Source organism: Schistocerca gregaria, chromosome 2 (genome assembly GCF_023897955.1).
Source record: "Schistocerca gregaria isolate iqSchGreg1 chromosome 2, iqSchGreg1.2, whole genome shotgun sequence".
Classification (NCBI taxonomy): Eukaryota; Metazoa; Arthropoda; class Insecta; order Orthoptera; family Acrididae; genus Schistocerca; species Schistocerca gregaria.
In genome coordinates this window covers 703,573,266-703,717,444 of record NC_064921.1, presented here as the reverse complement: position 1 = coordinate 703,717,444, position 144,179 = coordinate 703,573,266, and the positions used below count along the sequence as shown (strand labels likewise).

Here is a 144,179-nt window from a genome sequence, read left to right as displayed (position 1 = left end):
CGTCCAGACGGTTGGCTGGATTGATGAGGGCAGCTACGTATGACCATTTTCAACATCATACCCAAAGTCGATCACAGTTCTTTCGTTTGAACTCGAGTGGAAGATCTATTCTGCAACGATCTTCGATGGGAATTTCTCGACCTCCGCTATCGAGGAGAGAGTTGCTGGGCCGCTCCCCCACCCCTCCCCCAATCCTCCTCTCCCATTAGGTCAGGAGTGCACTACACAAAAGACTACTTAAATAGCAGAGTACATGTCGTTTGCACATGCTTTTTCTAGGTTAGATAGACCACTCCTAAGGTCAATGATGAACTTCAAGTCTAAATAGAAGATAGATCAGTTTCACAGATCAGCTTGTCAGTCAAGAAGTTTCAACCTTGCAGATCGGAAGGATATAACGTTCATGTAATATTTGTAAACTGCTGGAGGATTCATGGTAAAGTCCCAAAGTTAATATTGCTTATTTAAGGCAGAAGTCGTCACATAGTATTAAAAACAGTCTATCGGCTGAAACTGTAAATGAATGGCAGCAAAACCCCGTATTCAGACTGGCACATATATAGCAATAACTGACAAGACGCCAGTGGTGTCGGCAACGTATTGTTGTAAATAACTTCATAGTATTTAGCGAGATTTTTACAGGTTATGAGTATAAAATACGAATAATTTGAGTCACGTTAAGCACGAATGGTGGTTCAGATATGGAAACTGGATGATTTTACACACCAGCTACGCCAGTAGCTGTGGACGCAAAGCGCTTCAGAGAAAAAAAACTAGGAGCAAGCAAGAGTATTGTAATAGGGGGAATCTTCAAATGGCCAGCTAAAGAATGGGAGGTTCATGCATTTAAAACCGATGCCGGAGCCAGAGAATCATGTGATATCATTCTGAATATCTTGTTTGAAAACTACTTCTAAGAAATAGAGAACGGAGGTTCGAAGGAAACATCTTTGACTTCTTAGTAACTAACAAAACCGAACTTTCGAATTTGTTTACGTAGAGGAGACCATGAGTGATCGTAAATATGGGATAGCAACAATGACTATGGGTGTTACAAATGTTAACAAAAGTGAGAAAATATTTTTACTAATTAAGAGTGATAGGATAAGTCTTGCAGAGTATCTGAATAGTCAACATCATTCAGCTCAGAGGACGAAAATGTGAAGCGGAAAATGATGAAACTGAAAAGCTCTGAACAATACAGCTTACTCGTTAGTCCAACATGTGGCGAGCAACGTTCTGAGAGATGGGAAAGGCACACTGTGGTTGAACATTCATCTTACAAAATTACTACGAGGGCAAAAAAAGCTTCATTACGGATGTAAGTCAAATGAAAGCCTAGCTGACAATAGAAGGCTTAACGAGGTCAAAATGAGGGTAAAGGCAGCAATGAAAGAGGACTTCTATGAATTCGAAAGTCAAATTTGGCAGCCTATCTCAATAAAAATTCTTGGAAGTACTGGTCGTACATAAAGTCAGTAGGAGAGTCGAAATTATCTATTCAGTCGCTCTGTTACCATCCTGCAGATGATAGTAATACCGTTCCGTCTTTCAACCACTGGACGAACGCGTGAATTTCAGACACTGAGATAAGTGATAGCGAAACAGAAAATCAACTAAAACTGCTCAACAGCGGAAATAGGTATGGTCCAAACGACCTACCTGTGAGATTCTACAGGTCTTGTGTGAAAAAACACACTTGGTGTCCTTGTAGCAGTGGTTCATCGTAGGTCGCCGAAGGAGCGAAGTGTACTGTGTCCACAAGGAAAGTTGGCCCATCGCTGTCCAGACCACTCAGTACGCGAGGGGCAACTGTTGCGGTGCAGGCTCCGTAGTGAAAGGCCACCTTCCGGTAGAGAAGGTGTAGTTCGACAGCTGAAGCAACATCTCGCACATGACTTCTTAGTTACAGTTACCGAGCCTGCAGCGAAGAGTATAAACAGGTTATGTCAGAACGACCTGTTCAACACAAACGCACATTCACAATTTATAGCTTATCACTAGAGTAGCGAAACAGAAATAGCCGCATAACCAAAGCATCAGCCAAAGCAAACCAAGTCAGACCATGCGCTGCCGGAAGGAAATATCATAAAACAAACGTCCGGATAAGTGCAAGTAGGACTCCATATGGTTCCATACAAACTCCATTACGTATATAGATAGTTCATCCACACTGAGAATCGAGAATTTCGACGATTTTTGCCTGTTATATATATATATATATATATATATATATATATATATATATATATATATATATATATATATATATACTGGCAAGATACCGATATATGTGACATGAATGGCAGTACCTTTTGTTTGCATTGACTTACAAACTTAATTTTTTTTCACCGCCAGAGGACTGTAGACTTTAGTATGTGACATTAATTTCAAACTGGTAAGTCCACCTGTTCCTGAGAAAAAGGAGTCTTAGCAGAGAGATAGACAAACAGTCGGACAATAAATGGCAAAGAATTTTTTTGAGTGATGTAATTACAGATTAATAATATTCGGGTTTTTTCCTCCCTCATACTGTAAAACCTTGTTTCTTGCAAGATTTCATGCTTCTAGGTCAAAGGGAAGTACTCCATAGGTATTGATGAGAGTTTGCGAATATCAAGTAATGTGGCGTAAATGGTGTGTCTTTTGATTTCTTTGATTTAGAAGCTTAATTTTGTTACACCGCCAAGGAACCATAGACATAAATTTCAACTTGACATGTCTATCTATTTCTGAGAGAAAGGGTTGTTAGCAATCGGAGAGACAGACAGAGAGACAGATGGGTAGCTGAGTGATCCTACAAGGGTTCCACCTTTACAGATTGAGGTACGGAATCCTAAAAATTGGTGAAAAGTGTAGCATAATGGACAATTTCACACACTGCCATACTATCAATATAAAATAAAGAACGTCTGTCTTGTCACGTGGAAATCGTGTGTCAGTTTCCTGACAACTTACTCCTTGGAAGTACTTGTAGTAATATCTTTGGCCTTCTTCTTTGTTCTCTTTATTGTGTGATCGACTAGATAACGGTTCCCGCTACGCTCTCGACCATACATTTAATGACATTTATACTACCTCATTTCCTCCTTCTAGCATAAATTTAGAGGCAGTTCCTAAAACTACACATGTCTGACCATGAAGAACTTTCCCTGCACATGCGGTGTCCGCAGCTTGCGGTTATGTGCTTATGTGCTATGTAGTAAAGAGGTAGCAACGGGCACTCTCAAAGTGTAAAGATCAGTATGCCTGACAGTCAGCTTAGGTGACCACTCCTGCGAACGAAGGGACGGAATTGCTCAGCGTTCAGGACGAAAATACGTTTCTGCGCGTGGACCAAGTTATTCTCAGGAGCTTTACCTAGCGACAGCAAAAATGGCAGGTCATTATCGTTTTAAAAAACTGTTGTTGGGCAGATGCACACTATTGAAGGCATGTATCATTTGTGTCCATCTATTGTAAAACTAAGGAAAATATTTTATACTCACACATTTTGATGTTTTTGGAAAATAAAAATGTCCTTTACAAAAATCAACTGGACTCCGTAAACAGAGATCTTACGAAAGTCAACTCGCTCTGTTCATGACTATCTGAGCAAATTTCTGATTGTGTTCAGGACATCCTCGCACACAGAACTCAACACATCTTTCTTAAAAGAACAAAAGTGGCAAATCCAAAGCAATTGCTGGAATACCTGAAAAACATGATACAGGGCTATTCTTGTTTACAGTATATCGTGATAATCGTCTGGCTAATTTTGGATGCTCAGTGAGGCTATTAAAGGACGATATTGTTGTTCAAATGTTTAAATATGTGTGAATTCCTCAGGTACCAAACTGCTGAGGTCACCGCTCCCTAGACTTACGCACTACTTAAACTAACTTATGCTAACAACAACACACACACACCCATGCCCGAGGGAGGACTCGAACTTCCGGTGGGTTGGACCGCGCGTTCTGTGACATGGCTCCTGAAACCGCGCGGCCACTCTGCGCGGCAATATTGTTGTCTACGGGAAGTTGCAACTACTGAAGACCGTAGCGAAAGGCAGAAAGACTGTGGAGCACGGATGGGCATACGGCGTTTGGTTTGAGTCCGGCACGCGGAAGAAATTTGTGGGAGGGAGAAAGAGAGAGAGAGAGAGAGAGAGAAAGGCGCTTCGCGCCCCAACAGGGACCATTTTCGGGAAGTAGCCGGCGGTCGGCAGGGTTCTGGTTTGATGCTCGTGACGCACACCAGTGAAAGTTCGCGATTTTCCCGTTTGCCAATTGTTGTCAAGTTCAAGCGATTTACATTTAAACTTTTAAAATGAACGAATAAATGATGGTTTAATTTACACACATCAAAAAAGTTTTCCATCACCCCGGTTCCCAGAACTTCTGACGATAGACGTTGATTGTGGATATTGTGCCACAGACACAGTGCCTTTGACTGTTCAGGGATGTCATTAAACCCGCCCAAAGATGCAAACAACCACGCATGAGCAGCGCTTATTAGTCGGAACAGGTTCGACAGTCGATCAGTTCCAGTCATTCCACCAGGAAGGAGGTACACGACTCATGTTTTCTGTAGTTCAACCATCCCTAGACGGTCAACACCGCGGTCTGATTGCCTCCGCATTGTTACTTTGTGTCAGGAAGGGTTCTCAACATGGGAAGTGACCAGGCGTCTCGAAGTGAACCAAAGCGATGTTGTTTGGGCATGGAGGAGGTACAGAAAGAGAGGAACTGTCGATGACATGCCTCACTTAGGCCACCCGTAAGGCTACTACTGCAGTGGATGGCCGCTACCTAAGGATTATGGCTCGGAGGAGCCCTGAAACCAAAGCCACCATGTTAAATAATGCTTTTCGTGCAGCCACAGGACGTCGTGTTATGACTCAAACTGTGCACATTAGGCTGCATAATGCGCATCTTCACTCCGGACGTCCATGGCGAGGTCCATCTTTGCAACCACGACACCATGCAACGCGGTACAGATGGATCCAACGACATGCGGAATGGACCGCTCAGAATTGATACCACGTTCTCTTCACCGATGAGTGTCGCATATGCCTTCAACCAGACAATAGTCGAAGACGTGTTTGGAGGCAACCCGGTCAGGCTGACCGCCTTAGACACACTGTCCAGCGAGTGCAGCAAGGTGGAGGTTCGCTGCTGACTTGAGGCGGCAATATGTGGGGCCGACGTACGCCGCTGGTGGTCACCGTAACGGTTATACGATATGTGAATGCTGTCCTGTGACCGATAGTGTGACCATATCAGCAGCATATTGGCGAGGCATTCGCGTTTATGGGCGACAATTCGCGCCCCCATCGTGCACATCTTGTGAACGACTTCCTTTAGGATAACGACATCGCTCAACTATAGTGGCCAGCATGTCCTCCAGACATTAACCCTATCGAACATGCGTGGGATAGGGCTGTTTATGGACGACCTGACTGACCAACCACTCAGAGATCTACGCCGAATATCCGTTGAGGAGTGGGACAATCTGGACCAACAGTGCCTTGGTGAACTTGTGGATACTATAACACGACGGATACAGGCATGCATCAATGCAAGAGGACGTGTTACTGGGTATTAGGGGTACCCGTGTGTACAGCAGACTGGACCACTAACTCTGAAGGTCTCGCTGTATGGTGGTACAACATGCGATGTGTGGTTTTCAGGAGCAATGAAAAGCACGGATATTATGTTTGTGGTGATCTCTATTCCAGTTGTCTGTACAGGTCCCGGAACTGTCGGAACCGCGGTTATGCAAAACTTTTTTGATGTATATGTATTTAGTTTTACAGAAGCAATACAAGTCTTTGTGATTACTCATCGAAAGCATTTGCTAAGAAATATTTAAAACATTATTTGGTAACAGTGTTTATGGAAATGAACACACTAAACGGCAAACACGAGAATCTCTTGCCTGTTGCTAAAAATGCAAAGTTACCTACAGGGTGTTACAAAAAGGTACGGCCAAACTTTCAGGAAACATTCCTCACACACAAATAAAAAAAAGATGTTATGTGGACATGTGTCCGGAAACGCTTAATTTCCATTTCTTTGTGTGTGAGGAATGTTTCCTGAAAGTTTGGCAGTACCTTTTTGTAATACCCTGTATAACTCTTTATCAACCGGGGTTACCTGTCTCATTGCGATAATTTGTTTTATTTTTTCTCGTATTAATGTAGTAAATAATTCTTGTCCGGTGTGAATGTAACACCACACTGCAACTGTTGAAGTTGAAGGTAATTATTTAATTAGTTGGAACCAGTTCTTTTATAGTGTTTATGCTTGGCATCCCATCTTCTGATGTTAACGTTTATTTACTTGTTGTGAACATTGTTTGCTTACCTACGGCTTTGCAGAAATTTGTTATGGAGGGTTTCCCTCGTAGGTATAGAAGCAATGTTCAAGACGCGTAAATAAATGTAAACATTTGAAGATTCAGTGAACATGAAATGAATGTGCTCTGAAAAATGTGTATTTTGAGGGATAATTTGTTGACGTGACGTGTCGAGGAACGCATGCGATTCATATCGGCGCGTAACTCCATAAACGTCACGGAAGCTAGGAGTGCTGCTGACATGGCACGTGACTAAGCAGCCCGCGAGATTAAGTAAGTACCCGCGTCACCAAACTTTGCCAGCTGTTGAGGATCGACGATTGCTCCAGGGTGTGGCGGTCGACTTTGAACGGAAATACAGTAGATAAAGCGTGGTGTGCGTAAATAGCCTAAGAGAGACATTTCTGTTCGATTAGAGTATTGGAGGCAGATCATGTAAACTGTCTCAACCATAAAATGGCTGAGGGTATCAATCTAGAGTGAACATATTGTAGGAAACGCACATACCAGGCTGAGATTCGCCGGAGGAATCCTAATGAAAAATAGTTCACCCACGGAAGATGTAGCTCACAAAACACTTCAACGTTCGATTTTTAAGTATATCTTATCCGTTTGCAACACTGACAGGTCGAATTAGCAGAAGAGGTGGAGAAGATCAACCGAAGAGCGACGCTGTTCGTCAGCGGATCGCTTACGGCACGAGAGTCTTATGGAGCTGCTCAATAAAATCGAGGGAGTTTTACGACTGAAATTTCGAGGGAAGTACTTCCCATGAATAGTCGAACAACATATTGCCTCCTTCCACATACGTCCTGCTAAATTACAAAAAGAAAACCAGAAAAATTAAAGGTTTGCGAAAACATTCTTTCCCTGTACCACTCGTGTTGAAGCATTGAAAGATTATGATACGACTATTACCCTCCACTACAAACTATTACGTGGCTTGTGGAGTGTAGATGTAATTGTGCGCCGCCTTGGTCCTCCTGAATTCTGTCACAAAGATTGAAAGAACATTCCATGGACTCGAGAGTGCTTGCATAGCCACCAGGTATCTGACGTCAGTCCTATTGAGAAGATCTGGAACGCCGTCGAGAAAGATGTACGCGCCTGGGCCAAGCTCTCACAAATCTCCGTAGTTTGTGACCAGCGGCGTAGCGAACATGGATGGCGATGGCTGCCCAACGCCTTGTGTGTCTCGTTGGGTCTGGTAAACTGTTACGTGCACATTTGCCAGTAATTGTTCAAGAAGACTAAGTACGCTAGTCCTTTCAGTCATTGGGGTGGCATAGTCATAGATAATACTCAGCTGTATACTGAGCTTAAAATGGTGCTGATGATTAGCGACAACCGCATTTCACGATTCAGTTGTTTTGCGTACATACCTGGGTCTTTGTTCGCTCGTTGTAATAGACGATACGTCTTGGCAGAAATTCGTGTGCAACAGTCTGCCACCATCCATACGGGCAGATGGTATCTTATATTACTAACGCCTAAAACGGTGCAAGGTGCACTGTCCTACTTGCAGGTTGCCTGCCTAACGTTTTCTAGGGGCACAAAAAAATTGATTTTCAATATGTCATATAATTATTGAACGAATTTAATTTTTCAAAATGCTGTCGTAATCTACTCATTAAGAGGTATAATCTTACGTTAAAGGTTGAACACAAAAATCCAAGTATTAAGTCTGGAACCGCGTGACCGCTACGGTTGCAGGTTCGAATCCTCCCTCGGGCATGGATGTGTGTGATGTCCTTAGGTCAGTTGGATTTAAGTAGTTCTAAGTTCTAGGGGACTGGTGACCTCAGCTGTTAAGTCCCATAGTGCTCAGGGCCATTTGAACCATTTGAATTTGATAGCGATCTCGCATCCTTCTCTGGATATTAGATCGCAAAGATCCAACAACACTGAAATCTGGTGACTATGCTGGCTAGAGGAGATGCACCAATTCATCGTCAAGCTCCCAAAAGCAGCCCTGGATGACATGAGCTGCGCGAACGGGGGTCCTGTCGCTTGGAACACTGCATCACTGTTAGGGAATAAACGTTGTACAACGGGATGGACTTCCTCAGATAAAATGGGAGTGTAGTTCTTGGAAGTAATGCGACCTTTCAGAGCACCCATAGAGCCATGTAATAACACGATATCGCTGCCTAAATGATCATCGAATCCCTGCCGTTCTATACTGTTGCCCAGCAAGCTGTCTGTATCGTAGGCTTGGAACGGCGCACGTCAGACATAAACTAGGCCACATGTTAAAAGCGGTGTAGGAAAAGTCTTATCCGGTCTAATTATCTGCTTCCATTGCTCCATAGTCTAGATATTATGGCCTCGTCACCATATTATCCTGTTACAGTCATCTGTATCGATGACGAGTGGTTTTGGCCTTACAGCCCGTGCTGCAAATCCGACTTCGTTTTGTTCCCTTCATTTTGTTTTGACGCTGACAGTGCTCACGACTGGGGCACTGATTTCTGCAGCTGTCATCCTCTTATTTTTCGTCACAATCCTCTTCAATGATCACCTTTCACAATCACTCAATACGCACTATTATCTGCACTGTGAATTGTCTGATACTGTTCATCTCCTTTCCCTGTATGCGGTATGCGACACGGCGCCTCTTGAAATAAATGCTTCGGCCTCGTTCATTATGGGAGCAACCCCTCCCCCCCCCCCCCCCCCGTACGAGAATACGAGAACCACGTTCGATTTCTCTTATATGTGACATAATATCCTAACAATTGCATAGGGCTCTATTCTGATACTTGCAACGTAGTGGGGGCACTGCAGAGGTACCATTCGTGATCAAATAAAACAGCACAACTTTCAAGATAAGGTATCACCTGAATTTATGTTCAGGGATGCGTTTTTCGCATTATTTAATATTTTTGTCCACCCACTATATTTATCAACGTTAAACCGTAACTAAACATACCTATCCAGCAGTAATATCTTAACTCAGTTTGGTTCATGATGATTACAGCAATTTAAAATTTCGCGTTTAATACCAGATTTCTGTAAACTGCAAACATTTCTTCTGAACATACAGCACCAGTTTTCTCGTTTCTAATTCTTTCGCGAAAGGATCGCGTAGGACCAAGCGAAATCGACACTTGTTCGGCTTCCTCTTATTCCAAAATTTTTTAATGCCCAACGTTGGAGTGTTTTTCCGTTGTTCCGTCCATGTCCGTTGTTTGGCCTCCTTCTCTACTTTCAGCTCTGTGTTTGTGTGACACTACTGATCGCAGCTCGTCCTGTTAATTTGTGATCATAATTTCTTAAGATATTTGTCTGTTGGTACAAGTAAGATCTAGAAATCTTATTTTTCAATAATTTGTAGACCTGATGAGTTTAACGTATTTGGGTCCATTCTCTCCATATGTCACATGAGTTGGGTTCTCCGCATACGCATTGTAACTGTCATGTCTGCACCGGGTTCTGGGTGATGTATTCCATATTTTTTCTTGGTACCAAGATTTTTGTCATACTTATGAGTTCATTTATTTCTAATTGTTGTTCTAATGTTTTGTCGGAGACTAAAAATCTGATGTGCAGAGTGCTTCTTGTTTGTTGGCTGATGAACAATGACGAATTTTATAGCTCCCGGAAGGTCATATTTTGCTACAAATATGGATTCAGCCTCCTTTTCGCTACAATTTTTAATGATCTATTCGGCTATTTAAATTCTTCGACGTGGAATGCTTTGTTATTGCTCCTTCTCTCCCCCCTCCCCCCTCTCCCCCCCTCACCTCCACCTATGCTGTTTTTTCATCAGTCATAAATTTTGTTGTATTTCTGGTGACATGAATAGTTCAGTTTTTCCTATATATTCCTTCAATAATCCAAACCGGTTTTGGGCATAATTGGTGTCGTTGGCAATCTGCGCTAAATCATCTGCAAAGGCTAAACAATCTAATTCTTCACCTCGGAGTTTAGGTAATAGTCGGTGAGCATCTGCACTTCTCCATTATCTTTCGGTTTTTTTCAAAAGCACGTCGAGTACTAATGAAGGTAGGCCATCCCTTGTCATATCATTCTATCTGTTTTAAATAGTTGGCTCAGTTCTCCCAAGGATTTCGGTTTTAATTTTGTCTCTATGAGTGTCCCCTTTCTGATGTATTTGGCTTTTTTTATATAATCCAAATACAGCTACTATTCTAACAACGATTATTTGCAGTGTCTTTTTTTAATTGACAAACTTAATGACACATCCTTTGTTTGGTACGTTGCTCGAATATTTAAGTGAATTTTCTCTTTTATGCTGAAAACCTTAAAACATTTATTCCTCATGTACAATTGTTGTTGTTGTTGTTGTCTTCAGTCCTGAGACTGGTTTGATGCAGCTCTCCATGCTACTCTATCCTGTGCAAGCTGCTTCATCTCCCAGTACCTACTGCAACCTACATCCTTCTGAATCTGCTTAGTGTACTCATCTCTCGGTCTCCCTCTACGATTTTTACCCTCCACGCTGCCCTCCAATGCTAAATTTGTGATTCCTTGATGCCTCAAAACATGTCCTACCAACCGATCCCTTCTTCTAGTCAAGCTGTGCCACAAACTTCTCTTCTCCCCAATCCTATTCAATACCTCCTCATTAGTTACGTGATCTATCCACCTTATCTTCAGTATTCTTCTGTAGCACCACATTTCGAAAGCTTCTATTCTCTTCTTGTCCAAACTAGTTATCGTCCATGTTTCACTTCCATACATGGCTACACTCCAAACAAATACTTTCAGAAACGAATTCCTGATACATAGATCTATATTCGATGTTAACAAATTTCTCTTCTTCAGAAACGCTTTCCTTGCCATTGCCAGTCTACATTTTATATCCTCTCTACTTCGACCATCATCAGTTATTTTACTTCCTAAATAGCAAAACTCCTTTACTACTTTAAGTGTCTCATTTCCTAATCTAATTCCCTCAGCATCACCCGATTTAATTTGACTACATTCCATTATCCTCGTTTTGCTTTTGTTAATGTTCATCTTATATCCTCCTTTCAAGACACTGTCCATTCCGTTCAACTGCTCTTCTAAGTCCTTTGCCGTCTCTGACAGAATTACAATGTCATCGGCGAACCTCAAAGTTTTTACTTCGTCTCCATGAATTTTAATACCTACTCCAAATTTTTCTTTTGTTTCCTTTACTGCTTGCTCAATATACAGATTGAATAACATCGGGGAGAGGCTACAACCCTGTCTCACTCCTTTCCCAACAACTGCTTCCCTTTCATGCCCCTCGACTCTTATAACTGCCATCTGGTTTCTGTACAAATTATAAATAGCCTTTCGCTCCCTGTATTTTACCCCTGTCACCTTTAGAATTTCAAAAAGAGTATTCCAGTCAACATTGTCAAAAGCTTTCTCTAAGTCTACAAATGCTAGAAACGTAGGTTTGCCTTTTCTTAATCTTTCTTCTAAAATAAGTCGTAAGGTCAGTATTGCCTCACGTGTTCCAACATTTCTACGGAATCCAAACTGATCCTCCCCGAGGTCTGCATCTACCAGTTTTTCCGTTCGTCTGTAAAGAATTCGCGTTAGTATTTTGCAGCCGTGGCTTATTAAACTGATAGTTCGGTAATTTCCACATCTGTCAGCACCTGCTTTCTTTGGAATTGGAATTATTATATTCTTCTTGAAGTCTGAGGGTATTTCGCCTGTCTCATACATCTTGCTCACCAGCTGGTAGAGTTTTGTCATGACTGGCTCTCCCAAGGCCGTCAATTATCACTTGATAATAATAAAATCATTCTGGGCCTGCAGAGACTACTCACTTGTCTTTTTGACTGTCATCCAAATGCGTTTACTTTTTTTGTTTTTCTTCGGTTTTCTTCTGGTATAACACCATAACGTGTAAAAATTTTCATACAGTAAAAAAATTACGTCCGCCAAGAGTGAAGAGCTCGGAACACTCGCGAGCCTCTGAGAAAGAAGCGTGAGCAGCGGGGGCAGTGATCAATAATTGTGCACCCGCTGCCCGGACAGTCGATAAGCGGCCAGGTTGTCCGGCGTGTGTACCGCGAATACCGGCCGTCGCCAGTGACAACGGCGCCCGCTTCGATTCGACGCCGCTGCGAGCTGCTAACGTGGGCCGGACGCACTCCATATACTCTACCACCTGAGTGCGCTGCCCGGTGCTTACTGCCGGCCGTCAGCTCTGTTCGCGCCGACACGATACTGGTTAAGGTGGTTTACGATTAATTACAGATCATGCAAGTACCGTTCCTCCTCCATTTGCAAGAATATTTGCAAAAAAAATATGCCTGCGTAATTTGCAGCTTTGCAAAATATCCACCTGGACGCTCCGTCAAGTCCAAACGCTCAGGAATGTTGAGGGATGGCATCATTTCGCTAGAGGATACGTAACGCCCGACCACACGTTGCCAAAGTTGTTTCGCCTCCATTGCAGTTGTTTCGCTGGGAAACCCTTACACGCCTTCCATACGCACTCGCCCTCTCCTCTCGCGATTTCCATAGTTTTGGAGTTCTGAAGAAAGTCATTCGTGGCCGTCGATTTGGTTCGGACAAAGAGGTCCACGCCTGGGTACAATAACTGATCAGTAGGGAACTACAGACATTTTCCCAAGAAGGCATTGGCTCACATATGAATAAATGTATTAACAGTTAAGGCCATTGATTTAGACATAATAATCAGTTTATTTAACTTTTTTCCGTCTGTCTCGTCTTCATTTGACTCCTCCTTATATGTAAGTCACTCAAAGCAAAGGAAATGTGGCATTTATTAAGAATTGTCTTCGCAAATACGAGTCGCGGAAAACATAATATTTAGTAAAATTCATGGCCGGCCGGGGTGGCTGAGCGGTTCTAGGCGCTACAGTCTGGAACCGTGCGACCGCTACGGTCGCAGGTTCGAATCCTGCCTCGGGCATGGATGTGTGTGATGCCCTTGGCTTAGTTAGGTTTCAGTAGTTCTAAGTTCTAGTGCTTAGAGCCATTTGAGCCATATAATTCATGGTGTATAAACAACCAGTCTTTACTCGTAGGGAGTACGAAAAAAGAAGAACAAACTATATAGAATATTTGAGAGTGAGTCTGTCATCTATAACGATTAAGTAGCTTCCAGTGCAATAAAAGCAATTGCTCCAAAAATTGCTTGTTTTTCGTAAACTGCCATCAGCCAGAAAAAATTTAAGAACTCTAAAAAAGAAATAACACCTTTGTTGGATAGGTTGCTGCAGTATACAGTACAAGATGAAAAAAGCGCTTACTTTACAGTGCAATCCTTTGTTTTAATTCCCAGATAATCATCTGATATGGAAGTATTTACATTGTGAATGACTGTTCACCTAATATTTTCCAGTAAGAGGCTATTAACTGTTCAGTTCTTCTCACAGTATCTGTAGACTGCAATATTTAAAAGAAAGCTTTACATGTGTTCTTGAGTTATAACTACCACAATATTGTTGTATAAACTTCCATTTCATTCCCACTAAGTTCTGTAACACATCATTGCCTTTTGCTCAATGGGGATTCTCCACGCACACCTAATCAGAAGCGTGCCTGGCGAATGAACGAACTAAGAGCAAAACTGATATGGTTGTTTTCTGAAAAAAGCGCCAGGACCTTATGGGACGCACATCGTGAAACATTAAGTTTTAGTAATGTGACACACGTCAGGAAGAAGGAAATATCTTCGGGCACTACAAAACTAGATGTACCAATTGCTGCAGTTCCTGATAACCTGGATTATCGATAACCTCCCATGAATTTCAGTACCGTATCACTCCTACTTATCTAATACAGTACTCCAAACCGCACGACGATACATGAATGACAACCATAAAGATATCAGAAGACAATACAAATAACCCATTTCTATTACTTAAGACTAATTTTGCAAGAGTGTTAGAAGTCTGCTACAACTGCTAACATGAGTGAAACGCGTGGCTGGCGAATTAACGGCAGTCTAAAGCCAGATAAAAAATCATACTCTTTGCGTGGCGGTACCTGTTCGATCCAGGTGAGAATGCTTATACGAGGGTTGCCCAGAAAGTACAGCACCGCATTTTTTTCTTTAACTGTTCCTTATTGGACATATTGAGAATTACACACACGAAAGAATGGAGCTTTGTCTACACACCCAATTTTTCCACGTAATCTCCAACCCGTTCTAAGTACTTCCTCCAACGCGAAACAAGGGCGTGTATACCCTGTCGGCACCAATCCCTGTCCTCGTGGCGGAGCCAGTGCTCCTCTGTGTGAATCAACTCCTCATCATCCTCAGAATGTCTTCTCAAGTCGTAATGCGTGTGTCCTCACGAATGACATCAGCTCGCTGCAACATGTCAGGTGTGACAACCGTGGATGTTCTCACCGACGGGTGCAAATCGTGGAGCTCCGCCGAACACCCTTCTGATGAACTCAACCTCAATGCCCAGCGACTATCTGTGCTTCTGTCGACAGAAGATGTTCCATAGACGTTGCACAAACTTTTGTGAATAATCTCCACAGTTTCTTTTTCTGCAGTAAGAAACCCAATGAGTGCACTTTGCTTGTGACGTACATCACCTACAGACGCCATTTTGAACCTGTCCGGTAACTACGCTTTCTGTCGGAAGTGACGGAAACTTGACGTGCTTACTCAGGAGACTTCAAATAATACATACGTAGCGTTTCGCATTCGTAGCATTGTTTTCGGCTGAGATAAAAAAAAAGAGGTGCATTACTTTCTAGGCAACTATCTTAGTACACACGCTAAAACGTGAACTGCACTTAAACGTAAGGTTGATCAACCAATTGAAGTTTAGCGTTAAAATTAACACTATTCGCAGTACTGTTTCATTAAAATTTTGGTGACCTACTACGACTGATTTTTCGCTACTTTGAATTAGTTCGTCATTTTTCAACAGCGTGAATAAGACTATAGATATACCATCGGACTATAGGAAGAATATTACTGATACAATTCCAAAGGTGACAAGGAAAGATAATTGCGCAAACTGTTGTAAGATTCAGCTTGATGATGTATCGAAGTTGCTGATCGGAATGACGTACAAAAGAATGAAAATAAAACTGAGGGCCTGTTAAAGGCATCAGGAGAGGCAAAGGAACCAGTGAAGCACTTCTGATGTAAATTTCGATTATGGCGTCAAGACGTAAGAAAAATTAATTTAGTAGGATACTTCGACATAGAAAAACGTTCGACACTGTAAGCTGGATGCAAGATGTTTGAAATCATCAGGAAACATAGGAAGGTTGTAGGGAAAGACGAGTAATATATAGAATTCGTAGAGGCAAAAGCAACAAAGAAACATAGAACATTACGCCATTTTTGACTGTGGGACCGTGAAGGATAGCTTCAGATACCCATTCGTCAAGGGTTATCTTCCTCGAACAATCGCTCCCTTCCTCACTGTGTGAACGTTGTATCTTATTTTTGTCTGTCGAGTGTAGGAGACTTAATGAACGTGTGTATATCGTGGGGTCATGTTCGTGTTTTATGGTGATGACAGTCGAAACGCGGTGAAACCCAGTGCCGGCACGTAACCTACACCTCTTTAATAATGTTAACATCCTTATCCCACAGACAAATCACCGTCAACAGAGCTGTCAGTTCATACAACAATGCCGTGCGGGGTAGCTGCGTGGTCCGTACGGGCGACTTGCCACAGTTCGCGCGGCTACCTCCGTCGGAGGTTCGAGTCCTCCCTCGCGCATGGGTGTGTATGTGTGTCCTTAGTATAAGTTAGATTAAGTAGTGTGCAAGCCTAGGGACCGATTACCTCAGCAGTTTGGTCCCTTAGGAACTTACCACAAATCTCCAAAATTTCCATACAACAATAAGGAGAGGTTTAGTCGTGGACCACGATGCTAAGTCTGGTGATTACGTAACTTAACCCTCCGCTTCTCCTACCCTATCAGGCCAAATACTGACTGTGGACATTACTTTTTCAAAGCCACAGCTACTACAAAATGATATTAAAAGCTAAAGTAGCAAAGAATAAGGTACCGGCTCCTGTCCTGTTTGCACTAACATTTGTTGTGCAAACTGGCCTCGAGACGAAGACGTTCGAAAAAACAGTGTCTTTGGCACTAGAGAGCAACAGACACTGAAGACTTCATCCTCGGCCTTCGCGAGCTGGCAGAAACTTGTAAGCATGGTGATGTGTTCCATTGGCGTAATTCTCCCTAAGAAGTTCAGATAACCAGTGCTTCCAAAAAGTATTCAAAATGTATTGCGTTTTGAGTGTGACAGTGCTAATAACAAAACTGTTCTACCTTGACGTACCTTTTTGTATTCCGAGTTGGGCATCCGGCGGCGACATTGCCGTTTTCATTACTTTCTGCTGATGTTGTTGCACATTCCGTATACAGAATTTTGGATGTATTTATTGTGCGACAGGGCACCGTGGCGAAGGTGCATGTGGAGGCAGTACGAAGCAAAATTCGGTCCCCTGGTTTCCGTAGGTGACGGAGCTCAATACAACAACATCACTCTAAACTACGATGGATGATGAGAAAATGAAGTTATAATTCCTAATTTCCTGTAAATTCATCTGTTACACAGTAAGTAGTAGGGTGCAGTAATTGTGACACATGGGGCTAGTAACTGCGCAGTGTAGTAGCCACCCACCACCTACAGCGCTAGTTGTAGGTAAACACAAATGGTGACTCGTTTGCAAAACTGGTCTCGCGAAGAAATCCGCTCAGTTACTCGATTTCTATGGGCGAAACATGTAATCATGGCTGAAATTCACCGGCAACTGGTAGATGTTTATGGAGAGACCGTAATGTCCCTTCAGCATGTCGCTGAATGGTGTCGAAAATCTGCGGCCGGTAGAGAAACGTCGCCGATGACGATCGCAATGGCCGACGCAGCGGGATATCAACACAGCTCACCCGCAGAAGATGATTCAGGACAACAGAAGCTTCACATAACGACATATGACGGTAGAGTTGAGAATGCTGTTCGGAAGCGTTCACAATATTCTGCAGCACAGGAAAGTTTGGTCCCTATAGGTTTCATGAAACCTGACCAGCCTACACGAGAAGAAGCGCGTGGTGACAAGGCTGCAACTTTCGCTACGGTTGCCCACCGAAGAGAGCAGTTTTCTTCACCAGATTGTCACGGGTGACGAACGTGGATTCACCACTATACTCCAAGCAGTAAGCGGTCGACAACGGAGTGGGAACACCCCTCTTCTCCTAACAGGGAAGGTGATGGCCAAAGTGTTTTGGAGCAATGCAGGTGTCATACTCGTCGGATTTTGTGGAGAAAGGGAAGACAGTAAGCGCTGACCGATAGTACGAGACCTTGCTACGACTGCGCGAAGCAGTTAGGTAGAAACGCCCAGCGTTTCTCTCTGAGGGTGTCATATTCCTTCATGAGAACGCGCGACTTCAAACTGGCAAGAAGACCGCCACGCAGTTGAAGCAGTTTCGCTGGAACATTGTCGACCACTCTTCGTACAGCCAGATCTCGCTCTAAGCGACTTTCACTTTCTTCTCACTTGAAGGAGCATCTGGGAGGCAGACGATTTGCTTCAGAGGAGGAGGTGTAACAATTCAGTACGATGTATCTCAATATGAAAAACAGGATTTATACCAGGATGGTATACTCAATCTGATCCCACAAAGCGACAAGTGCTAAACCGATATGGAGACTATGTCGAAAAATAAACTAATATATGCACCATCAATTAGCTGCATTGATTATACGAAATAAAATGTACGCGTTTCACGTAACCTTAGTTTCGGATCACCCCTCGTAGGAATATACACGCCTTATACGTCTCATCCTCTGTGGTTCCTTCTAGACCATGGAAGTTATTGGGTTGTGTCGTAACACACATCTTATCATCCTGTTTATTAGTTGAGTTTGTATTGCACACATTTCTTTCCTCCCTGATTGTGTGGAGTATCTCCATATTTTTTGTCTTGTCGGTACGTTTAATTATCACACCTTAAACGCCTCGATATCTTCTTTTGGGGTTTTTGCCACAGTTAGTGGTTAACATCCATGAACAGCTATGATCTAGACTCTCACAAATTTCTTTCTCAGATTAACGCCTTTGCATGGTACAAGTAGGGTCCTTCTTGCTGAGCATGTCCTCTTTGCCTGTACTAGTGTGCTTTTTGTATCCTCCTTGTTTTATTCATGACGTGTCTTGCTCCCGAAGTAACATAGTGCCTTGGCGGCAAATGTGGCCGTGCGGTTCTAGGCGCTATAGTCTGGAACCGAGCGACCGCTACGGTTGCAGGTTCGAAACCTGCCTCGGGCATGGATGTGTGTGCTGTCCTTAGGTTAGTTAGGTTTAGTTAGTTCTAAGTTCTAGGCGACTGATGACCTCAGAAGTTAAGTCGCATAGTGCTCAGAGCCATTTGAACATAATGCCTTCACTACGTCTTCTTCAATTTTTGTGTTAATGTTATCGCTAATACATTTCTGTTTATAGTCATTGCTGTTTTCTGTCTTTAGTTTACGCTCAATCTATATTCTGTGCTCATTAGTCTGTTCATTCCATTCAGCAAGTGCTGTAATACTTCATCACATCCACTGAGGACAGCAACGTCATCAGCGAATTTTATCATTGATATTCTTTCGCCGTGAATTTCAGTCTAACTTCTGAAACTTCCTTTTATTTCAATCATAGCTTCAGCGACGGACACGTTGAACAGCAATGGATAAAGAATGCATGATTGGCGTACGACTTTTTTTTAAATACGTCTTGGTTCTTGTACATAATTTTTGTTCAGTGCTGCAATATACTTCTAAGTGACTCAGATATATGACAATATTTTCCCAGTAGTCACCAAATCTCTGTAAACAATAGTCCCAAAGTTCTGACAATCGTTCGGTTCCTCGACGATAGAAATCCTCTCATTGGTCACAGAAGCGTTCGACAACCGATGTGTGAACGACCCCGTCACTGGAAAATATCGTTCTCTGCAGATGTTCCTTCAGCTGGCTGGAAAGATTGCCTAGACAACGCCGTCTGTGGTCGATGTCGATGAACTTCCTTCCCCCACGTCCGTGTAGCCTTGCCCACATTGTTGGCACCGTTTCACTGTAGCAGACCGCGACATTGTACAGGTTGCAGCTGCTCAAGGAGGTCCAGTGTGGGCCTAATTATCGAATGACTGCGAAACTTGGAAGATATGATAGTGTGTTAATGCAGAACCGATTTATTCTGAAACAAAGTTCCAATTTTGGCCACCAGTTGCAAATCTGGCGCTGTATACAGTGTGTATGGCGTAAAACATCCACACTGTCATGCCATAACATGAGTAAACGATATGGCTATCGAGAAGAGAGAGCGTGCGCTGTTAGTGAAAGTGTTTTATGTGAGCGGCAGCAATTACAGTGCAGCATTGAAACAATATCGTAGACCGAAAGTTTAAATAAGGCGATAACGTAATTAAAAAATCGAGTGAGCTTGATTTAGCACCTGAAAGAGGAAGACGTCCTGGCCCAATGTAAGACATTGAAGATGCTGTTCCTATAACTGACCATGCAACACATGCCCCATGTAGTACTAATGCTCGTGCAGTGTCACGAGAGTTGTCCATCTCATGATCAACAGTACCGAAAGTTATACTGGTAGTCGTACAACATCCCGACGGGTCAGCAACTGGAACCTCCCGATCCGCAGCAGCGTTCTGAATTTGCTCTTCTGACACAGATCGAAGTAGATGACATGTGACCGGGCAATATTCTGTACAGCAACGACTCAGATTTTACACTACAGGGTGCAGTGATTACACAGATCTACCGAATTTGGGTTACTGTTAAACCGCGTATTGAGCATGAAGGGCCATTGCACTCGCTGTGTGATGCGGATTCACCTTTATTCTCTGTCCTTTCTTCTTCGAAGACAATACACTCAAAGGGCCTACTCGTTATCTAGACCGCCTCATTGTACAGCATGTGATTCTTGTTTTGGAAGAGTGCAACGAGTGGAAACAACTGATTTCATGTAAAACGGTTAATAATACTATCAACATTATGCCTTTCTCACTTTTTTGACATTTTCTGCCCACGTCCCGTTCCTAATCCATTACATAAGGGAACATTTCTATATGTCTTTCTTGCATTCACAACTCTAGATTTGCACCTGCTGGCCAAAACAGGAACTACTTTTTTTTTTAGCGCAAACCGATTCTGCATTAACACATTAGTGTATCTACCAAATTTAGCTGTCATACGATAGTTACAACCCATACAGAACTTGAATTATAACCATCCCCGTATTTGGTCCATATACTGCCAGAATTTCACTGTGATTCATTGAGCGATTTTTTCGCTCGTGCACTTCAACTTCTGAGAAGTTTCCAGTTTCCGCGTCGCTCCACTCGCATCCCACGTTGCAGCTATTACCCGCACCGTAGCAGAACTGTGTATGTAGGGAACCTGGACTATGTACGCTCTTCTGACAGTGTGTCACGCTTGTGCAATGGTTTTAGCATGGGACGACACATGTAACGTTTACTGTCTGAACTCGCTACTACACTTTGAAGTGTCATAATATGACACCGAAAAATGCAACAATACGAGGTAATTTTGTATTTGGATGTGGATCAACTGAAGAACTGTAAAAAATCCCAACATGTACCGTTTTTCAATCATGGATTAGAAAGACTAAACATGTAAATCTATTTCAATTTGTTTTTATCTCCATGTTTATGCGACGGATCATGTACTACACGAAAAAAGTATTTATTTCCCATAACTGCAAGTATCATTGTATTCCTCGCCTGCTTAGTTGTTTAAACACGTATATATTGGGGTTAGTCGCCAAATGATATCCATTTTCTGGGAGCGTCAGAGATTGTAAACGTTGGATTTGAACCGAAGTAGCACTGTAGCTGACATGTCAGGACACCTCGATTCGAATCGTAAATGACAGTAGGTTTACAAAATACTTACATAGTGGCAGTAACAGGGCTGCATTATTTTCAGTTCTATTTTATTACTTTCAAATTCTTTTATGCTTAGATCATACGATTTTTTGGCAACTTTTCTGTGACGTTACAATTTCTTTTGCAATATTGTACTTCGACTACAATAAAACGTCATCGTAGTTTTCTTTTTCATGCATTTAAACGGATCGGGCGACACGAACAGAAACATGATGGATATTTTTCCATAGCATTTGTTGTAACTGGAAGACATATTTTCTGATGTACAGCCAGTTTGATGATTCCACTTTTATGCACAATGTTTACACGTTGGTTCTGGTGGTATTCGTTACATGGTGCAAGCGATGATTTGGTTATGTGTGCTGCCTGGATTCCAAGCAGATCGCGATAATCTTCTCTGATAAGATATATGATGATTTTGTCTGTGTCTTCGTACTTGTCAGAGGTACTCTTTCAGCTCTAAGCTGGAGATAAATTAGAACTCAGTGCTAAATCTGTTTTCTTCCAAAACAAAATTGACATTGCGCCTAGACAACTACTCCAACAAGAGTCTCTCAGAAACATGTTGTAACATTCCAGTCAGCGACTACATCTAACACTGTCACTTTTAGCACATCACGAAGAACGTTAGGTTTATCGTGGAAATATTGTGCCTAAAATGTAATAGTCAATGATACTAACCGTTCAGAAATATGTATTCAGAGGAAGTCTCATAAATCTTGTAATAATAGACGCTCGCATCCCTTTTTCCAGAGTTTGAGGAGAAGTCTACTGTTCTAAGTATACAAGATAAAGGCTCTCTTTCTGAGGCACGTTGTCTTTCCTTGGGTCTGTTATCTAGATACAAAGCAGTCTGGTATTCGATGAAACATATTTGTCTTTGACTCTATCCATTTCGTTGTGAGAGATAGAGGAGTACCTCTCACATATACGAAGAAGCACATGACAGAGTCACGCAAAACTGATTAATTTTTCATGTTTTTTTTTATAATGAAATCGAAATATCAGTATGAAGTTTTCACTCTCCAGTGGACTTTGCGCTGATATGAAACTTACTGACAGATTAAAACTGCGTGTCGGACCGAGACTCTAACTCGGGGCCTTTGCCTTTCGCGGGCAAGTGCTCTAACATCTGAGCTACCCAAGCACGACTCAGTGCACGTCCTCACAGCTCCAATTGCGCCAGTATCTGTACTCAAGAAAGCCATTTAACAATACAGACAGATCTCTAAATATACGCAGGTTTCACGGTGAAAGAGATCCGTTGCAGAATTAAAGTCAAACGCACGAAGAGGAAAGTAGACGAACATCATCAACGATATGTTGCTTCCCGGAGCTAGTTTAATTTTCTCACTTCTTTTCACTATGTAAGTAGGACATTGGTTTCGTCTTCTCTAGCACTCGCTGTAAGGCACATGCGTTATCTGCGCTTGGGCACCAGTACGAGATATCGCGGCACAGTTTCGTCGGGTCAGTCCACCCGTGGTTTCGTTCATGACCCGACGGAACATCAGCCCGTCAGATGTCAACATTTTCTTCGTTGTACGCCAGATTAAACTAAGTTCCATACATAATTCGGTTGTAAACTGTATTCTGTAGAGTTTTTAACAGCTTTTATGATAGCAGAATTAACAGTTGCTTCAGTTGTTTAATTTTCAGTAAAAAAAGAAAAAACCGTTAAATAGATGTTAAATATTCACAACAGTGTAGGGAGGTTACGAAAAATCCACCCTGTTCGATTCCTTACCGATTCTTGTGAATTTCCCATTCTTCTGATCGTTGAAGTTTGGTCGCATTTAATGGAGTTACTGAAAAGAAAATGTGCCGGGCATAACTATATGTTCGTCAAGTACAGCAGTGTAATCAGAAAAAGTATGTGAGACCGCTTACAGGACGCTTGTTGCATACGGATTATAGACGAGTTCTGAATGGCTAATTTGCCCAGTGAACATTAGTTGACTTTGCGAAGTATGTTCACAATCTTTCATTTTGTCTTTTTATATTAGGCAAAGGGAGAGGTAAGGCTGCCACGAACCAGAAGTGTGGTTTGGACGCAACGGTGTTTTGGTCCTGTTGGAGGTGTTCCGCCGTTGCCTGCCTCCGTCCTATGAAATGACTCACGCAGCCAACTGTACGGAGATCTACAGTTCAACGTGGACACCAAACAACGGTGCAAATCGGATTGTTTCATGTTGACGAAGATTTGCAAACCTGGAAGATGTCATAAGTGACGAATAAAATCCTAGGAATGACTAAGTTTCGAATGCCAGATCTTTGTATCCGTAGTCTGATACTTAACGACTAAGCTACCAAGGTAAGAAAAGAAGTTGCAATTAAAATTATATCTTACTATGAGATTCATCGTATTCTGTATTGCTAAAGAAAAATCTTGTGTCAGATAATTTTTGCATACCGGTGATCACACAGTTCCGACGGGCAAGACCACCGTTTTTTGCTCCTAGATATTACACACACACACACATACACTCCTGGAAATGGAAAGAAGAACACATTGACACCGGTGTGTCAGACCCACCATACTTGCTCCGGACACTGCGAGAGGGCTGTACAAGCAATGATCACACGCACGGCACAGCGGACACACCAGGAACCGCGGTGTTGCCGTCGAATGGCGCTAGCTGCGCAGCATTTGTGCACCGCCGCCGCCAGTGTCAGCCAGTTTGCCGTGGCATACGGAGCTCCATCGCAGTCTTTAACACTGGTAGCATGCCGCGACAGCGTGGACGTGCACCGTATGTGCAGTTGACGGACTTTGAGCGAGGGCGTATAGTGGGCATGCGGGAGGCCGGGTGGACGTACCGCCGAATTGCTCAACACGTGGGGCGTGAGGTCTCCACAGTACATCGATGTTGTCGCCAGTGGTCGGCGGAAGGTGCACGTGCCCGTCGACCTGGGACCGGACCGTAGCGACGCACGAATGCACGCCAAGACCGTAGGATCCTACGCAGTGCCGTAGGGGACCGCACCGCCACTTCCCAGCAAATTAGGGACACTGTTGCTCCTGGGGTATCGGCGAGGACCATTCGCAACCGTCTCCATGAAGCTGGGCTACGGTCCCGCACACCGTTAGGCCGTCTTCCGCTCACGCCCCAACATCGTGCAGCCCGCCTCCAGTGGTGTCGCGACAGGCGTGAATGGTGGGACGAATGGAGACGTGTCGTCTTCAGCGATGAGAGTCGCTTCTGCCTTGGTGCCAATGATGGTCGTATGCGTGTTTGGCGCCGTGCAGGTGAGCGCCACAATCAGGACTGCATACGACCGAGGCACACAGGGCCAACACCCGGCATCATGGTGTGGGGAGCGATCTCCTACACTGGCCGTACACCTCTGGTGATCGTCGAGGGGACACTGAATAGTGCACGGTACATCCAAACCGTCATCGAACCCATCGTTCTACCATTCCTAGACCGGCAAGGGAACTTGCTGTTCCAACAGGACAATGCACGTCCGCATGTATCCCGTGCCACCCAACGTGCTCTAGAAGGTGTAACTCAACTACCCTGGCCAGCAAGATCTCCGGATCTGTCCCCCATTGAGCATGTTTGGGACTGGATGAAGCGTCGTCTCACGCTGTCTGCACGTCCAGCACGAACGCTGGTCCAACTGAGGCGCCAGGTGGAAATGGCATGGCAAGCCGTTCCACAGGACTACATCCAGCATCTCTACGATCGTCTCCATGGGAGAATAGCAGCGTGCATTGCTGCGAAAGGTGGATATACACTGTACTAGTGCCGACATTTTGCATGCTCTGTTGCCTGTGTCTATGTGCCTGTGGTTCTGTCAGTGTGATCATGTGATGTATCTGACCCCAGGAATGTGTCAATAAAGTTTCCCCTTCCTGGGACAATGAATTGACGGTGTTCTTATTTCAATTTCCAGGAGTGTATATCGATTAAGATCAAACAGGAGCAGAATGCCGCACACCAGTTGGTCTTACAACAACAAGGCCAACAAGGCAGTGAAATTTGAGTATACTAATCGATTTCAATCATAGCATTAAAATTCTGCAACAAAGATATGTTTTGTAGCAACCCTACGTACATGTTGTTACTGATAGGAAACAGAAGTCGCGTGTTCTACTGATGCCAAGGGAGCAAAGCGGTGGTCGGTAATGCGTGGAACCCGCCATGGTAGATGGCGCTCGCCGCTACTTCTTATGACCATCCTTAGCTTATATTTACGAACTGTATAATATACGTTGTTGCGGAAACTACACCCCTGAACAGAATTAAAGGAGCACTTTTTCGAAACCCCGTACCTGTTTCCCGCTAAAACACATACGTTTGAAACTTGGCCCAAAGACGCGTACAACCATCTTCTGAACGGTGCAAATGCATGGCGCAGTGCTACTCGCCCTCGGGCTCGGCGAAGTTTCAAACAGGAAGGTGTCGACACATGCGAAAAAAAGGCCACAAAGCAGAAGTTCATTTGAATTGTAAGCTGGGTCAATGGTGCCATATTGCCACCAAATTGCATCACAGTTCTGCATAACTCCTCTGTGCACATGTCACGCGGTGGAGAGGGCGTCTCTCACACTTACCCGCGTTTCGGCCCTTCTTTTGACGCCTCTGTGATGAAGGTCAGAAAAGAGACACCCAGGGCTGAAATCGTTTGGTTATCTTATGGGTGGCCAATGAATATTTCAGACACATTATCGCTTACAACCAACACAAAAAGGCGTCAGAGGGTGGCATAAAGGACGTCAATGAAACCACGCCTGGCATCCAGGTGGGTGTCAAGAGGTTGCCTGCGTGCAGGGGTCTAGGGATGCTTCACAGATTTTCTCCGCAAAGACACATTTTTTTTAAATTCTCAGTACATGTGGGCGGGTCAGACCGAGGTTATTGCCCAGCAGAGGAGTCTTAAAGAGGCCCTATACCACTGTATTCATGCATGTGTCAAATTCAGCCACAGGGAAAAACCATAAGCATCATTTGCTACTTCAGATCAGGTTCAAATTTCCTCACATGGCATTGAAAGGTCCCTAGTGGCTTCACACTGTACATGAGAGTAAAAATTGTGGTCACGCTGCACTCGAAAGGGGTGCGATCACATTATGTGGGGGTGCAACCCCACACTGTCCTCAGACAGGGACTGAAACGAGCGAGGGTGTCAGCAGTGTCAACGATGGAAAAGATCATCGTTCTGTTGATCGTCTCACTAAGAATCTCGTTTTAGACTACGAAAGGGCAGGAAATTAACGCCTCAAGTAAAGGGGTTGTTCTACTGCCGTTCTTCAGGCCACCTGCCGAGACCTTGTCGCGTCGATTCTGCGCGGCGGCGTGTTTGTTATCTTTTCGTAGGTCGCTCATAGGAAAACCGCGGGATCTCAACGCTGGATATCACCGTTCTGACCTCCATCGCACAGGCATCAAAATAAGGTGTGAATTGTAGGTGAGAGAGATGTGACGACCTTCGCCTCCTGTGACACGTTCAAATTGATTCAAATGGCTCTGAGCACTGTGAGATTTTAACATCTGAGGTCATCAGTCCCCTAGAGCTTAGAACTACTTAAACCTAACTAACCTAAGGACATCACACACATCCATTCCCGAGGCAGGATTCGAACCTGCGACCGTAGCAGTCGCGCGGTTCCGGACTGAATCGCCTAGAACTGTTCGGCCACCGCGGCCGGCTGTGTGACACGTTCACAGCGGCATTGCGCAGACTTGTGGTGAAATTTGAAGACAAGGTGACATCATTAACCCATATTACGTGACATGAACTGCTCAGCTGTGACCTCTTTTTTTGCATGTGTCGACACCTCGATGTTCGAAAGGTCGTCGAGTGCAAGGGTGACGTCGCAGCGTGTCACGCTTTTGCAGCTTGAAAAAAGAAGGCACCTTTGAATCAACACCAGCGTAGTATGCAACACGTGATGAATTGGTCCCGCTTCGGCCACCTGTATTGGCGCCTACTCAAACTACGTACAAATATTACAGAGTTCACTGCCGAGACCTGTACTTAAGAACAAAGCGATATTTTAAGAATTTCTTTATCAGCCATATATCTCTCAGGCGATTTCTAGGAAACTCCAATTCTCTCCCTTTAGTCATTATGAAGGCATAGCTAAAAAAACGACAGGCGCAACTCATTACAGGTTTTCTCAAAGTGGTTCCGCCTGTTCCTTAGTTGATGGAGATAGCTCAAAGAAGTGAGCAGATTTTATTGTTAGAGTACCTTTAATATTTGTCTCCGCTCAGCGTGTTTCTCATTGTATGTTTGTATTTATCCCACTAGATTTGAGCGACTTGAAGTCTGCAATATAAACGCCTCTTCTGTTGGCTGCTAACCTATGTACCTTCCCGATACATATCCATTTGGAAAATGGAACATCACGGAACCATCCCCAGCGTGAACTACACGGTCCGCACTCCAGGCCACCTGGTACTATTTGATAAGTTTTCCCTTTCCCGTACTCTTTGCTTCGCGTTACTGTTAATGAAATGGAAAAAGTCTCTAATTTTATCCTGCACGCTCCTATGCTTCCATAATATTAGTTTCTTGCTATCGCTCTTTGGCCTACTAAAATATAGTTTCTCCTTTTACATTTCATTTGAGTGCCCTATCCGAGCCATTGTACATGTCCGCAACAGAATTACATCGGATCTCGCTCGCTTAGTGCGGATTCTCCTTCTTGTCCTAATAAGTGTGTATGAGTAAAGTGCACTACAAGCTTTAGTTCCCAATCCGATATTACCGACTGAGGAGTTTGCGTTCGAAACCGTCAGAGTCACTCGAACCTATCGAATTACTGCGTATATTTCCCAATCAAAGGACGACCATCAGTCCTAATTACGATGCACGATTAGAATAAGTTTAGGTGTTGTAATTAGTTGAAGCCGGCCCTGAAAACAAGGCGATGTGCTTCATTGGTTCAGCTGCCTATGCCCTGTATGCTACAGATCGCCGGCCCGGGTGGCCGAGCGGTTCTAGGCGCTACAGTCTGGAACCGCGCGACCGCTACGGTCGCAGGTTAGAATCCTGCCTCGGGCATGGATGTGTGTGATGTCCTTAGGTTAGTTAGGTTTAAGTAGTTCTAAGGGACTGATAACCTTAGAAGTTAAGTCCCATAGTGCTCAGAGCCATTTGAACCATTTTGTTACAGATCAACCAGCAAATCGTTCGGAACAAGTGAGGCAACGCCTCTGACAAGACCCTGAGCGGACATGGGGTTTCCTTCCCATCCTACATCCCTGAGGAAGTACAATGAATACCTAACGCTGGACCAACAGACAACTAATTCCAAATCAGCACACATCGTGCGTAAAAGATTCGTACCGGATAACATGTTAGTCACCCCATTGAAACGGCTTACTGGTCGCTTTGAAGGACGGCAGATTGTGTAGATCCGTTAGTAGGCGGTCTTGTGGCCATCTGCAGCTGGTGTAACTCATGGGAGTGAAGTGCAGTCTGTACTATGGTCAGTTGAATGGAATGAGCGCAATAAGATGCATCGACGAGGGAACGTGAGAGAAAGGTGAAAAAGAGCTAACGAGTTTGGATTTGCCCATGACCACAACGTGAATAAGTCGTTCAATTTATTGGTTACTAACGAGAACCAAGAAGTTCACGGTTTGAAACATTCTGCTAGATTAAAACTTTGTACTGGACTATGACTCGAACCTAGGACCTTTGCCTTTCTCAGGCAAGTGAACCTCACAGCTTCACTTCCATCAGTACTTGTCCTACTTCCACACTTTACAGATGTTCTCCTGCGTACCTTATGGAACTAGCACTCCTGCAGGAAAGGATACTCTTGAGACATGGCCTAGTCGCAGCCTGGGGTATTCTTCCCTGAATTGCCGCTGAGTGTGCATTGATTTGAAATTTCCAGGCAAATTAAAACTGTGTGCCAACCGTGACTCGAACTTGGAACCTTTGAGACTGATTTTCTGTTATCAAGTTTCAACTGAGATCGAACTTCGCTTCAGAATGAAAGTTAATTCTAGAAACAGTCCCCCAGGCTGTAGCTAAGCCACGTCTCCACACTATCCTTCCTTACAGGAGTGACAGTACCGCACGAGAACTAATGTGAAATTTGCAAGGTAGGAGACGGGGTACTGGCGGAAGCACAGCTGTGAGTGCTGTTCGTCAGTCGTGCTACGGTAGCTCAGTCAGTAGAGCATTTGCGGCGAAAGGCCCAGATCGAGTCCTGGTGCGCCACACAGTTTTAATTTGTAAGTTACAAATCAGCGCAGGCTCCACCGCACAATGAAAAATCATTCTGAAATATCCTCAGTGACTGAATGTTGCCCCTTCTGCTACGTCTTCGTGACGTGTAGGTTGTGTACATTCCTCTTTTCGAAGACGGCAGTAAACACGTTGACAGTGCCGCACACATACGTTCTTGGTTTGATGATCCTTCTGATACCAAATCGCACCTCGACTTGCCCGTTAAATCACCCATCTTAATCCAAAAGAAAATTCCTGGGACTGCGCTGTCCAACGCAATTAGACAACTTTTTCTAGCCAATGTGATTGTCACATAAGCTTCAAATTTGGCTCAAAGATGCCTACAACCTAGCTCTGTAGTAGTCCAAAAGTATGGCGTCCTGCCGTAGCACCCTCGTGCTCGAAGGCTTTTCAAACAGCAAGGTGTCAACACATGAAAAAGAAAAAGGGACACCTAACGTATAAGGTCAGTTAACGATGTCACGTTGACACCAAATTTCACCACATTCCTGCTCACCAGCACCGTGGATGTGCTATACTATGGGAAGGTCGACGCACTCCGTCTTGCCCACATCTCTACCACTCTTTTGGCGCATTTGCGACGGAGATCAGACCGGTGAAAGGCGACATCCATCTCTGAAATCACACGGTTTTCTTATGCGCGGCCGAGGAGAACATTTCAGATACATCCGGCTCAGAATCGCCACGAAAAGGCCTCCGGGGGTGGCATAAAGGGCGTCAATGAAACCATCCCTTCCCTTAAGACGTTGATTGACGCACATTTCGAGGTCGCAAACGACAGTGCAATGAGCAACAGGGAGGGCGTCGTTTCTTAAGAAAATTTTATGCTGTTGACACTCCCGGACGTTTCAATGCCTCTCTAAGGACGTTGCGGAGGCTGAATGTGATCGCATCCCATTGGAGTGCAATGCGACCGCAATTTCTGGTCTCGTGAACAGGTTCGAGACACCAGGGACCGTTCAAAATCATTCGACAAAATTTGAACGTGACCCACAGCAGCAAAGGATAATTACGCATTTTCAGGCCACCTGTTTTGCGCCTCCTGTGGTGTGATGAAGCGACAGTGTGACACTGACATTTGTAAATAACACATGAAAGGTTCCTCTAAAACACCTCATCTCGGCAATACCCTCGGTAGCATGCACCCTTTTTGTACTTTTAAAAATATACGTTTACAAAGGAAACCTGCGAAGTAAACCTAGGCGCCTATAGGCAGGCAACTCTGTGATGCACCTCCATTTCTAGTTGCCTACCTGCAGGTGCCTCGGACTAATTTACAGGTTCTGCCTGCAAAGGTGCATTTTTAAATTTCTCAATGCCGGTACCATCCACCGGGTTGTTGCCCAATTCGGCACTCTTAGGGGACCCTTTCCCATTTTACTCACGTGCGTGTCACTGTCGCCACCACCTCCCCCCCCCCCCACCCCACCCCACCTATCACGCCATAGAAAGGTGTGAAACAGGTGGGCTGAAAAAACCATAACTGTTCCCTGATGCTTCGGACCGTGGTCCCTAGCCGGCCGTTTTGACCGAGAGGTTCTAGGCGCTTCAGTACGGAACTGCGCTTTTGCTACGGTCACAGGTTCGAATCCTGCCTCGGGCATGGTTGTGTGTGATGTCCTTAGGTTAGTTAGGTTTAAGTAGTTCTAAGTTCTAGGGGACTGATGACCTCAGATGTTAAGTCCCATAGTGCTCAGAGCCATTTTAACGATTTTTTTTGACTGATGGCTTAGAGCCATTTTAACCACTTGAAACGTGGCCCCTAGTAGATCCAGCCAATACACAAGAGCAAAAACTGCTGTCACACAGCACTTCAAAGGGGTGCGATCACAACCAGTCGGGATGCAGCCCCACAACGCCCTTAGAGAGGGGTTGAAGTGGAAGTCTATTACGATGTTTCGAAAAACGGGCCCTTTAATTCTATTCGGAAACGTAGGAGTCAGCATCCTTGCAGTTTGGTGGCTCTACAGTATCTGATCATTAGCAACTGTCTTCAGTTGGATACGACATTCTAAGCAGACTCGAGGCCAATATCAGGCTAGTAGCGTTAGTCTCCTAACGGTCTAATTTTTTTGTCCGCTGTGCTTGCCTACGAAACGTCAAAACAACTTCTGCAGCAGCTACGGCCCCGTCTGTCCTTAACGTATGTAGATTGACAGTGCACGGTCTCCTCGGCAACGGCCCGAATCGCAGGTTTCGGAAATCGAAGTGCAGCAAATTGGAGTAGAAGGGCGCCCACGGAGCGCCTCCAGAGAAGAGGCGAGCCGCCGAGCACAGTGCGGGCCCGGAAAGCCCAGCAGACACTCGCCGCCCCCACTCCGCCGCCCCCACCACGGGCGGTGCTCCGCGGCAGCCGCGATGCCCGCCACCAGGAGCTGCGGCCAGTGCGACGGCGGCGGCGGCGGCGGCGGTGGCTACGACTACGGCGGCGGCGAGCAGCAGGCAGACATGGCTTTCATGCCCTACATGCCCTTCGTCAGCCAGTACTGGCCCTTCATCGCCGCCGGGCTCGTCTGCTACGTCGCCTCTCGCTTCCTGTACCAATGGAACGCCTTCACGCGGGAGCAGCGCTCTAAGGACCAAGGTAGGTGGCGAACAGCGGTTCCCTCCGGCGAGCATCCGTTGCTAAAGCTACTGCAGTGCATATCCACCGTGCTCTTCAGCCTAAGTACTGACATTCATCTTTTAGTATTTGATTGAGAAGCGGAAAGCACGGATTTGTTCGAAAATTTCGTGGCTAAAAGCATTATTTATTTCTTTTCTATTTCTAATTTAATTATTATCGATTTCCAAGCCACGATGCACCATCTTCAGGTACAATAATACTGGGATCGACAGACAGTGTGTATCATAAAGATTTATCTGACTTCTCAAGACTATATCTTCTATTGTTGTTGTGGTCTTCAGTCCAGAGACTGGTTTGATGCAGCTCTCCATGCTGAACTATCCTGTGCAAGGTTCTTCATCGCCCAGTACCTACTCCATCCTACATCCTTCTGAATCTGCTTAGTGTATTCATCTCTTGGTCTCCCCCTGCGATTTTTACCCTCCACGCTGCCCTCCATTACTAAACTGGTGATTACTTGATGCCTCATAATCTGCCCTACCAACCGATCCCTTCTTCTAGTCAAGTTGTGCCACAAACTTCTCTTCTCCCCAATGCTATTCAATACCTCCTCATTAGTTACGTGATCTACTCACCTAATCTTCAACATTCTTCCGTAGCACCACATTTCGAAAGCTTCTATTCTCTTCTTGTCCAAACTAGTTATCGTCCATGTTTCACTTCCATACATGGCTACACTCCATACAAATACTTTCAGATACGACTTCCTGACAGTTAAATCTATACTCGATGTTAACAAATTTCTCTTCTTCAGAAACGCTTTCCTTCTCATTGCCAGTCTACATTTTATATCCTCTCTACTTCGACCACCATCAGTTATTTTGCTCCCCAAATAACAAAACTGTTTTACTACTTTAAGTGTCTCATTTCCTAATCTAATTCCCTCAGCATCACCCGACTTAATTCCACTACATTCCATTATCCTCCTTTTGCTTTTGTCGATGTTCGTCTTATATCCTCCTTTCAAGACACTATCCATTCCATTCAACTGCTCTTCCAAGTCCTTTGCTGTCTCTGACAGAATTACAATGTCATTGGCGAAACTCAAAGTTTTTATTTCTTCTCCATGGATTTTAATTCCCTCTCCCAATTTTCTTTTGTTTCCTTTACTGCTTGCTCAATATACAGATTGAATAACATCGGGAACAGGCTACAACTCTGTCTCACTCCCTTCCCAACCACTGCTTCCCTTTCATGTCCTTCGGCTCTTATAACTGCCATCTGGTTTCTGTACAAATTGTAAATACCTTTTCACTCCCTGTATTTTACCTCCGCCACCTTCAGAATTTGAAAGAGAGTATTCCAGTCAACATTGTCAAAAGCTTTCTCTAAGTCTACAAATGCTAGAAACGTAGGTTTGCCTTTCCTTAATCTTTCTTCTAAGATAAGTCGTAAGGTCAATATTGCCTCACGTGTTCGAACATTTCTACGGAATCCAAACTGATCTTCCACGAGGTCGGCTTCTACTAGTTTTTCCATTCGTCTGTAAGGAATTCGCGTAAGTATTTTGCAGCTGTGACTTATTAAACTGATAGTTTGGTAATTTTCACATCTGCCAACACCTGCTTTCTTTGGGATTGGAATTAATATATTCTTCTTGAAGTCTGAGGGTATTTCGCCTGTCTCATACATCTTGCTCACCAGATGGTAAAGTTTTGTCAGGACTGGGTCTCTCAAGGCTGTCAGTAGTTCTAATAGAATGTTGTCTACTCCCGAGGCCTTGTTTCGACTTAGGTCTTTCACTGCTCTGTCAAACTCTTCACGCAGTATCATATCTCCCATTTAACCTTCATCTACATTCTCTTCCATGTCTATAATATTGTCCTTAAGAACATCGTTCTTGTATAGACACTCTATATACTCCTTCCACCTTTCTGCTTTCCCTTCTTTGCTTAAAACTGGGTTTCCATCTGAGCTCTCGGTATTCATGCAAGTGATTCTCTTTTCTCCATAGGTCTCTTTAATTTTCCTATAGACAGTATCTGTCTTACTCCTAGTGAGATAAGCCTCTACATCATTTCATTTTTCCTCTATCCATCCCTGCTTAGCCATTTTGCACTTCCTGTCGTTCTCATTTTTGAGATATTTGTATTCCTTTTTGCCTGCTTCATTTACTGCATTTTTATATTTTCTCCTTTCATCAATTAAATTCAGTATCCCTTCTGTTACCCAAGGATTTCTGTTAGCTTTGGTCTTTTTGCCTACTTGATCCTGTGCTACCTTCACTATTTCGTCTCTCAAAGTTCCCCTTTCTTCTTCTACTGTATTTCTTTCCCCCTTTCTTGTCAATCGTTCCCTAATGCTCTCCCTGAAGCTCTCTACAACCTCTTCTATGTGAATTTTAATAGGCAGTTGAGATAATTTTTATCTAACGCATCGAAACTAAAATCTACCTTGGTGCTAGTTGTAAGTTGTCGGTTCAGCACTGCACCTTCTGCAGCTCAAAGCAGCCGACTATGCTACCGCTAGTTTCAACACGGTGGCTGTTTATACAGGGTGAATCACTTAAACTTGCACCTCAAACATTGCGCAAATGGAAAGTGCTATTGCTGTGCGGTTTTCACAGAATGGATTGGTAGTAAGGGGCTCGTGTTGTTATCCAATAAACAGTTTGTAAAAATGCTTAGAAAGTGCATTTTATGTGCTGTTCCACTGAGACAGCAATATACAATTTTTAAAAGATTTAAGGAAGGTTCCCGCTTCATCTGACCGGGGTGAAATTACATTAGGTGTCTATAGACTTTGATCATGGGTCCCTTTCTGTTCTTGATATATGTGGATGACCTCCTCTCTTATCCGAAACAAGAAGCTAAACTGACACTGTTTGCTTATGATACAAGCATCATTATTAATCCAGTGAAAGAAACTCCAATGGAAAATGATACAAATAATGTATTTGGAAAACTTATTGATTGGTTTTCTCCGAATGAGCTTAATCTGAACTTTCAAAAAACACAGTGTATCCAATTTTCCATTGCAAGGAGTGAAGTTCCTTCAATAAACATAACACACCAACAGAAGTCAGTAGCCAGGGTAGGGTATACTAAGTTTTTGGGCGTACATATAGACTAGAATCGTAATTGGAAAATTCGTATTTTGGATATTATAAAGCGACTAGAATCAGCAACTTTTGCTATCAGATAAATTACCAGTTTTGAGGGTACAGAAATTAGTAAGCTAACATACTTTCCATACTTTCACACTCTGATGTCATTCGGGATCAGGGGCGGTTCGAGAAGTCGGTCAAGGGGGCGGGTGGGCAATGGGGGAGGGGGGGGGGGGGGAATGGGGGAGTGGAATATCGCTTAACAAAAGGAGAGTTGGTGTCATCCGCCGACAAACTGGTAAAATTTGGTGTTGCTTACAGTAGTTTTTGGTAACTATTTTGGAGTTCAGAGTAAAAGAAATGATTTTCACATGGGAGATTTTATAAATTACGTAAACCATGAAAAAGGTGAACTTATAACAAATAAGTTTTCATTAAGCTTCTGGATACAGAAGGTGACATGAATGTAAAAACTTGAACTTGACATGAATATAAAAAATTTCTATAACAAAATTCACTTTATATTTCCGTCTTTTGCCCAATTTTTCATGCTCATTCGCCACTGTTTCTTTTTACTGAATATTATAATGATATTTTCAATGTCCATATCTCTTTCCTTGTGGGTATTTGCAAGAGCCAATCCATTTAGTCTCACCTGCCCCATTGTGTTACAAAAATAAGTCTTTATTCATCTCAAAGTAGAGAAGCTGCGTTCAGGAGTGCTTATGGTAACAGGAATAGTCCCAGATATTTGAAGTAAAACATATACATTTAGGAAAAACTGCTTGTCACAGTTCTATAGTGGTTCAGTTACTGTTTCAGGTCTTCTACTTTCATCAACCCACTTTTTCATCCATTCTAGAACTCTCCAAAAACTGTTCAAATTTCTCTGATACCTGGATCACTTCATCCTCGCCGTATTTTAAACAGTATGCAGAAATAAGACCTACAAGTGGTAGTATGGTGCGAAAATCTTGGGGAAATCTTGTTTCTACCTCGGCAATAAAACGGTCCACAACAGGCAAAACTACTGTTCGCCGGAAGTATTCCTCGGCGTTTAAAGCAGGAGCGTGTCTCTTTTGGTTTGTGTTGAAATAGTTCTTGGCATTGCTATTGTACTTCCAATATCTTCTGCCAGTTTAGCAGCGTCTTCAAAAATACTTCCGAATTCTGTTTCCGAATCCGTCCTTATATTGTTGAACACCTCAAGCACATCACTGACATTATTTAAGGCAGTTGTTAAATCCATTTTAGGACTTTGGAGCTGTTCGCTTAGTCTTAGAGTTAAAAAGAAGCAATATGCTCCAGTTGCTAAATCTACTACGAAGTCTCCTCTTCGGACAGCAGAACTAAACATACAAGCTTTACTATCCGTTTCTGCGTTGGTTTCACGACTACTTGAAAGTTCGTCAAGCAAGGTCACGACCGGGACAAATATCTCATTGAAAGTAATAAGGGTATCGTGCCTCTCGACCCGTCTTGTTGGACACATTGACTTCAACTTTGTTTTCTTTGACTCTGTAAACGGTAGTTGTGATATAGCTTCCTCTAGGGAACTTTTTCTGCTTGCAGAGACAGACAAGAATGCTGAAACTGATCTTACAATTCCCACCATATTTGTAACTATCGGAGTATCACAAGACTTTGAAATGCACAAGTTTTAAGAGTAGCTAAGACAGTTGGTATAAATAGCCAACGGTTGTTTACTTAAAATAAGATTCAAATTCAAATGGCTCTGAGCACTATTGGACTTAACACCTGAGGTCATCAGTCCCCTAGAACTTAGAACTACTCAACCCTAACTAACCTAAGGACTGCACACACATCCATACCCGAGACAGGAAAATTTGAGATATTTTGTGTCTCCATGACAAAGAAGATCGTCTGTACCCTTTGTGTATTTCACCAATCAAGTAATAAAAAGTATTGCTGTTTTCCTCGATAGCAAGAAATCGTCCGTTATTGAAGAAAACCGGAAACGCTTGAGGCCTGTTATAAAGACTATAGTCCTGTGTGCTAGAAATAACCTACCTTTACAAGGACATCGTGCTCATGGTTTAATTCCTCAGCTAAAAGAAGAATTTTACCAGTGTTTCAACAACTGATATCACCACTAAGGAACAGATGACATTTTGTATTAGGTAACTGACATAGAGACCTTTGTTACAAAGAAGACTTTTTGGGTTTTACTGAGCTTAAATCAACTACTGGCACTTCGATTGCAGAAGAAGAACTCAAGACATTGGGGCTGCGCTATCAATAGCTTTGTGGCGGCTCAAACATGGCTGGGAGATTTAAAGGAGTTCAAGCTCTTATTTTAAGCCGGCGGTTCTAGGCGCTTCAGTCTGGAACCGCGCGACTATAAAAATAAATTAAAAATGTCTTAGGTAAATGATACCCGCCGCTCTTCGAAGAAAACCTGTACATTCCTTGCAATATGTGGCCGGGCATGGTCCTGTTGAAATTGTGGCCTGTGGAGATGCCGGAAGCAGGGGGAGTACCTCAGGCTCCACAGCATCCGTTAGATACCGGTTGCTGTCCAAAGTGCCAACAAAATGTACGAGGCGAGATCGGTTGTTGCAACCAATGCAATGACGCCCCAAACCATAACACCTGGTGTTTGTCCCCTCGCCGCTCCACATTGCTGCCCTCCAGGTTGCGCTGACCACGGTACCGCCAGACACGTATGCGGCCATCACTGTAGGACACGTTGAAGCGGGACTCATCCGAAAAGGTTACATGTTGCCGCTCAGCACCCAAGTGACGGTGTTCACGTGCCCGTTGCAATCGGAGGAGCTTGTGGTTTCTGGACAATAGTCCAACCTGCAGCAGACGGTGACGAACCTTCGATGCAGACAACTTCACACCTGTTGCAGTGCTCCAGCGACGAGCCAATACTGTAGATGACGCTATACGGTCTCTGGTCATGTGGACAAGATGACGGTCATCATGGGATGTTGCGTGGGCCAGTTTACGCTCGTCGCTGGTACACTATTCCTCTGTTCACTGCTTCTACACACGCATCACTGTCATAGCAGCATGCACTGTGCGAGCCGAAATGTCATGGTATGATAACCACGTTTCCCGGAAACCGATCATTCTGCCCCGTTCGAAATTGCTCACATGCAGATATGGCTCCCTTTGACTTCCTATTGTACCTTTCGTTTGAAATCCAACTTTCGCTTGCGTTTTTCAGGAAGCATGTGCACCTCTGTCGGAAAATGCACAATTGTATGACATAGCAGCAAACTGTTTCCCAATGCGAGACCGTTATTTTGATAAAAAAATCTTATTGTTTAACATTTTAAAAAATGTTTGTAGTGTTCTTTAGCTGAGATCTTCAAAATGAGCTACAAAATAAGTTTTTTGAACAAATTCCTGACGTCTGCGAAATAACTGTCTATTACAGATGTTATGTTGACAACATCATACTACTGTACAAACGTGACGGAAATAAAATAGCGAGGCAGTAGAAAAAATGGGTGGGATGAATGAAAAAATTAAGTTCACAGTGGAACAGAAAGCCGAAAGAAATATGTTTTTCGGATCTTAGATTAACTAAACGAAATCGACGGCATTAGATTAACATATTTAGGAAGACGATAGCTACTAACACGATTCTAAATGTGAGATCTTATCATCCTATAAATGGGCGTTCTTCAGAGCCGTGACCAATAGCATGCTAAAACTACCGCTCACGCCTAACGACGAAGTGGAAGAATTAAATGTGATCAGACAAGTAACCAATACAGAGAGGTATAAGGGCAGCGACATAATAACCGTTCATAATAAACTAAAGTAAAAAATAAATGACAATAAGGAGACAGTAGATCCAGAGGGGAAGAAATTTGTTGTTATGCATAATGAAACACGATGGCGCATTTTCCGACAGAATTGCACATGGTTTCAGAAAAACGAAAGCGAAAGTTGGATTTCAAACGAAAGCTACAATTGGCTCTAGGCTACGCCTCAAAGTTGGCAACAAAATAAACAAATATTTAGAATTTGGTGTCTACTAGATCAATTGTCAAGACTGTGACAAGTTTCATATCGGTCAAACTGGAAGGAATTTGAAGACTCGTTTCAGAGAACTTACATATAAGCAAAATAAGCGTACTTTCGGTACACATCTAGATAAAGAAAAACATTGGGCAGGAAACATAGAGGATAATATGAAAGTGTTGCACAGGGCACCAAAGGGGCAATTACTGAACCTACTCGAGGGAATGGAGATCTATGTTCACAGAAAACGCCAACTGGAATTGCTGCTGAATGAACAGAGGGAGTTTAGCCTGAATACTTATTTGAATGTATTCAGAAACCTACTGGTTTGAGTAGCGTCGAGCCCCGAAACGGCTTGGAGACGGGGCTTTCCTTCGCGAGCTCCGCCTCAGGAAAAGTAGAGCTTCAAACGGGGAAGCCACGAGGCGGCGCCATTGAGTGTATTATCTACTATTGACTTTCTGATTAACAGTCACTGTTTCGTTGATTACCTTACGCTTACGATTATGGTTTAACTGTTTTGTCCTGCTTGAAAGTTTCGATGTATAGGTGTTATTTTTTAATTAGTATTTGCGCTTATTATGTGGATTTTAAGTATGGCTCTAATTCCACGTACTACACTACATGTTTTATTGTTAGACGCTCATTTAGCATATGAAGTAATTTTAATTAATACTACGCATACTGCATTTTAACTATTAAATTTGCGATACTGGTTACGCATGTACCCAAGCTATAGTGTCCTTGGCTGGCCTCAGTTATTTATATAAATACCAGACGCATCCAGGTCATCACCAATTCTGACTGTGAACCTACATATACAATTTGACGTTGATACCTACATCATAATATTTTATGGTATGTTAATCATATTGACGTTCTTCTAAATTATCTTACGTATCACCGGGTCTGTTACAGATTAGCTTCAGCTAAATGAACTTAGTTGGTTATACCACTGTTTTTTTGTTTATAGTAGATCCGAAAATGGCAGTAGCATAACCGGTAAGAGCGAAGTGTAATAAAAGTTTGTGTGATGGGAGGACCTGTAAAATAAAGTGCCACATTATGATCACGGACTCATTTTCAAATTTTTTATATTCATTTGACAGATATAGAAGTATCAAATTATCAAACGAAGATTTTTAAATATTTTATGATATGCCGATAATGCGATCACGTGATGTGGAACGTGATTTTCTAAGGGAAGTTTACAATTTACCTTATGTATATAAAGAATATGACATTGATATTTCGAAAGATGAAATAAAACCGATGGCATGCAAGGCTAAGCTGAAACATGATGCAGTTTACTTGATATTGCTGCAAAAATATTTATTAACTTGTTGAATTAACCATAATATTACTACAGAACTGAAAATAAATTTTGTGAGATTTGGAAGCTTCATATGCTGTCTTTCATGATATAAACGCTGATATTAAACAAGAAAATATTGCAAACTTGTACGAAATTTTATCTCTTCTATCGTTTACGTATGGTAGTGGGATCTGGGAGCCAACGAAAAGAAGTTCAGTCCGAATAAAGAATGCACTACTGAAACACCTTATAGAAACAGAAGGTTACTCTCAATAAATGGAACAGTACCAAATCCAGTGCAAGTTGTAGCAGTTTCAGAAATTAATTAACTGCGACACTCCAGGTTCTAAATCTAAAGAAACGGACGATGATATGCGAGTTAGGGTCGTAATCATTAAAACAAGGGCGGTTTTCGTTGCTGCGAGATCCTTTCCGAAATTTTGATCACGAACTTTCTCCTCCGAATGCGAAAATATTTTAGTGGCTCCCACGTACGCAGGGAAAAAGGACCATAGCAGTAAAATACGAGAAATCATAGCTCGCACAGAAAGATTAGGTGTCTGTTTTTCCCACATGCTATTCGAGAGTGGAATGGCGGAGAATTAGTCATACAGTGGTTCGATGAACCCTCCACCAATCACTTTTTATGTTAAGTACAGTAGAAATAGGAAGAGGAGGAGGAGGAGGAGAAGGGAGAATGCATTAAACAACGACCGGGTAATAGTTGTATCAGTGTGGGAAACATACTATGTAGAGTAAGATACAACTTGTCAAGGTCCTGATTGATGCACAGCATTCGTTATATCCTCTGTCTAGTCTTGTTTTGCCCAGTTATGCTGCTTTATCACATTTCATTTTTGCGGAGGTGTTGTCTGTAAAACTTTCTCCAAACCTTGGCGGTGTGGTACAGCAACCAGTGGTAACAATATGAAAGAACAAATAGTCTTGGTTGCAGAACTGAATTTTTTATTTTATTTATCCTCCTATTACTCGTTTCGCCTTATACAAGGCATCTTCAGATTGGCTGACAAAATATAGTGTTAAGCAGATAGGATGCCGCGTCTAGAAATGTTCTAGCCGTGGTCACTATTTGAAAAAAAAAAAATAAAAAAAAATTGCCTCGCTGTCTGATATAGATGACGTTAAATAAACGGGAAACCGAGTCTAAAACGCATGAAATTCCCCCGCAGGTAGTTGTCAGTCGGAAGATGAGTTGTTTAAGGCGAAACACGTCATGGGAGGATAAATGAAATTAAAAAAATCCAGTTCTGCAACCAAGGCTGTCTTTTCTGTCACAAGCTATCTGTAAGTTGAGTTTTTGTAAATTTTTGTTTTATTAGATTTACACTTCGAATTTCATTTTTTATAACTATGATATTTTTTATACTTTTATAGGACACTTAAATGTAAATTCCTTCGCTTAAATGTGAGTTGCTGTACCTAAATCGAAACAAAGATGTTGCTTCAGCTGATTTATCTGTACATTTTCCGAAAGGTACCGCTTAACAATGAGTGGAGATCACTTTGCAACTCCGTTTCCTGAATGATTTACTAATGAAAATAGACGAAGCGCTAAGCTGGGCTGGACAAGGATGGAGAAGGAAGTTGGTGTTTGTATAGTTTCAGAAGCCCTGCAGGCATTCGCCTCACATGACTTAGCGAAGCGACGGTAAACCTAAATTATAATGATTGAACAGAGATTTGAACATCGTTCCCCAGGATACGAATCCAGTGACTCCTCGCTCTGTAGCACAGCTGGTCAGTCTCCGTACCAGTTACGCTGTGAGCAACGTTATTCCGCTAATACTTATTTTACTTTAAAGGAACATAAAAGTACTCAGTAGGCTTAAGCTCAAAATTTACACCACGTTACTGATTGCATAGCGTAGAAATGAAGGAGACACACTGTCACTGTTTATTATTAGGATGGTGCATAAGTTCGTGCCGTTTTTGTTTTGCATGTTGGCATTTCGTTTCCTATGAGTTTCTTTATCATTGTTATTTATTTATTTGCAGTTCACTGTTGCTCTGTTTGAATTCACACATTGTCATTTGAATGTAGTGAGTGGACCTGTGGATGCCAGAAAATGGAGTGTCAAGTGGAGAAATCGGAACATTTCCGACATATTCTTCTGCTTGAGTAGAGAGGGGTGACAGCAGCGTAGGCAGCTAGTAACATTTGCGCCGTCTTTGGGGAAAATGCCATTGGACAGAGCACGGCAAGAAAATGGTTTTCTCATTTTAATGAGGGATTGTTTTAACATTAGTGACTCTCCACTTACAGGAAGACCTTCGGGGCTTGAAGAAGATCGTTTAAAAGCATTAATCCAAAATAATCCACGTCAGTGTACTCGATAACTGGCATGTGATTAACTGTAACCATTCCACCATCGCGCAACGTTTGCATTCTATAGGAAAGATTCAAAAATCGGGTGCATAGGTACTGCAGCCTCTAAGCCAAAATCACAAAAATCAGCGGGTCGCCATATGCGCATCTCTGCTTCCTCGTCATCAGTTGTCTCGTGAATAACATCAACCATTCCTATCCCATATTGCTACTGGTGACGAGAAGCGGTGTCTTTATGCTAACATGAGGAAAAGAAGGGAGCTGTAACCATCACTGCTGACATTTATTGTCTACAACTGAGACGTCTTGCAGACCCAGTCCAAGAACAAACACCGCAAAGGCTGCAGTGAAGTGATACTACGTCCACCTACGTTCTGCTAGACTGACAAAAAATACTATAGGGGAGTTGGTTTGGGAAGTCATTCCGCATACACTTTACTCGCCTGATCTTGCGCTCTCAGGTTTTCACCTTCTCCGCTATCTATCGAACAAACTTCCGGACGAAAATGAGCCCCAAACATGGTTCGATGAATTCTTCGCCTCAAAACCATGTTATTTCATCGGTTGCGGAATGAAAAAGTTACCCCTGCGTTGGCAGACTGTCGTAAATAGTGAAGGGGGATATATTATTGATGGCCAAAGTCTCTGTTATGTGTATCTATTGTGTTTATTAAAATTATGGAAAGACGCTACGAACTTATACACCAACCCAATAATATGTATTAATTAGTTTTACTCACGACCACTATAGTCACAGAACTCCCATGATTTTTTTTGCCAAAGACGTAACATCTGTTCATTTACCGTATTGTCAACCTGTTATGCTTCCCATAGTTACGGTATTGCCTTACTCCTTCCGTGCACGAGCTTACGGCACACGCATTGCGTGTGCACGAATTGTCCTGTGATGTACGATTTCGCTTCAGGCAACCGCTGTTTCGTGACACATACTAAAATCTATAACGTTGCTCGCTCTACAGTAAAACACTACTCATAATTCCAGTGTGTGATAGACTTTGTCACAGTGGTTCTAAGCAGTATGTCTTACAAGCGCGGCTATGACTTTTAAAGGTCAAAGGATTAGCTCATCTGTAATATAAAGTAAAACTAGCGTACCAAGTGCCGCTACATACTGTCGAAATAGTAAGAGAAAAGGGACGTGTGCAACAATAAAAATCAATAATTTCTTTGCTTTAGAGCACCGCTGTTGGGGGGGTGTTAACAATCGGTTGCTTCGATGGACCACTTAAACAATAGAGTTTTCACGTAATATACCCTAGATTGTAGGACTGGGTGATGAACACAAACATTTATGTGATGCATATGTTCAGAATGAAGTGATGATTGAAAATCTGTATCGGGATTAGAATCGCAGACTTGGTACAAATTTTCATTCGTCTCTTCTTTGTGCGTATATACATCATAGATGTTTAAGGTCTCTGGAACCATATCGTTTCATTTGACAAACACTTTCACTTGAGAAATCAGATTATGTTTGCAAATAGCACCAGCAAGCTACTGCGTCTCTTAACAGAAAGAAAGTCACTGTTTGGTATACGTAGGTTTAGTTCCTCGTATTCAGTTGTGAGAAGGCAAGGCCACGCAGTCATTACTACGTTGCTACCTCGTTGACGATACATATACAGACATGTGTCAGTCCTTAAGTTTCTTATACTGTATTAATAAAAAACAGAGAAAGGTTCTGATGATAGTTTTAATGATTTTTGTGTTCTGCATGCTCTTCCCCTCCCCGCCCCACTTGTATACAACGCACAGAACGTTCATACAAACATGTGAAACGGCGAGAAAAGTAGTGCTTTTGCATGTTGTTCAACTCGCCCGTCGCGTTGACTTGCACGTCGGTTATGTTGTCAAAGCTTTGACTACTCAGCTGAATCTGTTGAGTTTTTCGTTTTGTGGTAGGTTCGCATTGATAACACCAAGTCTCGTCATCTGTGATGATTTTTTCCAGAAACTAATTGTCTGCCGTTGCATTTCAGTCAGGACAGGGCTGGTGTCCGCACGCCGTTGTTTTTGTTCGGAAGTCAAGATGTACGGGTGTAACTTTGCACACTTTTCTTTTTTCTTTTTCAAAACATTCTGTAGAATGCCTCGAAGGCTTGAGTTCCACTGCGCTCTCACAAGTGAATGATCGAATGCTCACCTATTGTTTACAGTTGCTAGTCCAAGGTGCCATCGTAGCTACTACGCTGACGTCGCTTATGCGCCAGGAACAAAATCATTCTCGGAGCTTTTTGGACGGAGTGTGTACACATACCACTGAGTATATACTATATATCGTCTTTAGTTATTGAAGATTCGATTCATTGAGAATAAAATAATGGTTACTCCTCTTTAGAGATGAGGTAATGGATTCCAAATGGCTTCAGAAGCAGCTTAGACACAAACGTCTTTCTTGGAAAGCATTTTGCTCCAGTAGTTTACGATCGGGGAACATTGCTTAAAATAGTCAGCAAGGAGAAATTTGTGGGCGATTATCTGCTCGTTATCTGACTGGCTAAAAGAGCGACAAAGTAGGTCAGGATTTACGCACTTCTGTGTGGTGTTAGCCAACTCGACTGATAAGCGGACGCTCTAAGCACACATTTGTCGCAGGGCAATGACCTAGCTAAGCGCGGACTGGAAAGCGGGACAATAGCTTAACAGTGTTTGGTCAGATATGCGTTGTTACTGAGCCTGAAGCCACTGCATAGCGTGAGTGCTCAGTCCTATCACCTTCTGTGATCCACAGGCAGGGATTTCACAAGACACAACAAGCGCAGGTAAACTCCGCAGTATTACAATAAAACAGCGCATATTTTTTTTTGTTTTCAACTGGTATCTTCTATTATAGCTTAAGAGTTTCCGGACAAATAAGTCCACAAATTCACAGTTGCAATAGTTACTCACTTTGTTCACACTCAGCAGCCTAAAATGCTCACTTTTACCTCACTAACGTCACCTGTTACCGCTGTCGCTTCTTTATGCAATGGGCGAGAAAGTACTGTAAGTGCTGAGGTGATAATTGCTGTCAGTTTAAATCGCGTTCTATGTTGACAATAGAAGCTGTGTCTCTTGCTTTGACAGGCTTGCATTTTACAAGGAAATAATGTCCCAAATAGCAAGGCTGAAGTAGTCCAGGACTGGTTCGACGAACAGGTGAGCATCAGAACAAGTCTCTTATGGCGTCTACAAACATGGGATTGAAATATTGTATTCTATGTTCTAAGTACTAACTTTTACTTAATTTTTGTTCAACCGAAACTCTGCGACAATGATACAAAGTCATGGAAGCAAAGAATGAAGATCAGGGCTTAATCTTACATCAACGACGAGGTCATTAGAGACAGAATACAAATATCTTCCACTCTGCATGACTGTTTCAGTTAAGTGCACTTCAGCCCATTTTCTGTAGTCAATGTTTGGTCTCTCTCTGCAGTTTTTACCCCACACGCCTCCCTCCATAACCAAATTGACTTATCCTTGATGCACCCAAGTTGTGCCAAAGAATTACTTTTCCCCCGATTCGATTCAGTACCTCTTTATTAGTTATCTGATTTACCCATCTAATCTTCAGCATACTTCTATGGCACCACATTTCAAAAGCTTTTTTTCTCTTTTTATCTTTACTACTAACCGTCCGCGTTTCAGTTCCGTATAAATCTGCGCTCTAGACAAACACTTTCAGAAAGGACTTAAGATTTCTGTTATACGTTAAAGTGTTTCCCTTTTCCAGATTTAGTAAAACTACGTAACAAGCAAACCTAGAATGACAGGGAATTTGAACGCCACTGCTTCAAAATACACGTGAAGGTCAAATAGCATGTCATAATGTATTCATACAGTTTTTCAAAATTCATTGTAAAAAAAATTAAACTATGAAATTGCAGAATAATAACAATAAAAGTAATAACAAAGACATAACATATGAATTCACAATTCTTAATAATGGACAAGGGAATGGGAAGGTGTCTAACACGGCCTATTAGCAGAAACCATACTGGTATTTGCTTAGAGTTAAATCAGATGCCATTCAGGACCTTGTACATTCATCTGCATCCTCCGTGCGCGCTCTAATCTCTCTAATTTTACAATCGTGATCTCCTCGGGAGGTATAAGTAGGGGTAAGCGATATATTCGATACCTCATCCAGAAACGCACCCTCTCGAAACCTGGCGAGCAAGCTACACCGCGATGCAGAGCGCCTCTCTTGCAGAGTCTGCCACTTGAGTTTGCTAAACATCTCCGTAACGCTATCACGGTTACCAAATAACCCTGTGACGAATCGCGCCGCTCTTCTTTGGATCTTTTCTATCTCCTCCGTCAACCCGACCTGGTACGGATCCCACACTGATGAGCAATACTCAAGTATAGGTCGAACGAGTGTTTTGTAAACCGCCTCCTTTGTTGATGGGCTACATTTTCTAAGGACTCTCCCAATGAATCTCAACCTGGTACCCGCCTTACCAACAATTAATTTTATATGATCATTCCACTTCAAATCGTTCCGCACGCATACTCCCAGATATTTTACAGAAGTAACTGTTACCAGTGTTTGTTCCGCTATCATATAATCATACAATAAAGGATCCTTCTTTCTATGTATTCGCAGTACATTACATTTGTCTATGTTAAGGGTCAGTTGCCACTCCCTGCACCAAGTGCCTATCCGCTGCAGATCTTCCCGCATTTCGCTACAATTTTCTAATGCTGCAACTTCTCTGTATACTACAGCATCATCCGCGAAAATCCGCATGGAACTTCCGACGCTATCTACTAGGTCATTTATATATATTGTGAAAAGCAATGGTCCCATAACACTCCCCTGTGGCACGTCAGAGGTTACTTTAACGTCTGTAGACGTCTCTCCATTGATAACAACATGCTGTGTTCCTCCAATACATCTCAAGACATTGAAATAGTTAGTTACTTACTTAGTTAGATACATATTTATAGATCTCTTGAACAATTTTTGTCGAAATAATAAGATGTGTGTCAGTTTACAGGATACGTATACGTAAGTACTTTTAACGTTAATGAAGATATCTCTACAATCAACGCTATTTGTGGAACTACGCTTGAAAACTAGCATGTTTTTTTAATTTTTTTTTACCGGCTGCCACTATTTCAATAATATCCGTCTATGGAAAAGAACTAGTTGTCCAAAAGATCAGTTTACTTGACAGTTAAAACTTGCTTTATGTTATTGAGTAATTGACCAAAGAATTTTGTTGATGTATAATGAACTCTTTCTGAGCCACTAACAGCTTCAATAATGGGGAGTAAAGATAATTCTCTTCTTCCAGTATTACAGTTATGGACGTCACTATTCCTCTCACACTGTTATAGATTATTTATTACTAATTTTACGAGCGATTATTTGTATTGTGACGGTTCAGTTCAAATGCTCAACTCCTTGCAAAGGTAGCTACATGAACACCGCGTATTATTGTTACTGATCGCTTTTGAACAATCGATACTTTCTTCCTAAATATTGAGTTAATTATTCCATGAGACATTATTCCTCGCGTAAATGGTCAAAATATGACAGGAGTTCGATTCGTTTGTTTTCAAGACTAGCAATTACACGAAGAGTAAAAGCAGCTGAACTTAATTGCTTGAGCAGCTCATTAATTGCTTCTTCCAGGTCATGGTTATATCAATAAGTAAAACCAAAAGTTAGGAACTAGCTATTTAGTATCTGTTGTTCAAGTACTACATCGACTTTTGGTATGACTCTATTTGTTGTACAGAAATTATTGAGAGGAATTATTTAAAAAATCATTGCGTCACATTAAAGACGTGGACATTCAGTCTCCAAAAGGCGGCTGTACATCAAATTCGGTGCGTTGTGTTTTTCTTTTTTCTTTTTTTTTAGCAACTGTAACTCCTTTATCTAGCACTAGACGCTTTTATACTCCAGGTTTTTTTTCAGTAAACAATTATGAATCAAAAGATTAGAATAAGATTATCCACAACAGATATTTTCTAACTTGTGATTTTTTATTTATTGTAAGTACAGAAACCTGTTTGTACAACACATTCCAGATGCTGGCGATCCATCGTAACAATCGGTATATATACTTATATCTTTAGTGAAAAGTGAGTGATCTGTGTCCGTTTGGCAATCACGATGAAAACCGCCCGGTGTATTCAGGTACAAAGACTGTCGCCAGCCAGTGCCCAGTATTACACTATGCAGTAAACATGTGACTTCCACGTGCGTCATCTGGAGCCTGAGAAGGTCCGAAAACTAGTTAACGGAATAAAAAAAAGTGACAAATTGCGGTTTTCTGTATTTACATCAAAATTCTAGAGTCGGAGATATTCCGAAGCATCCTAGATCTAATCTTCGAGTAGTTAATAGTCCACCACTACCCCTGCGGCTTCTAGCAGGATTCTTAATGGCAGCCGCGAGGCAACTGAACGCAGCCCAGTCTTGCGTCAGACTGTCGTCGCACCAACGGCCGTTCCGCTATAGCATCGTGGCTTTCGCCAACGCTAAACCCACCTAGTTTCATAATGCGTTCCACTCTTAGTGCAGCCACGCGAGTGGCAAATGCAATCTGGAGGAACCGACACCTTTCGGCTTGTCAAGATCCGATTTCCCTAAACCTCAAGTGCGGTGTTCCTGCGTCCACGGAGAGAGGCAACTGATCTCCTCTCATTAACACCTTTCTATACATTATGATACACAGTTCAGACGAGAAGACAATAGAATGTGGCGCTACAGAAGAATGTTAAGATTTTGATCGGTGGACCATATAACTAATGAGGAGGTACTGATTCGAATTGGAGAGAAAATAAACTTACGGCACAACATCACTAAAAGAAGAGGTCAGTAGATAGGACAAATTCTGGAGCATCAATCAAGGAACTATTAGTTTGGTAATGGAAGAAATTGCGGGGGTGGAGAGGGTAAAGATGTAGAGGGTGACCAAGAGATGAGTACAGTGAGCAGGTTCAAACGCATGTAGTGTGCAGTGAAGAGGTTTGTACAACGTGGAGAGCTGCATGAAGCAGTCTACGGATTGAAGGCCATAATAACGATAAAAACATTAATGTTCTAGTTTCACAACTATGTTGTTCATTTTGGTACAAAATAGCAGTTCTTAATGTGATAAATTAAGTGATACGAGGGGACATCAAAAAGTAAGTTACATATTATTATGACAGGCCAAGTCTGCTTTACATTTCAAAGTGACACACATACACGACACTATATTTCTATGCAGTTACCAAATCTCTGTAAACAACGGCCGGAACGCTCTACCAATGGTTCAGTTCCTCGACTACAGAAATCCCGTCCTTGGCCACGGATCCATTTGAGAACCGCTGCGTGAATATCCTCATCGTTAAAAAATCACTCCCCTCCAGACGTTCTTTCAACTTGAGTGAAAGATGGAAACAGTATGGTGCAATATCTGGACTTATCGATCAGTATCATTCAAGTCTCTGAGGCCTTGGTCGAACTGTTGGCGCCATTACACTACTGCTACACGCGAAATTCCATATGGTCCAAATGCTGCCAGAGTTATACGGTGAATCAATGTGAAATTTAGACATTTTTCCACAAGAATAGCACTGTTCCGCGTACTTGAGCTTTGGAGTACAGACTAGAAATCTGGATCTTTGCCTTTCGCGGGCAAGTGCTCTTCCAACTGAGCTACCCAAGCACGACTCACGCCCCATCCTCAAGCTTTACCTCTGCAAGTAAACTCGCCTCCTACCTTCCAAACTTTACATAAGCTCTCCTGCGAAACTTGCAGAACCAGCACTCCTGAAATAAAGGATATTGCGGAAACATGGCTTAGCCACAGCCTGGGGGATGTTTCCAGAATGAGATTTTCACTCTGAAGCAGAGTGTGTGCTGATATGAGTCTCGGTCCGGCACACAGTTTTAATCAGCCAGGAAGTTTCATATCAGCGCACACTCTGCTGCAGAGTGAAAATCTCATTTTGGAAACATCCCCCAGGCTGTGGCTAAGCCATGTCTCCGCAATATCCTTTCTTTCAGGAGTGCTAGTTCTGCAAGGTTCGCAGAAGAGCTTCTATAAAGTTTGGAAAGTAGGAGACGAGGTACTGGCAGAAGTAAAGCTGTGAGGACGGGGCGTGAGTCGTGCTTGGGTAGCTCAGTTGGTAGAGCACTTGCCCGCGAAAGCCAAAGGTCCCGAGTTCGAGTCTCGACAGTTTTAATCTGCCAGGAAATTTCATTTCGGCGCACACACCGCTGCAGAGTGAAAATCTCATTCTGGATGTAGATTTCTGTTGTTTTTGCTATATGAGTCCGCTTAGTCTTGCACTGAAAAAAAAAAGTTTAAATGTGTGTGAAATCTTATGGGACTTACTGCTAAGGTCATCAGTCCCTAAGCTTACACATTACTTAACCTAAATCATCCTAAGGACAAACACGCACACCCATGCCCGACCAGCTGCACAGTCCACGACTGCGGGGCCCTAGACCGCTCGGCTAATACCGTGCTGCTCTTGCACTGAATATGATCATTCTGTTACTGAAGTCGATATGCAACAACAAAAACCAGCGCTCGTGTGTGATCTGGCATTGTCATGCTGAAAAAGATGCGCCATGTGTGGACGAACTCTTCGAATTCGACTCTCGATTATAGCGCGCTATTTCTCACGCACCAACATCGTTACTTTACATTCCGCCCTGTTACATGCTACGATTCGAAGCCTTCTAGCAGCAGGAAACTGTAAGTATGTACACATGAGGAATAAAGATGCAGAGTGTTAATAACGTTTGTTTTATTTTAAAAGCTTTAAGAGTTAGACATAAAAATGTCGGAGGCATTACTTTTCAACACGCACTCGTGCAAATGCCTAGGTATCTTTCTTTTTTCCGTGCGTTATGCAACCTTTTATCTGAGTGGGGAACTTCCATTTCTAGCAGACAGAGTCCTAACAATTTCAAGCCTATTTAGATCAACCGTGGTTTAAGAACTATTCATATTTAGTGAAAATGTGCCCTTTTCTCCTCCCTTTGGGTGCACTCCTTTAAATATTTAACAGGTATCGATTTCCATCTGGAATGTCTTCATTCTAAAGAAATTCCTTTAATGTCTTCAATATTAAAATGCTCATTTTTTTGTGTAACATTTTCCCGCTATTTTTATACATCACTAAAGAACAATTAAACAAATAAGTTACACACCAAACCGGCAACACGTTAAGATAAGAAGAAGAATGTAACTAAAGTTGAAATCAGCCTGATAAATCTTGAAACTAATTTGAACTGTGGTGGCTGAAACTCCAACTGCGCCGGCCGGTGTGGCCGTGCGGTTCTAGGCGCTTCAGTCTGGAACCGCGTGACCTCTTCGATCGCAGGTTCGAATCCTGCCTCGGGCATCGATGTGTGTGATGTCCTTAGGTTAGTTAGGTTTATTTATGACCTAAGATGTTGAGTCCCATAGTGCTCAGAGCCATTTGAACCATTTTGAAGGGAGATTAGTGTTTAATATCCAGTCGATATTGCGAGCTAACATCCCAAGGATGTTCGGGCTCACGTGCAGTTCCTCTTCGTCAAAATGTCTTGGCTGAAACCCATCTAGGGGTTGAACCTCACGTGTCGCCTTAAGCACCCTGAATTAGACACTTGTGACCCTTCGGTTAAATTGTCTGGCTGATGGCAAGTCTGCGAAATTGTATGAAACATACAACGTTAATATAACATACAACAATAGTACTAATAACATTGGGAGCTAAATTAACGACCCATAAATGATGTAGACCACACAGTTGCGATTTGGTTAGAATATTGTAAGGTTCAAATGGCTCTGAGCACTAGGGGTCTCAACATCTGAGGTCATCAGACCCCTAGAACTTAGAACTACTGAAACCTAACTAATCTAAGGACATCACACACACCCATGCCCGAAGCAGGATTCGAACCTGCGACCGTAGCAAACGTGCGGTTCCGGCCTGAAGCGCCTAGAACCGCTCGGCCACCGGGGCCGGCAGAATAATGTTTATTGAGAAAGCAAACTAATAGCGAAAGTGGTCGTTTTTGGCATTAGTATTACACTCGAGCGCATATGGATTTGACACAGTTCGATCATTCACAAACTCATCGCGAATTACAAGTCCAATACTCCACCTCGTTAACTACGCGAAAAGTGAGAGTTCAGACCAGGCATGCGGCTGCTCACCGCTCAGAGACTTAAGTCCCGCGATACCACAAAACGCAAATTTTTCGAAGTCGTTTCACTTCCTAGCTACCCAACACCGACCGTGTGCTTTCGCGCCTCCACCAGCACTGTCCATCTGTCAGTCCCCGACCGTGTTTTCCGCGCACCGAATATCCTTGCTCAACTGACTAGGACAGTTCCCTTTCTTGAAACCGTCCACCTGATTGGCTACAGCTTATTCTACATTATTTTCCATTTTAACGTATTTAAATAATCAAAGCTTCACTACTTTCACGTTCTAAATAAAGTAACGATAATATCCGTTACATAATAAACGTTAAATTCTTTCACATAAAACCAATAGGATTTCCTTCTTAGCTTTGAATGCCACAGCCAGTACCCTTGCACCAATGTGCTTTGTGAGAAATAAATAAAGAACAAATGTAACTATTATGCACTACATTTTACAACAAATATTCTATTACCTAATGATTCAATAACGTGTCACGCTGTCATCGTTCGATGTGTTTTGTGTGGAGGAAATGATCATCTGATGCTTAACTGAAAATACTGATAATTTAAATTTACTATATCTTCTAAACAAATAAAGTTAGAGGGTTGTCATTTTAATGATGCACTTCTAGATGAAATGACGATCGTTAAGATCGACTAAAGCGTTCAGATTTTAGCATTCATGTTTTTGTTACAAAACTTTTTAATTTCGCTTCAACAGTAAATTCTAAACTATTATAGATATAATCAACATTCAAGTTTTATTGGGATCACCATGAAAATCTATGAAAAATGGTAGATTAAAATTACTGTGGCTTCATTCCCTGAATTACGACAGAATTAAATAGTTTTCATAAATGTTTCCCTTTGTTGCCGATCATAAGCCAGCCATATTTAACACTGCTGCGTCTCCCTGGCCACAAACGGCTTCCACGGGGTTTCCCTATGACGTAAGTCCTCGTCTGTCTCACACGCACACTACAGTTGAAACGTCCCCTTAGAAAAATTATACACGACTGTGCTTAAACTGACACACAATAGTTTTTAGCGCAACGCAACCTGACTTTCAAAAATCCCTACGAAAGAATGGCCCTGACTAACACTAACCTATATGTTTCACAAATCACTTACCTCACAAAAATCTTCGTTACTCGAACTACTGCAATACGGCGAGCGCCACTACTGCCAGCTAACTAAAAGATTCAAACTACGGAAGTCACTAACTACTGATAGGCACAGTTAGCAAATGAAAGATTTTAATAGAGAACAAACAATGTATTTACCTTTATAGTCATAATATATATATCAGTTCATGACACCAATTCTTACAAATTTCAAAACTCCGCCATCTCTCTCCCCACGTCCACCACTGCTGGCGGCTCACCTCCAACTGCGCAACGCTAAGCGCTGGTAGCATCCAGCTGCCGAACACTACAATGGCGAGTATTACAACAATGCCAACCAGCCACTGAATGCACACAGCACAGCCAGTGTTTTTTTATACAGAGCGCTACATGGCGTTACCAATAAGAAAACCTAAACAGCCTACTTACACAGTGCTTAGGCCTCATTCAGCTCAACAGATGCCTGTGAACTTCCCCATCTCGTGGCGAATCTGCGCTCTTTGTGGCACACGGTCCTGGACGACGGGGTTCGTTCGTGGCTCTAAGAGCAATGTAGCATCCTTCAGTCTTCAATAATCGAAGATTCGTGAGAAGATATGTCAGCCGAAACACTATCTTTTAATTTGTCATAGCAAAAGAGACGTTTGTATGCTCTATGCAGTTTCCTAAACACTCTATTAGACTCTGTCATACAGTATATCTATGTTTGCTAGCTTGTAAATAAAGAAATCTTTCAACGTATTAAGCTAGGCTGGCAAGCATCTGGAAGACATTCATACTGAGGTCAAGCATGGCAGTAAAACTGAAAAATATAGTTTTCGACCCGTGTGTCCTCCTTGTTTTTACTTACGAGTGCGAGACACTTCATGAATATACGGACAAGACGGAAACTTAGGACTGCACGGCGAGGCATTGAAAGGTCTACGTCGGGATTTACAACGAAAGACTAAAAAAAGGGCGGAAGACATCATATTAACTATGGACGTCAAAAACATCCTGGATAGAATAGACACTCAGAAATGGTAATGGGGCGGCCACGTTCCCGGAAGAAATGATGACCGATGGACAAAGGTGGAGCTGAATTGGAGACAGGGACAGAGGACAAGGAAGACCGTTTGACCTACAAAGACCAGCGGAAGATCGCTGGGGTCAGCTGGCTGAATATCGCCCAAGACTGTTTCCCACGGAAGATGAAGTAGGAAACATACCTAAGGTCAGTATTAGAGAGTCCACATCTGTTAACTGGAGAGAAGGCAGATGATGACGACAATGATGTTGACGAAAATGCACTTTCCCGATGCATTCTGATTTCTCTTATTTCTTCCACACAATTTAGTGATCTGTTAATTCATCCTATAAAGAACTTGTGATCGGGACAGAATACGGTAGCCTACGCATAATCGAGTTGCAGCAATGGCGAAGAGTTGAACGATGCACGACAAGTAACATTAACGTGGGCCATGAAAGCTTTAGTAATCACTACCGCTACCCCCGAGTGCTCTCTTGCTCATCTCTCTCCCCTTCCACCAGAATCCTTACAGCAAAAAAAAACTATAAAATATCGAAAAATAAAACTTTCATGATGTTAAGTATGATTTTTAATCAAGAATCGCTTATCCCATTACTTCCGTTGTCAGATGATAACTCGATGTCGCAACCAGAATACAGATACGATGTATTAATAATGGAAAATTTTCCATTGTTTAAAATCGTATTTATATTATAAAGGAAGTCATTATATTTCAAAACAACAATAAAACTGATTTTACTGTTGTACTCTAACAGTTCGCATAATTTAACTTCATTTTAATCGAGGCCAGCATTCTGTGTTTCATGGTTACTGATATGGAGTATTCCTAGTAGTATCACCCGTTTGATTTTTTTTAAACCACGATGTGTAATGTCACAACGTAAGTGGTATGGGTGGCTTTCTGTTGAAAAATGTTACATAAAGGTCGAATGTGTCTTCTTTAGTTTCCAGCTTTCCTCATGTTCCGACAACCTAACTCAAACAGTTCTGCCTAACTGATCAACACATACGTTTCCACAGTGTTTGAATCTGATCTTACACACACCACTGTGTGCCAAAGGTTTTGTTGTGTCTTTAGCGTTGAATAATACCTTAGCTACGTTGTTGTTATTGTAAAATGCAGGTCTGTACTTGCGGGCAAACCTTTTTGCTAGCTTGTCTGAAACTTTTCTAACAAAAAAATAGCTCTGGGCACTATGGGACTCAACATTTTTGGTTATCAGTCCCCTACAACTTAGAACTACTTAAACCTAACTAACCTAAGGACATCACACACAACCATGCACGAGGCAGGATTCGAGCCTGCGACCGTAGCAGCTGCTCTGTTCCAGACTGAAGCTTTGCTAAAACATTGGGTAGTCCATAAGTTATTGTCGATACTGAGTACCTCCTGTTGACCAGCATACAGAGCTGGTGTAATTTTACACGTAAAAGTTAGTGTAATATTTCGAGAAAGATACGATGCAGGACTCTCACGTTTATGCTACGAACGACTTATAGTAAAATACATCATTTCAAGGAATGGAGTGAGAAACATGCGGCGGCCGTGGTGGCCGAGCAGTTCTAGGCGCTACAGCCTGGAAGTGCGCGACCGCTACGGTCGCAGGTTCGACTCCTGCCTCGGGCATGGATGTGTGTGATGTCCTTAGGTTACTTAGGTTTAAGTAGTTCTACGTTCTAGGGGACTGATGACCTCAGCAGTTAAGTCCCATAGTGCTCAGAGCCATTTGAACCTTTTTTTTTGTTTTTGTTTTGAGAAACATGGGTTTTCAAATTCACTCACCTTTTGTAGCTGGTATTACTAGATTAGTAGTGCAAAAGTATCACCAGTCACCCAGTACGGAATGTTTCCTCCTGCTTATCCTCCTAATCGTCGCATACGAATCATTTCTGTGACTTCCTGAGGTTAATCTCCTTAACTGAGAAAACTTTGTTAGCACACTGAAGATGAGCAATAATTTAGTAGTGTCCAAAAATAGGACCACGAAGTATTTTCAAACTTCGCTCTCCTCGATCCAAAAGCGAACTGGCAAGTTTCATAACCGTATACATGGCGTGTTGAATTTCCCATTATGTATTTCAAATGCTACCGTATTATGACGGCGTATTGGGAAGTGAACATAAATGAAGAGAAATCAAACAACAGGAAAGGACCAAAAGAATATAGCTAAGATAATAAACGAGCTCATTGTAGAAATCTGGTAAAAGATTTGGGGATTCTAACCACACTGTCAGACGTAAGTAGGCTCCCAATGCTTTACGCAAATTAAGAAAAACATTAGTCATTATTCTGCTAACATTTACTCTCAATATCATGAAGTAAAGTAAGACTTAACTTAACGCGTACCGGAAAGAATTAAATAAGAACACTCCTAGAGAATCAAACTGTGCAAGGAAATGACAGAGATAACTGGAAAAACGGAAATGAGCGGATGGCGTCAGTGGCCGGGAGTTCGTAGTTGGGAAGGTCTTACTGAGTGCGACGCCACATTGGGCGACTTGCGTGTCGACAATGGGGATGAAATGATAATGACGGAACAACACCCAGTCCCTGAGGGGAGAAAATCCCCCTCCCCAGCCGGGAATTGAACCCGGGCCCCCGTGCGTGGCATTCCAACGCGCTGACCATTCAGATATTGAAATGATAATTTAGGCAAGACCCTAATCTGCCGATAGGCGTTGATATACATCAACGGGGAAAGTTGAAAATGTGTGCCCCGACCGGGATTCGAACCCGGGGTCTCCTGCTAGCACCACTAGCTAAAAGCTAATGTACATCAAATTTTTCTCGAGTAACATGCTACGTATAGAACGACACGAAAATCAAAGTCTGCTTAGAAACTAGAGTCACGTACAGCCGGGCTTCAATAAAGGGTCTTTCGTTTACGTTATCTGTTAGCCCCATCAGATCTCACTGCAGTGATGGCAGAATTAATTAATTATGAGCACACATTTGTTCCACATTCCGAAAAGTGACAAACTCGTAGAGGGTGTGCACAGGTGCTGCGATTTTGTGTTAGTGCATCTCCTAGCGTCACAGCAATGGTAGATGAAGAGCAACAAGGAAAAGCAAGGATAGTTTCATTTCTTAGACTGCTGCTCAGAGACACAGAAGTAACTTTTAGACTGGGACACGAGACAACACAAAATTCTTAGTTGACGACATCCAACTGAGCATCCGCTTAACCAATGGCTGCTACATGCATTGTGATGGCTGTTTCGCCTCCAGTTCTCTGTGAATGCGGCTGCTTTTGCTAAGTTTCAGAATTTCAAGGAGACGTTAAAACAACTTCCTGTCACGAGAACGGTATTTTAGGAACTGCCCTGTTTGTGATTTATTGCTCTTTACTTTAACGACGTGCTCTATGACGGAGGGAACCATTCGCTGGTAGCCAAACACTAAATTTGAGACGCGTATACTCGGAGACGGCCGAGGGTCGTTGCCGAATCACTGATTTCCTGCGTTGCTATTTTATTCACGAAGGTATCGATGCTCACTCGTAGCATTTACGGCTAAATCGATACAGGAAGTCGGCGGTCACAGCTACATCGCATCTGGAAACGTATCTGGGCAAGGAAAAATGTTCCATGGCAATAATTTAATACCGCTTATGCAGATGACTAAAAAAACGTGCAATAGATTTGAGATACATAATCTCTAATGTGAAAAACAAGCAGGAGTTTTTGGAAGTTATACAAATACATTTATACAGATTTAACTTTAATTGCTTAAGGCTTTTTAATGTTAAGGTTGCTGCGTATGAAACAATAGCTAAGTTTTACTGAGAAAATAGTCACCAACAATTGTATAATGTTTGCCAACGTTTTATGCATTACTTTCTGACCACTCGTTAGTATCCGAAGTAACCGCTGTTATCAGCTGCCATATCACCCAGGCATTTGAAAAGTACGTAACCCTGTGCTGACAGGTCTCCATGGGTTATCGGCACCCACACTGTCTGTGGTGTTTACAAGAGTTGCTGAATTATACTACGCATTGGATCCACGCAGTGCGCAGGATGATCGGCGTTTTCCCAAAGATGTTCAGTCAAGTAATGATACAGGTCATTTTGGGGGCTATTGTCATACTTTTGGAGTGTTAATCGTACCTTCCGATCTTATACAGATCTCAAGACTTGAAACATGGCTGAAACAGCACCTGTTGAAATTCTTCACGGTAAATGATAATAGCCAAACAGTTGCAGAATAAAGAGTTATTAAAATCTTTGACCACGGTTTCGGTGCATCTAAATGTGCCTTCATCAGAAGTAAAATACACTACAATCACATCTTGCAGTGGAGATACATAAAACAATTGTGCCAAAGGCGTCGTCAGTAGTTAAAACATCATCTCCATTTATACAAAATGGAGACGATGTTTTAACTACTGACGACGCCTTTGGCACGATTGTTTTATGTATCTCCACTGCAAGATGTGATTGTAGTGTATGTCACTTGAGGTGAAGGTACACACCTGGAAATGGAAAAAAGAACACATTGACACCGGTGTGTCAGATCCACCATACTTGCTCCGGACATTGCGAGAGGGCTGTACAAGCAATGATCACACGCACGGCACAGCGGACACACCAGGAACCGCGGTGTTGGCCGTCGAATGGCGCTAGCTGCGCAGCATTTGTGCACCGCCGTCGTCAGTGTCAGCCAGTTTGCCGTGGCATACGGAGCTCCATCACAGTCTTTAACACTGGTAGCATGCCGCGATAGCGTAGACGTGAACCGTATGTGCAGTTGACGGGCTTTGAACGAGGGCGTATAGTGGGCATGCGGGAGGCCGGGTGGACGTACCACCGAATTGCTCAACACGTGGGGCGTGAGGTCTCCACAGTACATCGATGTTGTCGCCAGTGGTCGGCGGAAGGTGCACGTACCCGTCGACCTGGGACCGGACCGCAGCGACGCACGGATGCACGCCAAGACCTTAGGATCCTACGCAGTGCTGTAGGGGACCGCACCGCCACTTCCCAGCAAATTAGGGACACTGTTGCTGCTGGGGTATCGGCGAGGACCATTCGCAACCGTCTCCATGAAGCTGGGCTACGGTCCCGCACACCGTTAGGCCGTCTTCCGCTCACGCCCCAACATCGTGCAGCCCGCCTCCAGTGGTGTCGCGACAGGCGTGAATGGAGGGACGAATGGAGACGTGTCGTCTTCAGCGATGACAGTCGCTTCTGCCTTGGTGCCAATGATGGTCGTATGCGTGTTTGGCGCCGTGCAGGTGAGCGCCACAATCAGGACTGCATACGACCGAGGCACACAGGGCCAACACCCGGCGTCATGGCGTGGGGAGCGATCTCCTACACTGGCCGTACACTTCTGGTGATCGTCGAGGGGACACTGAATAGTGCACGGTACATCCAAACCGTCATCGAACCCATCGTTCTACCATTCCTAGACCGGCAAGGGAACTTGCTGTTCCAACAGGACAATGCACGTCCGCATGTATCCCGTGCCACCCAACGTGCTCTAGAAGGTGTAAGTCAACTACCCTGGCCAGCAAGATCTCCGGATCTGTCCCCCATTGAGCATGTTTGGGACTGGATGAAGCGTCGTCTCACGCGGTCTGCACGTCCAGCACGAACGCTGGTCCAACTGAGGCGCCAGGTGGAAATGGCATGGCAAGCCGTTCCACAGGACTACATCCAGCATCTCTACGATCGTCTCCATGGGAGAATAGCAGCCTGCATTGCTGCGAAAGGTGGATATACACTGTACTAGTGCCGACATTGTGCATGCTCTGTTGCCTGTGTCTATGTGCCTGTGGTTCTGTCAGTGTGATCATGTGATGTATCTGACCCCAGGAATGTGTCAATAAAGTTTCCCCTTCCTGGGACAATGAATTCACGGTGTTCTTATTTCAATTTCCAGGAGTGTGTGTTTAGATACACCGAAATCGTGGTCAAGGATTTTAATACATCTTTATCCTACAGATCTTATTATCTATGTGGCAAACGCAATATGTCCCTGAAGAGTTGGGCTATGCTAATACTTTTGGAGTATTAATCGTACTCTTCTGACTATCTACAAATCCTATTATTTATGTGACAACCGCAATGTGTCCCTGAAAAGTTGACACTTTCAAAGTTATGGAATAATTATTTTATCTCCAGAAATGGATTCGCATTCAAATTGTTCAACATGTGTTAGTGGCCCTAGAAATACCAAAAATACGCACCTGTGTCTACACTGAGAGATAGAAACTGTTACGCGCCTGGAAGGAATAATCCAATGTGTAGATAAAAGGTATCAGATAGATTATATAATGGTAAGACAGAGATTTAAGAATCAGGTTTTAAGTTGTAAAACGTGGTTATGACCTGTAAATTAAAACTGAAGAAACTGCAAAAAGGTGGGAATTTAAGGAGATGGGACCTGGATAAACTGAAAGAACCAGAGGTTGTAGAGAGATTCAGGGAGAGCATAAGGGAACAATTGACAAGAATGACGGAAAGAAATACAATACAAGAAGAATGGGTAGCTTTGAGGGATGAAGTAGTGAAGGCAGCAGATGATCAAGTACGTAAAAAGACGAGGGCTAGTAGAAATCCTTGGGTAACAAAAGAAATACTGAATTTAATTGACGAAAGGAGAAAGTATAAAAATGCAGTAAATGAAGCACGCAAAAAGAATACAAACATCTCAAAAATGAGCTCGACAAGAAGTGCAAAATGGCTAAGCAGGAATGGCTAGAGGACAAATGTAAGGATGTAGAGGCTTATCTCAATAGGGGTAAGACAGATACTGCCTACAGGAAAATTAAAGAGACCTTTGGAGATAAGAGAACCACTTGTGTGTATAGCAAGAGCTCAGATGGAAAACCACTTGTGAGCAAAGAAGGGAAAGCACAAAGGTGGAAGAAGAACATAGAGGGTCTATACAAGGGCGATGTACTTGAGGACAATATTATGGAAATGGAAGAGGATGTAGGTGAAGATGAAATGGGAGATACGATACTGCGTGAAGAGTTTGACAGAGCACTGAAATACCTGAGTCGAAACAAGGCCCCCGGAGTAGACAACATTCCATTGGAACTACTGACGGCCTTGGGAGAGCCAGTCCTGACAAAACTCTACCATCTGGTGAGCAAGATGTATGAAACGGGAGAAATACCCTCAGACTTCAAGAAGAATATAATAATTGCAATCCCAAAGAAAGCAGGTGTTGACATATGTGAAAATTTCCAACAATCTGTTTAATAAGCCACAGCTGCAAAATACTTACACGAATTCTTCACAGACGAATGGAAAAACTATTAGAAGCCGACCTCGGGGAAGATCAGTTTGGATTCCGTAGAAATACTGGAACACGTGAGGCAATACTGACCTTACGACTTATCTTAGAAGCTAGATTAAGGAAGGGAAAACCTACGTTTCCAGCATTTGTAGATTTAGAGAAAGCTTTTGAAAATGTTGACTGGAATACTCTCTATCAAATTCTGAAGGTGGCAGGGGTAAAATACAGGGAGCGAAAGGCTATTTACAGTTTGTACAGAAACCAGATGGCAGTTATAAGAGTCGAGGGACATGAAAGGGAAGCAGTGGTTGGGAAGGAAGTAAGACAGAGTTGTAGCCTCTCCCCGATGTTATTCAATCTGTATATTGAGCAAGCAGTAAAGGAAACAAAAGAAATATTCGGAGTAGGTATTAAAATCCATGGAGAAGAAATAAAAACTTTGAGGTTCGCCGATGACTTGTAATTCTGTCAGAGACAGCAAAGGACTTGGACAGCAGTTGAACGGAATGGACAGTGTCTTGAAAGGAGGATATAAGATGAACATCAACAAAAGCAACACGAGGATAATGGAATGTAGTCGAATTAAGTCGGGTGATGCTGAGGAAATTAGATTAGGAAACGAGTCACTTAAAGTAGTAAAGTAGTGGGGAGCAAAATAACTGATAATGGTCGAAGTAGAGAGGATATAAAATGTAGACTGGCAATGGCAAGGAAAGCAATTCTGAAGAAGAGAAATTTGTTAACATCGAGTATAGATTTAAGTGTCAGGAAGTCATTGTTGAAAGTATTTGTATAGAGTGTAGACACGTATGGAAGTGAAACATGGACGATAAATAGTTTAGACAAGAACAGAATAAAAGCATTCGAAATGTGGTGTTACAGAAGAATGCTGAAGATTAGATGGGTAGATCACCTAACTAATGAGGAAGTATTGAACAGGACTGGGGAGAAGAGAAGTTTGTGGCACAACTTGACCAGAAGAAGGTATCGGTTGGTAGGACATGTTTTGAGGCATCAAGGGATCACCAATTTAGTATTGGAGGGTAGCGTGGAGGGTAAAAATCATAGAGGGAGACCAAGAGATGAATACACTAAGCAGATTCAGAAGGATGTAGGTTGCAGTAGGTGCTGGGAGATGAAGAAGCTTGCGCAGGATAGAGTAGCATGGAGAGCTGCATCAAACCAGTTGTAGTGATATGCGATAACTAGTACGGCCATCAGTAAGCATTAGTACTGTCTCCATAGGGCCATATATTCTCGTCGAAATTTATAAGGATGTGCGCTTCGTGAGTCGGTTAGTGAGCATTGTGCAGACTCAGAGAAAATGTCAGGTGCTGGTATGAGACAATGTCACTAGCAATTGACGGAGCTGGAAAGGGACGTCATAGCGTTTCGACATCTGACCAGACGGTCGAAAAGTTTAATGTCTAGGCGTGGTGGCATTTGGATGTGGCAGTGGCCCGATGTTGCTCTGAATGGGAACGCGTGTGAATTCACACACATCGTTAAGGGTTCTGTTCGACCACGTCCGTCCACACTAGTGGAGGATAAATGTATTGTGCACGAATCATATGCTAACCTCTTCACATCTGTATCTTCCATCCACGAAAATGTAATGAACTCAATATAAAATCATGAGTCATACCTCACAGGTGATCGGATATTAACGGAAGATGGGTTACTGAACAGCCACCCTAAGCATGCACTGCCGTTAAAGCCGTAACACAGACAGCTGTGTTTGAACTGATGCCACACCTTGGGTTCTGTACTACCTAAGATGACCATAGTCTGCGAATGTGGCGGCGATGAGGGGAGAGGGCACATTCTGTCAGTCTTTTGTACAGACAACCCGGTGTAACTTTTAACTCTACGGTATTTGATCCCTAAGTTGTGGTATCAGAACATCCGCAGGAGTGTTTCAGCGACCTCTGGTGAAACAGCGGTACGTTACTTGGGCCCTTCTTCTGGTACTGCTCATGAAACAGTGTCCAGGTACCACTTCTCAACAAGACAACGCTCATCCACACATGGCACCCCTCTGTGAAGTGTGCTTGGTACTGAAGTTCTCCATATTCTAACAAGATCCTTTGATCTCTCCCTTACAGAACACATATCAGTTCAGACATCAAACTCATCCCAATGCCAATATCTATGGTGTCACGAGCCAGTTACAACGGTAGTGGGTAATCTTACCTCAGGAGAGAACACAACAGCTATATGACATCCATCCCAACAAAGTGAATGCATGCATGCATGGTGCAAAATACTACTTACAAGAGACAAGAAATGTGCTCGAACTGCCAGTTTTGTTGTTCGTTTGACTTCATTTTGTAATCACAGAAATTCAGGGACATAACCGCACAAAGTGTCAAATTTTCCTTTCACTTCCCCCTCTCAAGCTATGTGCTTCTCTTTCTTCTATGTCGGTGTTTGCCTTTGTGCGCCACATCCTTGTGTCCTTCCAGCACTTAATGTAGACTGTTTGTTCTCCGATATTTTTCACTGGACACGCGATTGTTTTTCACAAAGCATAAAATATCAGGCATAAAAAGTTTACTATCGTCCTCCTAGGTGCAGACACTATGCATCCTCCTTGTAGCATTATACTTGGCGCTGTGACGGTATAGTCACAAAATCTGCCACCACAGTAAGTTAAGCAACTTCTGTGCTTTGCAGGCTAGTTAATATAATATTTCTACGTTAAATGTCTATAAAATGTCTCACGGTCAACACAGCTCTTACTTTGAGTGTATGTACTCTCTAATCCGTCTTCAGGCCACACCGATTGAGTGTATGTACATACCCCTAATTAAAATATAACTTAAAACGAACGTGTATACCGCAGCCTCCTCCCTATAATATAATAAAATATTCATTAAAATTACCACCAATTGCACAAAAGATTTTGATGACTTTAGATGTGAACATAGCTTAAGATACCATATGTAAGTCATGAAAGAAATTAAATAACGGAACAATGAATATGTTTTTAAAAAGGTTTTGGCACAGTTTCAACAAAATATCTTCTGATATCCTCTGAGAACCAACACTCAACTCAGTCTATCTTCGTATACTAAAGAATATTCACTTCACATTTATAGCTTCCTATAGAATTCATCAGGATAACAAGCAATCAGGGAAGGAGAGTTCGTAACTGCAAAACTGTACCCCGCTATCCTACAGTAAATTTGATGCAACGTATCTTAATGATCTTTCGTTTTCTCAATAAATTGTAGTGTTCGCCTGTAGAGGTGACAAAATACAACGATTAGAAAAGCTTAGTTGAGTGTGTTTGAAAGTAGACCTGAAAATCAATTACAATACTCCCAAAAAAATTACAGCCAGCATATCGAGAAGAAAATAGAACGAATTAATAATGGCGTCTTAGGGCACTGAGTGAATATGCAGCAAAAGACATAAACAGAAAAGTAAAAATGTTTTATATTGCTTTCGGTGTATCACAGCTCAGCTTCTGACAGATCTGGGAAGGAGAGTTTAGAGTGCATTGCCAAATTTAAAGTACAGCAATGCTACATGGAGTTTTAATGCAAAAACCATTCGAAAAATAAAATCTGCTAAGCGAAAAATGGAAGAGATTTCGGTTGTCCATTACTAAGAAAGGGTCAGGAAACACAATAGAGCGGAAAAAGTAGTCATGACTGAAATTAAATTAAATAAGGTGCAGTGAGGCACGCAGCCAGGCAAATGGATGTCACATGGATGAACGAGGCTTTTTGCTGGAAAAGGCCAAGACGACAGTCTAATGGGATGCAGGTAGATAACATCAGAAAAAAATTGCAGAAGCAACAATCAAAGGTGAACAAAATTTACTTCGCATTAAATTAATGTCTTCCGAGAAATTCGTGAATTCGGGACTTCTGACTTGTGAAGTCATCGATGTAGGTGTCTCCCAATGAAGAAAACCTAGATTTGTTTCAATTCACTGAAGCGATGTTCTTGTAAAAGGGAATAGAATGGTGGGTAACTAACTTTGATGAGAAGTACTCTATAGCATACGCTTACAGAGAACGTAAAGTAGATGTTCGATAGCGTTAAGGAAAACGAGAAAGCTGTGACATGCGTAAAGTACGCTCTGGAGTGTTAAGGCGGTAAGCTCCTTAGCATTGTAGGCAGCCCGCTACACAAACGAGCACGCAAAAAATACAAGGGCTATTCGTTTATTAAGGCCCGATTGATCGCGAAATGGAAATCACAGTGAAAATCAAGAATGTTCGCAACAGTTGGCTGCACCTTCCAGCTACTTCTCTACATAGACATATGTCGTAGCGTTATACAAACTTCCCAATCCCTCGTCATAGAAGGCAGCTGCCTGTGTTTTCCACTAATTTTCTACGCTGGTCTGAAGTTCGTTGTCTGTGCGAAGGTGTTGTCTTCGTAGCCAGCGGTTCGTATGAGCAGAGCGGAAAATCTGAGGGAGTCAAGTCCGGGCTGTATGGTGGGTGATCAAACACTTCTCATCGTAAACGCTGCATCTTCATTGCCCCTGCAATGTACGACCGAGAGTTGTCATGAAGAAGGAAATGCATGACAGTTTTGTTAAATGGACTGCATGAAATCAGGCGTTATCTCCCAGCAGACACTCATACATGTCTGGAGACATTATTTTCTAGGCATTTTAACGTTTTCACTGTGTGTTCAGCACTGAAAAGAGCGACATGACGTGATCGACAGACCTACTACAGATGCTGCCCCTAACGTCTGTGGAAATTTTCATCAGATTATCACGGTGGTTTCCCTTTCGCAACCGATCGGTTCTTAATAAACGAACATCACTTTTACAGTTTGATATGTTTTCTCGGCCTTCTTTAATAAAATCGCATGAACATGTCCGGGTAGTGTTCGGCAGAATAGTGGTGACATTTGGTACCAGTGCGGCTCAACTTACACCTCACGTGAGCTTCTGAACTGTGGCCTTCTTTTCGCATGTGTCGACATCTTACTGATTGTAGCTTCACTGAGCCCAAGGCTGACGTCACAGGGCGCCCCGCTAATCCATCATTACAGAGGAAGCTGTAGGGGCATTTGAGACAAATTTAGAACTTCTGCGTTGCAATGGGACACAATTAAGACGTTTCGGAAAAGTGCTCTTTTAACTGTGTTGCGCATTGTATTTGCATTCGTCAGATATCGCAATTAACGTTGTAGCTTACTTCTTCGTTGGAACTGTTTTCGTAGTTTATAGCAGAACTGGGCAGGACATCATGACTGCATGTGTTAAGTCGCAGTTCCACCGACGCAACATGTGGGCAACACGTGGCATGCGGCATTACCGGGTTTTACACGTAGCATTTCGACCAGGCCGACATAGCAGCACGCCGCATGCTGCGCTGTAGCGTGTGGAACCTCGCAACTTGTCGCCAGCTGTCCGTCACTTAGTGCGGCACAGGCTTCTTGCCTGCGACGAGGAGTTGGCGACTGAGAAAACATATTCTCTCACTGAAGATTTCCTAGTTCGCCTGTGTTGTGGGACATTAAAACGAGTGACTAAAAAGATAGCCGGCCATTGTGCCCGACGGTTCCAGGCGCTTCAGTCCGGAACCGCGCTGCTGTTACGGTCGCAGGTTCGAATGCTGCCTCGGGCATGGATGTGTGTGATGTCCTTAGGTTAGTTAGGTTTAAGTATTTCTAAGTCTAGGGGACTAATGACTTCAGATGTTAAGTCCCATAGTGCTAAGAGCCATTTCAACCATTTTAACTAAACAGATAGTAGATTAAAGAACGATAAGGTAGGACAGCTGTCCACGAAATTTATTCTTTTTATTTTTAGTATCACTAGAATACTTCCCGACTGACTCAAATAAGCTGACGTTTAGCTGCTGCATAAGAAGGAAGAAAAATTAATACTTTTTTCAGCATTCTAGAAAAGTTTAGAAAAAGCTTCTTAACTATCTGACTACAAATAATATGCAGTCGAATTCACACATTGGATTTCTAAAAAGGTTCTGGTATTGAAAAGGATAACTGCACATACAGTGAGAATATAATTAATGCGTTAGACAATAAATTGCTGCCCACTGGTAGAGTCTGTGAACTGTAAAAGGAATTTGACTGTTCTTCACAATAACCTTATAAATCATCGTACAACTAGCAGCTAATTACATATTGTGTCCACCAATGTTTTGTCTTAGAACCTCTACTTCATCTTGTGATACTACTGGCATTTCATTGCTAACTTTACCAGATGCCACGTTTTTTCTGTTTCCAGATGATACGAACATTGAAATAAATAGCAACATGTTCAAATGTGTGTGAAATCTTATGGGACTTACCTGCTAAGGTCATCAGTCCCTAAGCTTACACACTACTTAACCTAAAGTATCCTAAGGACAAATACACACACCCTTGGCCGAGGGAGAACTCGAACCTCCGCCGGAAGATTAGATTAGATTAGATTAATACTTGTTCCATAGATCATGAATACGACACTTCGTAATGATGTGGAACGTGTCAGGTTAATGAAAGATGTCTGTTCAAGATATTACATTACACAAAATATTCCATGACACTAATGCTTAAGTTAGTTTTTTTCCCTCCCTTAATTTACATCTAAAAATTCAGCCAATGGGTAGAAGGAGTTGTCATCTAGAAATTCTTTAAATTTATTTTTAAATGTTGGTTGACTATCTGTCAGGCTTTTGATGTTGTTTGGTAAGTGACCAAAGACTTTTGTGGCAGCATAATTTACCCCTTTCTGTGCCAAAGTCAGATTTAACCCTGCATAGTGAAGATCATCCTTTCTCCTGGGGTTATAGCTATGCACACTGCTATTACTTTTGAACTGGGCTAGATTATTAACAACAAATTTCATAAGTGAATATATATACCGTGGAGTTACTGTGGGGATCCCCAGATCCTTAAATAGATGTCTGCAGGATGACAGTGGGTGGCTCCAGCAATTATTCTGATTACACGTTTTTGAGCAATGAATACTTTATACTCAACGATGAATTACCCCAGAATGATACCATACGAAAGCAGTGAATAAAAGTAGGCATAGTAAGCTAATTTACTGAGATTCTTATCACCAAAATTTGCAATAGCCACACAGTCCAATACTGCAGCGCCCAGACCGCTCGGCTAATCCGCGCGGCTAAAAAAATAGCAAAAAAAAGGAATGTTTTAGGAAGACTGATTAATGAAATTTTCATGGATATTGGTATCCAACCAATTCTTTGTCACTAAACACTGAAAAGATGCTAGACACAGTTCAGAACGTGTAAGAGGTTTACACCAAATATATGTCTAACTTACGACGACAACTTGATAGAAGAGATTGACACTGTTCAATTCTTGGAAATACATCTTAATGGCAAATTCTTTTGAGAGAATCGTACAGCAGAACTGCTGAAGTCCTCTAAATAAAATTTTGTTTGTAATGTGGATGTTCTCAGTCACAGGTGAAATAAAAATAAAGCAACTAGCATACTTCGCTTATGTACTTCGCTTGCGCACTTCGCTTTGTTTCACTTCATCGTGCCATACAGGACCACTTTTTGGAGTAACTCATCAAATCAAGCTGACGTTTGCCTGGTTCAGCGGTATGGTGTCAACTTGAGAATGTTCTGCAGAGGCCTGTTCAACGATCTGGGGATATTAACCTTCTGCTTCAGTTCAAGGAATCAATATCAGAAGTAAAAATAATCTTCATAAATAGTAAAAGTCGCTGTATTTTAGACCATAAAGGTGTCAGTTATTCAGAAACACGCATTTTAATAACTTGCCATACAAATTTAACTATTATCAAGTACATTTTAGTACAAGCCTTGAAGACATAACTATGTGATCAAAAGTATCCGGACACATGGCTGAAAACGACTTACAATTTCGTGGCGCCCTCCACTGGTAATGCTAGAATTCAGTGTGGTATTTGTCCACCCTTAACCTTGATGACAGCTTCCACTCTCGCAGGCATACGTTCAATCAGGTGCTGGAAGGTTTCTTGGGGAATGGCAGCCCATTCTTCACGGAGTGCTGCACTGAGGAGAGATATCGATGCCGGTCGGTGAGGCCTGACACGAAGTCGGCGTTCCAAAACTTCCCAAAAGTGTCCTATAGGATTCAGGTCGGGATTCTATGCAGGCCAGTCCATTACAGGGATGTTATTGTCGTGTAACCACTCCGCCACATGCCGTGCATTATGAACAGGTGCTCGATCGTGTAGAAAGTTGCAATCGCCATACCCGAATTGCTCTTCAACAGTGGCAAGCAAGAAGGTGCTTGGCCACATCATAACACCACCGCCTCCAAATTTTCCTGTTAGCGCCTCACACGCTGGCAAATGACGTTCACCGGGCATTCGCCATATCCACACCCTGCCATCGGATCGCCACATTGTGCACCGCGATTCGTCACTCCACACAACGTTTTTCCACTGTTCAGTCGTCCAATGTTTACGCTCCTTACACCAAACGAGGCGTCGTTTGGCATTTACCGGCGTGATGTGTAGCTTATAGTAGCCGCTCGACCATGAAAACCATGTTTTCTCACCTCCCGCCTAACTGTCATAGTACTTTCAGTGGATCCTGATGCATTTTGGAATTGCTGTGTGATGGTCTGGATAGATGTCTGCCTATTACACATTACGACCCTCTGTCGGCCGTATCTATTACTCAACAGACGAGGTCGGCCTGTACGCCTTTGTGCTGTACGTTTCCCTTCACGTTTTCACTTTACTATCGGAAACAATGTATCTAGGAATGTTTAGGAGTGTGGAAATCTCGCGTACAGACGGATGACACAAGTGACACCAAGTCACCTGACCACGTTCGAAGTTCGTGAGTTCCGCGGAGCGCCCCATTCTGCTCTATCACGATGTCTAATGACTACTGAGGTCGCTGATATTGAGTACGTGGCAATAGGTGGTAGCACAATGCACCTAATATGAAAAATGTGTGTTTTTGAGAGTGTCCGATACTTTTGATCACATAGTGTATTAGTGGTCAACTCCTTCTATAACATTGGCGAATTAGTAGAGCCAACTAACGAGTATATTATCATTAATATTAAATCAAGTGAGTGTTACGTAAAATTTGAATTCTGCATATCATCGGTGCGTAATGAGATTCATGTAAATAATTGTTGCAAACTGCATTCTGTTTCATGACACATGGCGACAATAGTCTAAGACTTATCATATGTACCCACTGTATTATACATCTAAATATTTTGATGTTATCTTGTGAACGAAAATACGTTTAAGAAATTTTCTTACTTGTTCTACATCTAGGAAGACAGTTTAACATCTACATCTACATGACTACTCTGCAATTCACATTTAAGTGCTTGGCAGAGGGTTCATCGAACCACAATCATACTATCTCTCTACTATTCCACTCCCGAACAGCGAGCGGGAAAAACGAACACCTAAACCTTTCTGTTCGAGCTCTGATTTCTCTTATTTTATTTTGATGATCATTCCTACCTATGTAGGGTTTGTGGAAGGGACATTACCATGTCTCCTTTTCTTTGTATGTATTTATTACGTATTCTTGTTTAACGGCATGTTCTCAATTCTTGAGTATCTCCTTACTAGGATCTATAGAAGCAAAAGTGCATATGACCTGGTCTAAAAGAAGAAAATCAAAACTTTATAAACTGCACTTCACTGAGATCGTAAAACACTTCAACGATCTAACAAAAAGTGGTACAGCCCCTGAGAAAGCAGGGAAATGGTTTGCATATGGCCTGCTAAATTTATTACATACCGTTGATGAACAATGAAAAACCATAGAAAGCCAACATGTAATGGAAATTTGTGGTAAGTTCTACGGAACCGGGCTGCTGAGGTCATCGATCCCTAGGCTTACACACTACTTAAACTAACTTAACATAACTTATACTAAGGACAACACACACACCCATGCCCAAGGAAGGACTCGAACCTCCGACTGGGCGAGCTGCGCGAAACGTGGCGAGACGCCCTAGAAAGCACGGCTACCCTGCGCGGCGCGAACATAGCCTGCGACATTAGGTTATATACTTTCTAGATAACAGCGAATTTGTAGCACAGTTTCACGTCGCACGCCATAACTTGAGAATACTTGATGACATACTGCATGGTACTAAAAATGGCTCCTAGTGTTCTCTCGGTATAATTGCGCCTTTAGCATGTGATGCAGTGTCGTGAATGACGGAATGTGCATTCTAAAAGCCCATTCTCCAGCTACAAAGTAGTTACGGCTATTTAGAACCGCTTGACAAAGGCACCCAGGTTCTACATCTACACACATATTCCGAAACCCACTGTATGGTGCGTGGCGGTGGATACTTTGTAACACAAAGAGTCATTTTCTTTTCTGTGACACTAGAAAATAGAGCGACGGAAAAACGACTGTATATGAGACTCCGCACGAGCCCTAATTTCTCTTATCTTCTTCGCCCTTATGTGAAATGTACGTTGGCGACAGTGGAATCGTTCTGCAATCAGCTTCAAACGCCGGTTCTCTAAATTTTCTCAGTAGTGTTCCTCGAAAAGAACGTCGCCTTCCCGCCAGGGATTCGATTTGAGCCCCCGAAGCATCTCCGTAACAATTCCGTGTTGACCAAAGCTGCCGGTAACAACTCTAGATGCCAACGACTGAATAGCTTCGGTGTCTTCCTTTAATCTGACTGGCTGTGGATCCCAAACATTTAAGCAGCAATCAAGAATAGGTCGCATTAGTGCTTTATGCGCGGTCTCCTTTACAAATGACCCACACCTTACTAAAATTCTCTCAACAAACCGAAGTCGACCACTCGCGTTCCCTACCAGAATCCTTCCTGCTCGTTTCATTTCATATCGCTCTGAAACGTTACGCTTAGGTGTTTAATAGATCTGTTATATTTTTTCTACGTTCAGAGCTAATTGCCATTCATCACACCAACTTTTATCCTCGTACAGTCACTCGACGATGACACCACAGCGTCATCAGCAAATATCCGCAAAGAAAAGTGGTTCAGATGGCTCTGAGCACTGTGGGACTTAACTTCTGAGGTCGTCAGTCCCCTAGAACTTAGAACTACTTAAACCTAACTAACCTAAAGACATCACACACATACATGCCTTAGGGCAGGATCCGAACCTGCGAGCGTAGCGGTCGCGCGGTTCCAGACTGTAGCGCCTAGAACCGCTCGGCCACCTCGCCCGGAAAAATAGCCGCAGATCGCTACTCACTATATCCGTCGGTCCTATCTCATTTCCCTATTGATACTTAAAAAGTCTTCGAGCCATTCTCATCCGTAAGATCGTACCTTCGTTAAGTCTACAGTGGAGCACCACGTCAAACGCTGTACGGAAATCTAGGAATATGGAATCTGTCTGTTGCCCTTAATCCATAGTTTGCAGGGCCTCATGTGATAAAAGGATGAGTTCTGCACGAATGATGCAATGTTCCTTGACTTCCGGAAGGCGTTAGATACAGTTTAGCGCTGTGTTTTAGTGAATAGAATGCGAGTTTACGGAGGCCATATTGGTGACTGTATTCAGGGCTTTCTAGAAGACAAACGGGACTAAATCGACAGAGGTAAAGTTAATTTTATGAGAACCCAAAAGAGGTTGATACTGTTTACGATGAACACAAATAAGCCAAAACATTACTGTTATTGGTCACAGCTAGACTGAATGACGCCTGATGACTTTGTGGGCACTTGGAGCGGAAGAGAGACGAAAGGGGCATTCTCGCGACGAAATGGACCACAGATGGGGAGAAATCCACTGCATCCGAAGTGTCAAAGACAGCGTGAAAATACTGCTCCAGTGTCCCCACATCTGGAAGAAGCTGTGCATAAAAGATACTTCTGAGATGATCCCATAACCAGAAATGGCACCAGTTGAAATCCGGTGAACGAGCAGACCATGCAACTGGACCCCCTCATACGATCCACCGACCAGGGAATACATGATTGAGATGCGTCTAGACGTTAATGACGAAGTGGCCTGGATCACCACATATAGCAGCCACATAATCCTTCAAATCATCAATGGCACTTGTTCCAGCAGGGAGGGCAAAATCACTCGCAAGAGACGTGGAAGGAAGACTGGTCCCAAAATACAGTCGACAATTATTCCGGCCCACACATTCCGGCTGCACCTATGATGATGATTCGCTGTCACCATACCACTCTGCTTAAGAATAGATGACACACATCCTGGAATAGTGGTTGCCTGGTGAAGAAACCAGTGACAAAACTGCTCCCAATGTGGAGCCCTGTACACGCTGTAAATGAAGAGGCAGAAACAATTGTCGTGGAAAATGTTCCACACGGTCGATTGGCTTACCCTGCACTGGCGGGACAATTGCCTGGCACTCACTCGGCGCTCGCCTTCCACAGTGTTAATCACATTTTCTTCCAGGTCTCCATAGATTTCTGATACGTCCTTCCTGAAACAACCCTGTCTCAAACAAACTGCGAAACATTGTTGCAGACATTGAATGCTGTGGTTGTTGCCAGCAGGGATAGGTCTCCTGATACAACCTTCCTGCCCACCGCCCGTTGCCACTTGCCTTTCCGTTAGTAAAGGCAAATGGCAATTCTCAATTCGGATACGGAACCATCATGTACAACGCTCTATCACATCCACTACAAGTGAGTCAGCATGAGAAGTGAATCGAACACATCACCAATTACTATGGCAGGAGAGAACGCTAGGGCATCACGTATGAGGAACGGTACCACCCTCTACGAGGAAACCATGCATACTGTAACTATGGCTGCATGGTACAGCGCGTATTTGACTGCAGTGTCTCTAACAAAATATGAATGGATAAATGGTTTCTATCACGGAAACCACGCATTTCCAGACATCAGTTCATTAGACCAATTTTGTTCCGTATCCTCTCATCGATCAATCCCTAGAGCATGTACAAGGTAGAGAAAATCATCCTGTATATTAACGGTCCAGTGTATAATATCAAAATCTCCACGGGACGTTTTGCAGACGATGCTGTTGTCTAAAGGACGGACGCAACGCTAGAAGATTGTAGCAACAAGGAGGGAGAACTTTGGAGGATCAAAAATTGATCAGGGGTTGGTAGTTGATCCTGAGAGTAAATAATTGTAGCATATTCCGCGTTAACTGCTGAAAAGAGCAATTAGTGTTCGATTACGATGTTGGTGAGACATAACACGAACCGTAACACCTGTAAAAGAGCTAGATGTAACCGTAAGCGACCTAAACGGGAACGTTCATATAAAACAATAGTAGGGGAGAACGGGGGAATACCGACACCATCGTTTTCTGTTTACTAGCACTGTAGTACCTGGGAGCTAGTGCCGCTGCACAGGAGGCAGTGCCAACTGTGGCTGCAGGGTCGATGAGTTCTTGTAAATGACACTCTTATTGTGGTACTAAAAAACTGAATTTTAATTTTGTGGTTTCCGTTTAAACTGAGGTAAGCGTTTCAATACTTTTTTAACTGTATTGTAGGTAATTACGTAATATGTTTTCTACAGTGTATTTTAGTGTGTGTTTTATATCTACCAACAGATGAATATGTGACGTTGTCGAAAGGGTTCGATATCTCCTCGTGCTCTAGACTTCAGGAAAAAAAGTTGTTTGTGCTTAAACAAGATCTTATATCTAATTTCAGGTGTCGAGGACAAGAAAAAGAAAGTTAGAAAGGAATTAATGAAGTGAATCTATTACATTCAAATTCAGACGAGATACCTTCCTTGGAAAAATCTGCTTTTCCTCTTTAAGAAGAACAAGAATTAACCAATCATGCGTCTACATTGGCAGAATTATTCAATAGTATTTCCCTGGTTGAGTTGCGTCGAATTGCATATGACATTGCCGAAAAATTATGCCTTAAGCAAATTTCAGTAAAATTCCCCAAATGTCAGGAGAAGACAAAGCCTAAAATGAGCTTAAGAAAACCATCAGCAAGAAGTATCAGCAGACGTCTGGATTTCAATAAAGCTAAAGTTGATTTAGTTTTGTTTCCATCACAGTGACATTTCTGAAAAACATACATATTTAGGTATATTATTAAGATAATATAACATCTTACTCTCTTAGAACAGGAATTTTATTGTCCCTGTATTTCATAACGTCGGTATTATCCTGTAAGGGCGTCGATATTACCCATGTACTCGGGAGAATACCGACAAGTTGCAGCATTAAGAAAACGGTTGTACAGCTCCGAAGGTATTCAACATTTTTCGATTTTTCTGGTACAAGTTACGTAAACTGAAGGTGGAGGGGGGAGAGGGAGAAAGGAAAGGAAAGAGAAGGAATTCATTATGCCAGCTGCATCGAGACTTCAAGCGAAGTTAGCTGCGACGAGTGAAAAATCTGTGCCGCGCCATATTCGAACCATAGATCTCCAGTTTACTAGGCAGTTCCGTTCACCAAAGCGCCTTCCGGACACAGTGTTTATCGCAATTGCGCCGACTGTCTCGGTACGCCTCTCAATCGACTCACATTCCCAGCCAGAGCCATGTACACGCAGTTCAGTTTACATAATTTGTATCGCAGCTACGAAATCCACATAGTGTCTGTTCTTTCGGACACAACCATGCGTCTAACATTCATTGGTCACAGAGGGTGTAATGAAATTTTTCCATGTAAGTGACAGATTCCAAAAAATGAAAAATCTCTTAAGGCAGTAGTGCTCTCCAAGGCTGAGATTAATAGAAAAAATCTTAAGGAAACATAATTCATCCACCAAAGAATTGGCTTAAAAACACTTGCACGACCGATTCCTGGCTATTGCCAGTTAGACTTGGATCCTTACGAGTCTGCATTAAAAGCAGAGGCAGAGAAGATCCAACGTAGAGCGGCTTGTTTCGTCGCTGGATCAGTTAGTAAGAGCGAGAGCGTTATGGAGACTGTCAACACGCTCCAATGACAGTTCTTCCCACGCACTAATCACAAATGGGCACAAGAAACGGTGGTGATACAAGTACCCTCGTCCACACGCTGTGGCCTGCGAACTATAAATAGGCGCAGATGTTGTAAGGTTACAGATATAGTTCCTCTCTGAGTATCGATATCTGTACCTTACAGGTAATGGCCTAGCACAGCAGCGCTACTGCCAGGAGAACCCACAGTAATCGAGAAGCTGGGTTTCGCGCCAACAATTACGGATGGCGTGGAAGGAAGGAGTAGCGGGGAGTCGTACGTGGATGTCGGAGGTGGCTGAACGATACATGCCCACGTGCCGTGAGAAGTTCGATAAATGTGTTAAATGTTGTAGTATTCATGCAGGGGATTGAGATCTCGTCCGTATTAAAAGCGAGTAGTTAGCAAAGATCAGTAGAAGCAATGGTTACCTCAGAAAGGTAAAAAAAGTTGAAATAAAAGTGTACATCAGTACGTGTGCATAGAAACATTAGGACGAGCTCCATGCCATGTACTAGAGACCGTATACCTTTCAGTTTTATGGAGTCAATGTCTTCTTTCGTATCCTTTTTATATCTATTAGAACTTACAGAGTGCAAAGATTTTTAATGGCAACGCTGGTAGGTTTCATAGGGCGTGTACCGGTAGGTACACGGTGGCATTTTCAGTCTACATGTTCATCCTTGGGAGTAAGATGCCCACTATAAACTTTGCAGCATACACATTGGTCCAATCGCCACTGTTATACGAGGGTCACTCCAAAAGAAATGCACAATGTTTCTTTTTTTTAATCCATCTTTTATTCTACATGTTTGGAAGTTTTACAGTATGTAGATACATCCTTTAGGAACAATATTTTACTTCTCCACATAATTTCCATCCCTCTCAACTGCCTTGCGCCATCTTGGAACCAGCGCCTGTATACCCGCACAGTAAAATTGTGGACCAACCTGTTGGAGCCACTGTTTGGCAGCGTGTACAAGGGTGAGTCTTTCAGTTTCCCAAAGAGCTGATAGTCACATTGAACCAGGTTAGGACTGTAAGGCGGCTGTTTCAGTGTTGCCCTTCCGATTTTTGCGATCGCTTCCATGGCTTTTTGACTGACATGTGGCCGTGCACTGTCGTGCAACAGCAGAACATCCTGCTTTTGCCGATTTGGTCAAACACGACTCAGTCGAGCTTGAAGTTTCTTCAGTGTCGTCACATATGCATCAGGATTTATGTTGGTTCCACTTGGCATGATGTCCACAAGCAAGAGTCCTTCGGAATCGAAAAACACCATAGCCATAACTTTTCCAGCAGAAGGTGTGGTTTTGAATTTTCTGTTCTTGGGGGAATTTGCATGAAGCCACTCAATTGATTGCCTCTTAGTCTCTGGTGAAAAATGATAGAGCCATGTTTCATCAACGATTTTTCCAAGAAATTCATGTCCACCATTCTCGTACTGTTCCAAAAGTTCGCTGCATACCGTTTTTCATGTTTATTTGTAAGCCACTGTCAACATCCTGGGAACCCACCTTGCACAAACCTTCATTGTCTGGAGTGTGTGCAGTCGGGGCCTGCCGGTGTATGGACAATCCTCAATAGTGCCGTACCCGCTTTCATCAAGTAACCTGCTTGCCCACCGACTAGCTGTACTGCGATCGACAGCAGCATCTCCATACACCTTTTTCAACCTCTTGCAGATGTTTCCCACTGTCTCGTTTTCACAGCACAGGAATTCTATGACAGCACGTTGCTTCTGACAAACGTCAAGTGTAGCAGCCATCTTGGAGACATGCTGTGACGGCGCCACTCACGGGAACAGGTTGAACTAAGTTTGAAAACAAGTGGAGAGGATGTATCTACACACTGTAAAACTTTCACACATGCAGAATGAAAACTGTATTGTTTACAAAAATAGTGTGCATTTCTTTAGGGATTGACCCTCGTATCAACACAGCTAGTGATACTGACAAGGGAACCTTCCCATCGCACCCCCCTCAGATTTAGTTATAAGTTGGCACACTGGATAGGCCTTGAAAAACTGAACACAGATCAATCGAGAAAACAGGAAGAAGTTGTGTGGAACTATGAAAAAAATAAGCAAAGTATACAAACTGTGTAGTCAACGCTCAAGATATGCAACTTCAAGGAAAATGTGAGCCATGGAGCTCTATGATCCTGTGGTTAGCGTGCGCAGCTGCGGAATGAGAGTTCTTTGGTTCAAGTTTTCCCTCGAGTGGAAAGTTTTATTTTTTATTTCCGCAAAGTTATGACCTGTCCGTTCGTTCATTGACGTCTCTGTTCACTGTAATAAGTTTAGTGTCTGTGTTTTGCGACCGCACCGCAAAACCGCTGCGATTAGTAGACGAAAGGACGTGCCTCTCCGATGGGAACCGAAAACATTTGATCGCAAGGTCGTAGGTCAACCGATTCCTCCACAGGAAAGAACGTCTGATATTTTCTATACGACACTGGTGACGGCATGTGCTTCACATGATAGGAATATGTTGCCGACCCACCTAACTTGTACACTTGGCGAATGGGTAAAACGATTCTTCTACCTTGTCCGATTTAGGTTTTCGTGTGGATGTGGTAATCACTCCCAAAAAAGTGATGAAAACATAAGGGTTTGCCACATAAACTGAAAATAAAAAAATTAAACTTTTTACTCGAGGGCAGACTTGAATCAATGACTTCTCGTTCCGCAGTTGGACACGCTAACGACGGTATCACGGCGCTCCAGAGCTCAAATAATCCTTGATGTTGCCTATCTCCCGCATGGACTACTCAGTTTGTATATTTTACTTATTTTTTTCATAGTTCCACACAACATCTTCCTGTTTTCTCGATTAATCTGCGTGCAGTTTTTCAAAGCCTATCCACTGTGCAATCGTGTAACTAAATCTGAGGGGGGTGCGATGGGGAGGTTCCTTTGTGAGAAACCTGGCCGTCATAGATGCGAATAAGCGAGTAGGCATCCCAGCGAAGGCGCTCGGTAAGCGCGTCTTCGGCCCTACTTGTTGCAGAGGCGGCGCGCGAGAGGGAGGGAGAGGGCTGCGGTGACGACGAGCTGTGCGCCGACGGCTGCGACGGGCCGACGAGCGCGCTGCCCTGGGACCTGCGCCACGTGCCGCTCAAGTTCACCCGGCTGCCCGTCGAGGAGACGAGCCGGCGCGCCGAAGAGTTCTACGAGCTGCTCAACAGGCGCCGCACCGTGCGCTTCTTCAGCGACGACCCCGTGCCCGCCGACGTCATACGCAACATCGTTAGGGCGGCAGGTACGGCCACCACTCACGGTAACACTGTTCCACAAGAGTCACATTTAACAGCCACCGAGAGCTGATTACATTTCTTCAAAAGTCCAGGTTTCTGTCCTTCAAAAGATCAGGTTTCTGTCAATTGTGAATTATTACTTTCATAACATACACTTACAAATCATATGATTATGCTACTGTAGACACGTCAAAAATTACAAACTAGAATCTAATATTAATTTTTAAAACTATATTTAGTCTATGTAGCAGTATCTATATTTTCTTATTTTCCAGCATACGAAATACACTACTGGCCATTAAAATTGCTACACCAAGAAGAAATTCAGATAACAAACGGGTATTCATTGGACAAACATATTATACTAGAACTGACACGTGATTACATACTCACGCAATTTGGGTACATAGATCCTGAGAAATCAGTACCCAGAACAACCACCTCTGACCGTAATAACTGCCTTCATACGCCTGGGCATTGACTCAAATAGAGCTTGCATGGAGTGTGGAGGTACAGCTGCCCATGCAGCTCCAACACGATACCACAGTTCGTCAAGAGCAGTGACTGGCGTATTGTGACGAGCCACTTGCTCGTCCACCATCGACCAGACGTTTTCAATTGGTGAGGGATCTGGAGAATGTGCTGGCCAGGGCAGCAGTCGAACATTTTCTGTATCCAGAAAGGCCCGTACATGACCTGCAACATGCGGTCGTGCATTATTCTGCTGAAATGTAGGGTTTCGCAGGGCTCGAATGAAGGGTAGAGCCACGTGTCGCAACACATCTGAAATGTAAGGTCCACTGTTCAAAGTGCCATCAAAGCGAACAGGAGGTGACCGAGATGTGTAACCGATGGCACCCCATACCCTTACGCCGGGTGATACGCCAGTATGCCGATGACGAATACACGCTTCCAATGTGCGTTCACCGCGATGTCGCCAGACACGGATGACACTATCATGATGCTGTAAACAGCACCTGGATTCATCCGAAATAATGACGTTTTGCCATTCGTGCACCCAGATTCGTCGTTGCGTAAACCATCGCAGGCGCTGCTGTCTGTGATGCAGCGTCAAGGGCAACCGCAGGCATCGTCTCCGAGCTGATAGTCCATGCTGCTGCAAACGTTGTCGAACTGTTCTTGCAGATGGTTGTTGTCTTGCAAACGTCCCGATCTGTTGACTCAGGGATCGAGACGTGGCTGCACGATCCGTGTGTGTGTGTGTGTGTGTGTGTGTGTGTGTGTGAGAGAGAGAGAGAGAGAGAGAGAGGTTTTCGGGCGCTAAATAGCGTGGTCATCAGCGCCCAAACGCATAGAAACAGGAACACATGCGGTGAAGGGACGAAGACGGACAGCGAACAAGGATAACGGCTAAAAGACACAGACCTGACACAGTTCCAAATCCTCACATACAGAGGCAAAACAAGAGGAGAAGAAACGCACTAAAAAAGGAAAGGAAACACAAGGAAAAGAGAACAGAAACCGGAGTGAAACAAGTAATCGTGACTGGCGGACCTCTTACCGAAAATCTGGGTGAGCCAGTCATGCAGGAGCACATTAAAATCCGAGGCAACAAAGTGGACAGGACACAAAACCGTAAGACCTTAACCACAATCGTTGCGCCGACTTGCAAAATAGAGGGCAAATCCGGTGGCAAGGAAAACACCGCCCTCTGTCAGAGAATAAAGGACAGTCATGTAAAATGTGGCGGACAGTAATCTGGACGCCACAAGCACTGCAGATTGGGGGGTCCTCCGGCCGGAGTAAAAACCATGCGTTAAGGGACTGTGCCCGATGTGGAGGCGAGTGAGGAGAACCTCTTCCCGCCTGCATGACTGGTAGGACGTACGCCATGGCCGCGTGGTGGCCTTGACCAGACGCAGCTTATTTTCACCGACTGGCAACCACTCCTCTTCCCATTGACGCATAACACGAAAACGCAAAAGAGAGGTAATAGCATGGAGGGGGACGGCACATCCAACAACGTCAGGGGGGAACATGCATCTTCGGCAGCCACATCCGCCAGTTCGTTTCCCCTAATATCCACGTGCCCCGACACCCAGCAGAAAGAAACCTCCTTTCCCTGCTGTTGCAGGTGGAGTAGGGCATCATGGATGTTCTGGACGACCGTATCCGCTGGGTACATGTGTTGCATGGTCTGAAGGGCACTCAGGGAGTCAGAACAGATGAGAAACTTAAGACTGGGAACACATCTCATCTGCTCCAATGCCTGCAAGATCGCAAACAATTCGGCATCAAAGATGATAAACGCCGCAGGAAGCCGTAACTTGACGACTCGATCAGGGAAACAACAGCACAACCAACAGAGGCCCCCTGTTTAGAGCCATCCGTAAATACTGGTACATGGTCGGGATGCTGGTTTAAAATATCGTAAAATAAAGAGGTAGAAACAAACGCAGGAGTGCAGCTCCTCTGGTACTCTGACAAGTCTAAAAGGACGCTGGGCCTCTGGAGCAACCAGGGAAGCATGCGGGTAAATTCCTGGAGTTGGGGTGCCACACGCTCCACACGAAGGGACTCAAGCAAATGCTTGGCACGAATCCCAAATGGTCTCGTTGCCCTGGGACGACTGGAAAAGTGACGTTCCATAGGCGGTCGGGCAACGGTAGGGTACGCAGGGGAGGTAGGACAGGCAAGGAATTGACACACGTGTCGCACCATAAGGAGTTTCCGCCGGATGGCGAGCGGCGGTTCCCCTGCCTCAGCTCACAGGCTGGGGATGGGACTGGTACGGAAGGCAACAGTGGCCAGCCTGATACCCTCATGGTGTACTGCGTCAAGAATCTTCAGATAGGAAGACCTCACTGACCCATACACGGTGCATCCATAGTCAAGACGCGACAGGACGAAAGCCCTATAAAACTGCAGCAGACGCGCCCAATCTGCTCCCCAGGACCGATGGCCCAGACACTTCAAAATATTCAGTGCCTTTAGGGCTCGCACCTTGAGGTCTTTTTGGTGCGGCAACCACGACAACTTGGAATCAAAAGTGAGGCCCAGGAACCTCAAATTGTCGCTAAAAGGAAGAATGGTGTCCCTCAGACGCAATTCAGGAGAGGTAAAACGACGTCGAGAACGATGAAAATGAACACACACACATTAGTCTGCAGAAAAGGTAAAACTCGTCTTCGCAGTCGATGCCTCTAATCGCTTTATCGTAAGCTGCAGCTGCCGACTAGCAGTGACAAGACTGGAGGAAGAACAGAAAACAGCAAAATCGTCCACAAACAAGGAGCACTGGACAGAACTCCGGATAGTGGACGTGATACTGTTAATGGCGACGGCAAAGAGGGTGACACTTAAAACGCTTCCCTGAGGAACACCATTCTCCTGCACGTCCAAATCAGATAGCAAATTACCAACGCGATATCGAAAGAGACGGTGGGAAAGAAAGGACCGAATGAAGATGGGCTGATGGCCACGAAAGCTCCACTGACGGAGTTGATTGAGGATAAGGCGGCGCCAAGTAGTGTCATACGCCTTATTAATGTCAAAGAATACACTTAGACAATGCTGGTTACGTAGGAAGGCCTGCTGGATGGCCGCCTCAAGCAGGGCAAATTGTCTATAGTTGAACGACATCTCCGAAAGCGACACTGAGAGTGGCTAAGGAGCTGCCCGGTCTCGATCAGCCAAACCAGGCGACGGTTGACCATGCGTTCCAATGTCTTCCCGACACAGCTCGACAAAGCAGTAACTACTGGGATGCGTTCGGTCCTTCCCCGGTTTGAGGAGGGGAATCAAAATCGCCTCCCTCCACGAGTCAGGGAACGTGCCGGATAACCATATCATATTAAAACAATTCAGGAGAACTTCCTTGGATGGCAGCAACAAGTGCTGCAGCATGCCGTACCGGATTTGATCATGACCAGGCGCAGTATCATGAGCCACAGACAGCGCCGATTCCAGTTCCCACATTATGAAGGGTCAGTTGTAGGGTTCAGAATTTGGAGACCGTAAGTCCAATTGACCCCTCTCGATGGCAGTGCGGTAGCGGCAGAAATCTGGATCACAGTTAATAGTGGCAGTAGATTCCGCAAAATGCATGGCCAGTGTCTGGGCAATGTCTTTCGGCGCCGTGAGGAGACATCCCTGATGCAGCAAATGTCGTGACAGGTAGTTGGCTGCGTTTCCCGGAAGTCCTCCTGATGGCTTCCCATACTTTCGTAGAAGTAGTGGAGCGGGAGATGGAGTTCAAGAAAGATTGCCATGACTGTCGTTTGCTCTCTAATCACTCGCCGCGCCTTGGCCCTTGCCACCCGAATGGTCGCAAGATTGTCAGCTGAGGGACGGCACTTGAAGCGGGGCAGAGCTGCACGGCGGGCTCGGATGACTGAGCGGCACTCAGTGGTCCACCAAGGGATGACCTGAGGACCGTAGGCTCGACAATTCAGAGCATGGGAGATCATGGCTGTAGCATGGTCGACCCATTCGTGGACGCTGGCACGGTGTTCCTAAACAGCCAGCTGGCTGAAAAGTGTCCAGTCAGCTCTGCAGAGGTGCCACCTGGGCGGCACTGGTAATGCCAGTCTCATCCAGGAGGCGAATTCAAAGGGGGAAGTGGTCACTAGAATGGAGGTCAGCAGCAACCTCCCAGCAGAATCCGCAAGTGCTGGAGAGCAAAAGGAAGGGTCAATAGCTGACAACGACCCAGAAGTAGTATAGAAATGAGTGGGAGCACCAGAGTTGAGGCTGCACAGTTCTTCGGACGTCATGAGGCTTTCCAGAATGCGACCCCTAGGGCAAGTTGTCGTAGAGCCCCATAAGACATTTTGAGCATTGAAGTCCCCCAGAAGGAGAAAGGGCGGGGGAGTTGGCTAATAAGGTCTGTGAGAGCCTCAGAGTCTATTGCATCCTGAGGCGGCAAGTAAACGGAACAGACTGTGAGCCTTCACCCCACAAGAAGGTCACCTGCAACTGCTTGCAAGTCCGTAACGAGAGGGAGCTCAGATGAGTGGTGCATGTCACGTACAAAAACCGCAACACCACTCTTTGCCCTTTCCCCCATCAGATCATCTTTTCGATAAACGGTATAGCGTCGTAAAGAAGGAGCATCAGTGGCCCGAAAATGTGTCTCTTGGAGACATAAGCACAAGGGGCACTCTTGTACAAGGAGTTGTAATTCGGCCACATGCGTCCTGAACCCATTCATGTTCCACTGTAATATGGGAGACAGTGATCAGGGTGGCTGAACTTTCAACCTTCCTCGTGTGCTTTGGAGGACAGCCCGTACTGGCTGGAGATTTATTCCTGGGGCGAGAAGATCGCCTCTGGTCGACATCAATGTCCATTAGCTCCGATGGCGACCCAAGGGAGATGTCAGACAGTACGATGGCCTCGTCATCGGACCAACCCTGACTAGTCTCCTCAGGTGGCAAAACCTTCACCTTCGGCGTCTTTGTCTTGGGGGGCTTAGAATGCAGAACCTTGTCAACAGTTGGAGCTTTACTCGCCTGGGCAGAAGGCGCCATATGGGGAGGGGGAGGAAGTACCCCAATATCAGCAACCATGGCGTTGTCCGACGTTGTGGGGAGAGCTGCAGGTTGCACAACAACTGCAACATCTCAAGTGCACTGGCAAACGCAGGTGTTAGTGCTGACAGTAGCAACCTCCGTTTGTGTAGCAACAGTGGCCAACTGTACCAGTTTCTGCAGAGCGGAAGCGAAAGATGTTGTAAACACAGGAGGCTCCATGGCCTTAAAGAGCTTCTTCGCCTCACCATAGGGATTGCGCTTAGATATTTTGATCTCCTGTATCTTCCGTTCCTCGAGATAGATGGAGCAGACCCGGCTCCAGACAGGGTGACTCCCAGAGCAATTCACACACCTCACAGGCGATGAACAATCGGCTCCTTCATGGGCAGGCTGACCACATTTACCACAAGTGGCTATCCCATTGCACCCCAACGTAGCAATGGGAAAGCACTGACATTTAAAACAGCGCATTGGGTCGGGGAAATATGACCGTACTGGCAAACGTAAGAAACCCGCTTTAAAATGCTCTGGCAGTCTCGGTCAATTGAACGTGAGAATAAACGAGTCAGATTTGACTAGATCCCCATCTCTAGTAACACCAGGCGCTGGAGGACTCGCAGCACGAAGTCGCTTTTTCGATGGGGTGTGTTTTCCTACCAGTGGCCCACGCAATCCACTGGTAGGGGGAAACGTAGTGGTCGAAGGGTCCATTGTGGTCCCACGAGCAGCTAGGGAACTAAAGATCCGCTCAGACAGAGCCCCGCGTGCCTGAGTAAGCCTTATACAACTGGGGTGCGGCAGGTGCCCCAGAGGTTGCCCGCTTGCTACTGTTCCACCCCAATAGCCATGCATCTTATAGGCGCGCAGCACACCGTAAGACTGAGGGTTTTTTTATAGAGGTTGACCTTCCTCGCAATCCAGGCGGTCAAGCCAAGATTATCATTCCCCGCAGCACACAACATTCCACCGCCGCGCCATACGGTAGTCGCTGAAGCATGCCTGGGGATTACGGTGACAGGAGACTAGCGGCGCTGACCAGTCCCCAGCTCAGGAACCTGGGGTCACCAAGCCAGTACTCAGCAAAGGAATGCTGAGTCCCTGGGGGGCTGCACGATCCGTTACACCCATTCGTATAAGATGCCTGTCATCTCGACTGCTAGTGATACATGGCCGTTGGGATCCAGCACGGCGTTCCGAATTACCCTCCTTAACCCACCGATTCCATATTCTGCTAACAGTCATTGGATCTCGACCAACGCGAGCAGCAATGTCGCGATACGATAAACCGAAATCGCGATAGGTTACAATCCGACATTTATCGAAGTCGGAAACGTGATGGTACGCATTTCTCCTCCTTACACGAGCCATCACAACAACGTTTCACCTGTCAACGCCGGTCAACTGCTGTTTGTGTATAAGAAATCGGTTGGGAACTTTCCTCACTTCAACACGTTGTATGTGTCGCCACCGGCGCCAACCTTGTGTGAATGCTCTGAAAAGCTAATCATTTGCATATCACGGTATCTTCTTCATGTGGGTTAAATTTCGCGTCTGTAGCACTTCATTTCGTGGTGTAGCAATTTTAATGGCCAGTAGTGTGTCTTTCTTTTCTAGATAATGGACAATTTGTTTTTTTCACAATATAATGCTAGTTTGCGGTTGTATTCTGCTCAGATTATCAGTTCATCTTCCATGAACTCTTCTAATGAGTAATAACATTTGTGTATAAAAATTTCATATAACTTCTTTTTTAGTATCCCTAGTTCCATGTTTAGAATGTTTTTGCCTTTAAGTTTGTTTTAGACTTTCATGCCCATATATTGTGGGGTCTGAGCAAATAATTTCAACCTATGGGCAGGAAGCATAAAACTATCTTTATTTCTTGCACTGTATGGATGATCAAATTAGTTTTTCATTAACAATTCTGATTTGTTGTGTAAAAATAGCATTAGCTCTTATATGTATAGGGAGGGGACAATCAAAATTTTTAGTTTCTGTAATAATGGACGACATGGTTGTCCTTGCTTTGCAGTGTACATATTTCTGATAATTTTCTTCTGGAGCTTCAGTACACAAGATATATTATTGGAGCTCCCCCAGAAAATAATGCCATATCTTATCACTGATTCAAAGTAACTTAGATATGCTACTTTGCTAGTGGACATGTTAGTAGCACTTGATAATATATGCATGGCATATGCAAAGCTACCCAAGTTTGTTGCACAGGTACTCAATATGTGTGTTTAAATTCTTATCGAGGTGTAGACCTTGCAATTTGGCAGAATGCACTTCTGTTAATTCTTCACTTTTATGATTTGTGCTAATTTCCTGGTCTTTTGACTGTTTGGTTCTGAAGTGAATTAAGTTTGTTTTTGATATGTGATGCTTCTGACCATTTAACTGGAACCATGACTCTTGCCTGTCTAATGTACCAGTGACTCTATCAGGAATCGTTTCTGTTTCTTCGCTTTCTATCAAGACAGACGTGTCATCAGCAAACAGAACGGATGGTGAATTTATGTTTAATGGTAAGTCGTTGACATACAATAGAAAGAGAATTGGTCCAAGGATCTAACCTTGTGGGACACCCTGTGTTATTGTTTTCCAGTCTGAATGGTAGTTTACACCATTTGAAGAGATTATTGTTCTTTGTTTTTTATTATATAAGTAAGAAGTAAGCCATTGAAGTACTGCACCCTTAATCCCATATTTTTCTGGTTTTTGGACTAGCAAGGAATAATTTACAGAATCGAGAGCCTTTGTCAGTTCGCAGAAAATTCCGGCTACTTTACTGTTTTTATCTAGAGCTGTGCTAATTTTTTCTATGAAATTATTTATGGCATCTGTTGTATTTTTTCCCCTGCTGGAAGCCAAACTGATTGCACAAAATAATCCCCTGTGATACAATATAGTTTTGGATTTGGATAGCAGCTACTTTCTCGAAAATTTTTGACAGTACTAGAAGGAGGGCCATAGGACGATAATTCCCCATACGTTCTCTTGACCCTTTCTTAAAAAGTGGTTTTATTTCCGCCTATTTTAATTATTCTGGAAAACAACTTTCTTCAAATGATTTGTTGATTAATTCAGCTAGTGGAGGACTTACTATTTTGTACACTGATTTAATTACTTTCGCAGGAATCCCATCCCAACCCACCGAATTTTAATTTTTTAGTGATAATATAATGTCTTCTATTTCTTTCATTGTAATATTTCTAAATTTCATGGGAGGTATATTTCTTCGATCAAGCCGAGATCGACATACATTTTTATAGTAATTTATAGCATTGACGTTTTATTTTGTCACATTGATAAAGAATTCATTGAAGTGTTCCGATATTTTAGCAGGATTTACAATGGTGGTGTTTTCATGCTTTATTTTACAAATTTCATGGCTGCCGACTTCAACGCCCAACTCTAATTTAACAACAGACCACACTGCTTTTGGTTTATTCTTATGATTTCAAATTAGTTCGCTGTTAAGAATTTGTTTTGCTGCCTTTACACCATTTCTGAAAACATGTTTATAACGCTTCACATATTCAATAAAAGCTAGATCTTTGTTATATTTCAACTCTTTGTGCAGCTGCCGTTTCCTAGCACTAGAAATTTTTATTCCTTTTGTTATCCAAGTTAGTATACTTGTCACTGTGGTGTTGGCACACTTAAGTGGAAAGGTTTCATTGAATACAAGAAGGAAGCTGGTTAGGAATTTTTGAAAGTTTACGAACAGTTGTAACTTTAAGTCTGGTTGCTCAGTAGTGTAGTACAGGGTGTCCCACACAAACAGTGTGTCATGTACCGGCTGATCATCTCCAGTCAAACTGCTTGTCAAATGGCAACACTGTCTCAAAAGGTGGCTACACTGCATTTTATCGGAAAGTTGAGTCAGTCTGTGCGTTTTCGTTGTTGCGTTGTTACAGGAATGGTGCAGTTTGCATTAGAACAGCGAACTGATATTGTGGAGTGTTATATAAAGACGGACTCCATCAGGGAATGTAAAGAAATGTTTTACGCTATTTATCTTGGTTGGAAACTTCACTATTCGAGACCTTTACAAGAAATGAAGAACTGTAGGATCCGTTCAGAATGTGCAGAGGAAGAGGCGACCAATAGTGAGGGCCCCTGAAACTACAGATAGAATTCGCATGCACGTTACGAGAAGTCCCCACAAGTCAGTAAGGAGGTTACCGCAGCAGTTTGGTGTATCTCGTACATCTTGTACTAAAAGATATGAAATTAAAAGCCTATCGTGTGAATGTTGAAATCTGAGGATCAGGAAAAAAAGAGTTCATTATGGTATCTGGCTGTTAACATCAACTGCTAACAGTTACTTAGACTCCGCACTTTACTTCATGTCAGATGAGGCCCATTTTCATTTTTCAGGTTAATTAGACTCCCAGAATTGCAGATACTGGTCGCAGGACAACCCACATACTCTGCATGGAAAGTGCCTCCACTCAGAGCAGATAGGTGTTTGGTGTGCATTGTCCGCCATGCGCATTATTACCCCCCTTACACCTCAAACAGTGCCAAATACCAAGAGGTCTTTGACTTCTTCTATGCACAATAGACTATCTTAGAGAAATTAACAACACAACACCTGCAGAATTAAAGTGTGTTGCTGGTAACGTTGTAACAGGAAGTCAGTATTGCCTTGATGCCCATGGCCACCACTTCCAGCATCTCTTGTAAACAGATAACTACAAGATTTTTTGACATCAATATTATGTATATGTTTTTGTTAGTTCACTGTTACGTTAATTTCGGGCATGAGGTACACCAGTTTTATGTGGGACGCACTGTAGAAAATGGCTGACTATGAATTCACGATGCTGTGGCTCATTTCAGTTCTGATGTAGGCTCATGGGCTTCTATAGGAATAAAATACACCCTAGGGGTAAGCAGGGACAAGGATATAAATTGTTTTAAATAACTTAGTTCACAAGTTTGAATAGTGCAAAATGTACCCCAGGCATTCGATTATGGAGCGCAGGTTTCATTCCTATAGTTTCTGATCAGAAGTATCTGGACACCTACTAGAGGACATTAGTAGTGTGGCACCCCCTCGTCTTTATGAAGGCTTGAGCTCTGCTGCGGACACTTTCAATGAGGTGTTTGAGTGTTCGTGCAGGAATGGCAGCTCATTCTTTCTTAAGAGCTACAACCAGAGGATGTAGTGATGTTGAACTTTAGGGTCTGGAGCAAAGTCGATATTTCAACTCAGGTCGAGACCCCAGACAGGCCACTCCATTTCAGGATCGCTGTTGTCCATAAGCAATTGCCTCACAAGTGCTGCTTTATGACAGCGTGCATTATCACACTGATAAAAGCAGTCATCATCTCTGAACAGTTCCTCTACTGTACGCATTACATAATGGTGTAAAATGTGTTCATATGCTTCCTCATTTAGCGTTAGGGATCACATCTTAACCATATCCTAAGACCTTCTTCTCCATGCTTCACTGTTCGCTCTACAATTGATGGCAGGCAACGTTCTCCAGGCGTCTGCCAACCTAAAACTCTGCTATTAGATAACTACAAAGTTTATCGTGATTCATCACAGCGAATCACTGGTTTCCAGACATCGACTTTACATTGGCGTTACTCTTTGTACCACCTCAAGTGTCGCCAAGTATTGGCTTCAGAAATGTCTGACTTATGAGGATTTCCTAGACCACTGTATCCCACTCTTTTTCCTATCCTACGCACAGTCATTAGATGCAATGCTTGTAGCATCTTGGAACTCCTAACTGATTCCTTCCGCTGATTTCATTTCATATTTTACAACCACTCTCTGCACTCCTAGATGATTCCTGTCCATCAGTAGTTGAGGTCTACCTTGTTTTTCTTCAGTTCTGGTTGTTTCTTCATATTTCCACATTACATCACCAACTGTTGACAATGTCCCTGATGGATTTGTTACTCAGTCCACGTTCTGGGTCACTGTACTCTGCTGTATGAAAAACATGCTGGTGGATCCAAATATCATGACATATGAGGTCTGTTAGAAAAGTACGCAGCCTTCAGCTGGGGAAAAAAGGTGGCTTACCTGAAGTTTTGGACACCTAATTGCCCTCAGTGTAGCTTCCTTGGGACACACACACTTTTCTCAGCGGTGCCGCCATTTCGGGGAGAATGCCAAGAAAGCCTCTTTTGGAATGGAGTTTAGCTCAACTGTCATTGCTACTGTAATGACCTCTCTTGTCTGAAATCGCATTCCATTCAATGGTCTCTTGAGTTTGGTTCCTGTCAATGGTCGCTTGAGTTTGGGAAGCAACCAGAAGTCTCAGGGGGCCACATCAGGAAAGTAAGGAGCCTGTTGTAGGACAGGCATCTAGTTTTTCGCCAAAAGAGTCTGAATCAAGTGTGGGGAATGTGCTGGAACATTGTCCTGATGGAGGCACCAATTTCCTGCTGACCGCAAATCTGGTCTCTTCCGCCACACGACATTATGTAGGCGATGGAGGACATTCCTGTAGTACTGTATGGTGATTGTTTGGCCCTGTGGTATGTACTCATGGTATACCACACCACTGGAGTTAAAGAAAGCAGTCAGCATCATTTTGACGTTGCTGTGCAGGGTGACAAAAAATTAGATGACTAGGATTTGGTTTTCAGGTCGTAACGGTCCAGCCAGGAGATTTCAACAGTGATCATGGTGTTCACAAACTCGGGGCCACTGTTTGTGGAGTCCAGCATGTCCTGTGCAACTTGAACATGAAGTTGCTTTTGCTCTGCAGTCAGCATCTTCAGCATGAATTTCGCCAACACTCTCTTCATGGCCACATATTACGTCACAATCTAAAGTGCCGAAAAATTGCTGATACCAACCTGTTTCGTCATTTTCACGATGGTCCCGCATCACCATAGATTCCACTTTGGCAATGACCTGGTCATTTTGGCAGGTTGATGATCAACCGGAGCATAGCTCACTCTCCACCTATGTGCAGCCATCTTTAAACTGGTTGTACTCCTCCTTACTCTGTGTGATGCACTTAGCATCGTCTCTGAAAGCCATCTGAATCTTCCAAATGGTTACCACCTGACTGTCGCCCAGTTTCTGGCAAAGTTTGATGCAGCAGCGCTGTTCCAGTCGTTTTGTCATTCCCCTTGCAATGAAAAACCGACGCAAGCACTATGCACTACCTCAGTCGACTGCTGCTCGCCGGTAACTGCTGCTGTCAGCAGACAGGACATATTCATAGCGTGTAGGCTTTCACGGCTGGCGTCTTCAGTATACGGAATCACGGTGAAGAAGAACTGAACCGTTTTTTGAAGCATTTGAATAGCATCAATTCAACAATACAATTCACTATGGGGACAGAAGGTAATGGACAGATTAATTTTTTGGACGTCTCAGTAATTAAACGAGCAGATGGGACTCTGGGTCACAAAGTCTACAGAAAAGTTACGCATACCGATCGTTATCTTCATAAGAATTCAAACCAGCATCCCAAACAGAAGAGAGGTATTATCAAGACATTGGTGGACAGGTCTAATAAAATCTGTGAGCCAGCTTGTTTGCAAGAGGAACTAAACCATTTGCGAACCGCTTTCCAGAAAAATGGGTTCGATAGCAAGGAGATAGATCGAGCACTCCATCCCAGAAGAAAAATGTCCGAAAACATGCAACAACAACCATCGGTGGGGAAAGTTTTTCTTCCGTTCATCCACAATATTATGGACCGTATCGGAAAAGTGCTGGCCAAGTTCAGAGTTGAAACAATCTTCAGACCCACCAATAACATTAGTAAATGCTTAAGATCGGCGAAAGATGCACGACACCCTTTAGCTACTCCTGGTGTGTATAAGATTCCGCGTAGTTGTGGGAAGGTTTACATTGGAACCACAAAAAGAAGTATCAATACTCGCCTAACTGAACATAAAAGGAACTGTCGACTGGGACACACGGTCAAATCGGCTGTAGCGGAACATGTTTTTGAAACGGGTGACCATGAAATAAAATTTAGTGAGACGAGCGTGCTAGCTAAGACATCGCATTATTATGCACGTATGAATAGAGAGGCTGTAGAGATTTTAAAACACCACAATAATTTTAACAGGAAAGAAGAAGGCTTGAAGTTAGATAAGATATGGCGATCGACTTTGTACCAAAGATGTGACAATCGATTACTTTCGATCGAGAGTAATGACGCCAGCCAGAGACAGTTTTACTGTTGACAACACGTGACGAGTGGTGGCGCCCTCTACGCGCTCTATATAAACAGGACCTCCACGGCCTAGCAGCCAGTCGTAGACTCACTTCAGATGATGTTGCCCGCAGCTGGCAACGAAACGCCAGGGAGAAGTATAGCTACTATTGGACCACGGCCTTTTAGCCCGGAAGTTTTAATTACTGGAGACAGGATGTAATTCACCTATGTGCATGAAGGTTGAAGGTCTGCTCATGCAAGTGTGGCAAATTCAAATCCATCAGGTGGTTGCAAAAGAAAATGTTGGCTACTTTTCTAACGGACCTCATACAGTGCTCAATTCTGCATTACATTGGCGTATCTGAATACATTTGATCTGATAGTGCAAGTCAGCCTCTCTTCCAAATGTCGGAGCTTGCTACTGTACCGTGCAACGATGAAAGGAGGCAAAAAAGTTGCTGTTTTTGTGTTATTGCCTTTTTTGTCATTCTGTTCGCAAGTTAACTACAAGTAGAAGCCCAAGTCCAACTGTTGGCGTAATATAATTCTTCATACTGTGCATTGCTGAGTTATAATATGGAATATAGTGTAGGCCCTACATCTTACATGCATTTCTAAAGAGCGAGTTGTTTGATGTGGACGTAAGCTTATTCACAACGTCTTGAATGAGGACTGTCTAGTCCTGGATCGGCTGAAGATGGTGTAAGTCAGTCCCACATTGGGAGGGGATGACTGTTTTGTGACTGCCGCCAATATTGGCTATCTAGAAATACAGTACCCATGTACACCGAAGCCATTACAGAGTGACTGTCATACCACCGTGTTCTGAAGCAGCAAGCACATGTGAAGTACCAGCAAAACGCGAGCAAAGTGCAATTTGTTCACCCCAGCACTGCCATTTGCCCCATGGTTGTCTACGTATTGGTCTTTGAAAGGTGGGACTTGCTTCCTCTGCTCCCTGCACCCCCCCCCCCCCCCCAAATCCCCCAGAAAAGTGGATAATAAAAAATAAACCTAGGTAAGGTGTGTGCACTTTTGCCGCAGCGTCTGATATTATTAATAGAACTGATAGAAATCAAATGACATCGACTGGTATTAACTGATTTCTGTCCGGAATGGAACTGATATGACTGACTGTTGAGAGGCCAGACAAACATGTGGTTCCTGAAGAGGGGCAGCAGCCTTTTCAGTAGTTGCAGGGGCAACAGTCCGGATGATTGACTGATCTGGCCTTGCAACATTAACCAAAACGGCCTAGCTGTGCTGGTACTGCGAACGGCTGAAAGCAAGGGGAAACTACAGCCGTAATTTATCCCGAGGACATGCAGCTTTACTGTATGATTAAATGATGATGACGTCCTCTTGGGTAAAATATTCCGGAGGCAAAATAGTCCCCCATTCGGATCTCCGGGCGGGGACTACTCAGGAGGACGTCGTTATCAGGAGAAAGAAAACAGGCATTCTACGGATCGGCGCGTGGAATGTCACATCCCTTAATCGGGCAGGTAGGTTAGAAAATTTAAAAAGGGAAATGGATAGGTTAAAGTTAGATATAGTTGGAATTAGTGAATTTCGGTGGCAGGAGGAACAAGACTTTTGGTCACGTGAATACAGGGTTATAAATACAAAATCAAATAGGGGTAATGCAGGAGTAGGTTTAATAATGAATAGGAAAATAGGAATGCGGGTAAGCTACTACAAACAGCATAGTGAACGCATTATTGTGGCCAAGATAGACACAAAGCCCATGCCTACGACAGTAGTACAAGTTTATATGCCAACCAGCTGTGCAGATGACGAAGAAATTGATGAAATGTATGATGAGATAAAAGAAATTATTCAGGTAGTGAAGGGAGACGAAAATTTAATAGTCATGGGCGACTGGAATTCGTCAGTAGGACAAGGGAGAGAAGGAAACATAGTAGGTGATTATGGATTGGGGCTAAGAAATGAAAGAGGAAGCCGTCTGGTAGAATTTTGCACAGAGCATAACTTAATCATAGCTAACACTTGGTTCAAGAATCATAAAAGAAGGTTGTATACATGGAAGAATCCTGGAGATACTAAAAGGTATCAGATAGATTATATAATGGTAAGACAGAGATTTAGGAATCAGGTTTTAAATTGTAGGACATTTCCAGGGGCAGATGTGGACTCTGACCACAATCTATTGGTTATGACCTGTAGGTTAAAACTGAAGAAACTGCAAAAAGGTGGGAATTTAAGGACATGGGATCTGGATAAGCTGAAAGAACCAGAGGTTGTACAGAGTTTCAAGGAGAGCATAAGGGAACAATTGACAGCAATGGGGGAAAGAAACACAGTTGAAGAAGAATGGGTAGCTCTGAGGGATGAAGTGGTGAAGGCAGCAGAGGATAAAGTAGGTAAAAAGACGAGGGTTAGTGAAGGCAGCAGAGGATCAAGTAGGTAAAAAGACGAGGGCTAGTAGAAATCCTTGGGTGACAGAAGAAATATTGAATTTAATTGATGAAAGGAGAAAATATAAAAATGCAGTAAATGAAGCAGGCAAAAAGGAATACAGACGTCTCAAAAATGAGATCGACAGGAAGTGCAAAATGGCTAAGCAGGGATGGCTAGAGGACAAATGTAAGGATGTAGAAGCTTATCTCACTAGGGGTAACATAGATACTGCCTACAGGAAAATTAAAGAGACCTTTGGAGAGAAGAGAACCACGTGTATGAATATCAAGAGCTCAGATGGCAATCCAGTTCTAAGCAAAGAAGGGAAGGCAGAAAGGTGGAAGAAGTATATAGAAGGTTTATACAAGGGCGATGTACTTGAGGACAATATTATGGAAATGGAAGAGGATGTAGATGAAGACGAAATGGGAGGTAAGATACTGTGTGAAGAGTTTGAGAGAGCACTGAAAGACCTGAGTCGAAACAAGGCCCCCGGAGTAGACAACATTCCATTAGAACTACTGACGGCCTTGGGAGAGCCAGTCATGACAAAACTCTACCACCTGGTGAGCAAGATGTATGAGACAGGTGAAATACCCTCAGACTTCAAGAAGAATATAATAATTCCAATCCCAAAGAAAGCAGGTGCTGACAGATGTGAAAAATACCGAACTATCAGTTTAATAAGTCACAGCTGCAAAATACTAACGCGAATTCTTTACAGACGAATGGAAAAACTGGTAGATGCGGACCTCGGGGAGGATCAGTTTGGATTCTGTCGAAATGTTGGAACACGTGAGGCAATACTGACCTTACGACTTATCTTAGAAGAAAGATTAAGAAAAGGCAAACCTACGTTTCTAGCATTTGTAGACTTAGAGAAAGCTTTTGACAATGTTGACTGGAATACTCTCTTTCTAATTCTGAAGGTGGCAGGGGTAAAATACAGGGAGCCAAAGGCTATTTACAATTTGTACAGAAACCAGATGGCAGTCATAAGAGTCGAGGGGCATGAAAGGGAAGCAGTGGTTGGGAAAGGAGTGAGACAGGGTTGTAGCCTCTCCCCGATGTTATTCAATCTGTATATTGAGCAAGCAGTAAAGGAAACAAAAGAAAAATTTGGAGTAGGTATTAAAATTCATGGAGAAGAAATAAAAACTTTGATGTTCGCCGATGACATTGTAATTCTGTCAGAGACGGCAAAGGACTTGGAAGAGCAGTTGAACGGAATGGACAGTGTCTTGAAAGGAGGATATAAGATGAACATTAACAAAAGCAAAACGAGGATAATGGAATGTAGTCAAATTAAATAGGGTGATGCTGAGGGAATAAGATTAGGAAATGAGACACTTAAAGTAGTGAAGGAGTTTTGCTATTTAGGAAGTAAAATAACTGATGATGGTCGAAGTAGAGAGGATATAAAATGTAGACTGGCAATGGCAAGGAAAGCGTTTCTCAAGAAGAGAAATTTGTTAACATCGAATATAGATTTATGTATCAGGAAGTCGTTTATGAAAGTATTTGTTTGGAGTGTAGCCATGTATGGAAGTGAAACATGGACGATAACTAGTTTGGACAAGAAGAGAGTAGAGGCTTTCGAAATGTGGTGCTACAGAAGAATGCTGAAGATTAGATGGGTAGATCACGTAACTAATGAGGAGGTATTGAATAGGATTGGGGAGAAGAGAAGTTTGTGGCACAACTTGACTAGAAGAAGGGATCGGTTGGTAGGACATGTTTTGAGGCATCAAGGGATCACAAATTTAGCATTGGAGGGCAGCGTGGAGGGTAAAAATCGTAGAGGGAGACCAAGAGATGAATACACTAAGCAGATTCAGAAGGATGTAGGTTGCAGTAGGTACTGGGAGATGAAGCAGATTGCACAGGATAGAGTAGCATGGAGAGTTGCATCAAACCAGTCTCAGGACTGAAGACAACAACAACAACAACATGACTGACTAAATGAAAACTTTGATGAAAGGAAACACTAATGAAACAATTTAAAGGAAACACTAATGAAACAATTTGTGATAATTATGTAGTTAAAAACTTATCACATATGCTTTTAAAGCCATTACTATGCATACGAGCAAACTGTGAATGCCACTGCTTTTAGCTTCAGGTGACAATGAAGTTACTTTATTTTGTAAATACAGTAGAGCGTCGATTATCCGAACGCCGGTCAACCGAACGACCGCGTACTCGAACTGTGTACTCGCTCGCACCTGTTACTCTCCCACCCTACCGTCCATCATCCCCCTCACTCCCAAACCAAGTTTCCCACAGTAGTCGCCGCACTGGGCCACCACTGGCTGAACATTGCTTCTAATGGGGCCTTCACAAGGCGCTGCTGACCGGCCAAGCCGCCAGTCGCTGCGTTTCAACAATCAGCACTAGAGATGGGCAAACTGAAACACGTAACTGTTTCGAAAACAAATGAAACAGTACGATGTAATGTTTCGATACGCTGTTTCGAAACAGTGAAACAGTTTGTGTTTTGTAATCTAATAAACCTACACATTTTATCATCTTGAATGTCTACTGTATACAAATGAGGTGCGAGAGCGCTAATCATGTCGCAGAAAGTATGAAACTATCACTTATGCGTCTTGGCAATTTCGTATTTCCTGCAGCAAATGCGCTGCTTTCGTGCAGTGTGACTTTCATACAATTGGCTGAGGAAAGCCATAGCTTAAGACAGAAGAACCCCCACGAACGGAACTGGAGGTGGGAGCAAACTGCAGAAACAACGGATATGCTACTGGGATTCCCACATTCCGTTAGTATGGGTAATATACCCATCCTGCTAATTTCCATGCACACAAAGGGAATCATTGTGGATAATAGGCACAGTGACTTTAGACTCACAAATAACGCCAAATAATTCGAATAAATAACAAAATATAACAGAAAAAAATTTTGTCTTTCAAGGTGTTTTCGAACCGTTACTATAAATTCACCACGCTTTCCAGCCCTTCCTGTTCACCATTACACTATCAGTGATGTGTCAAACAGATTGCTTGTAATTATACCTACATCAAATTTACGTATATGTCACTCTACGCCTTTTTTAATTCAAAATGTTGTAGGCTTACTTGCGTTTCTTAATATGATTACTGTACATAAACAGAGAGGCGTATGTTATAAAAAAATGTAATTTAACTGAATGATTTTCACATATTTATTATTTTTAATGTGAATAGTATGCGTTGTTTTGTTTGGTTAGTGTTTACAAAGCAGATGTTACGCCATTTCGGAATAGAAACGAAGCGTTGTTTACGGATATCTTAAGCTTCATGCTATTGCTTGTCAAAAAGACTTCGACACTCTTAAAAGTGTTTCATGAAGTGGTATGTTGAGTTTCAGTATCTGTGCCGAGTCCGAATCTCGTCCGACACAGAGCGGAATGAAACATCCACTGTTTCGAAACAGTTAGTCCGTTCCAAGCACAGGTGGACTGAAACAGCCTTATTTTGAAACAACGATCAAGTTTCTGTGTATGGCTCGAGATCGAATCTGGTCCGGTTATCCGAGACAGGGGCGGAATGAAACACCACTGTTTCGAAACAGTAAACCACAGCCGTTCCGAAACACTGAAAGAGTTCGACGTATCGATACACTGTATCGAAACATAGAAACAGTGGCCAAGTCTAATCTGCACACTTCTGTCGGCTTGGCACTGGCAGTAGTAATAGCGGCAGTATAAAAGCTGTTCACAGCAACAGCTGCGCCCGCGTAGAGTTGAGGCGTGCCGCTCCGCGCAGTTTGAAGGATTGCGCCGCACCAAGAAGAGCTTCTCACGGTGCAAACAGTCACCTTCTGTTCTCTGTTACGACCACTTGTGTTCTGCTGCGTGAAAAAGTGAACTTGATGATACAAAATGCTTAAACGTAAACGTGTTGCCCTTTCTATGAGGGACAAGTACGAGCTTATTAAAAGGTTAGAAGAAGGTGAATGTGCAACCACTTCATCTAATTTTAATTTTGTATACTGTGTGTATTGTTCATGTAAAATGCTTATGTAATATGTTTATATTTTTGTTTAATAAACTGTGCCACATACGACATATTCCTACTGAAGTTGCCTTTGTACGTTCAAGAATGAGACTTTCACTCTGCAGCAGAGTGTGCGCTGATATGAAACCTCTTGGCAGATTAAAACTGTGTAACCGGAGCGAGACTCGAACTCGGGACCTTTGCCTTTTGCGGGCAAGTACTCTACCAACTGAGCTATCCAAGCACGACTCACGCCCTGTCCTCACAACTTTAGTTCTGCCAGTACCTCGTCTCCTACCTTTCAAACTTTACAGAAGCTCTCCTGAAAACCCTGCAAAACTAGCACTCCTGAAAGAAAGGATATTGCGGAGACATGGCTTAGCCACAGCCTGGGGGACATTTTCAGAATGAGGTTTTCACTCTGCAGCGGAGTGTGCGCTGATATGAAACCTCCTGGCAGATTAAAACTGTGTACCAGAGCGAGATTCGAACTCGGGACCTTTGCCTTTCACGGGCAAGTGCTCTACAATTTGAGCTACACAGTTTTAATCTGCCATGAAGTTTCATATCAGCGCACATTCCGCTGCAGAGTGAAAATCTCATTCTGGAAACATCCCCCAGGCTAAGCCATGTCTCCGCAATATCCTTTCTTTCAGGAATGCTAGTTCTGCAGGGTACGCAGGAGACCTTCTGTGAACTTTGGAAAGTAGGAGACGAGGTACTGGTAGAAGTAAAGCTGTGAGGATGGGGCGTGAGTCATGCTTAGGTAGCTCAGTTGGTAGAGCACTTGTCCGCGAAAGGCAAAGGTCTCGAGTTCGAGTCTCGGTCCGGCACACAGTTTCAATCTGCCAGTAAGTTTCATGTACAGTTCGATTATCCGGACAAACCAGTTTTCAGAACACCCATGTCCCCCATTTACTACAGATAATCAATGCCTACTGTATTGTTTTTTTTGTTTTGTTTTTTTGTTTTTTCATGCAGCAATTTTATTTTACTTCTTAACTTTTCTTTTCTGGGACTTTGAGCCAATAAATCAGCTTCACTTCCTACATAAACAGCTGTTATGTGACACTCTGCAGGAGTTTCAGTGCTTGATCGGTGCTGGAATTTCATTCCTGTTTTCAAGCATTAGTAGCACATAGGTATCACTTTAAGTGATTAAAAATTAATTTTTACAAATATTTCGTATTAGGTTCAGACCTCATTATGTAATATTAGTCATATTTATTTAGTAAATGACCATTGATAACAATAGAAAAGAAACTTTTGTCAAGCTTTGTCCTAAATATGAGTTTTTCCATTATGTATTACATGTGGCATGCTCAGGCAGTGAAATGTGTCTATCCTTCCAACTTAAAAGACAATTCTGCTATGTTAGCAACATCTAGTACACAGCAACATATCACCTAAAATGAATCAAGTGTCAAGTAGCCAGCCACCATATTTCTCATTAGAAACCCTTCAAATTTTATACTACAACATAGTTGGAAATTAGATATCACAGTAACTGTGACCAATATCAAAAAACAGACACTTCATCATCAAACTGTGAAACAAAACTATAAGATACAAAATCAATCAATGTCTTTTGCCAGTTAGTGTCCTCAGATTAGAATGAGAGCTATTATAAACAGTAAATTTTTAATTTTTTAAAGGAAACACTGAGCCTCTACCAAAAAGCAAAGTCCTGGAGTTGATGAAGCTTTGCTTCACTTACATAAAGCGTTTTTTGCAGTTTAATGAGCTTTTACTGTTTACAGCAATAAAACCAGAAAACTCATTTTTCTCATGTGCTGCTGCTATCAGCTGCTTCATGGGAAGTGCTCGTTACTTTTCTGTGTTGTCTTTTTCTTACTATTGCTTATTATATATTTCCAACTTTAACAGTACAATAAACAACTGTTTACTTGTACGTCCAGCAGCTGAAATGCACAATTAATGAAATAAAAAATCCTCCATTTGCCTTTAGCTTCAAAAACGTTTGCAGCCATTGCTAAAGCTGTAATCATTGTGGCTGTCAGTGCTATGCCAGAATTGTCTACACCTGTGGTTTTGTGTATTTACAGACAATCATCCCTAGAAGTACATGAGAATTCTGTAGTAAACAAATAGTCTGAACTTCAGATTCCAAGGATGGGGGATCCAAGTGTTACTCTTGTGAACACCTTGTCAGTGATAGGTTTTGTGGATGCTATACAAAATTATGACCTGATTTTGTGAAAAGTCATGAATAATGTCAACTGCAACCTGACGGATTAACATGTGTAGTTGTGAAAATACATGTACTCTACCTGTAATTTAATAATTCTGAAGTGATATCCAAGTTACTGAAAATTCTTAGCAGCATTTAAACCTTTATTGACTACCACTTTTGATTAAGCAATCAAAGTAAGGGAACACAAAATTATTTATAATATTGTTGTCACTGTGGCACAAAAATAAATAAAACCATCATGTATCATTGCAAATGCCATTAATTGTATTAATACAGTCAAAAGTAAAATGGATTACTTAAGTTAAATAATTTCAGTCCATTGTCAGATTCCATACACATATCTAGATTGTGATCTTTGCAGGAAGATGAAACCTGAATAGTCACTAAGATAATTTAAGCATGTTTATGAATTTTACTGTTGATTATATTGATGCATTTTACTGCCGAGGGCAGTTTCAATGATACATGATGTTTTTTTATTTATTTTTTTATGTCACAGTAACAACAATATGATACAGCCTGATGTAAATAATATTGTGGTACCTGGTGATGATTAGTTGATCAAATCTGATAATGAGCAAAGGTTTATTTAATTAGGTCACCATTAGTACAAAATGTTCATTGTTTTGTCTTCTTAGTTCTTCTGAGTCAAAACTACTTTGTCATGGACTGAATAACTGTGTGCACCCGGTTCTGATGTTAAAGAACAGCAGGATTCAAATTTCTGTCCACAAGGAGAAAAAGGGAGAGACATGTGGGTTCAATGCCCCATCAGTTATGAGGTCGTCAAAGTTGGAGTAGAAGTTTCAAAAAGACAAGGATAGAAGAGTAAATTCACAGTGTGATTTTCAAAGAAGTCATTTTGGCAATTGGCTAAATGCATTTGGGAGAAACCAAATATGCATGGTTGAATTGAAATTCAGTCCTACTCCTACAGAGCGTGATTCCAGTGTGATAACCACTCTGATACCTCTCTCACATCTCCTATGACCCACACACACTTGGATTCTCTGTAGTTTCCTTAAACCACTTCAGATGAACATTTGGATGCTTTCTTTGAAAATCAATGGCAAACTTCTCATCTACTGCTTGTTCAGTTGGAGCTCGTTCTCTATCTCTGATGATCTTGTCATCAATGGGACATTAAGTATTAATTTTCCTCCCTTCTTCTTTTCTAGATTCACAATTTATGCTATATGATGATAATGAGCTCCTGTTTGTCTATTACAGATTTCAGTGGCTCAATATTGCTATAAAGACTAGGTCAGTGTGCTATTTCAGTCTCATACCCAGCAAACCAATGTTGAACATCTCCAATCATGTGATTGGGGGCACAACCAACATGGACGATAGAATCCCTTGCTGGGAACCATCACAGTGACATGGAATCAACATTATCACCAAAACTGGTTTCATTGGTCACATCAACTATCTTCATCTACATGTACTTCTACACTTAAGAAGCCACCATATGGTGTGTGTTGTAGGGTGCTTCTGGTACCACTATTTGATCACCTCTTCCCTATTCCATTTGCAAATGGCAGAAGGGAGGATGATTCTAGTAAACCTCAGTATTATGCTAAGTTCTCAGATTTTCTGGTCTTGACCATTTCACAAGATGTTTGCAGAAGGAATTAGTATTTTGCCCTACTCCTCATAATAAACTCTCTTGGAAAGCCAGTAGTAAACCTCTCTGTGATGGACAATGTCTCTCTTGTAGTGCCTACCACTGATGTTTGCTGAGCATTTCCACAACACCTATGTCTCTTCTTCTGATAATCCAACCTAATAAGGACCCCAGACTGGTGAGCAACATTGAAAAACTAGTGGAAGTATTTTGTAAGCCACTTCTTCTGTGGATAAATTACAATTACTTATGATTTTTCCTATTAATCTCAGCCTTGCATCTGCTTTTCCTACTATTTGTTCTATGTGATCATTCCACATTATGTCAGTCCAGATGGTTATTCCTATGTATTTTACAATAGTTACTGTTTCTAATAATTTGTCACTAATATCATAATTGTACAGTAGGTGTTTTTTTCATCTGTTTTTGCACAGAGTGTTACTTATTTGAATTAAAGAACTATATCATCTGAAAACAGCCTCATGGAGCTTCCAGCAGTATCCACTAGGTTGTTGTTGAGCTAAAATGTTATGAGCACCTGAAAAAAAAGGCATGTCATATGGCAACACAGCCTGGTAAAAGTCTTTCAGTTGGATTCCACTTTGGCAAGTTGCTTTTCCTTAAAACCAACAGCATATTGTTTTCCTCAAACAATCACCTGTCCAAGTAGTTGCCAGGTCCAATGTTGCTTACTTTTAGTGATCGGGTGGGAATCGGTGTTACCAATATGACAAGGCCACTGGCCTCACCTGCTTAATAGCATGTCGATCCATGTTTGGAAGGCAATACAAATACTTTCCTTAAGTCAAGGAGCACAGTAACAACCTGAGTGACAATGTCTATGGCACTCTGGATCTTGTGAATGAATGGAGTGAGCTGAGTTTTGCAAGATCTCTGTGGAATTCATGTTAATGTTTATAGGGGAGATTTTCATCCTCCAAAAACGGTATAACATATAAGCATAAACCATGTTCCATAGTCCTACAAAAGACTGACATCAGTGGTGTAGGCCTATAATTTGTGGAAGGCTTATTTAACATGTTTTTAAATCTGATCTATTTGTTTTCCACTTCTCACCCTGATATGACTGCCCAAATCAAGACTAGCCCTCCCCAATGCTTCAAAATTTGAAGGCCAAAGTCTGTAATGTTCACTTCCCTTTGTGTTATGTGGTAGGGAATATTGTAAAAGTAAACAGGCCTCCATTGATCAATGGTTCCACTTATGTGCTTCATGCAGGGCTGTAGCATTTTCTTTGATTTCATCTGGTTTACAATGGTTTTTTTAACAGCAGCTCTATCATTTTCTGGACACACATTAAGATCAACAGAAGTTTAATGCAGTAGTCCATGATATATCACACATGCTGTCCATTGTGATAAAAATATTAGATAGGAGATGCACAGTCACTTTTCATACTTATAAGCTTTCTGTACATATTGTGCAACATAGAAGGTAAAAAGAAAGATCATAATTAACACATAAAAATTTACACAAAAATCTAAACTATAGCCTTCATGCTAAGTAAATGAGAAGAGAGCTTAAGAATCTTAATAAAATGTGGAAGCCACATTCAGTAGGGCCTTCCTAGTATTGTCATTTCATATTAAATATATTCAAGACTACAGTGTAGTAAATATATTTACATAAAAGAGAATTATTGAGTTTCAAAACAAATACATCTAGAATGTGCACATGTGTTTTCTTTTATCTAATCATTTTACTGGCTTACTAAACACTTTTTTTATGTTACTTCATGTTACTTAAATTAAGTAATATATTTTTTGCAGGCACAGCACCTAGTGGTGCTCACACTGAGCCTTGGACATATGTTGTAGTATCAAATCCTGAAGTCAAGTTGCAAATCAGACAACTTGTGGAAGAAGAGGAAAAGATAAATTACACTAAAAGAATGGGTAAGTGTGAAACAAATTAAAAAGCTATCAGAATACCACATTGTTCGAGCAAAATATTTATTAGCTCAATGCTATGGATGTGCACAAATTTGTGCAACTCAGCAATTTTGTTTGCAAAATGAAGTGTCCACTGTGCAGTGGAGTGTGCGCTGATTTGAAACTTCCTGGGAGATTGAAATTGTGTGTTGGACCGAGACTCGAACTTGGAACCTTTGCCTTTTGCAGGCAAGTGCTCTACCAACAGAGCTACCCAAGCATGAATCATGACCTATCCTCACAGCTTTGCTTCCACCAGTACCTCATCTCTTACCTTCCAAACTTCACAAAAGCTCTCCTGAAAAATGCAAAGGTCCTGAGTTCAGCTCTCAGTCCCGCACACAGTTTTCATCTGCCAGGAAGTTTCAGTAATTTTGTTATTAATAAATGTTAATTAAGCCAATAGTATAGTTTATTGCAGATAAATCTGAACAACACGGATTGTTGCAGGATGCTCAGGAACAAAAGCATTCTGCTTGATGAGAAATATTTCACATCAGCATCATTCACGTAAATACAGTGATGAATATTATTTTCTTTTGCATCCATCCAACAGTCCATGAAAGTGAAGTGAACATATTTCCCTTTTTTATTTTGTAACAAGTAACTACAGATCACTGCTATCACCAAAACTTGTTTCGATACAGTAAATTATTGATGCCACTCTCTCTATTTGGAAAACAGTCATGGATATTTTATATTCAGAATCACCCAATTTATCTCACTCTTCACTTTGTTTTCTGGGTGTGATACCAATCTCTTCACCAGTTTCATAGACAAGTTTCTTCTATGGCTTCTGTTAGCAGTCAGGAATTCCTTCAGCACTTTGTCTGCAATACCGTTCTCTAATACATAATTGTAAGTTCTATTGTTAGTGAAGACAATCCTTATTAGTGTCTTTTACTACACACGTCAAAAAAAGTTTTGCATCACCTCAGTTCCCAGAACTCCTGAAGATAGACATTGACTGTGGATATTGTATCACAGACACAGTCCCTTTTGCTGTTCAGGGATGTCACTAAACCCACTTAAAGATGTAAACAACCATGCATGAGCAGCGTCTATTACACAGAGGGGGTCCAACAGCCGACCAGTTCTGATCATTCCAACAGGAAGGAGGTACACGGCTCATGTTGTCTATAGTTTAACCATGCCTAGGTGGTCAATACCACAGTTCAACCACATCCGCATTGTTATTTTGTGCCAGGAAGGGCTCTCAACAAGGGAAGTGTCCAGGAGTCTTCAAGTGAAACAAAATGATGTTGTGTAGACATGGAGGAGATAGAGAGAGACAGGAACTGTATATGACATACCTCTTTCAGGCCACCCAAGGGCTACTACTGCAGTGTAAGACAACTATGTATGGATGAAGATGTAGACTGTGGCTTGGAGGAACCCTGACAGCAATGCAACCATGTTGAATAATCCTTTTCGTGCCGCCACAAGACGTCATGTTACAACTCAAACTGTGCGCAATAGACTGCATGATGGGCAACTTCACTCTCGATGTTCATGGCAAGGTCCATCTTTGCAACCACAATGCCATGCAGTGCAGTACAGATGGGCCCACCAACATGCCAAATGGACTGCTCAGGATTGGCATCACGTTCTCTTAACCGATGAGTGTCACATATGCATTCAACCAGATAATTATTGGATACGTGTTAGGAGGCGACCCAATTAGGCTGAAGGCCTTAGACACACTGTCTAGCAAGTGCAGCAACATGGAAGGTTCCCTGCTGTTTTGCGGTGTCATTTTGTGGGGCCGACGTACGCCGCTGGTGGTCATGGAAGGCACTGTAATGGGTGTATGATACGTGAATGCCATCCTGCAACTGATAGTGCAACCATATCAGCAGCATATTGGCGAGACATTCGTCTTCATTCATGACAATTTGTGCCCCATCGTGCACATCTTGTGAATGTCTTCCTTCAGGATAACAACATTGCTCGACTAGAGTGGCCAGCATCATGAATCCTATTGAACATGGCTGGGATATACTGAAAAGGGCTGTTTATGGACAACGTGACCCACCAACCACTCTGAGGGATCCACTCCTAACCGCCGTTGAGGAGCGGAACAATCTGGACCAACAGTGCCTTGATGAACTTGAGAATAGTATGTCATGATGAATACAGGCATGCATCAATACAAGAGGATATGCTACTGGGTATTAGAGGTACCGGTGTGTACAGCAATCTGGACCACCACTTCTGAAGGTCTCGCTGTATGTTGGTACAACATGAAACATGTGGTTTTCACCAGCAATAAAAGGGGCAGAAATGATGTTTATGTTGACCTCTATTACAATCTTCTGTATAGGTTCTGGGACTCTTGCAACCGAGGTGAGGCAAAGCATTTCTTGGAGAGTGTATTTACAATTCCTTTTTTATTCACTTAAGTCAGATTAAAACAGAAAGATATCTTCTACTCAGCAAGAGGCAGGAGAGGTATTGATAAACACATGCTGATAAGAATATTACTCATCACAGTTAGAGAAGCAGCTCAACAGTTATTCGCTAGTATGAAAAAGTATCCATTCAATGAGACAATTCATTCCAAACAGGTGTCTGCCTCAGTTACCTGTTGGCTGTAGACCAATGTATTTTCAATGTTGTTTTTGTTACCTCTATGCTAACAGTGTGGCATTATATTGCCTATTCCCCATGTTGTTGTTGTTATTGTTGTTGTGGTCATCAGTCCTGAGACTGGTTTGTTGAAGCTCTCCATGCTGCTCTATCCTGTGCAAGCTTCTTCATCTCCCAGAACCTACTGCAACCTACATCCTTCTTAATCTACTTAGTGTATTCATCTCTTGGTCTCCCTCTACAATTTTCACCCTCCACACTGACCTCCAATACTAAATTAGTGATCCCTCTATTCACCATAGGTACAAGCAAAGTATGGTACTTCATTATCACGTGTCTAGGATTTCATGTAGTGTGTTGGAAGAGTGAAATTAGCCAGTTCAGCACTTTCCACACTACATGGTGCCCACTTGATGTGCAAAGAGGGAGATTAGAATCTCTTATTCTGTTCACAATGAGGTCTGTTATAATCCTTACTTTGGGGCCTACATCATTTATTTTCCATTTGCACATCCAGCAGCGTAATTAAAAGGTCATTAGATATGGAGAACAATCTCAGATTGGTGAAGAATTGGAAACTAAATTGGCTGCAACCTTTCAAAGAAACCATCACAGCATTTGCTTTAAGTGACTTGAGGAAATCATGGAAACCCTAAATCCAGATGGTTGGAAGGGGATTTTAACTGTTGCCCTTCAGAATGCAAGTCTAGTGTGCTAACTTGTGATGGTATCCCCACTCCTGTTGGTACCTACCAACACTGCTCCACTCTTTGTTCAACTATGGGTGAAAGTATACTGCATGGACATTCACTATCTGATCACTGATCAACAGTGCACTTGCCTGAATGTCTATGGAGGAATGGCAGGCCATTCTTTCTCAGGAGCCGAAAGCAGGGGAGGGAGGGGGCGGGGGTAGTGATGTTGGATGCTGGGATCTGGAATGAAATCTACATTCGAACTGATCCCAAAAGTGTCCCATTTGGTACAGGTTGGGACTCTGGGCAGGCCAGTCCATTTCAAGAATGTTGGATTCCACATTACTGTGAAATTGGGAGAAAATTTTAGCAATGATGAAATATGTAGGACGTGGTTTCCAGCCGAACTCACCTACTTCTCGTGAGGACGTGCATATGTGTCATTTGTTAGTTGATTTTCTTGACATTCAATCGAAAGGTATCGACATTTCGCTTGAAATTGTGGATACGTTAGAAGAAATAGCAAATAACTGTGACAATTCGGTGAATTGGGGTTCAGACAACGTTAGTTGTGCCAGAAACATTTGTAAGAAAAATACCGTCCAAGCCTACAAAAACACGTACTGCACCAGCTTTCAGCGACAAAGAAAAGGCAGTGAAATATTGGATAAACGAAGGAGTGGAAAAACGCTTGAAATTACGCAGAGTGTAAAAGCGTATACGTTTCGTAAAATAGGAGCGTGAACTGTACAAATGGAACAATGAATTACATGAAGAAGTATGCACCAAACGGAAACCCGAAACCATCTGAATGAAAAACTGTTCGAAAGATTTAGAACTGATAGTGAGAGGCTATGCACCGTTACCGATGGAGATGGACTGGGCCCTCCGAATTGCATCTGACACGAACATTGCTGATTTCCAGGCGGCGTCGACCTAGCTACGCAGGTTCAAGAAATCGTACAGAATAAGAAGTCGCAAAATTACTAAGTTTACGTCATGTAAACGTGTGGAGCAGCTGCCAGTGATAGACAATGCTATAGAGAAATTATAGACAATGCTACAGAGAAATTCATAACTGGCGTAAAGACGAAACTTGCTGTCATCCCCGCAATTGCTGTTTATAGCGCTGATCAGTCAAGTTTCGTGAAAGAACTGCGTGCACATCGTGCTTTATCATTTCGGGCTGAAAAAAGACGGAGTCGGCTGCCCAATCAATTAATGCAAAGGTACATTCACATAAAATAATGCCAGTGATAAACTTGAGTGGTTTACTGTTTCTGCAGCTGCAGTCGCACGGTTCCGGACTGCGCGCCTAGAACCGCGAGACCACCGCGGCCGGCCAGTGATGCAGTAAGGCACTTCGCAGTAACCACTAGTTTTATTTAGACAGAACTGGGATGGAGTTGGAACCGCAAGACAAATTAGGACCAAAAATTAAAAAAATGGACTATTTAGTTGCAAAAATCGTGTAATCGACGTATCAAAATATGGAAAAATGAAAAAAAAATTTTTTCAACATTTCATTTGAAACGTATTCCTACCAGCTGCTGAAACTAGTTCTTTGCTTTTGTTGGATTCATGGTCTGGACATAACGACGCTTCTGTTTTTGTGGACGACGACGTAAAATCTACGGATGTAACGTGGACTCCGCTTGGAACTACTAGAGACAACATAATTTCCAATACCTCTCTCTCATTTCACATTTAGCAGTGGAAGAGTGTTCTTAAGCTCCGGTCATTTGTGCATTACCAGTTTTCTTCACCACGCTTTACAAATTTGATCAAGTACGCCTGGTATGCAGCGCAATAAGCAGAACAACGGCCGGGACCATTTCCAACTCCATCCCAGTTCTGTCTAAATAAAACTAGTGGTTACTGCGAAGTGCCTCACTGCATCACTGGCCGGCCGCGGTGGTCTCGCGGTTCTAGGCGCGCAGTCCGGAACCGTGCGACTGCTACGGTCGCAGGTTCGAATCCTGGCTCGGGCATGGATGTGTGTGATGTCCTTAGGTTAGTTAGGTTTAAGTAGTTCTAAGTTCTAGGGGACTGATGACCACAGCAGTTGAGTCCCATAGTGCTCAGAGCCCTTCGAACTGCATCACTTTTCCCTTTGTCAGTTGTGCCTGGTGCAAGAAAAATGTTTGCTTTTGTCATTCAATAGACACTTCGAATTTTTGAGACGGCTACAGGGAATAAACAAAGAACCGTTTCACTGATAGTCAAATGTACAAGATTCAAACATTATTATAAGAAATGGCTTACAGGAATTGTCATAAAATGTAGTACTGCAAGACACATTTCATTTCAACAAATTACAAATCCTCATTGATGGAAGTCGTCTGTGACATCAAACACTGTCATGATTTTATTTTCTCTTTCTCTATTAGCCACTTTTATCAGAATTACATGTGCAAGAACTGAACTTTTGATATGATGTTATTCAAAAAAATGTTTGATTAGTTTAAGCCACGTTTTCACTGGAGCAAACAAGCCAACAAGCATGAGGCAAATAGAATTCTGTATGGTGCACCCAGTAGGCGCCTTGCAGGTCTTTCAACTGGACACCACAGCAGCTACTTACGTGTCCCTAACATTCCCCAGTAATCGGAAAATGGACACCTGCAGTTTAACTTGGAACCTGAACCACATGTCTTTCGTGGCCACTCCAATATCTGTGAGAAGTGAAAGCTCGGTTAAAAATCATAGTGAAAAATTGTGATCCGAACGGGATTTGATCCCGTGCTCTCTGGATTACAAAGTGTGCGCTTTGCTACTAGGCCATTTTTTTATTTTCAACAAAAAAATGACCATAGTGGAAATGTTAGTTGTGTCCCCTCTTCAGATGATGCTCGACGTCGGTAATTAAGTGTTCTGTTTATAAATTTCACCGCAATGGTAATCAGAAGCCAGGGAAAAACGGCAGCCGACACACAAGGAAAATTTTTGACCAGTGCTAAGGAGAGATGGAGATGCAGTTCCTTGTAAAGTGCACGATTTCCACACGGTCACACTTCCATACAAATTGGGACACTTACAGTCTTCCTTCCCTGCGCCATTCTGTACACTCCGACAAGAACAGCGAAGTTTCGCATTGTGGCTCGAACAAGATAGGAGTTGTATTCTGTATGCCGAATATTAGCTCCAAAAACTAAAAACTAATAACACAGCATTCATAGGCATTGTTCGCTTCCATTCACTCCATTGTAAATCAGGCTATAAGACGCTTAAAATTGATGTCTGTGAACTCCGGGTAATTCCGCTACGTGGCGCTGCATGAGTGGTTCGCCGAGTTGCGCGCTAGGCAGGCAGGGCTGTACAAACCGCTGAAAAAGCTGCAGCAAAAATGTCTAACTTCAACATTTTGTACAAAATACTTGCAGTGCTTCTTAGCAGCTAAAATTTTGGCAGTTCATTTCGTTGTCTTCTTCCTGTGTAAAAAAATTTCAGCATAGGTCTTCCCTTGTTAACACTGGTTACAGAAATGTGTGGCTTATGAGGAGCTGTTCGACCATTTTTTTCACACTGAAGTGCCAAAGAAACAGGTATAGGCATGCGTATTCAAATACAGAGATATGTAAACAGGCAGAATATGGTGCTGCAGTCGGCAACGCCTATGTAAGACAACAAATGTCTGACACAGTTGTTAGATTTGTTACTGCTGCTACAATGGCAAGATTTAAGCTAGTTTTATGTGGTATTATAGTTGGCACACGAGTGATGGGACACAGCATCTCCGAGGTAGCGATGAAGTGGGGATTTTCCCATACGACCATTTCATGAGTGTACTGTGAATATTAGGAATCTGGTCAAACATCAAATCTCCAACATCACTGTGGTACAAAAAAGATACTGCAAGAACGGGACCAACTATGACTGAAGAGAATCGTTCAACGTGACAGAAGTGCAACCCTCCTGCAAATCTCTGCAGATTTCAATACTGCACCATCAACAAGTGTCAGCATGTGAACTATTCAATGAAACATCATCGATATGGGCTTTGGGGTCCAAAGGCCCACTTGTGTACCCTTGATCACTGCACAACACAAATCTTTAAGCCTCGCCCTGCAGGATTCATGGTGTCTGTTGCCTCCAGTAATACTTCAGGCATTAGTCGAATCAATGCCACGTCTTGTTGCAGCTCTTCAGTGTAATTTCTTATGTACAGTACTTGTGCTAGCTAGACTGCTAGCAGCACTTTGGAACTCACAAGTCATTCCTTTTGCTGATTTCATGTGATTTTTTACAATCACACTCCACAATGGTCGACAGTCTCTTTGTACGTGAAGTCTGCTTGGTCATGATTTAATGGTGGTTGTGCCTTCATGTTTCAACTTCACTATCAAATCACCAACAGTTGACTTGGGCAATTTTGGAAGGGTTTAAACGTCTCTGATGTATTTGTTATTCAGGTGACACCCAATGACTAGCCCAGGTTCAAAGACACTGAGCTCTCTGGACCAACCCACTCCACAGTTACTGTTTCTCTGATAACAAAACAATACTCTCTACCTCACTTTACACTGTTGGGTCCACCCCTTGTGACACCTAGTGATCAATTCTGTGTTACACAGGGGTGTCTGGATACTTTCGATCAAATAGTGCTTTAATCCAGCAGAAAGTTGTTTGTTGTTGTGGTCTTCAGGCCAGAGACTGGTTTGATGCAGCTCTCCATGCTACTCTATCCTGTGCAAGCTACTTCAACTTTCAGTACCTACTGCAACCTACATCCTTCTGAATCTGCTTAGTGTAGTCATCTCTTGGTCTCCCTCTACGATTTTTACCCTCCACGCTGCCCTCCAGTACTAAATTGGTGATCCCTTGATGCCTCAGAACATGTCCTACCAACCGATCCCTTCTTCTGGTCAAGTTGTGCCACAAACTTCTCTTCTCCCCAATCCTATTCAATACTTCCCCATTAGTTATGTTATCTACTCACCTAATCTTCAGCATTCTTCTGTAGTACCACATTTCGAAAGCTTCTATTCTCTTCTTGTCCAAACTATTTATCGTCTGTGTTTCACTTCCATACATGGCTACACTCAATACAAATACTTTCAGAAATGACTTCCTGATACATAAATCTATACTCGATGTTAACAAATTTCTCTTCTTCAGAAACGCTTTCCTTGCCAATGCCAGTCTACATTTTATATCCTCTCTACTTCGACCATCATCAGTTATTTTCCTCCCCAAATAGCAAAACTCCTTTACTACTTTAAGTGTCTCACCTCCTAATCTAATTCCCTCAGCATCACCCAACTTAATTCGACTACATTCCATTATCCTCATTTTGCTTTTGTTGATTTTCATCTTATATCCTCCTTTCAAGACGCTATCCATTCCATTCAATTGCTCTTCAAGTCCTTTGCTGTCTCTGACAGAATTACAATGTCATCGGCGAACCTCAAAGTTTTTATTTCTTCACCATGGATTTTAATACCTACTCTGAATTTTTCTTTTGTTTCCTTTACTGTTTGCTCAATATACAGATTGAATAACATCAGGGAGAGGCTACAACCCTGTCTTAGTCCCTTCCCAACAACTGCTTCCCTTTCATGTCGCTCGACTCTTATAACTGCCATCTGGTTTCTGTACAAATTGTAAATATCCTTTCGCTCCCTGTGTTGTACCCCTGCCACCTTTAGAATTTGAAAGAGAGTATTCCAGTCAACATTGTCAAAAGCTTTCTCTAAGTCTACAAATGCTAGAAACGTAGGTTTGCCTTTCCTTAATCTTTCTTCTAAGACAAGTCGTAAGGTCAGTATTGCCTCACGTGTTCCAGTATTTCTACGAAATCCAAACTGATCTTCCCCGAGGTCGGCTTCTACTAGTTTTTCCATTCGTCTGTAAAGAATTAGCGTTAGTATTTTGCAGCTGTGGCTTATTAAACTGATTGTTGGGTAATTTTCACATCTGTCAACACCTGCTTTCTTTGCGATTGGAATTATTATATTCTTCTTGAAGTCTGAGGGTATTTCGCCTGTTTCATACATCGAATGATTCAAAGTTTAAGCATAAAAATGACTTGATGTGAGTGTAACAGGTGGTGAGAAAAATTACTGATGACATACCACCAACACAATATTTTAAACCTTTAAAGGTTAGCAGTGGCTGAAAGGATTGACAGTAACAGAGAGAAGGAGAGAAGATACTAGTAGAGGAGAGTGGAAAACTGAAGGAAAGGAAAGAGAATATGAGAAACCATAAAATATATAAATAGATAATACATGAAAGAGGGGGAGTTTGCATCAAGTAGGCAAAAAGATAAGGCCCCGTATAAATACTCGAATAACACAAGATAGCAAAATATTTTGAATTTTATTGAAAAATGAGAAAAACTAAAAATGCAGCAAATGAAGCAGGCAAAAGGGATACCTAAAAATGCAATGGCAGAAAGTTCAAAATGGATAAGAGCATTATTAGTGGAAAGACTGAAGCCACATACAGAAAAATTAGACATCTTTGGAGAAAACAGAAGCATCTGCTAAAGTGCTCAGATGACAAACCTCTACTAAGGGAAGAAGTGAAAGCTGAATGGTGGAAGGAATATGTACAGGGGCTACACAAGCCAAATTATATTCCAGACCATATTAGAGAAAAACTAGAAGCAAGTAAAGATGAGATGGGGGATTTGGCACTGCAAAAAGCTATGGACCGGCACTCCTCTGATCACCTAGTATCACCATGACCTTGAAAAGGTCAACCACACTATTCACTTGGCTACTTCTTGTCATCCCCTGATATGAGGGATATCCTACCCAAAATCCTACAAACATAACCCAAAGTTGTATTCTGCTGCTGACCCAATCTATAGAACATCCTTGTCCAATCCTATTCGAGTCCTGTGGTCAACTCAGGTACCGGATCTGTCTCGTACACCCACCCAGAATCTCCTACCAGAGTGCAGCACAGATATTTCCTACCCTGTAAAAGGCAGAGTCACCAGTCAAAAAAACCATATTATGTATCAACTATGCTGCAATTACTGTGCACCATTCGCTGTGGGCATGGCAACTAACGAACTGTCTGCTTGCATAAATGACCACCACCAAACTATGCCAAATCATCCAGTTGCTGAACATACTGTGCACCACAATGCAAATGATTTCAACAGCTGCTTCACTATGCAAGTCATTTGGATACCTCCTTGCAGCATGAGTTTCTCTGAACTATGCTAGAGTGAGAATTGTCCCTGTAGCATATCCTACACTCTCACAATCCCCCTAGCCTAAACCAATGCTAACCTATTTTCCCATTCTCTCTTCTGTTCATGCCACTCTTTCCTCTACCAGATTGTGTACTGCCTTCTTCCACCACTCTTCTCCCACTGCTCCCCAAGTGGATATTCTCTCTCTTCTCTCTTCCCCTCCCTGTTCCTGTCTCCCACTTTTTCTTCACTTTCATTTCCTTTCGTTCATATCATCATCAATTGAGTGCACGAATGTGTATACTTTTACTACAGAAGGAGCAAGAGCTCAAAAGTTAATGTAAATACTGTTTTCTGTTGGCGTTTCTATGCAAGCAAATCAGTCAGATACAGACAAGTGTTTGCCTTTATTTTATGTATTATTCAATCTAGGAATTTGTATTGTTATATACAGCTAACTCATTTAGAGTGTAATCAGCCACCAAAAACCTGTAAACATCAGTAGAAACTTTCATTAAGCACAACATACATAAACAATAATAATTTAATTGTTCATCAATGTGTTCCTCTTAGCAATAAGATGTAACTGTGTTGCAAATTGAATAGCAATGTCAATGTGTTACATATCAAGCAGTCAAAGCATCTGCTAACATTGGCCTACCAGAGAAACAGTGCACCTGTGATATTTGTGTCACATAACAGAAGTGTTTCTTTTTATCTCCTCTAATAAATCAACAACTCTGTACACAGTGTTATTTCACATACTGTAGATATAAATGTAAACATTAAGGTGTTCAACACAATTTATTAACACTGCTATGCACAACTAAATTTTTCAAGAAAGGACAGAAAGTTGAGATTCATGACCATGCAAAAATTACCAGTATATATGCTCTTCTTCAGCCTTGCTGTAATAATTGAAAGAAATTAAATCACTCCACGATAAATTGTGAAAATTAATTTATGAGTGGCGGATGTGGAAGAATTTTCTTTTCTTCTTCTTTTTTTTGGTTCATTCATCCTATGACATCATGTCACAAATTTTACATTACATTTGGTATAATATTTACAGCAATAAATAACATCAAAATGACAGTTCTATGGTCATCTGCATGTACTTAGTGGGATATGTGGCAAGTTGTATCCAGCACAAACTACCACTTCACACTGCATAAATTTATCAACTGAGTAATGCCATTTCAAGTATCAGGTCCTCATGTAGCTCTCTTTTCAGAGGGCCTAACCTCATCTCATTAATTTATTCATTATTAATTATCATTCCCACAATTTGAGGAGCTTGGGCATACAATTTGTGGTGGTAGATTGCAAGCATAAACTTTTATCTGTTTCTTAAGTCATGGTTATTAACAAAATGATTTTTCTCAAATAGTTCCTATATTGATACAAAAAGGTAACACTTTCATACACATGGAGGGATGAGATAGTTAATATTTGTAGGCTTCTAAATATTGGGGGACATGGTTCTTTCTGATGTACAATGCACATATTTCAAATGATATTTTTTTCTGTATCCCCACTATGCTAGCAAAGTGCCTCACCCACCCAAAAGAAAAAAAAAGAAAAAAAGAAAAAAGTATTATACCTAATAATGTTTTCAAAGTAATTTCTACATCATACTTTTTTATTAGATAATATTTGCATTGCAAATTCAAAGCTGCTTAATTTGTTTTCTGAGTACTCAATGTGTGTCTGTACACTCAAATTTTTATATAAATTCAATCCTAATAATGTCATGGAGACAACTTCTATATCTTGGATGCTGTGAATAATTTCAATCTGGCCATAGTTTGGTTGTTTGGTTCTTCATGTGAGTTTTAGATATGTTCAGATTTAACCCATTCAACTTAAACCAAGATTCTAAACAACTGAGGATACTGATCAACATTTCAGGAATTTTTTCAGCATCCTGATTTTCAACTAACACAGAAGTCCCAGTATGACCTGCAGACAAATCTAATGGAGGATAGCTATTTATTGGTAAATCATTCAACATAGAACAGAAATGAACTGAACCTACTACAGAGTTTGTGGAACACTTTGAGAGAGATTTTTGGTCAGAATAATATTTTACCTGTTTAAAGTAATGATTACTCTTTCTGTTCTAGCCCACAAGCAGGATTTATGAAAGAGGGGCTGGGAATTCTTGAGGAATTGTTGTGAAAACTTTCTCTAGAAATTAACTGGTGCAGATAGTTAGGAAAGCAACTCATGATGAAAATATAATAGAGTGCTTGGTGTCAAACAGGCCTCATCTATTTGACTTGGTTCATGTACAGACTCATTGGTGGTGATGATGATGCAGTTGTAGCTACAATGATCAATAATGTCGAATCCACCTGGTTGTTGACTCTCTGACATAATTCTCATTGTCCAATACCATTTCTTCTTTCAAATGTTTTACCAATGAGTGCGCGTAGTATCTTCAAAAATTAACCATGCACAATGGAAGAACATCGGGCAATGAAATGTTAGTGAATGATGGCAAATGTGTCCAAGAATCAACCATGAGGTGAATTCTGAAAGCCTGAATAATGCTATCTGTGGTAAACAACTTACAAAATGCTACAAAAATCAGCAGAAAGTTATACATGTTCAGTAAATTAAAAAAGATTTATGCTGCCTTGTTTGACACAGGCAACAGTCATTTAATCCAGGCAATGAACAAATAGTAAATGCTGCTAAAGGTTATGTGAATAGCTGATGACACACTACAAAAATATGTACCCTGCAAAATAACATTAACAATGACATACCATCCTATAAGTAAAAGAACACCAGGGGAAACTTCTTAAGTGGGGAGAAGTATGAATGCATACTGTTATGTCATCCAATAGTGTACCTAAGATATAAAAGATGAACAAATAAAATTTTATGTGGTGGTTAGTAATACAATAATGTAACTTTGTATTTTCTTTTCAAATTTATAAATTATTATAAAGTTATCAAATTTAATATATTTGAAATTATTACCTAATAATCCTTTCCTTCATAACCTATTCAACCAATCATCACCAAAATTGAACTTGCTATGACTACTTATAGACAAACAGTTACACATAATTAATATTAAATATCTTTTAAAAAAGATTTTATAACATTTAAAACAATGGAAAGTCCACAAGCTTTAATATTTTAGCATTTTATGATATTTTACCTCTTTTGGATAGGATCTGTATAGGAAGCTTAGTACCTTTGTATACATATCTCAGCTTAAACAAAACATTTGAAAATTTAGCTCTGTATGTTGTTTCTTGCACTGTGAGAAATGTATGAGCCAAATAGGAAGGTATACTATATCACAGATGTCCCAAGAAAAAGGTACGTAAGTATCATAAAATGCTGTTTCTGGAAAAATGGATTTAAAGATTAAACTTATATTTTCTTCAATTAAACCTTCTCAGAATGCTCCAGGACTGCAGTGACAGCCTTGTCTGTCCTCAAGACTTGTCTTGTAAATTCTTTTTTTTGTCTTGCTTCTTTTGATACAACCTGAATAGACGTTTCAGCACTAGACAAACAAGGAAGGTAAATTTTTCAAGAATGTTTACAGTGAATGCACTATCCCTAAAGCCTAAATGCTGTAACACTTCCATTGTCCCTATGTTTTAATCATTAAAAACAACAACAACATATGTTGAAACTTTTACTACTGTAGATGATGAAAATGTTATCTTGGGGCAATTTTTCCAAATAAGAACATTCAGTGACCCAATTGGATTTTGAGTTTTGCCATGAACACATTTCCTTAGTAGCTCAGTATTCGGCGGGAACTTAAATGTGGGCTTGATAACATTCATTACACATTCAGGGATGCATCTCTTGAGGGTGTTGGAATTGTTATCCCGCAGACAGTTGCAAATGCAAGAATAAATAGAAAACTTCATAAGACATAGATTTTTTTTCCACCACATCCAATAGGATTTTAAGAAGGAAACTTTAGGAGATAGTTGTCAATTTATTTTACTATTGAATTCAAACAAAATCGAAAAATGAAATTTTTGGTCACTTTTGCAAAGATCTGTGCTTAAGAATAGCAATTACAAAGCAAAGCATAAAATCACAGGCTGGCAAATGCTAGATAAAATATTTTCATTACCTGAAGGATAATGTAACTCATCTCATTTCATCATCTTGGACAGTTTCCAGCCTCTGGCCACACCTGTTTGGAACATAGGCCTCTCCATCGTCTTCTGTCTTGCCACCATCTCTCCATCTTCACCTTGGTCCAGTCTTCTCTTTTCTTCTGGACACAGTCCTCCACTCCTTTCAGCCATCTGTCTCTTGGTCTTCCTCTTGGTCTCTTTCCTTCCAGTTTCATTTCATGCATCCTCCTGGGTATCCTCTTCTCCTCCAATTGCTTAACATGTCCATACCATCTCAGCCTTGATTTCTCTATCTCCTCCTGTAATGGTTCCACCTTCATTAGCTCTTTGATCCTCTCATTTCTTAATCGTCTATCGTTGTCACTCCAATATTGTTCCTCAAGAATTTCTTCTCACTAGCCTGTACTTTGCTTTTCTATCTCCCTTTTGTAACCCAGGTTTCAGACGCATATGTCAGAATCAGGACATAGTATGACCGGTATATAACCCTTTTACTGATTTGGGGTACATTCTTGCTCCATATCAGGCCTATGACACTCTTCTAAAATGCTTCTGCTTTTCTCCTCCACTCATTTATTTCTCTGTCATTTTTCCATCTTCCTGTATCAGGCTTCCTAGGTACTTGAAACTCTCCACCCTCCTCAATCATTCCCCACCAATTGTTATTTGAGCTGCTTCTCTCTCCTTCATTCTTCTTGTGATAATCATCTCACTCTTACTTGTACTAAATTTCATCCCATATTCTTGTACTGTTCATTCCCATACGTCCAACTGCTCTTGTACTTCCCCCTCCTTATTACTTGAAATTATCAGATCATCTGCAAACACCATAGCTTTCATCTTTCTTCACAAAATACTTGTGCTACTGTACTCACTATATCATCCATCACTACAATGAAGAGTAATGGTGAAAGTGCACTTCCCTGCCTCAAGCCTTTCTTCTGTTCAATCCATGCTGATCTCTCTCCTCCCGCTTTCACACAGCTCACACTTCTATGGTATATTTCTCTTACCTGCAAATAATCTGTTTTGATATTCCTATGTTCTCCAGGACTTTTCACACTTTGCTTCTATGCACACTATCATATGTTTTTTTTTTTATGTCCAGGAAGGTCATTAGTAGATCTATTCCATATTCATAGGGCTGTTCCTGCAGTTGTCTTACAGCAAAAATTAGATCCATCTTGGACCTTCCTGTTCTGAAGCCATGTTGGTCTTCTCTCGTCCCTTCTTCTAATTTTGCCCAAATTTGAGCTTCCAAAATTTTCTCAAAAATCTTTGCACAATGATGAATCAGTGATAGCCCCTGATAGTTTTTGTATTCTTTCCTATTTCCCTTCTTAAAGATCAGGACAACTGTTCCCTTTTCGAGTCTTCTGGCATCATCTTCTGTCTCCATACACTTTTCATTACTCACTATAGCCATTGTATCCCCACCTCTCCTGCTGCTCTCATCATCTCTACACTTAGCTCATCCAGACTTGATGACGTCCCTCCCTTCATCTTCCCCAATGCCTCTTCCATTTCTCACCATGTAAGGTCTTTTTCTATTTGCTGTTACTCCTCTTTTTCTCTCCTCAGTTTGTTCCTCCTCATCCAGGTCTCCATTCGAGTTCAGGAGTTCTTCAAAATACTCCTGCCACATATTCTTGAGTTCCTCCTTATTCTCTACAGCTTGGCCTCTGTTGTTCACCATTCGGGCATAATCTGCCATAAAGTCCTTCCTCTTACTTTTAATCATCCCATATAACATGTTTTTTTAACCTTCACTATCCTTCTCCATCATTCTGGTCCACTGTTCCATCCACTTTCTTCTCTCCTCTGCCACCACTCATTTTGCTTTTTTGTTTCTTACTTGATACTCTTCTCTTGTCTCTACTGTTCTCTTCGGGAACCATACCCTAAAGGCTCTATTTTGCTTCTATACTATATCCTTCATTTTATCATTCCACCAGGGTGTTTCTTTCCATCTATTTTTGTTGCTTATCCTCCCATATATTGATTCTGCTGCACTTACTTATGTTCCCTAGAATCTACCCAATGTAACTCTTACAGCCAAATCCCACTGCATGTTCTGACATAAAACTGTAAAAAAATTTGGTAATATGTAAATGGGTATCAAAAACACAAATGATAGTGTCCAGACATTTGTGATGATGCAGGAACTAGATTATAAAAACAGCACTTTGTGCTGTGTTCCTTTAGAAAGAAATAACAAGTATGCTCTCAACATTTAACTGCCATAGTGCTCCAAAGGCAAGGAACAGATCAATCTATAATAATGGGGTTGAAAAGCAGCTGAAAACACAAAGGCTGAACAAGTTGTAAGTATCCCAGCAGAATTCACAGGTGATCTGGCTCCATTTGTAACCATAATTTATTGAAAATCACTTGAGCAGAAAATTGTCCACAGTAAATGAAAAGCAAAAAGTGAACAGATCGCATTTATCTGCAAAATCAGTAGCACAATTGAGCTAAAAAACTACCTATCTACATGACACACCACTACTTTTATTCAAGTTCTAGAATACTTTTGGACTTCAAAACATGGTGGCCTATCTAGAATAAAATGACCTTGACGGAAACGAGCATACATTCCAAGGAGGTCAACAGAAATTTATCCACGGAAAGGCGTGGAGGTGAGGAAGAGGGGTGCATGATTTTAAAATTATATATGGCGGAAGCAGTGGATTTGAAAGGATCTCAAAGGATATTTATTCACAGACCAATAATGTTAGATTGGAATTGAAAATTAAAAGTCTCATTACATCTCAAAATATTGGCTACTGCCAACCTTTTTGCAGGTAGTTCACCATGATTTTCTCTTTCTTAATATTAATGTGGTTTTAGAGTCACAATTTTATAATCAGAGGTATTTGAGTATATCCTTATATTATGAGATCCAACAAATAGCCAACAAAATGATTAAACAGTTATGAAATAAAACTAGACGATATCTAAAAAGATAATTTCATTCATAAACCAATGATGTTAGGTTGGAATTGAAAGTTAAAATGGAACTACACTGACAGAAAACAACCCAACATCAAAAACTAATTAATGTACAGTAATGAAATTTCGAGAATAAATTTCTCTAGGTAATGTATGTAAGTGACTAACACTGCAAGATCACAGGTTAATGTAAGCATGAGATAAACCACTGAAAATCTGAAATTCTGGTACATCAATAATTGTGTAAGCACCAGAAAGTTGAATGCAAGCATGAAAACATTCATGCATTGTGTTCTACAGGTGGTGGATGTCAGTTTGTGAGATGGCATTCCACATTTGTTGCACTTGGTTTGTGAACGCAAGAAAAGTTAATGCTGCTTGTGGATGAAGCTGGAGTTGTCATCTGATAGTGTCCCATATGTGCTTGACGGGGGATAGATCTAGTGATCAAACAGGCAAAGGCAACATGTCGACACTGAAGAGTGTAGAGCATTTTGGGTTGCAACAGTGGTATTTGGGGAAGCATTATCCTGTTGGAAAAGACCCCACAGAATGCTGTTCATGAATGGCAGCACAAGAGGTCTAATCACCAGACTGAAATACAGATTTGCAGTCAGGGTGTGTCGGATAATGACAAGAGTGCTCCTGCTGTCATATCACACCTCACACCATAACTCCTGGTGCAGGTCCAATGTGACTATCACAAGGACAGGTTGGTTGCAAGCCCTCAACTAGCCTTCTCCTAACCACCACATGGTCATCACTGGCACCGAGGGAGAATTAACTCTCATCAGGAAACACAAAAGATCTCCATCCTGCCCTCCAATGAGTTCTTGCTTGACGCCACTGAAGACGCAAATTGCAGTGGTTTGGGATCAGTGGAATGCACACTACAGGTCATCTGGCTGGGAGCTGACGTCAAAACAACCAATTTGCAACAATCGATTGTGTCACTTTGATGAAAACTGCTGCTCAAATTGCTGCTACAGATGCAGTACCATGCACCAGAGCCATATGCTGAACTCGGCGGTCTTCCCTCTCAGGAGCACTGTGTGGTCATCCAGAGCCCGGTCTTCTTGCAACTGGACATTCTCATAACTATCACTGCCAGCAGTCATGTACTGTGGCTATATTACTGCCAAGTCTTTTTGCAATATCACTGGAGAAACATCGAGCTTCTTGTAGCCCTATTACACGACCGCATTGAAACTCACTCAGATGTTGGTAATGGCATCTTTGTCATCTTAAAGGTATTCTTGACTAACATCAACTCTCCATGTGTAATCCCAAAGGTAACTAACGCTCACGACTGTTACAGACTGTATTTAAAGCAAACCTGATCTGCATCCTCATAGTGGTGCTACTAGAGCCACTCATGTGTGACCAGTGTGTAATTTTCAAGCAATGGAAATTCCACACAGGAATATCAACAATGTGGAAACACACACACGCACACACACACACACACACACACACACACACACACACACACAAAACGAGCACACGTCATGCACACGTGGCCACCAACTCCACCATCTGAGGCCAGAATGCAGGAGCCTGGTCTTCTTGCAACCATAAATTCTTGTAACAACCACTGCCAGCAATCTCGTATTGTGGCTACATTCCTGCCAAGGATTATAGCCATATTACATGACCTAATTGAAACTCAATGATATGTTGCTAATGCATCTTTGTCACTGGGCATTCCAGCTTGAGATGCTGGAGTTGGAGGTCACGTGTATGTGAGATGTGCTTGCTTGCTTGTGTGTGTGTGTGTGTGTGTGTGTGTGTGTGTGTGTGTGTGTCTCTCTCTCTCTCTCTCTCTCTCTCTCTCTCTCTTTCTCTTTACTGCCGAAGGCTGTGGCCAAAAGCTATATGTGAGTGTCTTTTAATCGTGCCTGTCTGCAACTTGTTATGTCTTCTTTACAGTAAGTAGCAATCTGTCTTTTCACATATTGGTGATGTGAAATTTTAATAGATGTCATCCTGTAGATGTGGAAACATGCCTACCAACTTTTGCTTATATGACACAACTCCTTCTTAATGTTGCAATTTTTTCTGTAATTATACAATAACATAAGAAAAATTGAGATAATACCGATGGAAAATAATAAAAAATTACCAGTCATAAAACGTCTCTCATTAGTATACCTCCAAAGTGAAGAGGCTGGAAATTAACTTTAAAAATGGCATGTTTCAGAAACACTTTGCAATCTTTGGGGTTTCTCATTTGTAACAATAATTACATATGAACATGCTCTACAGAGGCACATCTGAGCTGTAAATTTATGATAATGCATCAATTCATGCAAACTACTGTTCCACGTCACTGTACATTCACCACCATTTGTGTGTTGTAAAACATGATGTGTGAATGCCTTAATGCATACTTTATTTAAGTAGTTCATTCTATGACACCACCTTTGCCTGAAACTTTTAGTACATGTACTAAAATAATTAATTATTTTAAATAGAATGGATTGTTTCATGCTGCTGGTCTGATGTGGTAGATGGTAAGTAAAATACCACATTTAGAATACATGTTGATACTAAAAAATTATTCTTACATAGCAAAATACTTGGAGGGTATATCTGACTTCAGTCAGTCCTCATGTGCAATTTCTGTTAAAATATGGCAGTGGTACACAAGGACTATTCTGGTTTCTGTAAAATGCTAACACTTTGTATTACCAGTACTGGTACTGAAATTTATAAGTGATCTGCAGACTTTTAGAAATAAATGTGGAACCTCTGAAATAAAATAAACAATTATTTCTAGCAGACCATACAGTGAACAAGTTCACACACAAACAAAAAAAATTGTAGGCAACTAGTTAGCTACTAAAATTCATTCTTCATGAACATAACCAATATTCTCAACACACACACACACACACACACACACACACACCTGTTCATTCTCTCTCTCTCTCTCTCTCTCTCTCTCTCTTCTGATGATGTAACTTGCATATGCCTCTCCATATTGCTGAACCTAAATTCCATTAATGAACTTATTAAGGATACAACTAATCTGCATATATTATTCAACAATCTCATAATGAGTGATATCATTACTGGATGAAAAAGACATGCATCTGCAGAAAATATGAACAGTTTCAAGACATTGTTCCCACAAAGACACCAGTCCTGCTTAACTGTCATTAGGATTATGTTAGAAAAACATGAAGGAATGTATAGAAATGTCACTTTCCTTTGTCAGTTGTTACTGTCGTCATCAAAATACTTCCTGGACAATACTAACTGATCATGGACATCCCACATATTTTCACTCGTGGTTTCTGAGGACTACCAGAGCATAGCACTTTCTGTCTACTAGTTTCAAACATATAATTGTTTCAAACACGTAATTGGTAGAAATGATGTGCATGTACAAACAAACAAATGGTTGTTGTTGTTGTTGTGGTCTTCAGTCCAGAGACTGGTTTGGTGCAGCTCTCCATGCTACTCTATCCTGTGCAAGCCTCTTCATATCCAAGTAACTACTGCAACCTACATCTTTCTGACTCTGCTTACTGTATTCATCTCTTGGTCTCTCTCTACAATTTTTGCCCTCCATGCTTCCCTACAATACTAAATTGGTAATCCCTTGATGCCTCATAATGTGTCCTACCAACCAATCCCTTCTTCTTGTCAAGTTGTGCCATAAATTCCTTTTCTCCCCATGTCTATTCAGTACCCCCTCATTAGTTATGTCATCTACCTAACTACACTTCAGCATTGTTCTGTAACACCACATTTCAAAAGCTTCTATTCTCTTCTTGCCCGAACTGTTTATCATCCATATTTCACTTCCATACTAGCTGCACTGCTACAGATACTTTCAGAAAGGGCTTCCCGATGTATGAGTCTGTACTTGATGTTAACGAATTTCTCTTCTTCATATTTGCTTTTCTTACCATTGCCAGTCTACATTTTATATCCCTCCTTCTTTGATCATCAACAGTTATTTTGCTTACCAAATAACAAAACTCATTTACTACTTTAACTGCCTCATTCCCTAATCTAATACCCTCAGCATCACCTGATTTAATTTGACTACATTCCATTATACTCATTTTGCTTTTATTGACGTTCATCTTATATCCTCCTTTCAAGACACTGTCCATCCTGCTCAACTGCTCATCCAGGCCTTTTACCGTCTGAAAGAATTACTATATTATTGGCAAACCTCAAAGTTTTCATTTTTTCTCCATGGATTTTAATTACTATTAAAAATTTTCTTTTGTTTCTTTAACTGCTTGCAATATACAGATTGAATAACATCAGGGGTAGGCTACAACCCTAACTCACTACCTTCTCAATCACTGCTTCCCTTTCATGCCCATTAACTGTTATAACTGCCATTTGGTTTATGTACAAATTGTGAATAGCCTTTCGCTCTATATTTTACCCCTGCCACCTTCAGAATTTGAAAGAGAACATTCCAGTCAACACTGTCAAAAGCTTTCTCTAAACCTACAAATGCTAGAAACGTAGGTTTGTCTTTCCTTAACCTATCTTCTAAGATAAGTCATAGGGTCAGTATTGCCTCATGTGTTCCAACATTTCTCCTGAATCCAAACTGATCTTCCCTGAGGTTGCCTTCTACCAGTTTTTCCATTCGTCCATTTTGCAACTGTGACTTATTAAACAGATAGTTTGGTAATTTTCACACTTGTCAACACCTGCTTTCTTTCGGATTGGAATAATTATATTCTTCTTGCAGTCTGAGGGTATTTTGCCTGTCTCAAACATCTTGCTCATCAAATGGAAGAGTTTTGTCATGGCTGGCTAATACGAGGCTATCAGTAGTTCAAGTGGAATGCTGTCCATTCTCGAGGCCTTGTTTTGACTTGGGCCTTTCAGGGCTGTGTCAAATTCTTCAAGCAGTATCACACCTCCCATTTCATCTTCATCTATGTTTTCTTCCATTTCCATAAAATTTCTCTCAAGTGCATCACCCTTGTATAAACCCTCTATATATTTCTTCCACCTTTGTGCTTCCCTTCTTTGCTTAGACTGGTTTTCCATCTGAGCTCTTGACATTCATACAGGTGGTTCTCTTTTCTGCAAAGGTCTCTCTAATTTTCCTGTAGGCAGCATCTACCTTACCCCTAGTGATGTATGCTTCTACATCCTTTCTAATAGCCCTCGTCTTTTTACCAACTCAATCCTCTGCTGCCTTAAATATTTCATCTCTCAAACCTACCCATTGTTCTTCTATTGTATTTCTTTCCCCTGTTCTTCTCAATTGTTCCCTAATGCTCTCTTTGAAACCTTCTGCAATCTCTGGTTCTTTCAGTTTATCCAGGTCCCACCTTCTCAAATTCCTACATTATTGCAGTTTATTTAGTTTTAATCTACAGTTCATACCCAATAAATTGTGGTCAGAATCCACATCAGCCCCTGGAAATGTCTTACAATTTAAAACCTGGTTCCTAAATCTCTCTCTTACCCTTATAGTATCTATCTGAAGCTTTCCTGTGTCTCCAGGTGTCTTCCAAGTATACAACTTTCTTTCATGGTTCTTAAACCAAGCGATAGCTTATTACCTTGTGTTCTGTACAAAATTCCACCAGGCACCTTCCTCTTACATTCCTTACTTACCCAAATTTCATATTCACGTACAACTTGTCCTTCTCTTCCTTTTCCTATTATTGATTTCCAATCCCCCAGACTACTAAATGTTCGCCTCCCTTAACTATATAAATAATTTCTTTTATCTCACCATACAGTTCTTCAATCTCTTCATCATCTGCAGAAATACTTGGCATATAAACCTGTACTACTATGGTAGGCCTGGGCTTCATGTCTATCTTGGCTACAATAATGTATTCACTACACTGTTTGTAGTAGCTTATACATGTTCCTATTTTTCTTATTCATTATTAAATCTACTCCAACATCACCCATATTTGACTTTGTATTTATAACCCTGTATTCACCAGACCAGAAGTCTTGTTCCTCTTGCCACCTATTTTCACTAAATCCCACTAAATCTAACTTTAACTTATCCCTTTCCCTTTTTAAATTTTCTAACCTACCCGCCCAAATAAGGGATCTGACATTCCACGCTTCAATCTGTAGAATGCCAGTTTTGTTTCTCCTGATAATGACGTCCTCCTTAGTAGTACCCAGCCCAACCCAGAGATGCAAATGGAGGACTATTTCACCTCCAGAATATTTTACCCAAGAGGACACCATCAGCATTTAACCACACAGTAAAGCTGTATGCACACGGGAAAAATTACAGCCATAGTTTCCCCTTGCTTTCAGCCATTCGCAGCACTAGCACAAAAGATAACAATTTAAAAAAATTGGATGATAAAACAATGGAAAATCCAGGATGGACTGTAACAATATGAAAGAAGCAAAGTCGCTACTCACCATATCGCAAAGATGCTGAGTCACGATAGGCAAAATAAAAAAATTCACACAATCATAGCTTTCAGCCATTAAGGCCTTTGTCAGCAGTAGACACACATACACACATGTGCACACACACACTCACGCAAAAGCAACTTGCACACACATCTGCAGTCTGAGAGAGCTGAAACTACACTGCGAGCAGCAGCACCAGTGTATGATGGGAGTGGCGACTGGGTGGGGGTAAGTCGCCACTTCCATCATGCACTGGTGCTGCTGCTCACAGTGTAGTTTTGGCTCTCTGAGACTGCAGACATGTATGCAAGTTGCGCTTGCATGAGTGTGTGTGTGTGTGTGCATGTATGTCTACTACTGACAAAGGCCTTAATGGCCGAAAGCTATGATTGTGTGAATCTTTTTATTGTGCCTATTGTGACTCAACATCTCTGCTATAAAATTGGATGATTTATTCATAAGGAAGAGATTCACAAACTGAGCAAATCAACAATGTGATTTTCCACCTCTGCCCATTATGCAAGCAGTTATTTGGCTTAGCATTGATTGATAAGGTTCTTGGACACCCTCATGATAGCAATTGCGCCAAATTCTGTGAAACTGGCATGGTAGATCAACAAAATGCACCAAACATTCTCTGTATAGGAGAGATCTGGCGATCCTATTGGTCAAAGTACATTTAGGCAAGCATAAAAACAAGCAGTAGAAACTCTCTGCAGGTGTGGGTGGCATTATCTTGCTGAAATTTAAGCCCAGGATGGGCTGCCTTGAAGGGCATCAAAATGGGTTTAGAATATTGTTGATATACCATTGTGCTGTAAAGGTGTTGTGGATGACAACTAAAGGAGTCCTGATGTGAAAAGAAATGATACCCCAGACCGTCCCTCCTGTTTGTTGGGTCGTATGGTATCCCACCTTTGTTTGGCTTGTCTCCAGGGATGTCTTTGCTGGTATTGGGGCCCAATTCAAATTGGGACTCATCACTAAACAAAATTCTACTCCGGTCAATAAGATTTCAGGACAAAGAAGTGTCTGGAGACACCCCAGACAGCGATGGGATACCAACCTGACTGTCACTCGCCAAAAGGCCTGACAACCAGGAGTAACGGTATGGGGTGCCATTTCTTTTAATAGCAGGAATTCTTTGGTTGTTATCTGTGACACCTTTACAGCACCGCACAGCGGTACATCAATGATATTGTATGTCCTGTTTTGTTGCCCTTCATGGCAAGCCATCCTATGCTACAGTTCAGCAAGATAATTTCCACCCACACAAGGTGAGATTTTCTACTGCTTGTCTTCATGCTTGCCAGATCTGACTATGGCCAGCAAGGCCGCTGAAGCTCTCCCCAATTGAGAACATCTGGAGCATTGTGAGCAGGACCCTCCAGCCAGCTTGGGATTTTGATGATCTAAAGAGTCAGTAGGACAGAATTTGGCATGACATCCCTCATGAGGGCATCCAACAACTTTATCAATAGGTACCAAGCCGAATAGCTGCCTGTCTAAGGGCTTGAGGTGGACCAAGAGATTGACTTGCTCAATTTGTGAAGCTCTTTCTCCCGAATAAATCATCCAGTTTTTCTGAAATTGTAATAATTTGTTTGTCTATTTATTAATATCTGTCCCAATTGAATACTTCTTTCGTGTTGTATCTCTTTTTTTTTTATCTTAGAATGTACGTACAATGAACTGCACATAACCACTGGAGGCAGATCTCTGTAGCTTGATTGTTACTGTTGTGGTCTTCTGGACACTTACTGGATGGTGAAACTCTGTGTTACACAAATCTGTGGAAGCATCTTTATCTCTGCATAACTACTACATCCACTAGAGGCTGTTTACAGTACTCAAGTGTTGGTCTTCTTCTACAATGTTTACTCCACACTGCCACCACCCGCCCTTCCCCCAATTGCCACACACACACACACACACACACACACACACACACACACACACACTTTCATCCATAATCAAAATTACTTTCCCTTCATGGCTCATGGCGTGACGTATCAAGTGATCCCTTCATTTAATCTTGTTTTCTTCCCATTACATTCAGTACCCCTTGATTAGCTATTAGCTATCCAGTCTGTCTATACAATCTTCCATTTCTTCTGTAGAACCACATTACAAAGCTTCTATTCTATTCTTGTTTATGTACATTAAACATCAACGAATTTGTCTTTTTCAGAAACACTTTTCTTGTTATTGCTCATTTGTATTTTATATCATCTTTATATCTACTATCGTCAGTTATTTAGCTATCCAAGTAGTAACATCCATCTTTCCATATTTTGCTTTCCATCCTGTCAACTGCTCTTCTATGCCCTTTGCCATCTTTGAAAGAATTACAGTATCATTGGTAAACCTTAAACATTTTATTTCTTCTATCCTTTCCTTTTCAAATTTTACCTTCATTTTTTCGCTCTTTGCTCAAGTGTACAGAGTGATTGGAGATAGGCTACAACTCTGTCTGACTCCCTTCTCAACTACTGCATCCGTATCATGTCCTTTGACTCTTGTAACTGTAGTCTGGCTTCTGTACAAGTTGTAGATACCATTTTATTATCTGTTTTTATGTCTGATACCTTCAGAATGTCAAAGAGTGTATTCCAGTCAACATTGTCCAAAGCTTTCTCTAAACCTAAACATACTATAAGCATGAGTTTGCCTTTCTTTAACCTGTCTTCTAAGATACGATGTAGGGTCAGTATGACGTTGCTGTACCCACATTTTTTATCTTCCCTGATGATGGCTTTTATCAGTCTTTCCATTCTTCTGTTAATATTTGATGATAATAATAATGTACAACAATCACTTATTAAACTGATGGTTCAATAATATTCATAACTGTCAGTGCTTGATTGTTAACAAACTGTTCTCTTTATGCAGTAAGGTCTTTCCCTCATCTGCACTACATTTTATTGCTATTTATCATGGACCTCTCTTTATGCTACTACACACACATATTTAATAGCACTGATAAATGAGATTAAGCTTGAGGAATGATGTGTTCTCTGATGTGCAATTCAGTGTTGAAACTGTTGTCAATGTAATTATAGCAAAAAAACTGATAAAGGCAGTTCCTTCTGCAGGCATGTTCAGAGGTTTATTTACTGTTAACTGCAATTTAACCTCAATGACAGTAATCATGTAAATCAACTGACTTGAATAATTTATGAAGGAATTCAATCTGCTGCACAACAATTGCTGCTCCATTTTAACTAACCATCACAAAGAACAACAATGCATTTCAAGTTGCTTCAACCAATGACAGTTGCATTTTTAAATACCTAAATGTCCTATAATGACATTAATTACTTTTGGATTAAAGGAGGCCACTGACCAAAAATACAGAATGGTTGATTCGTTGATAGGCACATAGAAAAAAAAAAAACTTGCTAGTTTTTGGAGTAATCATTTTTTGAGCTAGAGTAAATACACACATGGAGAGCATGAGTATACCCCCCCCCCCAAATGCCTATCCCCCTCTATAGTGCCTGCTGGGAGAACACTGCCATGCCGCATTTCGGCAGATGGACTGGTTTTTGGGGTAGGTAGTGGAAGAGGAGGCAGGAGGCAAGGAGGGGGATTGGGAATGGGTGGATAGTGGTTCAGAGGCACACAGTCAGTTTGCCACCCAGGAATGTGGGAGGAAGAGGAGGGAGGTAGACAGGCTACACATGTGATATGCAGTTACCGGAGCCAGTGGGGAGTGCCGCATCCTAAAGGTGATGTGATTGGAAAAGGTTTACAGGATGGAGGAAGGGGAAAGTGCTGGATGGATGGTGTGTTGCCAGTTGGTTACCAGAGATTGAGGCCAGTATGATTACGGGAGCAAAGGATGTTTTGTAAGGGTAACTTTCATCTGTGTAGTTCAAAGAAGCTGGTGGTGGTTCAAAACATCCAGATGGTGTAGGTTGTGAAGCAGCTACTGAAACTGAGCATGTTGTGCTCAGATGCATGTTGTGTTAACATATCACCAACTCAGTTCTTGGCAACAATTTGGCAGTCGCCATTCAGCCTCGTGGGTAACTGGTTGGTAGTCCTACTGGTCTAAAAGACTGTGCACTGTTTGCAGCAGAGTTGGTACATGACAGCTGCTTTCACAGATGGCCCAGCCTCTAAGGGTATGATAACCCTGTGAAAAGGCTGGAGTAGGAGATGCTGGGTGAGTGAATGAGACAGTCCTTGCACCTTAGTATGCCACATGGATATGATTCCTGTGGCAAGCAGTTGGGAGTCAGAATGGCATATGGGTGGACTAGGATGTTCTGTAGGTTGGGTCTTGGTTAAGTTGTTCATCATTTCAGAGCAGTGTAAGAGATAATGAAAGCCCTGGCAAAGAATATGGTTCAGTTGATCCAGTCCGGGGTGACACTGGGTGATACTATAGTACCATGCCTCCCACTTCAAAGATACTGACCACTTCCTTCGCCGACTTTCTAGCATCCCCATCCCTTTACCTCCTGGATCCCTACTTGTCACTGTTGATGCCACCTCCCTATACACCAACATCCCTCATGCTGATGGCCTTGCCACTATTGAATACTTACTCTCCCAATGTCCTTCAGACTCAAACTCACCACCTCCTTCCTTATACACTTTACCAACTATATCCAAACCCCTAACTTCTTTTCCTTTGAAGAGAAGGCATATAAACAAATTAGTGACACAGCTATGGGCACTCAGATGGCACCTTCCCATGTCAACCTGTTTATGGGCTGTGTGAAGGGAACCTCCCTAGCCTCCCAAAATTCCCAACGCCTAGTGTGATTGAGAGTCACTGATGATATCTTCATGATGTGGACTCAGGGCCAAGTCACCCTACTTACATTTCTTCACAACCTCAACATCTTTCCAATCTGCTCTACTTGGTCCTCTTCTACCCAACGCACCACCTTCCTGGACATTGAACTTCTCCTCTCTGATGGCTCCACCAACACCTTTGCCCACATTAAACCCAATACTCACCAACAGTACCAACATTTTGAAAGATGCCTCCTTTCTATACCCAAAAATCCCTCCTATGCAGCCTTGCTACTCATGGACAACGTCTTTACAGTGATGGGATTCCCTTGCTCAATATGCTTAAGACCACACGGAGGCCATCACAAACAGCCAATACACTCCAAATCTAGTCAAACAGATTTTAAATATCATATCCTCACAAATGCCTTATCACCCACCACATCCAAGAATCAGTTACAAAGGAGCATTCCCCCCTGGTCACCCAATATCACCCTGGAACGGAACAACTGAACCATATCCTTTGCCAAGGCTATCATTCTCTCTCATCCTGCCCTCAAATGATGGACATCCTACCCAAGATCCTTCTAATCTTGCCCATCCAATCTACAAAACGTTCTACTCCATTTCTATGCCAGGTTCATCCCCAATCCCTTGTCACAGGGATCATAATCCTGTGGTTGACCAAAGTGTGTGACCTGCCATATCCACCATGCAGCACCTCTTACTCCAGCCCTGTCACAGGCTTATTCTACCGTGTCACAGGTCAGGCCACCTGTAAAAGCAGCCATTTCATATACCAACTCTGCTGCAAACCCTTTTATGTCAGTATGACTACCAACCAGCTGTCCACCATGACGAATAGCCACCACCAAATTGTTGCCAAGAATGTAGTTGACCAATTGGTGGCACAACATGCAGTTGAGCACACCATGCACAGTTTTAATGGCTGCTTCACAACCTGGGCCATCTGGATCCTTCGCTCCATCACCAGGTTCTCTGAACTACACAGATGGAAGTTATTCTTACAACACATCCTCCACTCCTGTAATCATTCTGGCCTCAATCTCAGATAACCCATAATCCCTGAACTCTCCACCCAACAGTTTCCCCTTCCATTGTCCTGTTACACATATGTTACTTACAGGATGCACTGCTCTTCACCAGCCCATACAATTCCCCCCCCCCCCCCCCCCCCATCCTGCATTCCTAGCTGGCAAAGCAAGTGTCTCCCTCTAAGCCACTAGCCACACACCCCTAGTTCCTCTCCCTGCCTCCTGTCTCTAACACCCACTATTCGTCCCACCTGACACTACTCCAAACTAACTAGTCCATCCACTGAGAAACATAGAACTGGCACTGCCAGTCTAGCTGGCACCATGTAGAGACTGAGGTGTGTGCTTTTTCTGTATTTTACTCTAGCTCATCAAAGGATTACTCTGAAAGCTAGAATTTGTGTGTGTGTGTGTGTGTGTGAGAGAGAGAGAGAGAGAGAGAGAGAGAGAGAGAGAGAGAGAACGCACGCATGTGCGCACCTGTCAACAACTCAATGCTTCTGCTTTTCGGTGTGTGGTCTCCTTGTATTCAAAAGTATTTACATTCTATAATAACTTTCCTGTTGCATCAATGTATTGGTGTCACTGACATTCCCAACATAGAAATACTTACATATGAAGTCTGTAAGAAAAGTATCTGACCTTTGGCCAGGAGGGAAAAAACCTGGCTTACCTGGAGTGCTGAACACCTAATCACCACCAAAGTAGTACCCTCCAGGCTCCACAAACTGCTCCCAGGAAGTGCCACCACAATTGCAAGCATGCTGAAAAACCTCTTTTGGAATAGAGTTTAGGTCACTGTCGTTGCTGCCTTAATGTCCTCTCATCTGAAATTGCTTTCCTTTCAATGGCTTCTTGAGTTTGGGAACAGCCAGAAGTTGCAGGGGGGCATTTCGGGAGTCAGGTAATTAAGGAGCCTGTTGACCCAGTGGAATCTGGTTTTTTGTCAAAAAAAAAAAGTCTCAAATCAAGTGTGAGGAATGTGCTGGAGCACTGTTGTGATGGAGGCGCATCATTTTTCTGTTGACTGCAAGTCTGGACTCCTGCACCACACAGCATCAGGTAGGCAATGGAGGACATCCTGGTAGTACCCTTTGGTGATTGACTCTGAGGTGCGTACTCATGGTGTATCACACCATAGGAGTCAAAGAAAGCAGTCAGGATCACTTTGACATTGCCGTGCACTTGGAAGGCCTTTTCGGTCTTGACGATGAGGAATGCTTCCACTGTGACGACTGGTATTTGGTTTCTGAGTTGTACCTGTAAGCCCAGGGCTTGTCACCAATGATTACGGAGTTCACGAAGTCACGGTCACTGTTTGTGGAGTCCATCATGTACTGTGAGACTTCAACATGAAGCTGCGTTTGCTCCACTGTCAGCAGCTTTGGCATAAATTTCGCCGACACTCCCTTCATGGCCAAATCTTGAGACACAATGGAATGTACTGAAAATGTGCTGATGCCCACCTCTTCTGCAATTTATCTCATAGTTACATGACAGTCTCACATCACCATGGTGTTCACTTTGGCAATGACTTGGTCATTTTGGCATCTTGATGGCCAACCAGAGCACGGCTCATTCTCTACTGATTTACAGCCACCTGTAAACTGCTTGTACCACTCCTTAATCTGTGTGATGCCCATAGATCGTCATTGAAAGCAATCTGAATCTTCCAAATGGTTTCCATTTGGCTGGCGCCCAGTTTCAGGCAAAATTTGATGCAGTAGCACTGCTCCAGTCATTCTGTCATTTCCCTTGCAATGAAAAACTGATGCAAGCACTACACACAATCTCACTCAACTGCTGCTTCCCAGAAACTGACACAGTCGACAGTTGGGAAAAAAATCATGCTTGCGGATGAAGGTTCAGGTAGGCTCATGCAGGCATGCTAAATTTAAACCAATCAGGTGTTTGCAAAAGAAAAATAATGTTGGATACTTTTCTAACACACCTCGTATAGTAATAAATTCTGCATTACACAGGTGTGTCTAAATACTTTTGATCAAGGATTATTTTCGAACACACCCCACATAACCACCCACATAAAAAAAACACAGATTATGAAACAAGACTGTTGCTTAACTAAAACTGTTCTTCAGTCTTGTTTGGACACTCAAGTGAAAAGTACACAACTCAACACTGCTGTCCAATTAGTGTGTTTGTTCACAATGCTCAGTGTCATATCACTTCATTATTATTATTATTTTTTTAAACCTCTGTATTTCTTCTCAGAAAGTTTACATGTACTCAAAAGGAGTCATGCTCCATACAGGACACTAATTAAAATTTTTAATTTTACTTTTTGCTTGTGTGACATACTGACATTCGTGAGGTATATAGATGCCTGAAGCAGCGTTTATAATTTCCTAACAAAGATAAAAGAATTTGTGTTTAAGCATACTCTATTTACATATCTTGCACCAGTTGTTGCAAAAGCCACAATATTCATGCATGGTTTGTATCATTTTATGCTCTGAGATTCCCATGGTTTGCTTTCTGCTCTTGTGATTTGTTTATGGTTGTGAATGAAATATTCGTAGATAAAAATTTATTTTTCAAATTTCAACCTACACAGAGATCACAAAATTGCATTTCAAGATGTAAAATTCAAGAAGTAATGTTTCCTTAAAATAACATTGCCTTTTTCCATTTTTAAATAATGTGTTCTTTGGAATAGACACAATAACAATGAACTTGGATTTTTTTTTAAATTTAAAATAATGAGACTGAAGCTGTTTCCAATATCGATGATGATTCAAAATTTACTGTTGTTGTAAAGTGTCAAAGGTTTTGGTGTACTAGTCACATGATAAATAGAATTTAGTGTAGACATTAATTTTATACTGTGCAAAATATTATATTCATCAAATCTTACTAATTCAGAGGAAGTGTTGCTGCTTGACAATAAACTGAATGGTGAAAACATTAGTAATACAGTTTTATTAGCAATACAATTTCAAAATTGCAAATAATATTATTTTGCATAGAAGTTTACCCAATGATCTGTTTCTGCTAGGCGTTCAGTGGACAACTGATTTAAAGCCACTCCGAACAAACTGGATTAAAGAGTATCTTACAACTGCTCCATATCTCATCCTTGTATTTAAGCAGCTCTATAGCTTAAAGGAAGATGGAACAAAAGTCATACATTATTACAACGAGATGAGTGTTGCAATGGCAGCAGGAATACTCATCACAGCTGTACATGTAAGTATTAACAATTAATGACTTATTGCTCTCTCTCTCCCTCTCTCTTTCTCTCTCTCTCACTCTAAATATGCACACAGTTAGTGTGTTTTGAAGAGATATGCATCTTCAAAATTAATGTGATCATCTGGGAAGAATCAAATATAAAAAAAAAAAAACATTCTGGTCAATGACTGACTTAAGCATTCTCCAGACTGTGTTATAGATATACAAAGTTGATAATTTTGTTTTGAAAAGCATATTTCTTATGAACAGTTTTGATAGTCTTCTTGTCTTAAACGATAAAACAGATAACCAGTTCTGGAAATGCATGTAATGTAATTTCATGATGATGGGTGCAACAATTGTCAGTATTATATTTATTATACACCAGTATACCAACATTTGTGATTTGTACATAATAATCACGGTTATTTAGCATAAAACTCAACACTGAGTGTGACATAACATCTGTATTCTGCAAGTCACCATAGTGTGCGATGGGGGATACATCTTACTCCAGTATTATTTTTCTCTTTTTCTATTCCATTTGCAGATTGTACATAGGTAGACAGCCTGATGGTACCCCTCTGTATGAGCCTCAATGTCTCTCATTTTAGAGCCTTCGTTATCACATGAGACGTATGTTGAAGGAAGGAACATGTTTCTCAACTTAGTATGGAATGTGAAATCTCAGGATTTTGCGAGTATGGTGCTCTGTGATTGATGATTACTTTCTTGTACCATTACTCATTGCTACTGAACTATGGTGTGTCGTCCTGACTCCTTAGTACTCTCCACAGCTTCTTATCTAGCACATGGCCAACAAATCATCTGAATTTGTGCCCGAGATTTTCCATATTATCTTTGCCAGAGCTGGATGTTTGCTGGTGACTGCTCAAGTAGTTTCTAATTATTTTCCTATTACAGATGTTAAATAGAAATATCTTCCTACTGTTATTAACTTTTTGCCCAGTACCAGTGATCAACAATGTTGCAATAGCCTTGGAGGCCATAGAGTATTACATCTATGTTCCCCAAATCAAAATATTTGGGCCTGCTTTTTGCCAGTAGATACAATGCGTGTTCCTCTTGGATGCACTGTTTGACTGTTCTAAATAATTTTTGCAAAATATATTCATTACCCCCCACCCCCTCATGATCCATGGACCTTGCCGTTGGTGGGGAGGCTTGCATGCCTCAGCGATACAGATAGCCGTACCATAGGTGCAACCACAATGGCGGGGTATCTGTTGAGAGGCCAGACAAACGTGTGGTTTCTGAAGAGGGGCAGCAGCCTTTTCAGTAGTTGCAAGGGCAACAGTCTGGATGATTGACTGACCTGGCCTTGTAACAATAACCAAAACGACCTTGCTGTGCTGGTACTGTGAACGGCTGAAAGCAAGGGGAAACTACGGCCGTAATTTTTCCCGAGGCCATGCAGCTTTATTGTATGGTTAAGGGATCGGTTGGTAGGACATGTTCTGAGGCATCAAGGGATCACCAATTTAGTATTGGAGGGCAGCGTGGAGAGTAAAAATCGTAGAGGGAGACCAAGAGATGAATACACTAAGCAGATTCAGAAGGATTTAGGTTGCAGTAGGTACTGGGAGATGAAGAGGCTTGCACAGGATAGAGTGGCATGGAGAGCTGCATCAAACCAGTCTCAGGACTGAAGACCACAACAACAACAACAATTTATTACAGTGTTTCACAATTCTTTGCACTTGCCTTCAATTTTAAAAGCATGTGTGTGTACAAGTCTATAGATGGCACACTGACCTACCTCATTTCTCACCCATCAATTTGGCAAAATCCTCAATAGCATCATCCAACAATGTAGAGTTACAGATTTAGCATATTTCGTTCATGCAAAGAGCAGGAGCATGTTTCATCAGCCAGGACAGCATTAACAATGACTGATTGTGAATGTCTCTCTGAAAATCATCCTGGAACAGCTGTTTCTGTTCAGTGGGCACAAGACAGTTTATGGACCAGTGTATTGGGAGAAAAGTGTTTGTTTCTCTGCAGCACACATTTTCAACAAGGTCCCACAAGTACTAAAAGTAACATAATGCATATTTTCTAGTCAAAGCTCATCACTACTTCTCTACAGGAGTAACATATGTCCACTTAATTTTGATTGCTCTCAAAGTAGCTTACTAAAACAAATGAAATTTAGAAATAATTTTTGTAATAAGGATTCAGAATTATTACTTGGTCCACTCATCCTGATTTGGAGTTTTCACCGTTTACTCAAGTTATTTCAGATCGATGATATATTTGTTTGTACCAGTAGGCAATGACTTCACCTTTCTGTACCCATTATTAGTAGTATGACATTAACAATGTGTACAAACACATTCTTACTGTGCACAAAAATGGAGATAAACATGAATACAAATTTCACTTGATTACCTGTAGGTTTCTCTCATATCATGCTAATAGTAATGACTTATAATACCTTATTTCAGTATGCTGGGCTTGTATCACTCACTAGCACACCACTCAACTGTGGACCAGCACTACGTAAGCTGTTGGGACGGCCAGCAAATGAGAAACTTACCCTGTTGCTGCCAGTTGGATACCCTGCAGATGATGCTACTGTACCTGATCTCAAACGCAAGCCACTAGAAGATATACTGATTGAAATATAGGACACTAAGTATTTCTGTGAGCTACTATTTAGCTTACAAGGACACTGCCACAATAAAGTGCATTTTTTCTTTACTTTTATAGATGTATGAATACCTGTTATACATTAACAATTTTGTGTATCATTTATTGCACAATTCTTGTGTGGATTTGTACCATAAATACAGAAAGCTTGTAACCTGTGTTCACCATCTTCAAATCTGAAATTAATTTACGTTAGCTTTTCTAAACTACATACAAATGACTCAGTCATGTGCTAAATGCTACAGCAGTGTGGCACAGATACAGGCATTACTTCATCACACTCAGTGCTTATCGTCCTGATTTACTCTCACACACACAGGCCACAAAGAGATGGACAGATGTGTCGCGACATAAAAGAGAGCAAATGGAAGAACGGTGTAAGTATTGTAACAAATGTTACTTTCGTATCTTTCAGGAAGAAAAACACAGCTTCCCATTGGTTGAACTGTACCTTCATAGTAATTTGCAGTTTCTCATTTTAAGACATCCCAGTTTCTGAGACAATAATCAATGCATTTGAACACTGTGAGACACTGTGGAGTCTATGCAAAGCCATTTAAACTAAAGAGGTATGTTGTCTTCAGGTGACTGCGGGACTATGCTGACTTGTACACTTGGCCACTATGAAAACTCGTCAACAGTTAAAATGGGGATGCGGTTGATCATTCTTCCTATAGTACAGACCTGATTGGCATCACATGACGTCCATCATTTTTAAGAATTGGGTGGACAATGTTTCACCTCAGAGGAGAAACTGCAGAGAACCACAACAACATACCAAATGTATCAAATACAGTATAGACAAGACTCTTGATCCTGTGTGTGTGATACTGATAAGTGAAGGTTCCTGTTCTTGTCAGTGTTGGGCAGAGATATTAAATGTGGTGAAAACAGTGGAGTGGAGCCACTCAATGCCATCAGTCATCATCATGATGTGCTTAGAGTTATCTATCTCCACAGTGCAGTGCATTATTATTATTATTATTATTATTATTATTATTATTATTATTAAGTTTATCTCTTGGTAAGGTATAAAGCCAGGTGAAACCCTCAGGAGATTTACTAAATAGTTCAAAGAAGCAGCTCATTTGAGGTCTTGAGTGTTTACTTGGCACAAGCAATCTTTGGAGGATCATAGCACTTGAGACTTAGAGCTATCACAGCCGACTGTGAACCAGCATAACAAACCACAACTTTAGCCATGTTCAACAACTTCTTGAGGGCGACATGTGTCTCACGGCTGCCGAGATTGCAGGTGAGGTTGATGTAAGTCATGCCAAAACTTTTGCAGTTATCACATCTGCATCTACATGACTAGTTTGCAATTAACACTTAAGTGCTTGGCAGAGGGATCAATGAACAATGCCCAGACAATTGATTTACTGATACACTTTTGAATAGTGCACTGGAAAAAAGAAGACTAATTTTATTTTTTTATTACGATGATCATTTGCCCTATATACGTGGGATTCAACAAAATATTTTGGCAACTGGAGTCAAAAGCTGGCGACTGAAATTTTGTGAAAAGATGTGGCTGCACTGAAAAGCACCTTTACTCCTGTTTTAATAATTTCTATCCCAATTTCCATATCATATCTGTAATATTTGCTCTCGTGTTTCACGATAATACAAAAGTAGCTGCCATTCTTTGAACTTTCTTCAAGTTGTTCATCAATCCTGTCATGCAAGGATTCCATATTGTGCAGCAGTACTCCAGAAGAGGACAAAAAGCATAGTGAAGGCAATCTTTTTAACTGATTTGTTGCATTATGTAAGTGTTCACCCACAACATTTTCCAAGAGATCGTTCCTATTCACATTATTTGTAATTATTATCCCCAGGAATTTAGTTGAATTCACAGTCTTTAGATGCTGATAACTTATGGCGTAACCAAAATTTAACAGACTCCTTTCAGTAATAATGTGGATGATCTCACACTTTTTATTGTTTAAGAGTCAACTGCCACTTTCCACCCTACACAGACACCTTGTCTAAATCATTTTGCAACTGGGTTTGCTCATCTGACGATTTTTCTAGATGCTAAATGACAGCACAATTTACAAAGATGGCTGCCCAGGTTGTCTCCTTAATCATTTGTACAGATTAGCAACAGCAGAGGGCTTATAACACTTCCTCGGGAAATGCCACAAATCACTTCTGTTTTACTCAATGACTTCTCATCAGTTATTATGAGCCGTCATCTTCCTTACTGGAAATTATGAATCTAGCCACATTACAGAAATAATACTCCAGTCACACAATTTGATTAAAAAATCTTGTGAGGAACAGTGTCAAACACATTCTGGAAATATGGAATCAATTTG

General features: G+C 42.1%; 1 protein-coding gene across 1 annotated transcript; it reads left to right on the top strand.

The window, feature by feature from the left end:
* Positions 1-31,779: 31,779 nt before the first annotated feature.
* Positions 31,780-142,015, top strand: LOC126334817 (iodotyrosine deiodinase 1). Its single transcript, XM_049997460.1, has 5 exons — positions 31,780-32,020; positions 80,188-80,439; positions 106,134-106,259; positions 139,007-139,197; positions 141,651-142,015. The coding sequence occupies exons 1-5, from the start codon at positions 31,795-31,797 to the stop codon at positions 141,831-141,833; spliced, it is 978 nt and encodes a 325-aa protein (XP_049853417.1). The 5' UTR covers positions 31,780-31,794; the 3' UTR covers positions 141,834-142,015.
* The last annotated feature ends 2,164 nt before the right edge of the window (positions 142,016-144,179 follow it).

What these genes read in the sequence shown, in the direction of transcription:
- LOC126334817 (XM_049997460.1), top strand. Translation starts at nt 31,795, where the DNA reads ATGCCCGCCACCAGGAGCTGCGGCCAGTGCGACGGCGGCGGCGGCGGC. An exon ending in AAATTACACTAAAAGAATGG is followed by an intron (nt 106,260 to 139,006) that starts GTAAGTGTGAAA and finishes TGTTTCTGCTAG; the next exon opens with GCGTTCAGTGGACAACTGAT. An exon ending in TACTCATCACAGCTGTACAT is followed by an intron (nt 139,198 to 141,650) that starts GTAAGTATTAAC and finishes ACCTTATTTCAG; the next exon opens with TATGCTGGGCTTGTATCACT.